This window comes from Manacus candei, unplaced genomic scaffold, assembly GCF_025592945.1.
Source record: "Manacus candei isolate 608988 ecotype Guabito, Panama unplaced genomic scaffold, ASM2559294v1 h1tg000003l, whole genome shotgun sequence".
NCBI lineage: Eukaryota > Metazoa > Chordata > Aves > Passeriformes > Pipridae > Manacus > Manacus candei.
This window is the reverse complement of record NW_026138051.1, coordinates 294,675-402,858: the sequence shown is the minus strand read 5'-3', so window position 1 is coordinate 402,858 and position 108,184 is coordinate 294,675. Positions and strand designations below refer to the sequence as shown.

The following is a 108,184-nucleotide window of genomic DNA, read 5'->3' as shown; positions in this document are numbered from 1 at the left end:
GGCAGCAGGAGGGTGGGAGCTTTGGCCCCAGGCTCTGCCCTGGCTGTCCCAGCCCAGCCCGACTGGAGCAGAGCCCTCGGCAGCCGAGCACAGACACGCCAGATTTCTAAACAACTTTGCACATCTAAACCAGAAACTACAACCATATTTTAAATTCTTCTGCCAACTTAAGCCAAATTAAAATTCAGGGGGCAGGAACTGGGAAGTGCAATAATCTTCCAGTGACACCAAGGCCTGATTTCCCCAGAGTCAGAGTATGATCTGGCATTAGCTGCCACCAACATGAGAACAGTGCTTCCACACACATTTTTTCAGAGCAGAGCCTGCCATTAGCATGTGCTTTAACTGGCTCCTAGATTCAGCACAGGCAGTGGGTGGAGGAGCAAGTTGTCCAAAATGGGCTTCAATAGGAGAAATGAGAAAAGAACAACACTGCCATTGCAATTGCATTTGACATTCTGTGAACAGTTACAATTTAGACTTTATTATTCAAAATACAAATGGCAAGTACATAATAGCTACTAATAGTGGAACTTCAGGATGGTTGGAAAAGAAAAGCTTTAAAAGGATTTGATAGTCCTCAAGTTTCAGCTGTAGGGTTTGTGTGACAGAACAAAGAGAACTAATCTGCCATTCTGCCATTGTAACTGTGCACTCTCCCTGCACTAATGGACCTTGTCTAGTGACCCACTTGGGCTGGATCTTCAACTTTAATTTTTTATTTTATTCTTGGTTTTTTTTTTTTTCCTTTTTTTTTTCCTCCTTGGAGTCATACAGCATAACTGACAGCACGCTCAGTTCCTACCCAAGTGCTGGCCCCCTGATTTCCAATGGGATGTGAAATCCCAGGAGGAAACAGTGACAGGCAGCTCCTACCTGTGTTGTCCTACCAGCTCCGAGTGCTCCAGCCTGGCCACAGCTTGGGCCCACAGCCTCTGCCCTCTGGGTCAGAGCAGTCCATCCATGTGAGAATCCAACTCCTCCATGTGCATCATCCTTTGCTGTAGTGGACTCTCCATTCCAGAAGCCTCCGAGCCTTGAACACCCCTTAGGGTCTGTTTTCTTCTTAAGAGGTTCTTTTTCAGCTCTTCTCTCCCTCTGTGTAGGAATCAGGACTGAAAACAAACAAACTAACAAACAAAACAAACCTTGGTTTCCTTAACAGAAAACTCTCAGCTAATGAAAAAGACTTGGAAGAGAGTAGAAGGGTAAGTCCCTCCCTGTGTGTGATGTGCACAGAGCTGTTGTCAGGGACATTCATTCTTCATCCCTGCCTGGAGCTCACTCCGGGGGGCATCAGTCAGAGCTGCTGTGAGCTCACCTGCACAGGTACAGGAACAGTGAGCAGGGACACCCCCACATCCAGGTGGGAGCACACACAACCCACACTTACACCCCCTCTGCACTGAGCTCACAAGGAGCCCTCTTGCCTTTGATGAACAGTTCAAACCTCCTTCCCCTCTCCCGGTCTCTGAACCCAGCCCACCTGCGAGCACATCGCTGGTTGGAGGCCGGAGAGCTGGAGATCCGCAGGCAGGAGTTTGCCGAGGAGCTGCCCTTTGAAGGTGTCCAGCAGAGGCCAGCAAGACAGCAGACACCACACAGACCCTGTCATGAGCTCAGGAAGCAAAGCCTGAGATGTGGGTGCATTTGACAAGGTGAGGAAGACTCAGGCAGCACCTTACCATGTGCCATTTGTTCCCTGGCTTTCAAGAAATGGCATCCTGGAACGGTTCATTATCACTGTTCCTTTCCAAGGCCCAATTAATTTAAGGCATGATGGGTCTGCTGGGATGACTCACACACCAAAGGAAGGGAGGAATGAAGGAAGACAAGACTTTAAGAGTAGTGGTTAAATATGTATTTACTTCAAAACTCTGACCCATCGTGCAGTTCTGACCAAAGGAAGAGAATTGATGAAGGCAGGAGTCACCTGAGCCAGCAAGGGACAGTCATGCAGAGGCTGACAGCAGCTGCAGCATCCTGTCAAGCTCTAGCTGGGGCCATCGCCCACCAGGGCCCTGATTTGGGGACCTCCGTGTGTGGCAAACGTGTCTGTGCAGCTGTTGAGGGATGTGTCAGTTCAGAAAGCCCCTGAGCTGTGGAGCTCTGGTGAAAGGTCACCCACTCAGCTGGAAGGATCCCCCATGGATCCTGGGAAGATTCTCTCAGGATCCACTTGTTTGATCACCTTTTGGATGAGGAAGGAGCAGTTCAGCCACCAGCACCATTGGTGACCTGTACTTTCCTGTGTCACCCCTGGCAGTGACTCCTGGCCAGGGGTGCAGCTCTGCCAAGCAGCCCAGGGTAGAGGACGGAGGGTGCTGAGGCTCTGTCGGGTTCCTGACCAGCAGAAAGGTCCAACAACTGCTCATGGGAGTGATGAGGGGGACCAGGGGCAAAAGCCTTAGCAAAGCTGAGCTGCAGTTGGTGCTGCAGGGTCCCAGTAGGGTCCCAGCAGTCCTTTGCTCTGGGTTTGCAAACACACAGCAGCAAGAGCACAAACAACCAGAAAAGGGGGAGTGGTTCTGACAGTCACTCAAGCTGAAGCATTTAAAACTTAATTTCCATCTCATTCAGGCAAAAGAGGTTATGAGATTATAAAAACCAAATCTGAAGAGCATACTCCAAGTGACACTTTCCCAGGAAGTCTAATGAGCTCAAATACAAAAGTACTGATTATTATGCTTTTAAATTATAAGTGAAACTGCCTTACCACAAAGGGAACAGAAAATGACCAATGTGGCATTCTTTCTGAAGAGGCAATCCTGGTTATTTTACATGCAAATTCCCTTCCAAGCAGCCTCAAAAAAAAAAATAATTAATACACACTGGAGAAATGTGATTTACTGGAGGAAAAGTCCAGACACATTCATGTTAAAAACATGATCTCCTTGCTGGAAGGAGGCACCATGGATAAAGAGGACCCCTCTGCACAGCCCCTTTGAATCCCCAGGAGGATTTCTGCTGGTTTTCCCTGCAAAGGCTCTTGAAGAGACTGAGCTGGGTGGGACTGTGGGCACAGGGCAGCCATGGGGGCGGGCACACCCAGAGTGACTGGCTCTGCTCATCCTGGGGTGGCATCAGCCTGTCAGACCAGGTGGGACACACGGACAGCCAAGGCTGGGCTGCAGGTCAGGGATGTGCTTCAGGGAACTGCAGCAAAGAGGAATGGTTGGACTGGTTTGGAATGAAAAGGGCATTTCTCAGTGCTGTGCAAAGCTGGGGAGTGCTGGGACCAACTGCAGGCCCTGCCCTGCCCCTGCAGCAGCAGCACTGGGGGCACTCACCCAAAGTCATACCAGGAAAACTGGAGCCTCAACAGCTCAGTGTGAGGAGCTAAGTGAGCACTGAGGAGTGAGCAGTGGACACAGGATCAAGCAGCACAAAGTTTCCAGGGCTGCTTGGAGACTTAGATTTCTGTAACAACTGTGGACAAGTCAGGAATTTTCCATTTCTTTACCTACTGGTGCAGAATCCTAAACAATCCAGGCAAGAAATCAACACGCAAATCACCCAGCCAGCATATGGCTGCAGAACACTGCCAGCCAGCATCCTCTGCTCCCAGCTGCAATTATTCAGCAAAGCACGTTACCTGTGCCAGATTTGGCTGGTTTATCAGCAGAATTTTGAACAACTTAAATGGAAACAGGCCCACAGGGTAAAGTAAAGGCTCATCAATGTGCATTTCACTGCTGGGTAAAGTTGGGACAGCTTTTTCCTCTTCACTTTATTAGTATACTCTTTTCTATCAAAAAATTTTGTACTTAAATCCTCCAGAACTGGATAGGGGTAAAAGTGCAAGGGTCAGCCAAACCAGAAAGGACATACCTGAAGGTATGTATCTCCCTCCTGTTGCTTCTCTGGTCTCCAACCACCAGCCTCACTTGGCCTTTGGCCACTGGTGCTTCCTCCGGCAGAGAGACTGGGCAGGCACTGATGAGTGGGAATCTGCAGGGAGCCAGCCCAGCTATAAGGGAAAATATGCCATTTTATTGAACCAGAAGATGAAGTTTTCACAAAAAACAATCAATCAAACAAACAAAACAACCAACAAACCTACTGTTAGTGAGCTCAGCTAGTAAAGCCTCCCGGCTGTCCAACCGTCAGCGGGGTCACCCCTCAGCCCCCGCTGCTGTGGGGCAGGAGCCACTCACAGCCCAGCTGATGCCTTCAGTTCTGCAGGGGCTGGGGATCTCCCCGGCCATGGTGGGAAATGTTCTCCTTGCCAAAATGAAGCTGGGCTATGTTTTCAAAGTGCCAGGTTTGTTCTGGATGCAGGGGGCTCTGCTCAGAGTTGGGCACCTGTTGGAACAGAGAAGTGGATGTTCCCCCGCTCCGAAGCTGAGGTACCTCAGGTACCAGGAGACGTTTCAGGAATGCTGTTTTCCTGCTTCTGCTCAGTTTTCTTGCTTGAGGGACTGATCTGAATCACAGTCCTGTGGGGTTCCTCCCTTTCCAAGTGTGAGAGGAAAAATTATGAAACTTCTTCTTGCTTTTGAGATGTTCAGTGGGAAAGAAGGCACAAACCCTCCTCTGGGCTGCTGCTGGGGAGGAACTACTGGACCATGGATGGAAGGAGCAGGGATGGGGAGAGGATGCTGGCAGGGGCTGCCCATTACTCCTGTCTACCCTTCCCAGCACCAGCATAGTGCCCAGCATGTCCCCAAAACACCAAAACCCCAACCATGAGGCTGCAGAGCCTTCAGTGGCACACAGAGACCCACCCGTGGCAGGGCTCCTGCTGGGCAAAGATGCAGACACCAAGGAAAATGTTGCTGCTGCTGCTGCTGCTGCTGCAGGCTTTTCCCAGGAGGAAATGAGCAGGATTTCAAAGTCTTTGGTGGGCTCAATGCCATTCCCTTCAGCACTGGGACCTTCAGCAAGCCTGCCCAGATTCTTCCTGTGAACCACTCTTCCTGTCAGTGATGCTTAATTACCCTGGGTGATGGATTAATTTCTCTGTTTGGGGTTTATCCAACCTGGAGCTCAGGTCCTATTCTCTTTTCTTCCAGTTTTTTTCCTGCCCTAACTGATATTTCATTCAGGAAACTATAGATCGAAGAAGCCCCTCCTGCAGATCTTCCTGGACCGAGGCCCTCGAGGACATGAACATCAGGTGGATGTATCTGCCAAATATTTTTTTCTGGTTTTGTGAGACTTCAGAGTGCCTGGGATTTAAATGCACGTTAATATTCTGTGTTTTCTGTTTCCCTGATTAGCCTGGCAAGCACAGCAGCCAATCCTTTCCCAGAGGCACATGAATGGCTGCAGAGAAGGAGCATTGGGAGCCTCTCTTTGTTCACTTAAGAATCTGAACACTTAAAACTGAAGAGACAGGCATTTCGTTTTTGTATAGAGAATTCAATGCCAAGTGCTGGGCTCAGAGAGCCATTTTCCTATTTCTATTCAACTCTTTTGTGCTAGTCAATGGGGTATAATCTAAGTCAAGCAAGTAAGTGCAGGTCAGTGACCCTGATGTATCTTGCTGGGATGGAGGGATGGCTGGCTTAGACCAGCCTAAACTGATTTGTGGACCTGAAACCTAAAATACTCCTAAGATGAAAACAGTCTGCTGTCAGCACCGAAAACCTCTTATGAGAGCAGATGTACACTACAGGCTCTGGTCTGGCTCCTTATTTTGGCAGTCTAAGCTCTCCCATTCTAATGCAGAGACAATCTTGAATTCCCTGGGAAGAGGGAAGGTACAGAACTGGCTGTTGCAGTTGTGTGCTAGCTGTGAACAAAGACGAGCCAATATGATTCTGCTTTGCTTGCAGCCCAGGTGTTAATAAATTGACAGATTCTCCACGTGCCAGATGGGCAAAAATTGATGTGCTAAATTTTGAGGTGGTGTTGGAGGTGGCTGTACCCCCACTTCTCCTGGTCACCAGCCAGTGTTTCCTGCTTCCTTCAGTCAATCAGGACTGAGACAGAGCAATGGAAGGCCTAAGTGCCTTCATTGGTGAGGTAAGGAGGATGCAGTCCTTCAGCAGTGAGGTTCTTTGCCAGGCTGCTCAGTGAGCAATTTTCTCTCTTCCCTCCTCAGTATTTGATTAGGCTCATACCTGCTGACAGCTTAAAGAAAGGCTTGAAAAATAAAAAGTCTGTTGTGTTTATGTGTGGGGAAATAGGAACAGCAAAATAACAGCACCCTGTAATGTAAACCACGACACAGGTCTGGGGTTCTGCTCCGCAGCCCCAGCTGAGCTCAGCTGTGGCTGTTGCCAGGAGCAGGGGCAGCTCAGGGTCCTGCAGCAGAGCAGACGGGTACTGCAGGTCTGGAGCATCCTCCCCCAGCTCAGGGCTGTTCCAGACTCACCTGCAATTGCAGCTGTGGGCAGGGGTCTCAGCAGAGCCCTCACGAGGCTCAGAGCCAGAGCAGCAGCAATCGATACACAAGAGTGAAGATTTTTTGAGCAACATGAATCCTGGCTACTCTTTTGTCTGTTTGATGGCAGTCTGCATTTGCACAGTCAGTACTATTTCTCCATCATGACTTCTGTTTCTTCTCCACAAGGACTGGATAATGTTTATTTAATGAGCACTTAATCAATATGCAGCTGTTCTCTGGAGATGAACTGCCAGGACATGACAGAGACATTCTTCTGGATGATATTCAAATTTCTTACACAGGTATTTTGATTCAAATGTATCTAATTCTCTAATAAAAGCTTTGAATCAACCTGTAGCTCTCATACCAGCGACACTAAAGTGGTCTAGAGATAAACAATGAATATTCAGAATTCCAAATCTAGATTAAACAATGTTTTTTCTCCACGTTAACTCACGTCTCCTTTCTAGGAGTCAATGCATTAAAGGAAGAGCTGTGAAATGTAACAATCCTCCAAGTGCCTCCCTCTGCACCATCCACTGCCTGTTGGGGCTTCCCAGAGTCACCGGCCGAGCAGGTTCGTGTTCTCCTCCAGAAACAAAACAACCTTCAGCAAACCACTCCCTCTCGCAAGAGCTGCACCCTGCACCAGGAGAGCACAACGTGGGCTTTGATGCTGTTATCTGCCTTGGTTCCCCTGTTTCTCAAAAGCTTTGTAATACCTGAGACTCTTTTTACAGGCACATCCAAACCAATCAAGCACTCCCCTTTCCACAGGGCTCAGCAATTAACACTAATCCCTGACAGTAACAGCATAAAGTGGAATCAGAAGATATGGGGCAGATCTTCACAGGTTGGGAAAGTGCCTTCAGAGTTGCTGGAACAAAACTCTTCCTAGATGCTCAGGCAGCTTATCCCTTGGTTTGGAAAGAGATTTCTTATTTCTCCAGATAGACTGAGGATTTACTTCATTAAGATGCCAGAAAAACTGCATCCCCGTTCCTACACTCTTACACACAGAAGAACTAGCCATTTGTTCCCCAGCCAGAAAAGAGAGAAACAAGTTTTCTTGAAAAATTTATGAGTATTCAGAAGTTTGCAAGGAGGCCAGAGGAGACAGCTCATGGTGTTGACCTCCTGAGCAGAGGGATGCAGGGAGGGAGGAAGCACCTTTCTGGGGGTGGCTGTGCTGCCCCTTCAGTTCCCTTCACCCAGACCAGCCTCATTCTCTCCATGTCCTTCATGTTTTTCCATATCTGAGCACATGCTTGGCTTAGTGCTCCCTTGGTGTTACAAACAGCAATAGACAGGGCTGACCATGACCTCAGAAACCCAAAGTGAAGGCAACTGCAGGTGAGCTAATCCCAAAGCTAAACCTTCACCAAGATGTTCAAGAGTGCAAATAGTTTGGGAAGCAAACCCTGAGAGGCTGAATTTTCAGGAGTTCTGATTTGGCATTTCCAAGTATCACAAAATAGCATCTTTCCTGTATTGCAGATCATTTATTGGGATAATGAGAGGCAAAAAGAGTAGGATAACCTGATGCCCATGAAGCCTCACAGGACTGCAGTGATGCTCAGGAAAGCAAGACCTGTGGAACAGCCTGACCAGCAGCAGAGGAGCGAGGGGTATGGAAGGATTCGCTGGAGGGAGAAAACATTTCATGACTCTGAAAAGCAGACAAGAATAGGCAATTATACTGCTATGGCAGCAAATGAGTCTTTGAGGTGCAAAGAGAAGCCTAAACTTCTCCTGAAACTCCTAAGTGCTTCAAGATTTGGGAAGTGGAACTTCAGCTGCATCCCTGTGAGGAGCAGAGCCCCTGCCCAGTGTGGGTACTGAACTGGAGGAGACCAGAAGCACAGGGCAGGCACAACCAGAGCCCGCTGTGCCCCCAGCTCTGCACAGCCCAGGGGATGGTCCTGGCTGCAGCCCCACCAGGCTCCTCCGCCCCCAGAGCTGGGATAAAGTCTCAGCTCTTCCCAAACCCCTGGGCTTGGCTGCCAAAAACACCACTCCAAGGGCAATTCCCCTGGGATAAGGTTTATCAAATACCTAAAAGCTCGTGCACAAACCCCAGGACAGCCGATACAGTGGGAGCACCACAGGGATTTGCTGCCCCCTGGATACCCTTTTCCAGTGGTGTAAAGTTGACCCCCTGAGCTCGACGCTCCTTCATTTATGCTCCTTCTGGAGTTGGACCTTACTGAAGACAAGGATGAATCTTTAATCTACACCGTAACATGCAGTACAAACCTGCTCACAGATTTTAAGGCTGTGAAGAAATTATCAGACACCCAGGAAATGTTGGACAATCTGTACTATCCTCATTTTCTGTGCCCCTCCAGCAAATTGCTCCACAATTTCCTCTTGCACGGTGCTAAAATAGAAGAGAAATAGTTTCCTTATGAATCAGCACAATCAGCATCTTTTGCTTGTTTTATCTGGCTGAGTAATTTTTTCTTAGAAGGGAGAAAATCGTGCCCATGATCCCATGAAACATCCATGGTCAAACACCCACATATCCAAGGGAGAGCAATTGACTGTGGACTTGGGAGCCAAATATTGAGACTAATTTCTAATTATTTTTCCATCTACCATGTATGGAACCCTGTGAGCTCTGCTGAGGTACACAGGCAGCATGTCCCACGGTCCTAGGGGAGTGAAGCAGGGACCATCACCAGGGCAGCACATGCCAGTTTGCCACCCACTGCTGCTCTGGGAATGTGGCCGGAGGGGGAGCAGCCAGGGCTGAGCTCATGTGCTGTGCAGGCTGACACTGCACTGCTCCCAGTGTTTGGAGTTGCTGTGGAGACACAGAGCAGGATGTGACATAACAACTCCTCTGCCCATGACCTTAAAAAGGACTTATTTTTATTAACAAGGAATGAACACAGACAAACATTTCTCTGCTGCTGGCAGCCGTCTGTGTGGTTTGGCAGGTGTCACATCCCAGGGAGTGGGAGGGCAGGGGGACAGACAGACCTCAGCAGGGTCACAGCTTCACCCCAATACAGGCACGGACTCACTCACTGTGCAGCTGGAGGCCAGTGGAGCTGCCACGGGAGGGAGCCCCGAAGGGACACTCCTCTACAGGGCTGGGCACCCTCCTGGTGCTGGGGCTGAGGGCTTGCCCTGCTGCAGCAGCTGCCCCAGAACAGGCCTTGGGCAGAGCGGGACAGAGGATCCCACAGGTCTTTGCTCAGGGCAAAGCTTTTCCTCTCAGCCTCTGTGGAGCAGCTCGGCATTATAAAGCCCCCAGCACTGAGCCTCCCCAGCCCTGCCAAGGGTCCACCTGTGGCTCTCCCTGAAGAGCCAAGTTTACAGTTCTGTGGCCAGTCTCACAACGGGTATTTTGTCTCTGAAACTGTATCTCTTGCAGTCCCAGCAGTTCACAAGGAATTGTGGTTTCCATAGGAGTGATTGATAACTCCTCTTTCCTGAGCAAACATGACTTGACACAAAGGCCTTTTAAAATGGTGATCAGGAAGGAGCTGTAATTCATTACGAGAAGCTGGAATTAATTACTGCTGATAATCAGGGCATGCACGTTCTCTGCAGAGTGATCAGGAGTGCTGCCAGGTAAAACAGTGGAGCTCAACAACATGGGGTGACCCTTTCTTTGGGAAGACCAGAGCAGGAGACATGGAGTCATCTGAAGCCCCTCGTGCCTTTCAGATGCCTGTGTACCCCCAGGACACTCCCAGTTTCCTCTCTCTACTCAAAGCCAGCCATGCTGAGCCCTCCTGTCACTCTTACCTGGATCTCTGGGACCCCATCCAAATGAGCTCAGGCTCTCCGTGATGCTATTTGAAAGGTCAGGATCTGACTCATGACTTCAGTATGGTGATATTTTTGGCTCTGCTTTAATCATTTTCTCCTCTATGTCTCATGCACTGCCTGCTAGGACCTCTTGTCCTTCCAATTATGGTGAAAATAGATTATTAGTAATAGACTAATTCAGGAACTACTTGGAATTATTGACTACCACAGACTCTAGTCCAACAATATGATTCCCTCATTTATCTTCCCCACTCCAGTACTGGCAAAGGGATAAATGCTGGACCAGGCTCTCCAAGGGAAATTCTTGTCTGCTGCTGGGAATGTTTATCATAGAATCCTGATGTGTAACGTTAACATGCCAATGCAAAAAGGAAGACAAAAACCATCACTAGGATCCCTGCAGTTCCCCTGGGGTCTCCACTTCCAGTGACAGAACTAACTCCTTCTGTGATCTGCAGAAAACCAGTGCCCTGCTCCCCAAACCCTGTGCTCTCAGCATGCCAGCTGCTGGCATTCCAGATCACATGAACTCCCAAATCTTTCTGACATTAATTTGTGTTCCTCAGTCTAGACCCATCATGCCCAGCTACTTCACTCCTGAGAGCCCAACAATTTAAAAACTGCATTTCTTCTGCAATAATTTTATCCCATATTGTCTTTTATGTCTCATTTGGTAAATATTCATTCATACCAGCCCTCCTGTGAAGCAGAAAAATTGTTATCATTGACCTCATTTTATGGAAAGGAAAGAGTGGAGAAATAAAGTGATTTGCTGAGGGCAGAGGGAGAATCAGTATCAACGTGGGTGTAAGAGCTCAAAGGTCCTTTCTCTGAGCCATCCCTCTCTTCAGCTTTCCAGTGTGAGGCATCCTTTTTTGGGTGGCCAGCAGAGACCTTTATGGCGCTTCACTCACATCTGCTCTTTTGTTTTGTTCCACGGAACTTGTTCAATAAACACTGGAGTTGCCCAGGTGCTAGAACAAGGGAAGCCATCCTGCCCTCCCTCCCTCCCCTGCCTTCTCTCCTGCACCTGCCCCACAGCAGCATCCCCTCAGAGTCCCCCTGCCTCCAGTGTCCCTTTTCCTCATGAAGACACCAAGACCCTTCGCAGAGAGAACACCCTCCAGCCCTCACCTGGAGCCAGTTGCTGGGCTTTGCCCTCACACTGGCAGCCACTGCAGGGGCAGCACTGACAGCCCGGGCACCAACCCACTGACTGCAGGCACCACCACACACACCACTGGTACCACCACACACACCACTGGTACCACCATACCCACCACAGGCACTGCCACACGCACTAAGGGCACCACTGCCATGCACCAGGGCCACTGCTGCACACCCCACGGGAGCACACTGGCACAACCCTGCAGATCAGCCAGAGTGACACCCCAGTGCTGCCCCTCCAGCGCCCCAGCTGTGACAGGGAGCAGGTCTCACTGTTCCCCAAAGGCAGGGCTTCCTCAGCTGGTTTTATTTTTGCCAAGTGACATGTCTGACCCATGGAGAGGTGAGCTGGTCCCAGCTGTCACAGGGCTGAGCTGAAGCAAATGTGCTGACAGCACTTGACACTGGCACAAAACAGCCTCCCCTCTTTTTAATGCTGCATATACTGGAAACTCCTATCTCAGCTGGCAGAAGCCTGGATCGCCCAAAAGTCCATCTCAGCATGGAGAGGTGTCAGGAAAGATATTTTTGAAGTTCTGGATGAGCTCAGTCAGTGAAATGCAATTACTATGAAAAACTTTTCATAGAGAAGATGGATTTTGCTGCACACATGGGATCCTGCACTCCCCAAACAGAACCAAGAGATAAAGCCAAGCACTTGTTCGGGGGACACACTTTCCTGGTACTAGTACCTCAGATACTTTTTGAGACTTGTGAGAGGGAAGAAAGTTATTTGACTGACCCTGTGTTTTCCTTTTCTCTTTCTCTCTCCAAAAAAATCATGTGGCTTTTACAGGAAAACAGGAAACTGGAGTTATTAGGAGCCACCACAGAGGCACCTTCAATGGCTGGAGCTCTTTATTTTGGAGAAGACTGTTGCTTCCCTACAGCAGTTTGCCTAGTCTTTTGGATATGTGTCTAGTTTTCCAATAAATGTGTCTATTTAAAAGAATTATTTTGTCTGTAGCCCAAGGTATGACTTTACCACCAAAACTCCTTCTGTCATAAGCCCATGTCAGCTGCCTGATTGCTGAAGGCTGAACACAATTAATGAGATCACCAATATTCAGGATGTCTGCATGACCAGGGCAAGGAGAAGTATTTAAGATATGAAATCCTTTTTCCACTGAAGAGGTGAAAGTTAAAATAGCATTAATAATAGCAGAACAGCCTTCCATTCCCAGGCTACCAAGAAACCCAAACATACAATTCATAGCAGTTTTGGGGTCATTTTCAAACGCTTTAACTCATGTCAAGCAATTTGCAGAAAACTGGGTAAGACTCCAAGGAACACAGGCTTTTCTGATCGTTCTTTGACTGCTTTGAGATTTGTTCATGTCTGAACAGCAGCACTCAGGCTGCCAGCAGTCCCAGGGATTCCCAGCTGGAGCATAGAGGGGGGACACAGGGACAGGGTGTCAGCACAACACGCATCGTCCTGTGTGGGACCCCTGCTCCTCCACCTCCCTCCCCCTGGACAAGTGCCCAGCCACCAACTCGGGGCAAGCAGGACAGGGCCTCTGGAGCTGAGCTTAGAAAAGTAAGTTTTGGAACAAGTTTTTGTCCTTGCCAAGGTCCCAGACATGTGGTACTGAGCACACTCCTGTGCAGGGCCCTGCACTTCTCAGTGCTCCCTCTGTCCCTCAGTGCCTCCCGGGGGGATGCTCGTGGGGCTCTGGGTGCCTGCTCAGCCCCACCTACAGCTGATGCATCTTGCCCTACTTCAGTGGTGATGTGAAGGGAGCTGAGCAATTCTTACTGGACTGCAGGGAAACTAATTCTTGTTTTAGATGATTTTTAATTTCCACACACTGATGAAGTAGAATGGCTTCCAGAGAAAAGCCTGTGCTTCAGGCAAGGGTGTTCTCTGAGAAGGGAGGTACCCCGGCCGAAGCCCCTCCAGCTCAGGAGGAGCTTTTCCCACTGAGGAAGAAGGCTTCCCCTTGCTGGGCAAGGATTTAGTTACACAGTTTCAAGACACGCATAGCTGTCTTGTCTGTTCTGTGTCTGGCATTCCCTGTGAGACTCTGCTGACCAAGTTCCTCAAGCATACTGGTGGGAGAATCTCTTTTCTGTGTCCTATCCAATTAGCAGCTTCCTAAGAAGATTGCCTCTTTCCAAAGAACATGGCTTTTATAGGAAAAGAGAGAAACGGGGGTTATTGGGAGCAACTGGAGAGGCAGCTTCGATGGCTAGAACCTTTTCACATTGCCCCTATGGCTGTAATGTTCCCTCAAGATGGACAGTGACACACACCTAAGGGCTCCTGGCCCTTTAAGCCCTGGTCTGAAATGCAACACTTCAGAAATACGATGGTTTAAACAATTTTAGTCAGTGAGTCAGTTCCGGATTATCAGCCCACAGAGGGAGGGTACTGAGTCTCGCTCATAAATTAGCAACCAGCAAGCTCTTCCCTTTGAAGAATGTTATTTTAAAGAGTCAGCTCACTTCTTTGCTCCAAGAACACTGCCCATTAATCACCACACAGGAACATTGCACCCTCCTCTCTGATGGCTTTATGCCCAGAATCACTAGTTCAGCATCACCAGAAAAGAAGGAGGGAGAAGGAGCTGGAGAAGAAGATTTCATCATACCAAAGACATGGGGAAGTAGGTGCCACTATGGAAAAGGCACTTCAAGGGATGGGATAGATGGGAAGCAGCACACAAATGCTTGCAAGACCTCCAGACCTGAAAATTTTAGAAAAGAGCTAAACCTATGCCTGCCTCAGGAAAAAGAGTAGGAATGATCCTGTGCCAAGACATGAGCAGTTCAGAGCCTGGACTGAGCAGGCTGCAGTCACCTCCTGTGACAGATTTCCCTGCCACACACCCTCCCAGATCCTGACGAGTTGTGCTTATTGCCAGGGCCGCTGCCATCCCACCAGTGCCCAACGCTCAGCCTCAGGCTGTGCCTCTGCTCTTCTCTGCCAGCTGTGATTTACCCAGGAGGAACAGCAGTTTAACAGATCAGAACAGCAGATGAAGCTGCTGAGGAACAAGTTCCTTGACATGGCTCGGATTTCATCTCTCAGTTTCTAGAAATCGAGAGAACCTGTGATTATCCCTGGAGTAAAGTTAGTGACATCAGAGAAGAGCCTCTGGGTATGACTGAGCAGGAAAAAGCCCCAGAAGCATCACTTCAGTGAATATTTACTTTCATTTGCAAGACCCCCTGGAAGGGTGGTACTTGCAACAGCTTCCAAATGTGATCCAACCTCCAAAGATCTCAAATTTTTTTGTGGGCTAATTCCACCAGTTTTTGTGAAGATAGGAAAAGTCTGTGCTTCACATTATCTGTGAAGAGGGTTGTGCTTCAGGTGAGGCTTGTATATTTATGCACACACACACACAGAGAAATGTATATACACACATTTTCAAGAGTGAAGAAGGGGGAACCAGGCTCCCTGGCACTGCGGAATTGGAGGCTGATGTTGCTTCACACTTTATCTGAGCACGGAGAGGGAGGGACTCAGCCCACTTTAAAGGGCCCATGAGGTGCTGGGTTTGTCTGTCAGGCAGACACAAGGCTGTTCCAAGACAGACACTTCCCAGATGCTCTGTCCTGCAGTGGTGGAGCCACAGAGGAATGCTGATGGTGTGCTCAGAGCATCATTTCTATTTATTCCTCACAGGCTTTGTGCCACCCAAACTCTGGCTCTGCTCAGACGAGATAAAGCATGTGCTTTACCTGTTTGGAAACAGGGCATATGCCCTGTCTGGAACAGAGCTTTAAATTCTGAACTCCAGGTGAAATCCATCCTTCTGAAAAACCCTTTTTCTGCCCTCCCTGGAGCCTCTCCAAAGTTCTTGAACCCATTCTCCTCTACCAAGACCCCTTCCTAGACTGGGACTAGGAATGAGGTTGGTCATTTGAGGACTTGAGAGTCTCAGTCAGTCCTGGTCTTGCAGATGGGCCCATCAGCTCAGAAGTTTGAGGACCCCACGGACCACACTGCCCCTGGCACCACTTATTCTTGCTTCAAACCATTGACTTCTTCATACCAGAATTTTATGACTGATAAATCAGTGAATACATTGACAAGAGAAAGTAAATCCATGAAATACATTGACAAAAGAGAGCAAATCCTCACTTGGCTCATGTCCACTACTGATTTTAGTTACAAACCTCACATGGACATACTGCTGCAGCATCCCTCCCTGAGAAGGGCCTAACACCTGGTTCCTCAGGGAATTACTCTGGCCTGCCCTGGTCAAAATGAAGCCTCTGATGCCCACTGACACTCATGGGAAGGTGAATCCTCTTCCCTGATCCCACAGGGCCAAGAAAAGTTTCAGAGGGTATTTTAAAGCCCTGATCAGAGCTGACTGCAATTTGTTCCAATAGGCTTTAAAATCATAGAACACAGAACCATAGGATCAGGTAGGAAATCATAAAATCAAGTATTAAAAGGCCACTGGGACCCTTTCATGAACTTCCAGGCCTAGCAAAACCTCACCATTAGTTTTACAATTCTTTCTTCCCATTTTTCTATATTCCACATTCCAGAGTTTCCTGTGGCTCACACTGTATTACCAAGAGCTCCCTGAGGAAGAAAGAAGAGATTCACACTGTTACTGGTTGGCAGGTTCATTAGCAAAGGTATTAAAACCAAGCTTGAATGTTTTAAAACTACTAGAGCCCCACTGCAGTGTATCCAACCCCACTCCCAGTGTCCAGGCTGTGGCAGCAGGATGGGGCCAGCACTGCTCAGGGTGGGAGCAGGATGGGGCCAGCACTGCTCAGGGTGGCAGCAGGATGGGGCCAGCACTGCTCAGGGCACACAGGCAGTCCCAGGGGAAGCAGCTTCCAGGGCAGAGCTCTGCCGAGGGAACATGGACCTTCCCAGGCAGAGGGAAGTCTTCCAGCAGGGCTCACCAGCATAACGAGGAAAGCCTGACACCCAGATGAGCGGGGCCGGTGACGGGAGCCTGCGGGTGGGTCCAGAGCACAGAGCCCGGGGCAGCAGCCTGGGCAGGGGCAGTCAGAGCAGGGAGAAGAGAGAAAATAATGACTTGTTTTTGTGCCCCTGCTTTGATGTCCGGTCCCAGTGACAGAAACACACCAGCCAGCCACAGAAACACACCTGTGCCAACAGCAGCAGGAGATGTCCATACAAAAACATTGCAGGCAGATAGTTGTCTGCAATAGAAAAATATTGTAAAAGAGGAAATTTTATTTTTTTAAGTTGCTGCAGGAAAATATTTTTCACTCAAGTTTTTTCCAACTTCAGATTGATAATGCAAGCTTATATTTTAGGGTAAAACATTTTGATTTTCCCATGGCAATTGGCAACTCCTTTTGCTGGCTGGATCACCTGTGAAACTGGTCCTTTCCATAAAACATCTTGGAAGCCTTGTGTGACTGACAGCTGTCATATTGGCATCAGGGACTCTCTTCTTTTATCCCTTTCATCTCTTTCCTTGTGTCCTAGAGATTTTGGGAAATTGGTCAAAAGCCCCCAGCAGCAGAACCCCTGGGATCCCTTCCCTCACCCCGTGAGGTGGTTACAGATCAAGATCTTCATCTCCAGCAGACAATGCTAAAATAGCAGTCTGCTGAAGGGCACACATTAAAGGTTCTCCTTTTCGACCAGTGTTTTTGGGGGTTCTTCTCTGTTGTGCATTTGCTTGGGTTTAAGGCAAGTAAAGAATTCACAAAAATTTTATAGTTAGAATCTTTCTTTACCTGGAGGCAGAAGTTTATATTTTTCACTTAATATTTCTAGAAATATCAGAAACAGCTGCTGAAGAAAACTGCCTGTTTTCAGAAAAAGAGAGGAAAGTTTTCATTTCAGATTTGAAGTGACTTTTGCTTTCTTTAAACACACCTACTAAGGTCTAACTTCCCTTTTTCAACTTTACACTTTTTTTTTTCATACAGGGGACAAAAATTAGAGCCTTCTGCATTTTGAATGCCAGATTTCTGAAGTGTCTAGTAGTCCAGGGTGAAAATTACCAAGAAAATGAGGACAAAAAGTGTTTTAACAGACAGACAGATATTTGTTATCACAGGAAAGAATGAGGTAATTTAGTTCATCTAAAAACCCCTGATCACCAAGAAAAACGAGACAACGTATACACATCCCCTAATTACCAGGGACATGAGCACATCAGAGGAGTTTCCTAGGTTGAACAACTCACAAACTGCATGTCCTGGGGCCCTGGATTTGGCTGCTGCTGCCCAAAAGATCCATTGAAACAAAGTTGTGTTTCAGCACAAGGATGACTGAGGGCACAGCCAGGACCCAAACAGTAAAGGCTAAAACACAGGCTGAAAATAACTTCCAGGAGAGAACAGACACTCTGGGGCAGGATGGGGCGGGGTTTCTGCTCAAAAGAGGAACCACAACTGAAGCAAAATTATCACATCACCTTACAGCCCCAGCAGCCAGCCCTGGGATGGCAGCCAGCTCTCCTCAGCTGTCAGCAGGACAATAGAGCACATCCCTAATTCCAGGGTGAGCCTCCCAGGCTGAGACTAGTTCTTGGGGACATGGGGGAAGGCAAATGGTCCATGAATTTCACTTACCTAATTGTCCCCCGGACTTACACTTTGCAGTTCCCAGCTCTCTCTAAATCAAGGATGTTTCCCAAAGCACTTTTTGGTACACAGTGTGATAACGAGACACAGAGGAATACAGCTTAATGCCTATTCACTAAAGTTCATCATTGTCTGTGCTGCGGGGCAGGAGAACAACTCAGGGAACTGGGAGGAGGCAGAGGAGAAAATCCCCAAACAATGAGCCACCCTGTGGCAATGAGCTCAACGTCTCTGGGAGGGATGGATCTGGCTGCTGCTGGGGGTGCTGGGAGGCAAGCACCAGTGCTGAGGAACTGGGGCCAGAGGAGCTGTAGGGAGCAGGATCCTGGCAAAAAAACCTGGGTGCTGAGGGGATGAGCTGCAGCCGTGCAGGGACCCACAGCCAGCACATGAATCACCACCCTCACACCTGGCAGGGTCATGAGCTTCAGTGGGCTTTGACTCCTTTTCTCACATTGCTCAGCAGCACCCACAATCTCCTGTGACACCCCCATCAGCAGCCAGCATTTTATAACCTAACTGCACGTGTATACTCAGGAAAACATCCTGAATTTTGCAGCAGGGAGCCTTCCTCAGCCCTTGCTGTAGGGCTGGGGGATTGCTCCAGCCTGCTGATCCACGGGGAGGTTTTGGTACCTTCAGGCAACACACAGTCCTCTCACATCAGCCTCATCCAACACAGGACAAAAATCTTTGGGGTGGCCTTTCACCAGGAACCCACTTTAACTCAGAGTGTGTTGGAGACAGGAGAAGAGGAACAGTTCTGGGAATCAGCTTAAGTTGTTCCTTCCTGCAAAGCAATGGCTTTGCCTCTAAGCTTGGAGCATCTCTCCAAACACAAGGAGTGCAGCCTACATAAGTGGCTGTGAGTAATCTCCTTTGGCTGGTATTTTGCTGAGTTTATCATCTTTTAACTTTGTGATGACCTTCCTGAGTGACTGCAAATGTTGGAAATTGCACAAGTCCTGAAGGCAGAGCTGGTAGCATGTGATGAAGCAGCTGTCAGGGGCATCCCTCCAGCTCGAGGTGATGGCAGACTCAAAGTGTTTTAATAACGCCTCTGATTGATATTTCTATCTAAAATAATAAAGGGGATAAAAGAAGAAGTGCCCAGTGAGAATGTGGGCAACACTTTTACAACATGTTTTCTGGAAACTTTGTAGCATTTCATAAAAAGTGTGATGATGAAACTCCCACTTGCACCATGTCACCAGAAGGAAGCACTCTGCCCAAAGGCAAACAGACCTGATAGGTAATATCAGGTAACATGCTGTAGGCCAGTAATCTTTAGTTCACAGCCAAGGGTACCCAGTGCATGATATTTCACAGGATTGGGCTGAAAGTCCCTCAGACTGGGTGACACCCAGTCACCTGCTGGTCTGGCTGGGCCCTCGGGTGCCAGATCCCACCAGGCTGATCGGCTGCATGGGGCTCAGGGCCATCTCCAGAAAACCTGCTCTGCCTCTGCTTGGCTGTGGTACAACTGGCTCTATGAACTCAGTTACACAGGTAAGGAAAAGTTTTATTGTTTCCCTGAAAGCCATGGAAACAAGTAATGATTTATAGTGATTTATTGATAGACTGATTCTGACACCTCAGGATATTCACGAGAAAAGTGGACAAAAGACAGGATGCTGACTCATGGGAAGAAATGGAGAAAAAAGATGATGTTGTTCAAACCAGTCTTCAGAGCACTGATGAAATTCTGGGAGACATATTAATGACAGGGAAAAGTACCTGTGGGATTCATCTGTTTGTTTTAACCTCCCCAGGGCAAGAGTTTTCCAGCTGTGGACCTTCATGTATAATAAGTGCAACATTATTACTCACAAATCATCAGCTGGAAAGGAGAGATGTTATGTCAGAGGACAAGAACCGACACCCTCAACATTTGATTCAGCTTCATTGGAAATCTATCACCTCCCTGGCTGTTTTTGGAGTCCAAAGATTTCAGTGTTTGGAGGTATTTTGGCTACTCTGCTCTGTTTGACCACGGCAATCCAGTCATCAAGACCTATTTTTAGACACATAAATAAAGAAGGACTTTGGAGTGGATCCTGAAATGTCCTGAGCCTCAACAGGAATGTGGCAGTGGCACTCAGCCGGGCTCATTCACAAGGGCTTGATTTGTTCATTTGCTCAGAGCTCTCCATCCCAGAGTGTGCCGTGAGTCACATCTCTGCCCGTGGCCTCTCTCTGGGAGTGGTTCCAGTGGAGGGTCTGTGCTAAACTGAGGTCCTGCCCCGGCCCAGATAGTTCCATCTTCTATTGATGTTTCTGTGGCTGTGACTGCCGCAGCCCTGGCACAGCCCTGGCACAGCCCCCCCAGTCCCCTGCCAGGCTGGCAGCTCAGGTCCGTCAGGAAGGTGTTGGGGACACCTTTGCAGGAGCCCAGGGCTCAGGGCGGTGACCAGAGCTCGAGCTCAAGCTGCCTTGTTTCATTTATTTGCTGTGTTCTGCCGGCTGAGACATCAAACTCCTCAGCTGTTGCTGTGTTCGAGGCTCGAGGGGTCCCTGCCAAGGCACTGGCACAGCTCTAAAGCTCCAGCACTTGCACTAGCACGAGCAGTGTCCCTGCGGCACACCCCGAGCGATGATGGTGCCTGGTTTATCAGCACCTGGGGCCTCTGGAATTACAGGTGAACCCCCAGGGACAGGTGGGCACAGGCACACGCTCCCTATCACACCCCGTCCTCGCCTCCTGCGGGTGACGAGCTCAGACCGGTGTCCCAGCGCTCCCTGGCGGCTCCCGCCGGTGGCTCCCGGGACCGAGCCCGCTCCCCCCGGGACCGAGCCCGCTCCCCCCGGGAACAGCCCCGCTCCCTCCGGGAACAACCCCGCTCCCCCCGGGAACAGCCCCGCTCCCCCCGGGAACAACCCCGCTCCCCCCGGGACCGAGCCCGCTCCCCCCGGGACCGAGCCCGCTCCCCCCGGGAACAGCCCCGCTCCCCCCGGGAACAGCCCCGCTCCCCCCGGGACCGAGCCCGCTCCCCCCGGGAACAGCCCCGCTCCCCCCGGGACCGAGCCCGCTCCCCCCGGGAACAGCCCCGCTCCCCCCGGGACCGAGCCCGCTCCCCCCGGGAACAGCCCCACTCCCCCCGGGAACAACCCCGCTCCCCCCGGGACCGAGCCCGCTCCCCCCGGGAACAACCCCGCTCCCCCCGGGAACAGCCCCGCTCCCCCCGGGAACAACCCCGCTCCCCCCGAGACCAACCCCGCTCCCCCCGGGAACAGCCCCGCTCCCCCCGGGAACAGCCCCGCTCCCCCGTGCCCTCCCTCGTGTCACCGTCTCCAATTAACGGCGCTGCTTTGGCTCTTATCGGTGGCCCTCGGTCAGCCCCCGTCATTAGTTATTGGCACCTCAGCTCTGGGCTCCCCGAGACTGCTTGTGGTGATAAGCCTTGTGTATTTTCCTGCTTATTTAACTGAACACTTCCTTGGAAACACCAGGAGCCGAGTGAGCTGGGATCTGCTGGGCAAACCCCACAGAATCACACCCCGTTACAGCAAGTGGGTCAGGGGTGTTTGAGTGGGCAGAGATCAGGGCACTTTCTCACGTGAGAAGTCAGTTCCATACCTGACTGAAACATTTTGGAACAAAGCAAAGCAAACCACCAGGAATAAATAAACTACCAGAGACATCAATCCCTGTATTTCATGGACAGGCAGAGGTGAAACAGCCAAGCCAGCACAGGTGTATAAATGAAGTAAACAAGCTGTGTTGGCAATGCTGCTTGTAAAGAATCACAAGACCTTCAATGATGCCAGGACCTCAGTGTGATGCATTCCAGCTGAAAAATAGACTGCTCTTCCTGGCCTTTCGATTTACAGTGGGTGAAAGATGGGATGGGACCCAGCCCATGTCATGCACCCCTCTAGGTCCTTGGCCCTCCCAGGAGTTGCTAGCAGCTCGCTCCCCTCCAGGCTCCATCCTACTCTCCCTGCAGTGTCCCTGTGCCTGAAGCCTCTCTCCCATCTTTTTGTGGTGCTTGTCCAGGCCCAGACACTTGCCCACACAAAGCCCAGGGGGTTTCTGAGGCTGGTGGGACACTTCACCTGCGAGGTGAATATCAATACAAACCCCATTTACTCTTGTCCACATCTTGTCAGGAGAATATTAAGAATGAAAATGAATCTGGGACAGTTTAAGGGTCAGAGCTGATGGTACAGATGAGAGTTTGTTCTTCTATGAAAAACAGAATAACTTCTCATTTTGGTGTGTAGGACATCAGGCCCCTTGTTCCTCAACTCACAGACCAGTCTCTGTGCCATTGATGGCACTGTGCAAGTTAACACCTTTCTTGTACAGAAAATCATCAAGAAGGAGCAATACCTGTACCTGAGTCAGGGATCAAAAATTTTAAAAAGGCCAAAGTCCACAGTAGCAGAAAAGTGGCAAACCAAGTAAATTGGTTTTACCAGCTTAATAGTTACCCAATTAGCTAATAATTACTCACTGGCAAGCTTATCTCCTGCACAACAAGCACTGGGCTCTTCGGCAATAGCAACAATCCCAAACGGACTCTCAGTTCAGGTGAGCCCTCTGGCGTGTTCATCACTGTGTTGGGGAGCAGAGTGCCCCATGAGCAAACCCACCAGGGTCTTCTCGCCACAGTTAAAGCCAAAGTGAGAGGAACAGACAGGTTACCTGTCTAAGACCTTGCTGTCCTGCTTGCAGATTTGCCCAGCGAGCCTGGGTCCTGCACAGTCACAGTGCACATGTTGTTACCAAGCAGCTCCTTCCAAACAAATCCGACTGATAACCAGTTTTCAAGAGTGGCAGAGCTGTAGCAGCCTCAGCAGTGCATGGTTCCTGCTTTGTTCCTGCTTGGGGGCAGGTGAGGGAGAGCAGGAGGTCCCCAGAGAGGGGAAGGGAGACAGGGGATGGCTGAGGATCCCAGCAGGAGCACCAGGGAGAAATGCACAAGAAATCAATCAGGCTGTGCTTCTGCTTATTGAAGTGCTTATTGAGGAATAAGTATTAAATTCAAGGAATTGTCCTCAAAGAAGCCCATGCTCCTACCTGGACCGAGGCACCAGGCAAAAAGTGCTACCAGGACCAGCTATTGACTGCACAAGCTGCAGGGAAGTGCATGGGAATGGAACAGCCTTCGCAGTCGGGGCACATCCATAGCTGACTCCCCGCCTGGGTAATCACAGCGCTGCTTTGTGCAAAGGGCTTTTCATGCTGAAAGATGTCAAAACACATGGAGACAGAAGTTTTGGTTGTGGATTTGAGACTGCCAGGAGCAGCACTCTATGCTTTCTTGCTAATCCCCTCATAAGAGGGAAGAGCATCTCCTTTTCAAAACCCAAAAGTTACACAAAAGCCATAGGAGAGAGAGGATCCTGAACCAGTATTTTATTGACTGTTATCAGCTCCCAAAAAACACTAGTGGATCAAATCTTGTTGTATTATAACCACACAGAAATTTTGACAGAGCTCATATTAAAGCAAGAGCATCCAGAGAGAGGTCGTGTGTGATGAGGGTGAAGTTTGCCAGACTCCTGCAAAAACAACCATCTCAAAGAAATGATGTTTATGAGGCAGCCCAATGTTGCCAGACTGCATGTGCTGCGAGGAAACAACGTCAGTTTTCCTTCCAGGAGCAAACTGTCCCTCGGAGAACCTGGGCCAGGTGAGGAATGTCTGCCCACTGCAGAGGTCACACAGACAGCTGTGGGTTTGAGCTTGGCTACACCATCTGTCCTTCCACAGGGACACTGACCCAATGTGCTGTCCTGCCAAAGGATGAGTGGCAAGAATAGACTCTGCCTGATTTATTTATCCCAGAGTAATGAGTTTGGCAGTTCTCTAGGGGTACGTTGGGAAATACATGCAAACTGCATTATTTAATCTCATTGATTTTTTCCAATGTAAAGAGAAGAACATTGGAATGAGAAGTTTTACTAAGTTACTCACCATAACAATATTTCTTCGGGTTTGTGATTGGTTTGATTTCTTAACAAGAGACATCTTGTTTGTAAAAACCTCCAGATAGTGACATTAGGGAAATGCCATTTGCAGTGGTATGAATTCCCAGTTTTCCAGAAAGCAGAACACCAAACTTAGTAGTAATATATGGTTTATGCTGTAATTTACTTGTAACGCAAAATGAAAGGCTCTGGTGCTGCCTCTGTGGTGGCAGCTCCAGGAAGGATTCCACTCCAGCAGAACCAAAGTGAAGGCTCACACAGTGAAGCCCACATGGAAAAGTCTGTAAAACGCATTTCCTGCAGGTGAATTCCAGCTGACACCCTAGCCTTGAGTGCTTGTTCTCTGAAGAGACTTTTCTAATTCCGTTTCCTCCCCTCTAGGCACATCTGCAGATGAAGAGGACAAGTAAGCACTGTGCCTAATATGGGAGCCCTGACCTGAAGCCTTAGTGCTGGCAATGCCACTGGGGTTTGCAGTGTCCTGAGCCACACCAGGTCCCTGTCTCTGTCCCAGCTGCTGTTGTCCTCTCCCTTCCCACAATTAGCTTAGGAAGAAGAAAGATTCTTGTTGCTCTTATTCTTTCCTCAGCTTCACAGTTTCTTTTTGAAATGCCAATACATTCTCAGGTCACATATTCTTCCACCCATCAAAACATCTTGATTTTCAAATTTAAGCAGCCTTTCACCCAAGTCTGCAGCTATGGCACAGTGCCAGTCTGGAAATGCCCAGTTGTAGACGTGTAGTTTGGATTATTTTGCATAGGAAGGATGAAGCTAATTTCCTTTTCACCGTCTTTTGAAGCTCAATCCTTTGCCATCACAAAGGCCAAGCCAGGACTGAATGGACACAAGAAACTGGTTATTCTTTCTGAGAAAGAGAAAAACACAACCTTGGTGGATTTTCACAGCCATAGGTTGAAGTTGGCCACGTGTTCCCACTGAGTCTCTCTCACCTGTGACCCAAACCCTGCTCTGAAACACAGGGGCTGGCTCTGCAGAGCCCCCAGAGCAGCAGCTGCCGGCACCCACTGTCCTGGCACTCACATCCCCAGGGATTCCAGCTGTCCCTTAGGTTCAGGAGGCACCACTCGGACCAGGAGCAGTGCTGCTGGCAGCGCTCCATCACCACCCCAGCAGCGGAACACAGGGGGCTGTGGCACTTTGAGATGCTCAGTTTTACTGAGTGGGGAGTACATGAAGTCTTATAAAGGAGCTCTCTCATCCAGGGCCAACTTCTGTTTCCTGCCTTTTGGGTTGAAAACCTGCAGCTCTGTTTCAGCACAACATTGGTTCTATCTCAGACAAAGACGGGTCCCAAGTTCCACAGGTGCCGAGTGGTTGCCACTGCTGCCCATGGGATAACTCCAGGACAGACAGACAGACTGACTTGACAGGGAAGGGCTGCCAGGCTGGCAGGGAAGCCACTAAGGATGCAGTTCTTGACGACTGGTAAAAGATAAAGTATTATTGAAAGTGAAAAAAATTAGATTTTATGTTAAGAAATGTCAGTTAATGAAGTTAAAACCCAAACGGCCAAACCACAGTGGGCACAGCTGGTGTGTATATAACCAGTGTGGCTTCCTCATGTTTGCTTAGATCATGAAAGGCTTTGTGTGCTGTTAAAGAAGTCTCTTAATTTTTTTCTGATTGTTCCAATGAAAAATATATTTGACAACCCTCATTCTGGAGCCCACACTGGGCAGTTCACCCCTGGAGAATTTTGACACCTGACAGGATGAGGTCCTGAATGACCCAGTCAAAGGTTGAAGTTCCTGTGCCTTGGGTGGAAGGCTGACTAGATGGTCTCCACAGACCTTTCCAACTCTATTTTTCCCATGATTCTGCAATCACATGATGCTGCCCAGCTGTCAGGTGAGGGCTTCAGCTTTCTGCCACAATTGGCTGCACACTGGATATGTCTGTCTTTGCAGAGTTCCTCTGAGAGGGTGTCTGTGCCTTCTGACAGGCACTGCCTCTTTTGTCCCGGCAGTTCTCGGCCCAGGCGTGCTGGAACGGGGGGGAGATGGACTGCAGAGCGTGGCCCTGGGCCGTGGCCCTGCGCCGGCACACGCACAGCAGCGCCCGGAGCTCCGCGCGGAAGCTCTCGTTCAGCCAGCAGTAGATGAAGGGGTTGTAGCAGGTGCTGCTCATGGCAAACCAGTGAAAAGCGAAGTACAGAGCGTTGCTGCTGTGGATGGCCCTGCAGGAGATCAGCACCACGTAGCAGTTCAGGGGGAACCAGCACACAGCAAACACAACCACCACCACCATCAGCATCTTCAGCGTCATCTTCTTCTTTCGCTGATGAGCGTAGTATTGCTCCATGGTAAGGTCCCCAATGGCATTCCTCAGCCAGAGCTTCTTGGCCACCATGGTGTACGTGATGGAGATCACAAGCAAGGGCAGGACATACAAGAGAACAAACGTAGTCAAGTCCAAATACTTCCAGAAAAGGTCAGCAGGAGGAGGGAAGCTGGGGAGGCAGACCATTCGGATGGTTCTGTTTCTGAAGATCAAAGAGAGAAAGAAATCTCAATTCCACTTACAGCTATACACACCTGAGGACAAACACCTCAGACATTCAAACAAGTTTCAGTTCAGGTACAGGTAGCAGAACTCATTTGGTATCATGGATAGGTGTCACTCTCAATGGAAAATTTTTCTCTAGGTTTGACCTTTGGCCCCAGTGAAGGTATCTTAAACACACCCCCAGGAAAAGAAAGAAATCATCCATGGTGACATCTGTGCCCTCTACTAACAAGTAGTCCCTCTCCTCTGTGCCTGCCCCAAATTACAGGGTTGAATCTCTGAGTCCGAAACAACTAATGAACCAGCCTGGAAGCAATTCCATCAATTGTCATTGTCCCTTCATGAGAGACACAGTGCTCAGGCAAAGGGAAGGGCAACTTCTCTGTTTCACCACTCTTTCTAGTAAGATGGATGAAGAGGTGTGGCCTTGGCATGTGTGGGGCTTCGATTCAGCTGCAAACGTCATATAACAAAAAGGACCATGTAAATGTCTTACCCAATATAAAACCTTGTCAGAGTCTGATAAATGGCGTGAGGCAGCGAGAAGCAGCTGGCCATAACCCAGATGATGATGATGCAAATCCCTCCTTTCACCATGGACATGCGTGGCTTGAGAGGGTGCATGATCACCTGCAGAGAACAACCACTCCTGAGGATTTACAGCATCTGGGTTACTCTTTGAGCCTCATATTGCAGTGTGGCAGCTTCACATGCCTCTGGTGTTAAAAGGCAGAGAAACTTATTTTACAGGACTTCAGGGAGTACAAGGGCTGGGAAATGCATGGAGTTGTGCACGTATTGAGTGCTGCTGCTGGCCCAGAGTCTGATGCTCTGTGACACCCATCAGCGTGACTCCAGAGACCACGGTGGCGAGATCTCTGTTGAGCTACATGCACTGTGGGGAATTACATTAGGCAATGAAACAATAATTAAGAATAGACCTATCATATCATTCAAACGATCTCTTGGTTGATGAAGTCTTTGGTATTTTACGTATATTTTTTCTTATTATAAATATCTACTTAGTGAAGTAGTACAACTTCCATGGAACATCTGTCTGCTCTGGTACCTCTCAGGACTAGCAATATTTTTAGAGGCAAGTGTTGATTTCCCTTGCTGAGAGACATCTCCTTACTTCTGTCTTTATCTCCTTGGGCCATACTAGCTCATTCCAGTTCTGAGGAACCATCTCCACTGAATTTAAGGATGGGTATTGTGTTTGCCCTTAATTAAACAAACACTTCTTGATGCCTAGCTGTGCCTTGCAATCAGCCCAGGACCTACTGATTAAAATTAAACCACTATCAAAATGCTTTGATTTCAGGAGCTGTAATGTTGCACATGAAACAGCCAGACTGTCAAAGTCTTTATGGTAAAAAAAGGCTGAATTGGCTGATCTGTACTCCAGTAGTCCCTGTGATTCTCTGACACCAGATGGAGCCCATCCCCAAGTGGAACCCATTCTTGTTTTGAACTTCATCCAGCCATATCACATGACATTGCTTTTCAGTAACAAATGTTTCAATGGCTCCAGCACTGCAAGAAATCCAGGTCTGCCTGAGAGCTCACTGTGCTGGATCTGCCCTCGCAGTGCTCAGCATTCATCAGCTAAAGCACAAATTGCAAACTGTGTTACACTTAAGGAAGCTCTTTGGTCTGCACTCATTGCTTGGCCTGGAAGGTTTCCTGGCCTTGAACTGGATGGGCTAACATAGCTCTTGCTGCTTCCAGCCTTAGGCATCCTGAAGGAATGGGACAAGCCTCAGAACTAACAGACTCTCATAAATCCATGTGGAGAGAACGTGTGGGCTGGCTGATGTTTGCATGCAGCACATGATCCTGTCGTGCTGTCAGGGCTGTGCTCCACAGTGGGGCTGAGAAGGGCAGGGAGTCCACGAGCCCAGAAGCCCAGGCAGAGAAGGAAGGGAGCAGGCTGCCAGCACTGATCTCCTGGGCTTTTCAGTGTCTCCAAGGACAGGGACTCCACAGCCCCTTCGTTTATCACACTCACTGTGAAAAACATGGGTGTTTTGTCTTTTGCCATGAAAGCTGGAGTTCTTCCCTCCAGTCCCTGAGTCCCAAGTCAGTGCAGCTTTCCAGGTACTGGGATTTGAGGGGGAAACAACCATGTATTTAGTCCCTTATTTTCTTTGAAACGTAGGGGTGGTGAATACGACATACCTGGTGCCGGTCCAGAGCGATGGCAGCAAGGGTCAGCACAGACACGTGGACAGAGCAGTACTGAACAAACCGGCTGATGTGACACATCAGCTTTCCAAAAACCCAGGTGCTGCTCACAAACCGCACCTGAAGAACAGACAACGTTGCATTAACAGGACCTGTACCTGAAGAGCAGCAAACTGGCTTCCCAGGCACATGGTACAGAGGAAATGTTTTAATACAGCTTCCCGAGGCTTTGTAGGTGCTTTATCCTCAGTTTTTCCTGCGGAAACAATGACTGTGCAGGGGGCTTTGAAGCAGCGGTGAGATTGAGCAGCGCCCTGTGTATGTGTTTGCATGTGCATGTGTGCACGTGTCCATGTACCATGGCCCTTCAGGAACACACGAAGAAACCTTAGCTCTGCTCCTCAGTGAGGCTCTGAAGGGCACACTGGGTACCTCCTTGAAAACATTTACACCTTTGAACATGTGGATGCTGAAAGCTGCATGGGCTCCAAACTTAGAGAGAGAAATCCTGTTCCTAGAGAGGTGTTGCTGATGATGACTTTTCTGCAGAGAAGATTGTGCCAAATTGCCTCACTCCCTCATTACTCCTGACTGCACAATATTAATTACAAATTAATGTAAGTCATTCTGCAGCAAATTAAGATAATTTGAAGTAAAGCACATTTACTACAAAGCATCCGTCCATGCAGAAAATTAGTCAAGACTGTTTTCAATTAATCTAATTAATTTCCCTGTAGGGATGATTCTTGCAGCACTGACTGTCCCTGAACTGGAGCAGTGTGCTGGTTCTCTGGAGCTGATGTAAAGCTCATTCCTGAGAGAGCTGATGGATATTTAATTACTCGTGCTTAGTGTGTAGCTGTTGGTGTGAGAACACGCAAGAGGGCACCAGCCTCTCCCTGAACAGATTACAGAGTGCAAATCCCATCAGAGCAAGGCAGGAAAATCCCACCAAAGAAACAGGATCAGCATGAATTTCAATAGCTAATTTGGGATCTGCTTTTGGAAGGAAGAACAACACCCTGGATAATGCTGAGCAGGGATGAAGCAGCGGAATTTAGGAATATTTGCATGCTTTTGAATCAGAGTTCTGGATCGATCCAGCTGCAGAGTCCTGGTTATATGATGTTTATAGTCTATAATAGTGGGGCAAGAAATTAATCTTTACTTCTTCCCACCTATTCTTTAATGTTCTTTTATATTGTGTACTTTTTAGTCACTGCAAATAAAGGACAATTAGCCCCAGGAAGCTAGTGCTGAGTGCTGAGCTAGTCTGTAGTGCTGAGGGAGGGACTTGCTGGCTGACCCAGCTCAGCACAGCCCAAGTACTTCCCTGAGATCTTGCACAGGGACTGACCTTGTTCATGGGGTTTCCATAGGAAACTGGCCATTAATTGGATTTTGTCATATCAAACTAGTCCTCACTTCCTTCCCCAGCAGCAGACAAAAGGTCTCCAACATCTGTGCCCTGCCCGGGCAGAGGGGGTGGCCTGCAGTGAAGAAACCCCCACTATGGAATGTGTGGTGGGGGCATGAGCCCCCATCTCCACTTGCTAAGGGGCTGTTGGGGAGGGGAAGTACAACTGCAGCCTCTCTGGGAGGCAAAAGGGGGAGGGGGCCAAAAGAAACTCTGGATCCCAGCCTGGTCCCAGCCCCTTCAATTGTCCTGCACACACAGGCAGCTGGCACACACAGTTGACAGGCACACACAGCTGACAGGCACACACAGACAGCAGCAGACATGGCCGGGGCTCACCAGAGTGAAGGGGGTGTTCAGGATGGTGATCATCACATCGGCAATGGCGAGGTTGACGATGAAGAGGCTGGTGGCAGAGTGCATCCTCTTGTTCTTGATCACCACGTGGCACACCAGGATGTTGCCGAAGAGCGAGATGCAGATGATCACAGAGTAGGCGATGATCAGCAGTGCCTTCACCATCCGGCTCTGGGACTCACCCTCATACTTGACCCCGCTGTCAAAGTCGCCCAGGTCCTCCAGGTCCAAGTCATTGTGCAAGAAGGATTGGTTAGGGAAGCCATACAGTGCAGAGAAGAAGCTGGCTGTGCTGTTGTTCTCCGCCCTCCAGAAGGGCTTGGGGAGGTACTGCAGGGGGAACCAGGTGTGCCGGCCCATGGCTGGGCAGCAGAGCCCCGGCACTGGTCACGCTCCTCTGTGCCTTCTGCCAGCTCAGCTGCTGAACCTGGTGGTGGCAGGAGGGAACACTTGCCTTTTGAAAATCTGCCCCGTGGTTGCAAACCAGAGAAAAGAATTGATAATTGGGTCCTTCTCCCTGTGCTGAGGACACGTCAGCTTCGCCCTAGGGGCTCTCCTTCTGCTGTCCTTTTGAAGTCCCACGTGTCCCCTACATGGAAGCTGATTCGGAGGCTGAAATATCAGAGATCCCCAAACACTTTCCCTCTGCACCAATGAAGAAATCCTGCTGAATATTTCCTTTTGAACACTGTTCTTCTATCTGCAACTTATCCTTGGAAATCTGCTTTATTGGTTCTCCACACAGTCCTTCATCCATCAGGTTTCTGTTTCCCAAGAGTTTTCAGAGCTTGTCAGAATCAAAAAAGCAAGGGCTGCCTTTCCCATTGCTTTCTCCCCTCCAAGTATCTCTGACTATCCAGTGAAGCAGCTTTGCTCAGCAGCCGTGGTCGCTGCGTTCCCTGTGATATGCACAGCTGCCAGATGACACACCGTGTGGGAAGGAGCCAATGGCAGATCTCTTCCCAGTTTATCCTGAGGTGTATCACAACCCACACGTGGGCAACGGCAGAGTCTGACATGTGCAGATCTAGAGAGCAGCAAAACACAGAGTGGATGTGCCATGATCCCTCCCGTCTGCTCTCTCCTTTCTGGGCACCCAGCACAACACCTACATGGGGTGAAGCATCTTTACTACTTCACAGTATCACTCTTTCTCTCCATCCCAGAGTTTTTAGCAGACAGAGAACATCCAAGGATTTTCCTTTCTGGTGCTCTTTTGAAATTGCTGAAATGTCAATTGAGATGCAGATCCATCTTCTGAACAGATTTAGTGTGATCCAATGCAATCTCATCAACAGACCAGTGTGGATGAGGGCCAGAGAAATCAGAGCTGTACTATAAAATTTCAGATTTTTGGGAACATTAAAACATCAGATTTCAAGCATTTTCATAGGCCATTGCCACAGTTCAGGCCAAGGAGGCTGTTGAGGACAAGTCCCTGGGCTTGGCAGGTTTATGTACTTCCCTGCAGTGACTTTTTCCTGCCTGACAGAGAGAAATGAGATAATTCAGCAGCTCATTGTACAACATGTAAAAGCATTCAGTGATATTTCATATTTATGAGGTATGTAAAGATCTCCCAAGAGGTCACAAGAGAAATCCTGCAAATACAAGGCCACTGTATTAAAACTTTTTCTATTGCAGAAGTTCCTATCACACTCCAAATGTGCGGTTTTTTTGGCTTCCTGTCGTTATCTCCATCCGTCCTTCCCTGAGTCTCATTGCTGGTGCTGAGCACAGGCTTCCCACATAATTGGGAAAGGTGAGAGCTGCTGGAGATAAAGTGCTGCTCCCACTTTGTGTCTGTTTCTGGCTCAGGACACGCAGAGTTGATCCCCAGAGCACTCACCAAGAACACGCTTGGCCTCCAAGAGAATCCCCTGAACTCCTGGCCAGAGCTGTGTCGTGGAAAAGGGGAATCACACAGATCATGGCAAAGCCCAACCCGAGGTCTGCTCGTGCAACAATGAGATTTTTGGCTTGAAAAAGAAAGTATCTCTGCTCTGCCCTTCAGAGCTGAAAGCAGCTGGAGCAGATGGGAAGTTTCAGTGCCTGAACCTTGTCCAGAGGGAGAAAATTCAACAGCTGAAATTGCCAAGTCCAAATGAGGAAAAATTCATTCAATGCACCTGTTGTACCAGGCAGCTTCTTAAAAGATTCCTGCTCCCTAGAGAGGTTCATAGCTTACACTTTCCTGTTTTAGATACAGGTTTGATAAATAAAAAAAACAAGAGCTGTAGATTTTATTTTACTCAACCCCTGAGATTTTATTTTACTCAAAAGGTGTGTTAGAATTAAGAGTTTGGACAGTACTCAGAAACCATGATGCTGAAACTTTCTTTTTTCATATTTGCTTGACTGCACTGAGGACACTGTACTCCTCTTCATTTGCAGTGTCTAGTCCTGCTTTTGTGACTCAGAAAACGTGAGATGAACAGGCACCAGCATTTTGCAGGACATTTCATGGACTTGATAATAAGACTTAATAAATAAACCACATTTGGTGATAATGGAGTGAATACCCCAGTAATGCATTAAATGAAGCAATTCTGTAATTCAAACAGGTGCTACATTCAAAACCACAACTCTAAGTGATGCCTTTCTGTGCAGGTGTGCCAAGGTTTGGCTCCTGGGGAGGGACAGGTCCATTCAGCCTGCAGCAGCACGAAGGTCACCTGCATGTTCTTGCATCTCACATCACTCACCACATGCTTCCTCTCACTCCTCTCACAGTATGTGAGAGCATTGCAGATGTAACCCAGCTTTTACAAAAGGTTCTCATTTACTGAAGGCAGACTTTTAGGCAAAATCATAAAATTTACCACTCCCGATGTGGTAAATTTACCAATCTCAATGGCTTTTGTTTTTTTCACAGAGATAAAATCCCTCTTTGTGGGATAAAATGTGGGAGGAAGGTGCTGGGCACAGACTGTCTCTGCCAGATACTGAATTACATCCCCTTGAAAGAATATTTGAGCTTTTATTCTCAGAGCTTTCCTGAAGGCAGAGTAATTGGATTCTCAAGCTGCAGACAGAGGGAAGGGACAGACAATGGAGGACACATGTGGGATACCAGGGCACTGATGGTTGAGTTAGGAGCTGGAAATGACTGAATACACTGGACCAGCCTTTCTGCAGTGAAGCCTGACATAAATTAATCACAGTGAACTGGAACATGGGAGAGAAGCTGCATGACCTTGGATCTAAATGCTGTATTGTTATGGACCGTGTCCTTTCCTAGAGAGCAGCCTGGATTAGCTGAGTGTCCCTCATCTGGCAAGGGAGAACTCTCCAGAGGCAGAGTCAGTTCCTGGCCATTGCCTTTATGAAGCTCAGTACAACATACCTGACAGGTTTTCTGTGACTTCTCTAAACATACTTGCAATTATTTGTAATTCCATGTGCCAGACACACAGTGGAGACCAGCTGTAGCACATGCAGGTCACTCACAGCAAAGTGCTCGAGGCAGGTAGAGACACGTCACCCCCAACAGCGAGAAAGGACAAAGTTATATTCTAAAATGTCACATTACTCCCTATAAATGGCTGTAAAGTAAAACCAAGGGACTCTCTATCAGCTCAGGATGTGGAATTTGATATGCACTAATCCAGAAGGTTGGCTCTTGGCAAAGAAGGCTTAATGGATACAGCAGAGACAGGATGTACAGAGGTGGTAACACGGCAGCTGCCAGCCAAGGTTCATCAGGAGATGGATTCAAGCACTGCCAGGTTCAGGCAATGTGCTGGGTTTTTTTTGCTTTCCAGATGATTCAATACCAGGAGGAAAAACCAGACAGGCTGTTCAGCAGCCAGGTCACACTGGTAGAGAGAGAGGAGTTGCTGTGGAAGCTTCTCTCATGTCTTTTTTCCTTAGTTTGAAGAAAACTCCTATGGGAGGATGGAGTAGACTAAAAACTGCTTTGAAGTTTCTGAAAAACAGCCAAAAAACCCCCAGTTGGACTTTACTAGCAGCTACAAATGTTCAAACAGTGATCAAGTGCCCTGGTACTTGAATAAGTGATACAGAAGATAAAGATTTGAAAGAAAACACTACTGAAGACAGATATACCGTGAGCCTTGAACACGCAGTACGAAACCTGCTTGTGAACAACAGCTTTCTTTTTCAGAGAGTGAAATGGATGCTGCAGGCAGGGTTCTGCATGTTGCATTTGTGTTCTGAAAATGCTGTTTTTTCACTGAAAATCTGAATGAAAACCAGGACATAAACATCATCAAAAACAATCTGAAGTTTCAGCTATGGACGATCAATTTTACCCCATTCAATTAAAACTATAATTTAAAAAAGTTACTTTCCTTCAGAAGCAAGTATTTCTCTGCAATAACAAAATTTCCAGCTTCACTCTCTCAACCCAGACTTCAGTTACTGAGTTGGGTCTTGGTACAGAGGTGGAGGAGGCAAATGCCTCTGTGTGACACGGCCCTGTGCAGGGAGGACGTCCTTCAGGGATGAGAGTGGTGGTAGATTGACAGTGAGAAGCAGAAACTGGCCTTCTCTCAGGTGTGGGGAGGTCGGCTCTGGGAGCAGCTCACCCCAGGAGACCACCCCTCACCTCCTCCACAGTGCCCTTCACAGCCCCGCCAGCCCCGGCATCTCCCACTGGGATTCTTTTGCCCTTAAAGTACTCAGTCTCTTTCAGTGCCTCTTACTCATTCTGGAATTTTGTTTTTAATGTTTCATTTCTTCAAATGTTTCAGTGTTTCAGGGGCTAAATTTTGGAAACACTGATGACTATTCCAGCTTGGATTAGTTTGCATTCATAGTATGAAAAACATTTCTTGCATTCAAATCCTTTCTCTCTTTTCAACTGCCCTTTGTCCAACTGCTCCAGGAAAAGTAGAATTAGCCACTGCTTTGTTTTCTCTCCTTACAGCACTACCACAGCCCCAGCTGCACTCATTACAATTCCTGGTTTGCAAGAGAAAAAAACATTTACATCTACTATTTCCTTTAGCCACCAGATGCCACATTCACATTCTTGGATGATCTATGAATTCCCACATCTCTTTTCAACATCCAAAATTTCAGGGACAGAGGCAAACCTGCCCAAAGGCAAACCTCCCTCTGTCACACTGACATACCGAGACGAGGGCTGAGAGCGTCCTGAGAGCCCTCCTGACTCTCTGGGCTCCAAAAGGCTCCTTGGCAAGCTGCAAACATGATGTCAGTGCTCAACACTGAGCACCAAACAAGGGCTGTAGCTTGAGAAAAGCTTGGCAGGATGTCTGCTCAATGCCAAGGTGCCCACCTGCAGCAAGGGCACAGCTGGCTTTAAGGGGTTGTTGACCATTTCCCAGCTAAATTCTACCACCCTGTGCCTCAGCATCTCTTCATGGAAATGGAAATGGAAACCAAGAGCAGGATTCAAAGCTTCACTCCTGCCCCTCTGGAAGGGTGATGGCTCTAACAGCCCTCAGACTGATGGGTTTCAGAGCACCAACCAACTGCAGCTCCATCAGCCCACAAAACCAGCTGTTACTGTGGTACAATCAGCTGAAACCTCCCCAGATTGTGCTGTTATGTAAAATCACACAGCTGCTGCCTTCTCTCCATAGCATCCCAGCCTTCCTCCTCTTTGCCTGTTTCCTGGCTCTGAGGGAAGCCAGGTGGATCACATCAGCACTCAGCTCAGGGAAATGCAGAGCCCAAACTGTTCCTTGGGTTTGGCTTTGTGTACTGTGGCAGGAGGTGCTCTCAGAGCAGTTCTTCCCAGGTGAGAGCAGAATCAGGTATTTCCCATGCACCCCTGGGGACAGGGGACAGCAAACACCCCCCACACTCCCTCTGCAGCACCACAACAACTGCCACAAAACCTTTCCTGAAACTTTTTTAATTCCAAGTAGCTGGTATTTTAAATTTCTTGTAAGTTACCAGCGATCAGCAGAGTAGAAATTATTTGGTCTTGTTTTCTCCCCAGCACACAAGTATTCCAGAAAAGTTACTTGGCAGTGAAAGGATAATGAGGGAGCCTTTGTGCTTCTTTATTTCTGTGCAACATGATTGGCAAGAATGAGGGGGGGGGGGGAGTCAAAACCCCCAAAGAGGTTCTCTTGTACCTCACCCAGCTAAAATAATCAAGGGACAAGAAGAATATCCCTATGTCATGTTCCCTCTTCAACTGAAGGAACACGATTCAGCCAGACCCATTAGTAAGTGCTGAACAATTCACTGTCCTGGAAGCAACAATTGTAACAATAAAGGGAAAAATGTTCTGAAAGACAGATAAAGCCATTCCAAAGGACTGAATCACTGAGAACAGGAGTCCCTTGGTGCAGGGAAGCGTGTAATCCAGAAAGGAAAAAGTGCCTGAGTCAAACTATTCTAATCCTAAAGGCTTTGCTTGATGACACAGCCTGATGAGACCTCACATGCCTCCAGAACATATTTTTTTAAGGTAATGTCTTTAATTTCTTTAATACTGGTGAATCTCAACGAGGAAAGATGTCACCATCATAACTAGTTTCCTCCAAAGACTACAGTTGTGTCTGGGAATTTATAAGGCTCTCAGCTTGGAAGAAGTGCTTGAGAGAACTGCAGAAGAGAAAGAAATAAAGTTTGAGGCTGAATTACCTCTTTTCTAACAGTCAAAATTTGAAAAGAAATACAAGATTCTGTGGGAGGTTTCCTACCTGAGAGGTTTCAAATTCCTACATTTTTTTCTTTTCTGCTTCTGGTTACTTAAATTAAGGACCTTCTCCTCAGGCTGGACAGACTCAGGCATTGACCAAACACAGACAGTTTCTCTGAGGGCTTATGTCTCCTCTGGTCGTTAATAGATCACAGCTGCAATTGCAGCTGTTCAGAAATCAACTGGGGGAAAGATGCAATTTGGGGAGTCAAATAATCTAAGTCAGAAATGTTTCTCCCCATTCACTTTTCAGTTATTTGTTTGACTACACTCCGGAGTCAGTACCCTGGAGAACAAGGGAGAAACAAGGGCAGAGCTGGCCACAGTCACAGGCTACTCACATTCCAGGGATGCTCTCAGGCTCCAAGTCTCTCTGTGCTCATAGAAAATAGAAGAATTTTCTTCCAAACAAAGAGGAACCACATGATTTATTCTGAAAGGGTTTTCTGCAGGCAGGGCACTCGAGGAGCTGCTTGCTATCAAGCAAGGCTTCTTTCATGGAATTGCCAATTAATTATTCCTCTCTGTAAAATGAGCACCTGGGACTCCCCGCAGTGTTTAGACGAGGAACAGCTGTGGTTACACGGTCGCCAGCAGGAGGGGCAGCCCTGGCACGGCCGGGTGGGTTCAGGAAGAACGAGGCTCTTCGAGGTTTAGGAAGAAGAACTTGGAGCAGTCTTGCCCTGCCTCACCCGGCACCGTGGGATGCGGGGGGAGGGCATCAGCTTCACCACCCCGCTGATGTGGGCACCCAGGACACCCTCCTGGGAGCAGGAGGATCCCCTGGGGGAAGGTGATTTGGGTACTTGCTGTCTTGTACTGCTGTCCTTCAGCTCAGCTGGGCTGAAAGCTGTTTGGAAGCCCAAGTCTAAACAATATCCCAGCATTTCCAAAGGTGCTGACCAAGGACTGAGCCAAAACACAGAGAAATGCACCTAATTTTACAAAAGTAGCTTAGAGGTGAACACTGCTATTCCTGTCTTTAGCTCTAATCCTGATCCCTTTGAAATTAATGACATTCTTAGTTTTTGTGTTTTCTGAAAATTTCCCAGAAATTAGCCCCATGAAAGATCAAAAATAATAATCTGTTTGGGAACAGGCTGTCTCCTTTCATACCCTTAAAACAACAGCACCTCTAACGCTGGCCAAAAAAGGTTTTATGCGGCTGGACACCGGGGTGTAGCTGATTTGCACATAAATCTCACCTCCAGAAGGTATTGCAAAATTTTAATTTAATAGTCAGTCTGAGGCGAAGTAGTCCTGGATTACATCCAAACTTCTCCCGGACTGGGCAGAGGGTTTTGTGCTTGGCAGTTTTACAAACCCCTTCAGCAGCCAACTTAACAGAATAATGCTCAAAACCCTTGAGAGCCGTGAGTGGAAGTGGCTATTAGTGCAAAGGTTTTATTATCAACAACAGCACCTGAATTGCTGAACCTCAGACCTAGCACAGAATGTCTCCATAACCAAACATCAGCTCTTTTTGAGTCACTGGAACATTTGTGTGAGTCAACTTGAAGCAGAACAAGCAGTCCTGCACAAAGGATGCCTTTCTGTCCCCTGATCCATGGTGCTGCCTTGACTTGTGCTGGGCAGGGACTTCTGGAGCCAGTGGTGAGCAGCTGGAGCTGCTGGAGGGCAAAGCACTTTTAAGTATAAGCAGCTGGACAAATTTTCAACAGCACTGAAAAGATATGCATGTGTGTAAAACAAAAATCAAAGAAACTATTTCTGTATAATCATTTGATTTGGACTTTTTGTTTGTCATAGCACCTTTTTGCCACAGAAAAGCAGGCCAAGTGAAGGCAAAAGCAACCCTGAAATCTCTAGCCACCACCTTACTCCATCTGTTACTAATCAGCATCTTGGATAATATGACTTTTTCCCTGTTTTCTGTGCAGCCAAATTCCCGGAGCTGACACACAGGGTGTGGAAGGTGTGCTGATGTCTGTGCTAAGTGCTCTGACAGCAATGAAAACTTGCTTCAGGTGCTGGTGAGGAGCATCAGTGCAAACCCAGACGTGCTGACAGTGTATTGGCAAGGACTGGGAGGGGTAACCCGGGCCTGGAACCCACAGCACTGGGCTGGGGCAATCAGCCTCCAACCCCAAATTAAGAGGAGGTTGATGCTGCCAGGGCAGCAGCCATGCACACAAACTGCAGTTCCCATTCCTAAGGCTCCTTCGGGAGCTTCCTTTCTTCCAAAGCCCCACAGACTTTCCCTCAGTCAATTCCCACATTCTGCCTCTCCACACTGTGCTCCACAGGCTCAGCTGGTCACGTTTGCACAGCCAATGTCACCGTGGCACACACCCGGGAGCCAGCGAGGGGCTGCCTCAGCAGGAGCAGAACAAATTACTTCTGTCTTCACAGAGGTTTGGCATCACAATGCCAAGTGCAACAGGTGGGTGACCTGCTGAAAAGATTCTTTTTTATCACACGAAGCAAACCACAAGCCCAGAAAAGCCCAGCTGAGCTCCGGCACTCACGGGATCGTGCCCTGTGCTCAGGAGTTTCTTGTGCTGGGCATGAACCCAGTCAACACTTGTTGCCTTTCCAGTCCACAGGGTGACATTTATTTGCCATCACTCTGGGACAAGCCATGCAGGAATCCACCGACTCTCCTCCATTCAGTTTAGTAGTTTATGTGTCTCTAGCCCACAGAAAGCTAGGCCATGCCTGTCAGCTGGCAGGCCAGGGACAGAACCAGAAAGTTGCAGGACATGTTCAGAATGTGCTTTATAACTTAATGTCCTATTCCATCAAAACCATCATCTGACTCCAGACTCTCAGTTACAGGAAGCTGTCCAGGTACAAACAGGCACAAGATCCAGATGTGGCGTTGCCATGGCAACACACTTGTAAAATGAATTTGCTGGTTTTCTAAGATTCTCCATTTAGAGAGAAGCAGCAGTAAAGCTGGATGTTGCAGATGACCCAAAGAACTGTTCAACGGAGCATTCCAGTTGCTGTAGGCTCTAGTCCCAGCATAAAACAATGGTAACTATTTTTTTAATAGTTTCAGTGATACCTTGTGAAAATCAAACTAATAATTTTGGTCGCATCAAAACACCTTTGTGAACTGAAGAGATAATTTCTATTTCCCATTGTGAAGACCTTTTGAAAGAAAGTGGGGAGTTTTGGCATAAATCTCCCTCAGGTTTTCAGAAAGCAGAGCTGGAATGCCTGTTTCAGCTTTTCAGCTTTATTGAAGCAAAACCTTTCAGTCAGGAAATGTTCCTTGGTTTTTTCCTTGTGAAACAACAAGAGATTACAACTTAAAGGCATGACATGCCTTGAGAAGTGGGAAATGGTCTCAGCTGCTCAGCTTTACACGGATCTGTAAGAGTGTGGCAAGTCCTTGGTGCAGGACAGGAGCTGGCCACCAGCCCGGGGCTGGCAGTGGGAAACGAGGCCCCTCCTGCACAGCAGTACCACACATGAGGCCCCTCCCGTGTGGCTGTAACTCTTAGAATAAGGTACTGTGCACTGGGCTGGTGCAGAAATGTGTGTGTGGCCATGAACATCTGTACACAGGTTTATAGCAGCATGATATCAAACATCTGGGTCACAGAGCAGATTAAATCAAACAGCAAGTCTTCCCAAGACAAATTATTTCTTTTGCATTGAGAAAAGGAATCAGAAAGGAAGGGGTTTGGGATCACATGCCAGCTGTAACCTACGGAATTGTATATTCACAGAGTATTGATGAAAGAAGGTTAAAGATTGTTCCAGGTCAATGCAGCACTAACGAGTTCCTCCCACTGCACTGGAGCACCGCAGTGCCCAGCAGCCTCCCCACACACCCTGCTCTCACACTGCAGGGCTTTTTGTTGTTTAGCAAACTGAGAGTCTGTAAATTGGACGAGACACAATCCTCATGGTCAGCCTTGTTCAAGAGCCCACTGAAATCTGGCTGTCCATCACTCACTCACTGCCTCCCAGCCACGACGACCCAGAGATCTGCGAAAGGACTGGGGGAAAATACCAAAACTGGAGAGACTGAGCCTACAAGAGGGCTCAAACCAGTGGCCTCTCACACATGTTATGTTTGGCTTAGGACCTTTCTGTATTTGGCACTGACAAGGGAAGCAGAACTTTCTCACTGGTGACCTGACCTGCTTCCCACGCATGGCCACTGCCGTTCCAGGACAGCCTCCAGCGGCAGGACGGACACACCGGGCTCACTGCCATCCTCAGCTTTGCTTTCTGCTTGTTTGCTTCTCACAAAGCATGTCAGCCTGACCCAAAGAAGATGGCTGCTCTTTGCTTGCTTCTAAAGGGAAAGCTTCTCTTTGAAGAAAATAACACCTAAACATGAAAAATAAGGATCCAATAGGAAAGGCCTTACAGGCAGGGTTTTCTGCCAGCTCCTTATAGTGACAGGCTGCAAAACTTCCCGTATCAACATCCTTCTGCACAAAAAGTAAAACGGAATTTCTTTGTTATATTTGATGACAACGGATAAGAGAGAATTTATCTCTCCTGAGCCTACCAGACACACATGGCACACATTGATCTGTCCCTTATGGAGCAGGATCTTTGACCAGACCTGCTCTCTTTTGCTCCCAACAGACTGAACTCCTTCTTTATTCTTTCCCTGGGAGTCTTCAGGGGTAGGTGACTGTTTCATCTCACCCATCCCTCCACAGTTAAAGAATGTAGAATCAGGCCTGTCTCTCAAGAACACCAAAGGACATCAGGTTTATAAAGCACCTGCTGAGCAACAGATTTACTTCCCCCAAAATAGGAGCAAATTAACAAACAAATTGATTTCCAAGGCAGACTGTCTTTGATTTTTAACACTGTGAATGCTAATTTCAGCAATACCTACATGGTACTCACATGTCCAGTCCTGCTGTTCTCACATCCCAGAATAGTCAGTGACTGAATTCATCAATTGTTTCCAAGATTAATGCTGCAGCAGATCTGGTACACTGTGTGTGCAAATTGCCTTATTCCTACACTCCATATCCTAGCTTCCATATAGGGATAAGCTGGAGGCCAGCTTTCACTTCTGCTCAGATCCATTCCAATTTGAATTTGCAGATCCCCTTGTTTCCATAGCTGTTGTGCCTGAATTCCTCTCCCCAGGAACACTGTGAGCACATTGCTCCAGACTTGCAATCGCTCCTATAAATTTGCCCGTGAATTGCAAACAGCCTGCACAGCCAGTCTGGATCACAAAGCAATTTAGTTCAGAACCAGAGGCTGCAGCACAGCTGAGAGCCAGGCAAACCCTTTTGCTGACAATCACAAGTGTCAGTTGTTTCATAGGGTGCCAGGGGTTAATTCCACATTAACTTTTATGTTTTGAGAAAAAATATAAAATGGCATTTATATTTCCATGCACACGTTCAAAAGGCTTTTGACTCACACATCTCCCATGTGCAGCCCAAGTGGGAACACACAGGACTGTGAGCTGCACTGCATGCTCTGGGCTGAGCCTGTCACCAAGCAGGGTGACAGCACCAGTGCAGGGATTCCACCCCAGCTCTGCTGCAAACAGCCTGCTGCTGTCACATAAGGAGTAACTCTGCTTTGCAGTCACCTGGGACAGCCTAGAAGAGGGTGGGTAGCTCCAAACAGGTGAGTGATCATCTGGGTCAACTTCTGAAAACAGCATCACAGCTAATGTGGGTCTAGGAAGGGTGATGTTAGAACTGCAGGCACTTAACATTACAACAGGCAATATTAGCTGCTTATGTTTGCCCCATACAAAACCTGAGACATCAGTTCTTCCATAATGGTAAACATGCTCTGGACTCATACTGGCAGCGGGGATTGGAGTGGGTGTGTTGTGGAGGGTTTATTTCAGTTTCCTATAGAAAACTAAGAGCAGATACACCTGTACTCTTGTCCTGTCCCTAAGCTGAGCCCTGCTAGCAGGTTACCTGGGCACTTCTAAATCTTTTCAGCATGTGTTACCACAAACTGTTTATCTCAAATCCCTCCAGAGCAGAGCTTTACCTTGGCTGGTTTATTGTGTGCTGGCAAAAGGAGAAGAACTGGTATGATCTAGTGCCTTAGCTCCATGTGGGAGCTATTGCCACCCCTGTGTCTCCCCCGGGAGCAGCAATGCTGAACCCCTGCCCATCTTGCTGTCATCTTGAGAAGGTGACTCCTTGGGAGCCATAGGCCCATCAGGGATCAGTACAAACAGACACACAGGATGCTTACAGGATAGACTTGCTGCCAAAGCCAACATTTGCTTGCAGACTCCAGCTCAGTATCACCAGGACTGTGAAACATCTCTCCTCCTCTTCGCCTGCCCAGCAGCTGGGAGAGCCAACTCCTGAGTAGAAGCAGCTGTGAACTTGCTCATAAACTGTTCTTTAACACAGTTTATTGCAACAGAGACTTCTAGCAAAATGATCTGTTTCTGTTTTGTCCAAAGCATTCCCTTGAGTTCTCTCGGTCTGGGGAGGAATTGGTTGTCACAAGGACAAGCTCTTCATCAGAGCCACTCAGCTGCAGTTTCCTCCAGGGCATGGGCCCCAGGGCTTCTCACAACCTGGTTGGAGAGGAGATCTCTGCCTCTGATGGTCCAGCTGGCCCAAAAAATTGGAGGAAGTTTTGGAAGCCTGTTCCTTGAGGAATGTGTGAAATCCAGCTCCTGGCCCTGTGCTACCCTGCTTGGAGTCAGCACCCAAACCCCAGACTGGGCACAGGCTGCAGAGCTGCAGGAAGGGCAACTCCCCCGTTCTGCTGCCCTGAAGCAAGGGAATACATTTACACTCACTCCTCTGTCTCAGTGCAGGCTCCAAACCTTTTTGACCTATTTTTTAACAAGTCCATGGTGAAAAAAATAAAATAAAGGCTTTCTTCTCGGTTCTTACTTCTGATGCCATAGCTTCTAAATTCTCCACGGACTGATGGGCTTGGAAACCTCCCTTTTGCAGCAGCAGCTGAACCAGGCCTGAATCTGAGCAAAGAATGCTCTGAATATGGATGTTCAACAGCCATCCAGCCTCTCACCAGGTTTAATGAAGTGTAATGAAAGAAAATTAATGAGCTTTGTCCTCACTGCCAAAGGAAAAGGCAGCTGGAAATATGCAGGGATCCAGTATGAATTGAACATGATTAAATATGTGATAACTATTGTTCTGAAGAAAACAGTGCTGTTATACCTAAAGAGCCCCCAGAAGTCCCTTGTCATTACAGCCATTTAGCTGCTTTAATTGCCTCTGAAAGCCACTCAGATTTTTTATACTCTTTCCACTTTAAAACCAGGCACAGAAATATGTAAGCACTAACCTGCATCCATTTTGATAGTGGGAATTCAGGGGAGTGAGCCAAAGACAAATGTTTCATAGGGAACTGTTCAGTTCTTGGCCCACAGGGTGATGTGACAGTGATGTAAGTGGGCATGGCTGCCACTGGAGGGTGGCTACCACAGCCCATGGGGTGGGCCACAGAGGTTAGTCCCACCACCCACCCTGGCCCCTGGCAGGCAGCTGTGGCAGAGAGAATAGGGAGGTGCCTGACCCCAATCCAAAGGCACCCCAGGGCTGAAGGACATGTCACAGCAAGGCTGACAGTGAGGCACAGCTCTTGTCATGGTCCTTGATGGGGCACTCACCGTGACGTGCACTACCCTGAATTTGTGTCGGCCCACTTGCTCATCAAAAAACAGCAATCCAACTCTAAATTAACAATTTCTCTTCTGTATTCTTAATTGATTCACAAAACTGAAAATATTACCTCCCCCCCTTTACAATAATTACTTTAATAGTTCACAGTTTTTTGGGAGACAATTCCCAACTCAGTTCTGGCAATGGAGCAAGACTGGAATGGGGCCTGAGCTAGTCTGCTAGGAAAGACCAAGTGGAGTTGTTCTGGAGAGAAGAAAATGTCTCCCTTCTTTCTTGGGGAAGAGGAGTATTTAAGAAGGACCTTTTTCACTCGTTACTTGTCTTCAGTCAGTTCAAAGGGCCCTTGGATGCCTCCTGGGCAGACATTTTCTTTACAAAGGGCTGAGAAGGATATATCATAGAATCATAGAATGAGCTGAGTTGGAAGGGACCTCCGAGATCAGAGTCCAACCCTTGATCCACTACCACCGTGGCTCCCAGACCACTGATGCCACATCCAGTCTCATCTTAAAAACCTCCAGGGATGGAGAATCCACCACTTCCCTGGGCAGCCCATTCCAATGCCTGATTACCCTCTCTGTAAAGCATATGAAGAAGTCAGGGTTCCAGCTTCCCCACCTCAGCTTCTAGAAGTACAGTGCACAATTGAAATGATGCCCCAAAATCTTTTCTGTGGACAAGGATCCAGCCCCTGCTCCAATCACACAGCCCAATGTTTGTACGTGGCTTTTAGAGCCCCGGATTCTTTTGAGACATGAGTTTGAATCCGTCATCCAGGATGGATCTCCGATTGCGTCGTAACCTCTTTTGCCTCTCGAGATGGATGACAGCTCCCAGGAGGATGCTGGTGGCCAGGAGCAGCAGGATCCCTACAACAGCCAGAGCAATGACTGTGGCCTCTATCTGCCCTTGGGCCACCTTAGATCCAAAAAGCATGATCTTCTGGAACTCATCCTCATCCTCATATGGCAACCCTGAGAGACAAACAATAAGATATTATCAATGAATTGTGAAGAAATATGAAAAATCAGGAAAATAAACCACCACCCTAAACTACTCAGACTTTTACACAGAAAATTTCAAAGGGATTGTATCTACTGCTGGTGCTGCTCAAATGTCTTCTCACATCTGTCCTTTACAACACCCAAAAAAACCCAGGCACCTGCCTGGGCTCTTTTCTCAGGGGAATATCAGAGCAGAAGGCAGAAAGGTGCTTGTTTCATGCTGACTCCATCCCTTCAGCTTGTAGTGGCGATGGTGAAACTTCCCTAAACCACAGAGTCACTGACAGTCCAAGACAGGTGGGCAACTCAGGTACTCTCCTTCAACACTCTCTGAGTCTCTGCCAGTTCCTAAGCTCACACTCTCCTACGAAGCTGAATCCACACACAGCAGGCACAACAGGGGGCGAGGCCTCTAAACTTTTCCACCTAACACAAACAAACAAGCCTAACCAGCCCAACTTCCTTAATTCTATCCCAGGGCACAGACATTTGGCAGGCAGATAAACAAAGCAGCCTGGAGCTCTCCCCGCTATCCATCGCAGCCAGGCCTTGGGCTGAGGTGCTGCCAGGTTGGCAGAGCAGAGGCTGTGGGTGCTGTGTGTGCTCCTCCCTCCCCCTGCACCATCCAAAGCTCTGTGCTGCTGAGGAATCTGCCTCTCCCCCTTGCACAGACAGGGTTTGGCAGCACTGTCCACACCATACCTGCAGTAACGCTCTCGACTTCCAGCTCTGACTCTGAAAGGAAACAAAAGGAGGGTGAGAAGGTGTTGGGCTGAGCAGGCAGAGCTCAGAACAGGGCACATCTGGTGAGGATCAGATCTAGAGGGCTTGCAGGTTTTCTTTTCTCCTGTCAGTGTTTTCCCTCTCCACGAGACAAGAACATGTATCGCCTGCTTCAGAGGCAGCCCCCATCCCGCAGCCCTTCCCAGCCTTTGAAAGAAAAGTGCTGAGGAAGAAACACAGATGACACTGACACTGGGCAGGCACTGGTCACCCAGAGCTGAATGCCACCGGGGCCTTCACAGCTCTTTAGATTGGTAACAAATCTAAAAGCACATCACCATGTGGACTCTGTCACAGCCAAACCCAGTACTGAGTGACACTCACCTCTGAGCACCTTCCAGCTCTTAGAGCAATTACTGGCTGAGGGCTGAACGCTGCATCTCTGATACAAGCTAAAATCAAACTCACAATAACAACATAGGCAATGTAAAATCCAGAAAACAATTTGTTATTAACTCCAGCTCCAGGTATTAGGATATTCAAAGGGAACATCCTAAATTAACTACACTTAAGTAATTAACTGCTCCATTACCTGGCTGCTTATGGTATGTAAGGGCGTTGTACATGTGATGCAAACACTCAGAATTTTGCAGCTGTAGCAGAAAGTGCTGCTGGATGTTTTACAGTAACAGTGAAAGCTCCCTACCTGCTCTAGGCAGGACAGTGAAGAGGATCTCCATCCCAGCATGGATATGGTCAGACACATGACAGTGAAGCAGCCACGTCCCAGGGTTCCCAACCAGCATCTCCACCATTTCAAAGGTCCCAGGGAACAGATCTACAACATCTGCTCTATAGCTTTTGCCATTCTGTCAGAGAAGAGAGGCCATTAGCTGCAGTGCTCTCTGCATCTTCTCAGGAGGAAAACTCTGCCAGTGTCACTAGGGACTTCTTCAGCTTTTTAAAGATCAAAAAAAAAAAAAGCTTTCAGAAAGCAGCTCCAGGGCTGCAGCTGGGAAAGCAAACACAAACTGGCAATGCCTAACCCTAACAAGAATTAAGCTGGACATCTCAGCACAACACAGAGGTTCAGGGAGTCAGATTGCGATGTGTAAAACCACATCCCTTTCCTAGCTGGGTGAAACTGCTGTGGAGTCATTCAAAAAATTCAAGTCCAGATTAAAGCAAAAGTGCTGATATCAGCTTTACTGTCAGCAGATATTCTTACCTTGTATATGAAGGTCTCAGCATGAAAATGGACTGTGTGGACATCAATCTCCTGACCCATCCCCAGCAAGTACCAGTTCACCCGCTCTCCCTGGTACATGGTCAGCCCAGGCAAGTTGGCATAGAGCCTGCCATTGATTGCTGTGCAGTAAATAACACAAAGGGGAAAAGGCTGTTAGTGAAATGGTAAAGGTGCTGCACCACCTCAGAGGAAGAACATGCAGGGCAAGTTACAGGCAACAAAGCTCATAAAGCCACCAGTGCATCAGCAGTTAGTGTTCCCCACATGACAGTCCCCCAAGAGTTTGGCAGTCTCTCCCCAGCTCAGCTACTTCTCCACTCTGCTTACAGCCAGGAAAAGTGTCTCACACCCAAGGCCATGCTATAGCTCAGCTCAAATAAATCTCAAAAACTACCTCTTGGTGTAAACCTGCAGTCAGCCAGCAGAAGTGGTTGCCTCTAGAAGTCAAGATGCATAAAAATGGCCTCCTTAGCCCAGTGATGGAGAAACATGTATATACCTACATACCCCCAAATGTCTGAGCACCTCCCTTGGTGAACAATGATGAGGGGTAAATCCTGCCAGCGGGCAGCCCTGGGGTGCTGTGCCTCAGCCTGGACACACATGTCACACTCCAACCACTTGTAAAATCCCTGCATGGCAGGACTTTATCTCTCAAGTAGCACAGCTGGAAGGAATCCTGCTGTGACTGCGCACGCAGGAAGGGGATCCAAACAGTGAGTTAGCTGACTGCCATGGCACACACAGACTTCCATTTTCATGCTCAGATGACAACAGAGGGAACAGGATGGAAAGAGACAGGGTCTAAGGGCAGAGCACCAGGGTTTTACTCCCAGATCTCCCACAGGCACTTTGTGTAGCCTCAAACAAGCATCCAACTTCAGCCTGCTGGTTCTGCTAGCTGTAATACTGGGTTAACAATTACACCTTCACGGACACGTGTATTTGGAGAGTCTTTATCTCAGCCATACAAAACCAGTAGTAATGTCAGCACACATAATGCCACTCCTCACTACTCTTATCTCCACAACTGCTAAGGGACCTGTTTTACTGAGAATAGACAGATCCAGATATAATATAAAAAACCCCTAACATAAATAACATGCTAATTTAGAAAAATATGTTCATCCTGTCATGGTAGAAATAGCTTTTTGATAATTAGCTAACACAACTGAGCCATGTATTGCAGCCACATAGCTCAGAAAATTAATTTGAAATCTAACATTCTGATGGTCCCTGAGACAAACAGAATTAAATTAGTCTGATAAGTTAATTTCATGTTTGATTTTATTTCCTTTCCTGAGTCACTCAGACACATCGGAGATTAACCTCTCTGGCCTGGATGTTGTATTCCTCCTGACAGGGACAGCCACAATGATCAGCCCTCACTGCAGATCAAAGATTTGGGCTGTAGATGTGCTACAATATTGAGAACACACAGTTTAATTCTGTTTGTGCCACTGATTAGGGAAAAGGATGAGGACATTGACCGGGAGTCAGGCTCCTGGGTTTTGGGTGGCTGACTACTTAGAGAGGCTGCAGAGTTAACACTGGCTGGCATTACCGTGCATTTTGTTGCTTTCCACAAATTTCTCATCCATCAGGCTGATCTCCTTGTGATTGCCCTTACTGTAATGTTCCACATTCTCCTCCAAGTACCAGGACTGATTTTCATCAAAAACCAGGAACAGCAGAGCAAACTCCCTCTTTACATCCTTCCTGGTGCCATCGGACCGCAGGGCCCCTCTCCGGCAGACCTTCAGGGGCCCGATCAGCCCACTGTACACATCCTAATCAGAAGGAAGGAGAAATCTCTGAGGCAAGGACCTTCTCACCCTCTTTTGTATGCAGTTCTTTGCCTTTCAACAATCATTTTCTGTTCCTGTGTCACCCCACTTAAAAAACCTGGTGCTGCCGTGCAAGTAGCTTTGTTGGAGAGCATCAGCCACCAAAACACTTGATGCTCTTACAAGTGTAAATCTAAAAATCATAAACGTGAATGGTATCAAGACATTCTCCACTCTGCGACTGCAAAGATATCTGCAATTTGAGATAAAAAGGCCATTACTTCTGGGTTGAATGTGATGGTTTATTGCAGGATCCTCCAGGTTTTATCTCCTGTGTAATCAGTACTATGACAATCAATTCTAGCAACGGTCAAATCTTCCTGCTTTATCCATGAGACCTCAGTTTGGATAATTTCTGCCTTTCTAGATCAGCCCTAGGGCTCTCACCAATAGAAACCATGACTGACAGGGAGATGTTCTAATATCCCGCAAATAACTGAAGGAAGGTTAGTGGCAAGGAGACAGTGGAATTGTTTTATGAAAGTCTGTTAGGAAAAAATAAGGACAAACATCAGGATAAATTTGGAAGATTTCCTCTCCCAGGAGAACACTGGACGTGTTACCAAGTGGTTCCACCTCTTGGCTGGACCAATCTCTAAATTGTACCCAACTCACATTGTTTTCTAGATGGGGTAAAAAATTGGTCTAATTGGGCTTTTCTGGCTCTAACTTCTATTTTACCTTTACTGTGTCAACCGCAGAGTAGTAGATCCAAGGAACACAGGCTGAATCATTTGGCCCTGGACCAGATCTCTCAGGAACTTCCCACCGGTATGTCACAATGTCACCTGAGGGACAGAGCAGCACATCACACCAGGTGACACACCCACTCACCGAGCAACAGCAAAGCAAGATAGAAAAAGAAAATCCTGCCTCCAAAGTCCAAATTCAATTCTGTTTTTCAGATATTTCATCTTCCTTCCCCAAACACTGAAAGCAGAGTAGAAGCTCCCCTCTTGCAGCAAGGCAGAGGGGTCACAGGATGCACACACTGTCTGGTACCAGCACAACTCAGGTTTATCTGCTGCCTTTGAGACTGGACCTGGCCATGGAAATTCCACCTCTCTTCATTCAGATGGGGCTTGAGGTGATCTTTCCTATTCTTGAAGTGTATTTATGATGCTTGTTCAAATTGGTTTTTAAAATTACTCTTTTGCACATTAGTAATCCACTGCACAAAGACATGACCCAGCCGACAGCCTGGCTGTGGCTTGAACAGCTTGGGCAAGTTGGAGGGGATCAAAAATTACACACATTGGCATCTGTATCATGAAACAAAGTGGCAATTTCAGTCTGATCCTGGCAAGCAATTGTGCATTTCTGCTTTTTCATACTATTGTGCTCATACATCTCCCAAAGAAGAGGAGCAGGCTTCCCCCACGCCACGGCTACTAAGGACTGGCTAAGCCACCACCTTCCCCTTCTCCCAGACAGACCACACTCAGTGTGGGGGAATAAAGCTGCACACAGAACTCTGTCATACACTTATCCTAGAAGTCTGAGCAGAATGTGAACTCCCAAGGCTGTCATTCCCACACAAACGGTACCACCAAAACCATGCTGGACCTGAAAGACCAGTTACTGTTCAGTTCCAGTTCTCTGTCATAAGAAAATCAGGACATCTGAGGCTGCTTAAGTAAGCCAGTCAGGTTCTGGGCTAAAATCAGCTGTGCCAGCCCACAGAGGAAAACTGGAGCCAGGGACCTACCGGGGTTTGCCACTTGGGGCTGCCCTGCGTGCGGCTCCAGCACCCCGTGTGCGTGCACGGAGTAGGGCCGCGAGGCGTTGTTCTTGAATACCACGTTGAGAATCTCGCCCACTTCCGCCCACAGAAAAGGACCTTGAGACAGCAAGAACATAGGCTGAGACCAGCAAAATCCATCAGCACATCTCCCGGATACTCCCACCTCAACATCTCCCTGGAGATATTACCTTATAATATTTATGATGTTCCCCTCCCTCTTCTCTACTTCCCAAAAAGAGAACTGGACATCAGTCCCAATCCAAGTCTTAGGAAACTGGACTGAGTTTCACAATGAGGGCAATGAAGGTGGTTACACATCCTAACTGGGCCCAGCACAACTAAGGCTTGATTTCTGAATACTGTTGTGCTAAGTGTCGCAACATGTTGATCATCCCTTGCTGTTGGTTTCAAAAAATGTGGTAATATTCAACCTGGCCTGATAATGTCACAAATCAGAACTGCAACCTATTTTGAGTGGCAGCTGCTGCCTCAGCCTGGCTGCCCTACCACCACTTACAGCCTTGGGTTTGTAACACAATAAAAACAGAACTGGATCTCTGCAGACTTTGATTAGTCACTGCAACCAGCTCCTCCACTTCCCAAGGCTGCCTTGGGAAGTGCATTTGCCTTGTCCTGCATTTCTCACAGCTACAAATTTTCCCCTCCATGTCTCAGTCCCCTCTCCAGAAGTCAGTGGTTGTTTCTGTCCCCCAGTCAGAGAAAGGTAGCTGTGAAACATGCTTTGCCTGAGCCATGAGAGAATGCTGGTGCAAAGGCAGGCAGGAGAGCCTAGGCTTTCCTACAAGCTGTGCTTAGGACCCTTCTAACTGTTGTCTCCAAAGCTGGCAGACGTGGGTAGGAGACAGTCCCAATTTCTCCTCACTTGCATACACAGCAGATGCCTAAATATTCAATGGGCTCTCAGATTACTGCCCTGAGCCACTGCAGCTCTAGAGCCCCAGTCCCATTGCTGTGTGAGCAGAAGGTGTACCCTCTACACACATCCTTACCCAGGATCCCTAGGTGTTCATCACCACTTTTCCTGGCCTTGGGGGTCTGGAAAGTGCCATCCATGTACTCCCTGTAAACTGCTTTCTTGTACCTGGAGCCGAGCAGTCCGTTCTCGTTGCTCAGAAACACGTCGGCGTAGCTGAGAAATGCAGAACGAGTGCTGAATACACAAAACCTCACAGGGAGTAAGCAACTAAGCTGTGGCAGGAGGCCCACAGCTGAAGGGATTTCCCAGAGCCAGCTTTGGCTGCAATGGAGAGCACAATGACTCGGAGGGCTGCGCTCCCATCGGCAGCACCACCAGCTCATGCACCAGGTCACAAGTTGGCCAAGACACCCAACAGGCTCCATCAGGGTCTGCTGGGATACTGCCACAGGTTTCCCCAAAAGCTGAGCTCTACCTCTCTTCAGAGTGGTTGTGCCGCTCCCTCTCCCAGCTCCGGTCGGGCGCGTAGTCCCACACCACCTCCTCCGCCGCGAGGTAGTACGTCCGCACTCCCGTGTACCGACGGGAAGGAGCAGGGTCCCTCTTTCCACACTTGGAAACGACATACTGTTCCCTCATCCCATACTGGTAGTGATTGCTCGTCTGGCAGTAGATCTCAAAAGTCCCTGAGGGAGGCAGGATGAGCAAAGAAATCAGTTGCTTTTGAAGATTCCAGGAAACAGGTGCTTTGCCAGCCAGTGTCAGTATGTGCTGGGTGTATCTGTGTGGTGTTTAGGGAGCTTGGTTGCCACAGGCCAAGGTTAAAAGGAGTCACTAGAGAAACCAAGAAGGAATTGGCACGACAAAGTCCTACACAAAAATCGTCGCAGGAAGCTTTCTTACACAACAATCACGTGAAGCACAGCTCACCCTGTAAGAGTTGACACCATGCTAGAGAATCTGCCACAGGGGCAAATACCACAATGGGAGACCCTTCCATCTGCCTGGACAGCTGTGCAAGCACTCACCGCTGTTATCTGGCTGCATGAAGGCAGTGGCAAACGTGTGGGGGAACAGATTGGCTGAATCTCTCCGCATGCCGTTCATCTGCAGGGTGTTTCCCTGAAACACAGCTCCGTGCACATCTGCTTCACTGCCCAAGCCCAGGAGGTGCCAGGACACTTTGTCTCCATCACACATATCCAGCCCAGGCAAGTTACCAAACATAAATCCATTGATGGCTGCAAAGGAGAAAGCAATTAACTCTCTGCAGGCAGGTATCAGCCAGGAGGTTCATTTTGTGCATACAAAGAACAGGCCTGGCATGGGAAGGAAGGGTAGTTTATTTGCAATTCACCCCTGAGTACACTCAGCACACACTTCCCCAGACAGTTGGGCTGCTTGTCCACACCCCACCTGCTGCCTCCAGGCTGGTTTGATTCCAGGTCAAGACCACACAGCCCCTCTAGCCCCCAGCTCAGCCTTTAGAGGAGCATCACCCAGTGCTTTGCAAGTTCATCCCTGCTGCCACAGAGCAGCATCCAACCATACCATGCATCCTGTTGGATTCCCTGAAGCCATCATCCTTCTTTACAGATGTTTCTTCCATTCTCAAGTAGTACTTTATGTTGGCATTTAAATACCAGCTGAGGTTCTCATCAAACACACTGAAGAGAAGGTAAAATTCTCTGTCGATCCCTTTCTATAATTACAATGATGGCTGTTAATTTTTAAAACACACCAATTAACTACCCTTAAAGTTAAAGCTGTCTTGCTTGGCTCTTGTGTCCCCCTTTACCTTAAAACCTGGCTCACTGAGGGCCAGGACTCTGTCCCTTTATTCATGTTGAATGTTCCTCTTTTATTTCACAAAAGGCACCACTTTTGCATTTTCCATGACACTTCCATGAATAAACTGATCAAAACTCAGCCAAGGGCATGAAGTCATTGCCCCCTTCCCCCTCAGCTGTAAATTTAGGTGTCAGTGCAAACCAGTCCTGAGACCAGAGCCCAGACACGAGGCCGGTTGATGAACACACTCGACCCTTCCTGCCTCCTACCACAGGCTGGAATTAGGGCTTTTTTTAATTACCCTAAATCCTTTCAAGTGTTAATTCTCCTACAAAATGCACTCCAAAACATGGTGTTTCCTCACTAAAAGAGCATCCTGGTGGTGTCCATACTCTCGCTCTGGTGTCACTGTTCCCAGCAGTACTAAGGCACCTGGCCTGCCAAGAAGGTGAAGCAATTCCCAGACTGCAGCACACAGGTGCAGGGGAGTGGCCATGCACCTTCCACAATTAAGCATTCATTAAAGAGTTGCCTAAGATTGTGGAGCCAGAATTGCCACCCCAGGTGATTTTTCTCTGTCCTATCTTTACAAACAGGTCCATCCCTGTTTTGCTTACACCCTTCCAATACCTGCCCACATGGGCTGCACGTATTCCCGATCTCTCTGCTCAGCAGATCCACATTCCACCCTGGGTAGTGTGCTGATCTCTTCTGCACTCCTAATTTAGTCCCATGGTGCCCCTACTGCATGTGAACTCCCCCCAGGAGGCTCCGGGGGCAGCTGTCCCCAGACCCGTCCCCGCTGCCGCAGGACGGCAGTGCTGGTTTATCTGCCACCTGCTTCTTTCACAACAAGGCTCTCCCTCTGCTCATCTGTCTGGCATCTCCCCCAGATATCAATTTACTATCTTCCCCAGACTTATTTCCAGGAATGGACTATCCCTGAGTGAAATTCCAAGAGGAAGTTCTGTTTGCCCTTCAGATTTCACCCCTCCTTCATCAAAAGCATAAAGACTGACATGGATTTTCACATGCTTTTTTGTGGTCAGCTCTGCTTGAAAATGAACTTCTCTTGCAGAATAAACAAGGCTCATCCAAACAAAGCACTGTATCAAACAAAGCATTGTATCACCCAAGCAAAACACCTGTAAGTGAAAACGTCTTGTCAGTGTTTCTGGGATTGCAATGAGTATTCCACATCCCTCTGAAAGCAGCCTGCTACACAAGCCCCAGGACAAGAGTTACCTATAAGGTAACTGTTCCAAGTTACAATTGTTTAGCCAAGTTCATCTATGAACTTAAAGCAGAGCTCAGAAACCATTTTGAGGGCAGCCTGGGAGCCCAGAACACTACTGGCCTTTCCCAGGCTAGACCTGGGCACCAGCTGTCCCAGCATTAACCTGACCCATGGCTTTGATTTGACTCTCCTGGACTTTCACTATTGCATATTTGTTTTCATTACGTTCCCTAGTGTTTTGCTGACACTTTCTTTCTCTACATGAAAGCAAAGAATCTGGTAGGAGCAGGGCAGATAAACCCCTTTACCTGTTTGTTGTTGTCATCCAAAGTGCCTGGCTGGCAGATGAGCAGAGGCCCCACTAAGCCCGAGCTGGAGTCTTTGACAGGGTTCACAGCTGAGCTGTACATCCAGGTGAGGCAGGGAGGGTCACTGGCCATGGGCCCCACATGCCTGGGCACAGTCCAGCGGTATGTGAAGTTGTGCAGTGGCGCCACAGACATCCCATTCTGGGACAGGCCTTTAAAACAGGGATTACAGGATTATTCCTGAGGTCCCTGCAAAACCTCAGTTACACCTTCTCACCAGCTACATTCATAGCAGGCTTTACTTTGTTCATGTCACCAAAACACCCAGCACCTCTGAAGGGTGATGTGGGTGTACTCAAGAAAAGGGATCCACCAACCATCATGGTACCACATCCCTTCCCACGCCTTTCCGTAGGACACTCCGTGTGGCTGGATGCTGAAGGGCCAGGAAGCTTTGTTAAAAAACGTCACAAGGATGGTGTCTCCAACTTCAGCTTTGATCACTGGACCTAGAAAATAGCAGAGAGAACAGATCAGCAATAGAGTACCTCCCCAGGCCACCAGGCAAACCAAAGCAGCCGTGGCACCTTCCCCCAGGCTGCAGGGGCTAAGGAGGAGAGCGGGTGGGTGCCCTGGCTGCTGAAGGGAGCTCAGCGGGAGCAGGGACAGGCAAGGGTCATCTGAAAGCACTTTGGGTCTGCGGGAGAACTCAGAGGTGTCAGGCCTTCACAGGGGGAGTAACAGAACAGCCAGATGCACTGGAATGCCTTCGGGAAAGGCCCATGTCTCTCTCCCACTGCACAAGGCCCCCTCAGCCTCTCAACACGTGTGCCTCAGAGATGTGAGATGCTCCAAGCTCACCAGAGTCTGTGAGCCCCTGCCCCAGCCAGCCAGAGAGGAACACCAAGCCTTTACCATGCCTGTCCCCACCAGCCCCTGACCTGCCCTGGGTCCACAGAGCATCCCAAGGACACAGAAGGGGCTGAGGAGCCAGGCTGCCTCTATGTGCACACTTGGCTGTGACAGAGAGCACCACTCAGGAGAGGTCTCTGTGAGAACATGGGGTTTGCAGCAGGCCTTGAAGGGACTCAAAAACATGTTAACAGGAGCTACCGCCGTGACCTGTTTAGCTTTAGTCACAAATACTACACTGTGTCCCTCAGATACCTTAAGAATCAGCTCTGAAGCGATTCTGTCTGTTCTACCACCTCCCACCTTCGCCTGTCCCACTCGCTCTCAGATGTGACTGTTGTGAAGTACCTCTGTGCCCCCAAAACAAGAGGGTAGGTATAGCTAACTGGCACTCCCAGCATCAGCATCCTTCTCACCAACACTGACAGAGGATTTGCGTTCCTGGATGATTCTCACCGAGTATTCCAAGGTGTTTCTCTTCTTCTGATTGCTGCTTTTCCTCACGGAAGCTCTCATCAGTGTACTCTACATACTTTGCCTTCCAGTAGACACCCCCAATGCGGTAGAGGCTACGCTTGAAATACTGCTCAGCAGGGCTAAATGCAAAAAACAAATGTCAGGTTATTTCATAGGAAAAAAAAATTCAGTCGTGTTCCCCTACTCCCCCTCCCCCTCCCTCTGGCAAGACCAGCAACATCTCCAAATCAAGCAGCATTTCAGACACAGACAGCACCTCTAGTTTGGAACCAGCACACCCTCGACTCTTCAAAGCTTTTTTATCCCAACAGACTTGTCCACTTGCGTGTTCAGAGAGCACCTGTGGCACACAGCCCTCTCCCAGCTGAACCTGCCAGGTTCGGTGGCACAGCTGTGATCAGCACCTCTACATAGGATGTGTAAAGGAGTCAGTGGGAAGGCAGTGCTAAAAGACCAAGCTCTTTAGAGGTCGTAGACAGCCCAGGGGACGGCCACAATCATAGCTAAAATAAACAGCTGTAAAGTGATTTATTTCCTCTGCCAACACCCTCGCCAAACACAGACATAGCAAGCCTTGCAGGAGAGGCAGCACAGTTACAATGTCAGCTCACAGGTCTAAAGAGCTTTCAGTTCTAAGGTCTGCAAAGTTGCTGCACAGCACTGGGTAAATAATTAACTGCTCTGCATTTCTCCTTCTCCATCTGAATGAAGGATATCCTCTCCAGCAGCTTCCCAGGGAAGGGAGCGGAGGGAGAGGAATTTGTTTCAGTTAGCCAAAGCCTGAAGGGGAAACCTCTCACCAACTGCTATCACAGCCACTTGATCGTGGAATAGAGGGCTGCCACCCAGGTCCCTGCATTTGATTTCCTAGAAACTGCTTCCTGCAGCAAGGCCACCCTGAGGCCCATCCACAGGCCAGCTCTGCCACCTGCGTCAGCTGCATCAGGGGCTTTTTGAACCATTCCTTAAATACAAAGATCTGTTCCTAGGTCAGGCACAGCAAGCAGAAATGAAGCCCAGAGGCAAACATGACAGCTCATGTTGTACATCTGCTAGGACTCCTGCTGCCTGTGGGTATGCTTGTGCCACACAGCATGCCCATGGGAAGGCCCAAGGTACCTGTACGGCTCAGTGTGGTCTGGCTACAGCAGCCTCCCTTTCCAGACAGGGTGATCTGCCTTCCCAGGAAATGTACTTCATGTGAATTGCAGGCATGTATTTTGAAAAGAAAAAAATTCCACGTTTTCCTGAACAGGCTTCCTGACACAGGCCAGAGCCCCCAAACACTGCCCAAACCCATCAGCCTCTCACTTACCTGCCTGCCTCACTCAGCCGCTTCCCACTGCTCTGCTCGAGCCCTGAGGGTCCGTAGTCCCACTGCACTTCCTTGGCAGCTATGTAGTACTTCCGAACTCTCCCTTCCAGGGTGGATGGCAGAGCTTGCCGAGAACAGGGCCGGACTTCATAGAGTGCTCCCATTCCAGCTGTCCAAGACATGGAGGACATGCACACTCAGCCCCCTCAGCCCCTCTCCGATGGCCAATGGACACAGTCCCACCTTCCAAAAGGCACGTGGAGGGGGGAAGGAGAGTAGGTACTTCCCACAGCAAGGAGTTTGTCAGTGAGCAGAGCTTCCAACCTTAGGTATTGGATGCTATGGAAGCATATATAGAGAATGACTGGAGCCTTCTGCTGCCCTCAGCTCTACCATGCAAGCACCCCTTACAGGGACCAGAGCTCTTAAGGCACTGCCTCATCTCAGCTTTCAGCTGTACCAAACGTGGAACATCACACTCTGGTACAAATCACCCTCACCAAGGCTGCCCTGCACATTAATAATCAGCCCGCTCCAATTTATACAAGACAAGGAATAACCCACTCATCTGGGGATGTTTTCATGCTCAAGGCACTGTCCCCAACTACACTGTACATCACAGGACCACACTGACAGAAAAAACAGACGACACAGAGTCCAGGTCATATTCCACCTTCTGCCTTACCTTGTATGTGATCATTGACCTGGCAGCTTAGCAGCCATCTCCCAGGGTTACTGGGGATCATGTCTGCTGTAACAAAAGTGGCTGGGAAGAGGCTGGCCACGTCTGTCCTGTGGCCTCGGATATTGAGTGTTGCTCCATGGAAGAACGCTGTATGAACATCAATTTCATTTCCCATCCCGAAGAGGTGCCATGAAACATCATCCCCAGCACACATCGTCAGCTCAGGGAGGTTGCCAAACACATAACCATTAATAGCTGCAAAACCAAACAAGCCAGAATCAGAGAGCAGAAAAGGGGCTTTCAAAGCTCCTACCAGCAGGTTACAGCACAGACATAATGGGAGGATGCACCTAACCAGAACTCATCCTCCTCTTCTGTTTTGGAGAGCCTAGCTCCACAGCTCATTCCTAAAACAAAGGGTATAAAAGCTCACTCAAGCCAAAGATTAAATCAAAACAATACTTCCTTTTTCTGGAGTTGTTGCCCCATCCCTGTGACATTTGCTCAGCACATGATCTCAGAGCAGATCCCAGAGCACTGACACCCTTGAGTGTCTTGGCAGAGTCAATGGCCTCACAAAGCTGACACTGACCATGCATTTTGTTGCTCTCCTGGAATTCCTCATCTTCTTTGTCTACAGAGCCAGGATCTATGCAGAATGATGCTATGTTCTCATCCAGGTACCAGCTTAGGTTCTCATCCACCACACTGAACATCAGAAAGAAATCAACATCCACATCCTGGCGCCTTTGAGAGCTGCCAGTCAGTATTCCTGAGGGAAAAGGAGAGAGGAATGAATGCAGAAAAATCATACATCAGGTAAGAGATTAAAACAGCAATAGCAGAGACACATTTGTTACATGAATTGGAGGCAGATGCTTTTCCACCATCCTCACCCTTTTCCAATATACCCCTGCCAATACAGTTCTCTCTCCCAAGCGGCTCTGCCACTGTATGGCTCCGCTGCAACACCTTCAGTCTTCTCAATCCTGCTGAAATCAGTCACCATATTTTTAATACACAAACTATATCTTGGACAGGAGTCTTGCTTTTAACATGGATTCAAGCAGCTCTCTTAGATCAAGAGGCCTGCAAGCTCATCTGCCCTGCCAGTAATGGATAAAGACAACACGATGACCAGAACCCTGCTAGAACACAAGTACTGTCTTCTCTAACCAAGCTGATTTCCCCCTGAAGCTGGGAGACGCCCACCAGAGTATCTTCACAACCTATCCTTATTCATGTCACCACAAAACCTTTACACTACAAAACTGCAGCCCTCAGCTGCTTTTTCATGGGTTTTTTTACCTTTTTTACATGTAAGTAATGGCCCAATCAATCCAGATGCAATGTCCCTTGGTGCATCAATATGAGAGTGGTAGATCCAGGTCAAGCAGTTTGGGTCATCAGCAGTTGGGCTGTGATCTTCAGGGACAGTCCAAGTATAGGTGTAATTCCCTCCTGGGAAAACAGCATCATCCTTCTTCTGATCCTGGGGGGACATATCGGGATACAGGGATCCTGGAACAATTGAGCAATCACAACATCCATTCAAGAAGAGCTGAGATGCCCACACATGTAACCTTCTACTGAGCCACCCTCACTCAACAGACCTGGATGTATGTACTTGGGTAGCAGATTTCAAAGTGAGACTCACCATTCCAAGGCTGAAATAGTGTTTAATCATCACTCCCTCAAAAGACACTGAGGCACAGAGCCACTGTAAGGCAACTTGCCCAGTAAATGGGCAGCACAGAGTCAGCAAGATTATTTCCATTCTGCCTAGTGCTACTTTGCCTTCAATTCTGCACTGTGCCCCCACAGTCAGCCTCTTTACAATCTCTAGGGTTAATCAGCGTTTTGGAAGTTCTTCTAAAACCAAGAAGCCTGGACCGTGTACTGTAATGTGCAAGTCAGGAAACTACTCACAGTCCCCTGACCCTGCTAACCCAACACCAACCAAGTGCAGTTGCTTTCCAGCTGGGGCTTTACAGACAGCTCTCCTCCACACATACTCCTAAGTTCCCAGTGAGTAAAATCTGTCTCTGTGATGGCAGTGGCTCATTTACCTTCAGAGTCCTTTTCGTAGAAAACACCGTGAGGATGGATTGTATACGGTCGAGTAGCAAAATTTTTTAGGTGTACTTTAAGGGTATCCCCCACTTCTGCTCGGATGACAGGCCCAAGGAACCCCAGCCAGCCAGGCTTGGGGATCTCAGTGGTGTACGTGGAGTCCATGTATTGCTTATAGACAGATTTCTTGTACGTGCTTCCCACCCTGTCTTTCCCAGGCTGGAGGAATGCTGCGGCCTGGCTGTTAAATTCAAAGGGAAAGGCATCGTTATATCCAACAGCTGGTTGATAACACAGTACAGTGATGCTGACACTCCGCTTTCCCAGGTACAGCTGAAAACTCGGGCATTAGAGGACCCTGGGATGCTCTAAGCCACCTCTGCATGGCCACAACCTTAACCTCAGCTCTTCACCAATGGACACAAAGTGCACCCCTGAACTGTGCCCTACGAACAAGGAACAGGAAGGGTGGTGATTCCCTGACAATCCCATGTGGGTGTTGCAGGAAGGACCTTTCTCATGCCTGCTTCAGCCTTCACTGGGCTCTGAGAAACTCACTTCAATTCCTTTTTGGCCTTTGCAGCTAAATCCCAAAGCGGGGAGGAAGTTTCCTGAGCTCTCTGGCCAAAATTGATAGTCTGAAAGATTATTTTCTACTTAACAGAATCTGAATTCCTTGCAGAATGACAGATGAGTCAGGCAGGTACGTACCCAGCACGTAACCAGCTTCCAGAGTTAAAACCTCATACAGGTACTAAAGTTCAACTCATGAGCACATTTGATCTTTATGGCTAGTTCTTAATAGATAAGAGATGAATCATGGTACAGGTATTAGTGGAACCAGCCTAAATGAGAGCTGAGGTCACTCCCCCAACTTCCCCCTTTGGATCAATCACCACAGCAGTAGAACAGCCCTGTAAGGGAGGCAAACTCTAACACATGTCTCAGAGCATGAACAGTTGAGACCGAGATATTAAGCATAGCCCCTTTCATTCAAAAAGGTGCAGGGCTGGGCTGTAGCTACACAACCCAGAGCTCAGCCTTTTGCCAAGTCAGCCCTGCAGCCATCATCCGCAAAGAGTTTAAGTTAATTCACAATTCATTTTGCAGATCTGAGTCTTTCCCCACACAGTCCATTTCTTCCCAACAACATTTCTTCAAATATTTGACTACCTCTGTTGTTCATATTGACATCATATCCCTTTCTAATTGGCAGCAATTTCATTTCTGCAATCACTGTACAAAGAAGTCCCATTAGCTAATTGTTTGCAGCGACAGAACAGCTTTTAAATTCCTTTTAAGTTCAACAGCCCTGAATTTCATTTCCTTTTCTTCATGTGTTATGAGAGAAAGCAAACAAAAACCACTGCATTTACTATCACTTCAGGAATCAGTGATAACATCTTTATTAACCCTGAATTTTTGGGGGTTTCCTGTGAACTAATTTACATCTATACAGCACCTCCAGAGAACAGAGACTTTTCCAAGCTAAACTGACAGACTCTCATGTTTCTGTGAACCCCTCCTCTTCCTGCTGTGCTGGTTCTGAAAGATAACCCGAATGGGGTTAAGGACTGAGAGCAGGTCAAGAAATACTGGCTATTCGCCACAGAAAATGAGGGTGGCAGAAAAAGCACAATTGCCTTCAAAATTCTTTGGAAAGCTATTAAACAACAAAACAAACCACACACAAAAAAAAACAAAACACCCACCCAAGAAAAAAGTTTGGAGCCTTGAAAACTAAAACCGAAACCTGTTTTTGTAATGACTCAAAGTAATTATAGCAGTTTCCAGATTTACTTTCGCAAGAAAAACAAAAATATTTTTCAAACAAAATCTCATGCAGGAAGTTCCATTAAGTCTAAGGCTTGAAATTCCATTGAAACAAAAAAGCTGTCTCTGTGAAGTCATTTACATCACGATGAAAAGTCATCCTGCCTCAGAATACATAAGCTGATCACCAGCTGGAACTAAGCAAAATGAAACCTCAGGGCAGAGCATTGCACAATCTGCGCTATTTTAGAACAAACTGCTCTATGTTCTGTTCCATGTTTGTTTTCAGTACACTTCCCTCCAGTGTACGGGCTCTGGATGCTTCAGACTGACCATTCCTTTTTCCACTGACACAGGTTCTATGCTCCTATGACAAAACTAGTTAAACATTAAGCTCATAAAGATCAGAATCTATCAGTAAATCTCTTGCTTGCTCAGATGCCCCAAAATACTTACAAAAAATTACACATCAAATGACAATTTGAAGCCAGTCCCAGATTAAATTCTCTTAGAGCCAAACATACCTGTTATGAGCAACACTCTGGTTAGCGAGCACATTCCTCCCTGTTGGAGCATAGTTCCAGTCCACCTCGTGGATCCCCAGGTAATAGACTCGTGTCACACCCTCAGCAATTATGGGTGACAGCGTGGGGACACAGAGCAGCAACCACCAGACCAATCCCATCACAGCCTGAAGGGAAAGTGCTTTTGGAGGTTTCACCTGTTTTGGGAAAACAAAGACAATAAAACAGAATATGATCACCTAGGTTGAAGGTACTGGACATTTTGAGAGGGCATGAAGAAATCAGGTGTAAGTCCTATTTGGATTGTTTTTCAAATATCCAAGAAGGAAATCACTCCATAACAGAATTAATGCACAAGGTGGGTAAGATCTTGCCTTGCTAACGAGCCCCCAATACCAAATGTGCTTCTCTCATAATAGTTTGATTAACCCTCTTTTCACCGCTGCTGATGTTCCAAATCATCTTACAGGTCCACATACAAAGCTCAGGGAAAGAGTCCTGAGTACATATCTGTATATTTTAAACTCTCGCCAAGATCTCTCTATTCTGTCACCTGAGGAAGTACAGTTTAGTCACTATGAAGTAATTTTAAATTTTAACTTCGTTAAAGATGGATCTTACGGAGCAGTTCTCTGTAACCCAGGAGTACATTTCAAACAGGCTGCACAAGGCTTTTTGCTTTTTGTTCCATTAAATGCTTTCTCCACGATTACGACCACAAAGTAGCTTACTCGTAATACTTCCAATTGACATCAAGCTTGGTGTGATCAAGCACCAGAAATACTCGGAAGAGATTTGGGGAAAAGTTGGGGAAACTGTCTGAAGTCATCAAAATACAGTTCTGCCAATACAGGTTCAAAAAGCCACCTGTATAAGGAGAAGCTGATGCAATATGGGACAGTAGAATTACACCAAAGGATAAGGAAGGGTTAGAACAGATGAAATGCTTAAGAAAGGTCTTATCCAGTGATACCCTAAACAAAGCTGGATGTAACCAGCAATCAAACTGTACCTAAACCACATGTCCAGCTCTTCAGACACATAACAGCAACTCAGAGCATGTTCAGCAGAGAGAAACAGAAAGCAAGAGAATGAGACACATGACCTAACAAGAAAGCTCAAAGGACTCAGTTTTCCTTAATTTCATACAGAAGGGGATAGTGACACAACATCATAGCAAACGAAGGTTTTTTCATAAAGAGACTGTCATTACTTATTCTCCCCATCTTTGTAACAGCAACATGAATATATCAGGTTTATCTGCAGCAAAGCTGGATATTCTGTAAGCTTTCAGCCAGCATAGCACATAGCAGCTTTGAAACCTCTTACCACATCTGATACCCAACAGACAGGATTCAACCACAGCGCACAGCAATGGACTAGACAGCTTTCAAAGCTTCATTTCTGATTTTCAAACGTGCTGTGCTGTTCTCAGAAGCTAATGATAATCAAGTATTGCTGATTCCAGATAGTCATTAAATTGAGAAGTTGAGACAAAGCAACTCTCAATTTGGAAATGCCTTCTTTCCTACCTTTCTCGGAAGGGAGTTGTAGGGATCTCTAAATCAGAAATGGTTTTGATTCATCAACACAGTATAGCTCTGCTCCAGTGGCTCCACCAGCCACTCCCTTTCAGAAACTCCTAGTCACACATCTAAGAAGCTCAGATATAGAGCAGCCCCTTCCCTGTGGCCCCAGCAGTGTGGGGACAACGGCATCACTGGCTCAGCCCCACCGCCACACACCATCCTTATTCCCTGCTACTGCTGCTCCAGGACCCACCACTGATCATGGGGAGGTGAAATACTTGCTCTGATCCACTCTGTGCCAATAAGGAGGATTCAAAGGAAGGGCTTCAGAAAGCTGTACCTGTGCTGTTTCACACGGGAGACCAGCAAAAGGCAGCGCAGAAGGAAAGAGCCAGCACTGCCAGCCCTCAGCCCGGAACCTGCCCCCCCGCCGGCACACGCCCGAGGGAAGGGCAGGGGATGCTCCTGACTCATCAGCCCAAGCTGTGGCCTTCGTGTCAGTGCAGGGCAAAGTACGCGGGGTGGCCTCCTCAAGGCTTGGGAGCCACCGAGCCCAGGGAGCCAGTGCGGAATGGTCTTTGTGTTCTCCCACCTCAATGGTTTATGCAGGCAGTACCACACCCCAGGAAAGGGCAGAGCTCAGACCTTACAACAGGGTGAACAGCAGCTCTCGAAGCTGGTTGTGAAAAATGGGGATGGAGACAAACCCCCTGCACCAGCCCACTATTCCTGCATGGCACAGCCCCTGCTCCGTGCAGCAGCACCACAGCACCCATCAAACGGCCAGAAGTCCTGGCATTCTAATTGCTCTGTGGTGTTCTCTGGCACCGAAAATAGTCAAGAGCAAGTCTGAGACAGTCCTACTGATTCTTTAAAAGAGTCCCACCTGGGCTTTGGCTAGACCTTAACCACGACACTGCACTCACCTCTGAGGCAATTCTACGGTACAGCAAAATACACCCCTGAATTCAGATGCAAAAACTGAGACCGAGTCTGTGCTCACATTCCCCTCCCAGTGGCTAATCACCATTTACTCGACTAGTGCAAGGTAAAGGTGGTCCAAAACCTTAAATTCTTTTCAAAATATTTTTTTCAATTTTTCTTTGATAATAATATATGCCTTGATTAAGGGGAAAGAAAAAAGGAAACAAAACCAAAACCAACCTAAACTTTGTATTACATTCATCCCTGAACCTTGCATTTTACAGCAGAACCCTCCCCCCAGGACTGCCCTTTGCCGGGTCCCCAACAGCACAGGGATTGCGAACGAACGGAAATGAGACTCCAGCGGGGCTCGTGGGACGCAGCTCCCATCTGATCCGCGTGGGCGCTGCGGGGCCGTTCCCCAACACCTGCCTGCAGGAAAACTCCTGTCCGAGAGCGAGGGGAAAGCACCGAGGGAAGGCAGGGGGCGGCTCGTCCCTTACGTGCGGGCGGGACGCGGCTCGACGGGGCTGCGGAGCGGGACGCGGGACCACCGGCGGGGACGAACCCGGGCGGGACAAAGGGGCGCAGCCTCCGCGGGCGGACCGAGCCCACCCCGCCCCGGCAGTCCCCGCCCCGAAGCACCGCCCGCCCCCGCACCGCCCGCCCACCGTGGGGGCCGGGCTGCCCCGCCCCGCACCTGCGGGAGCGCCCCGGCCGCACGCGCGGAGCGCTGTCCGCGCTCGCACCTGCCCGCCCCGCCCAGGGCTCGTCCGCCGGTGCGGGGAGGCCCGGGGAGGCCCGACCAGGGCCGAGCAGCCCCGGACAGTCCCGGACAGGGCCGAACAGGCCCGAGCAGGGCCGGACAGTCCCGGACAGGGCCGAACAGTCGGCGGGCGGCGCCGGGGGGGGCCGGGCTGGGGGGCCCCTTTAAATGCGCGCGGTGACGTCACGCGGCCGCGCGCTCCCCTGGGAGCACAACAAGAGCCACGCTCGCGGCCGCGGGGCGGGGCCGGGCGGTCCCCGCCAATGAGCGCTCGCCCCGCGCGCCGGCCCCGCCCCGCAGTGCGCGCAGCGGCCCCGCGGCCCGACCCGGCCCGGCCCGGCCCCAGGATGCGAGAGGCGCCCGCGCTGCCCCGCGGCCCCGCCGCGCCCGGCCCCGGCTCCGGCCCCGGCCCCGCGCCCGTCCCTGGCTTTCTCGCCAAGCTCTGGGCGCTGCTGGAGGACCCAGACAGCGACGACGTCATCTGTTGGAGCAGGGTGAGGCGGCCGCGCGGGCCCGGCCCGGGGAGGCCTGCGCGGAGGGCTCGGGGTGGAGGGGAGTGCGGGGCCCTGCGGGCCGGGCGGTGGCGGCGGCGAGGGAGGAGGAGGATCCCCGGCTGCCCGGAGCACCCCGAGCCCGGTGGGGCAGCCCCGCGGCTGTGCCCGGGACGCCGCGCTGCCCGCACACCCCCCGTGCGGCCCGGGGGCCGGTCCCGAATTCCCGGTCACCGGCATCGGGTGGGGAAAGGAGTCATTAACTGTTAGTTTTCTTTGCGGAGCGGAGGCAGATGCGCCCCGCGGGCACAGGGCACGGACACACAGACCACACACCCCAGACAAGCACCGTGTTTATTTTTGTCCCTGTCATTTTTAAATCCGAGGGATTTTCTCCTTTGTTTTTAGCCGTTTGTCCTCTACAAGGAAAAGATAAAAAGAAACACAATGTTTTTGTTCTCTTTGTGAATAGCATTAAAAGTGATGCAAAAAACCTCTGGCCTCTTCCAGGAAGTTTGATCTTGAGCATATGATAAATCTGGGACTGCTGGTGTCTCACTTACCCCTGGTCACCGCTGGGTTGTGTTGTCTGAACTTTTGCTTCAGACAACTAACGGCAACGTTACTTGGTTATTTTTAGTGATGACGCAGCACGTACAATGGAATAATCTTGTCAGGAGCTGGTCAGACTGATGAAGGGAGATGAAATCTCTCTAGTGGTGTGAATTCCATTGTGTTTGAGCAATGCTTATGTTTCCTGTGGACAAGGAGAGCAGGTTTTTAGAACAATTTTGCTTTGGATTAAGATCAAAGTATCAGGGCTTTAAGAAAATCCCTATTCAATAGAAGTATTCCATGTAACTGTGTCTCTGTATTAAAATTTTTTAGTCCAGTCCCAAGTACTGAGAAGTATCCCCACAGGCAGTTCCCTCGGTGAAGTGTTTTGCTCGTCTCTGCTGATTTATGGTCTTCACTTAAGAGCAACATCTTAGGAAGGCTGTGCTTGTTCATTAACTGTTACTCCTGTTTATTTCCTAGAATGGCGAGAATTTCTGCATTCTGGATGAGCAGAGGTTTGCCAAGGAGCTGCTCCCTAAGTACTTCAAACACAACAATATCTCCAGCTTCATACGGCAGCTCAACATGTGTAAGCATCAGCTGTTGCTACGTGTTCTCTCTGCCAAGTTCATTGCTCCTTGGCTTCATTTTGGATTTCTTTAAACAAGCAAGTGGACTTGGCAAGTCTCATCCCTGAAAACCTGGGTTCTGGCCTTGAGTTTGCTTTGCAAAAGAAAACACTGATGGTAGAGCTTGGTTTTTGTGTTTCTGCTCCAAGTCCTTTAGAGCAACAGCTGTAAGAATATGTAAGAACCCCCCAGGGTGGGGTTCCCTGGGCTCCAGTGGTGCTGTTAATGTAGCAGCAAACATATGTGTACCCTGGGGAGCAAAGGCTGTGTATACACCCATACTCCTAGAATGTGAAAAAAATTGCCTGGATTTGGGGCTGCCATTGCTTTTGCTTGCATTGCTGTGTTGGAACCTGATCAGTCCTGCTGATGGGTTGAGCTGGACTATGTTTCTCGTTACATTTTCTGTGCTTGTGAGCGTCACGTGGCAGCATTTTATAGCACATGTACAGCGTAGCCAGGCAAAGGGGTGCTGTGAGAGAGAGACTGCAACACCCAGCAGGAATAGCTGCAGAAGCTTCTGGGCCCAGTGGAGGGGCAAAGTGCACAGGAGATGCTGCCTTAGTTAGAATTTCATTGGGAGTGAGAGGGAGGAGCTCTCTGTCCATGTCCAGTAGGTTGCCTGGTCTCTCTAGCTGATGCTTGTATAGATTTTGTCAGATGTGAGAGAAAGCACACCTGTTTAGTGTTTGGACAGAGGGTAGATGCAGTTCTTTGTGTCATGTGCTGCCGTTTCTGTGACCCTATTACTTGAGTGACAAAGGGTAATCCAAAGAAACAATTGTCACTTCCTTTGTAGCCAGGGTAAATGTGAAAATGCAAATATTCCTATGAAGACATGCAATGCAGTGGCAGCCTCCTTTTCCTGGTGGACCTATCCTGGCTCTGTAACGCCAACACTGTTGGGGCACAGTGAAGCTGGAATGCATTAACTGTGTTAAAAACTTGAGCGAGGAGAGAGATGGATTGGTCTGTCAGCTCTGTCCTGCCTCTACCCTGTGGTGCTTAAACAGTGATGGAAATAGAGCTAGCAATGTCTCACTTTGTGCAAACAATTCTCCATACTTAGAGAAGGTGCTCTGCTGCAGGTATTTGCACAGGCAGGGAACTAATTTCCCTATCTTGTTTTATTCTGTAGACCATGGTGGTGCATGACAGCATTTGCTTTGATATGTAGTTGTCAGGGATGAAAGGGGAAGGTGTACCATTCCTCTGCTTGCACTGGGACAAGATTCTGTGTAAAATGTCATAACAAATCTCATTTCTAACTAACTGCTGTGGTGTTTTGGACGTGACTGTCTTGCCCATGGACACTTGGTGACCTCTGCCACACAGCTGTGTGTGCAGCCTGCCAGGGCATTCCATGGTACTGTGGACACGTTCTCTAGCTGTGAAGATCAAAGCAGTGAAATCACTGAGCACCAGCAAAAGCTGCTTTGGCTGTTTTTCATAGTTTCTGCTCCTAGTAACTGTGGTGCTTTGGATATTTTGGTAGCCTTGGAGTTTTCTTTAGCTGTATGTTGTAACAGTCAGCTTTGTACTGGGAGAAATGCCTTTGCTGATTCCTCTCCACAGATGGTTTCAGGAAGGTGATTGCTCTGGAGAATGGTATCATTACAGCAGAGAAGAGCTCAGTCATTGAATTCCAGCACCCTTTCTTCAAGCAAGGGAAGGCACATTTACTGGAAAACATCAAGCGCAAGGTACAGTCTAAGCACAATGTTTACTTCACTGTGTCATGAAAAGTGGCTTATTAACAGCATGTATGGGTGTTTCAGAGCCAGCCAATGTCATGGGAAACAAGGTTGTACATCCTGAATGCAAGCCTTAGTAACTCCCTCACGATGCCATGCTGGTGCTTAGCTGGGCCTCCTCGTGCCAGCGCTTAGACAAAACCCTCCCTGCTGTTGGCAGTGCACTGGGATAGGACCACATTCTGCATCTCCATCAAACAAGAGCCCTTTCCACATAGCTCATATCCCTGATTGCAGCTTATCACAGTCTACAGTTCTGTCAGCGTCTCCAACTCGGAGAGAGGCACAAAGTGAAAGAAACAAAAGAAATACATTTTCATTTGGCACTCATTGAAAATTAGCAAGGGCATCAGTAATCATTTCATTTGGGTGAGTTTGCATAAATTATAGTGTTCCTCCAAAACTATGTTGCCACTAAGCTTCATCTCTATGAGCACTTTCTGGTTTTCTTTTGTACGTTCAGGCCTTGTCTGACCTGTTTCTGCACAGATATTCATCTTCTCTTGACACGCTACTGCCCATAATATCCTAGGGAAGAGAGTATCATGATACATCATGTTGACATGTGAACGGCAGAATCTTTTCTTTATGCTGTCGTCAGGTGTGGCTGCATTGCCCAGGGTAATAAAAGCCCAGGGTAGGCTGGAGAGCAGCAATTGTGTTTGGATCGATTCCTCGCTGAGCTGCCCCTGCTCGGAGCCAGAATCGATTCCCCGGTGCTGGCTCAGGCCAGTGCTCCCCCCGTGTGAGCAGCGTGTGTCCCAGCACCACGCGTGTCCCAGCACCACCCATGTCCAGCACCACCCATGTCCAGCACCACGCATGTCCCAGCACCACACGTGTCCCAGCACCACACATGTCCCAGCACCACACGTGTTGGGGCAGGCAGCCAGTGACGACAGGTGTGGCACTGTGTGTCCCAGGGGTGGGGCCCTGGGTGGAGTGTTCTAGACGAAAAGGCAAAAGCTCTGCTTAGTGCCAAGGACATCCATGTAAAGTATTGAATAGGTTGGTGAAACATTTTCTTTGTTGCACAGGAAATATTAGTGATTTTTTTGCAAAACAGTTATTAGTTTTCTTGCTGTTTTACTGCCTGGAATGGAGCCATATTCCAGTATTGGCTATAAACTGGATTTCAAGTCTCTGTCAGGAATGCAGGTTTGAATGCAGGACTTGCTTTACTTACTCCCTTTCACTGTTAGCTCTGCTGCTGTGCAGACAGCCTGTGTGTCTTCATAGAATCCCAGAATGGTTTGAGTTGGAAGGGTCCTTAAAAGCTCATCTCATTCCACCCCCTTGCTGTGGGCAGGCACACCTCTCACTTGCCACGTTGCTCTAAGCCCTGTCCAACCTGACTTGCTACACTCCCAGGGATGGGGCAGCTGCAGCTTCTCTGGACAGGCTGTGCCAGGGCCTCACCACCCTAATTAGCCAGTTGGAGACTGAAGAGCAGTTCCATGCACTTGGGCAGAATGTTTTAGTTGGAGCCTTATTTTAGAGGCTGGCCGCATTTGAAATTCCCACCTGCTGCCTGCATCTTTCGAATGTCTTCCCCATGGAGACATGGTGTGTTGAAAAGAAATCAGACAGCCATGAATTCCGTTTGGGATGCACCCTGGGTACATTAGCATAAGTTATTACCTGCAACAAACAGTGAAGCTTCTAAACTGCAGACAGGGAGGAGAACTGTCAGACCCTTCAGTCCATCCTTTGCATCACAGGATTGTGTTAAGAAAATAGTTAGTCATGTCTGAGGAGTGATTGCACAACAGCTGTGTTCTGTTCCAGCATGAAGGAGTGGGATGTTGGTTTATAACACCATAGGTCTGCTTCTGACCATCCCCTTGCCCTTTGGAAGACGGGATCTGTTAGCCAATCTGTGTGGAAGTTATCTTACACCTCAGCAGGCCAATCCCAGATGCTTTCACCTCCTGCTTGGAATTTAGTAGAATAAGAAGAAAACTCCCAGTATGCTGTAGGTTAGGAGGGATATCTGGTGCAACTCTGTTTGGTTCCATCATAGTCAGTATTTGGCAAAATGATGTTTAAAATGATGCCCACAAAACCTGGATGTGTCATTCCGAGCTGTGATGCACTAGACCTGTCTTTTTCAAAATCCTGAATTGTGTCATAGCTAACAATGCTCCCGCTGCAGAGAGAGTTCCTGAAGGAACTGGAAAATGTTTAACATAGAAGTGCAGGAAGGAAGTGGTGAGCTTTTTGCTTTCTGGTGGCTCTTCCACCATCATTTGAAGTGGCAACATTCACGGATTCTGCTGTGGGCAGAAGAGCAGATTGGACTCTTCTTTCTGGAGACAAGTCTCTGTAGCTTTGGAATATCGCTGAGCAGAGAGGTAATAGAGGAAACACCAATATGGGAATCTGCAATTCAGCTGGTGTGGGACAAATTTTCAGATCAAGTAGAATGCATCTAACTTGACACCTTCATCCTCCAGGAACTTAATGGAAATTTGTTACTCCTCTGCTGGCAGATGTACTCACACCCAGAAAGAATATGATCATCTTGTTCTTCTTCCACTGTCAGTTGTTTTGCTTTTGGCTGGTGTTTGCCTGTGACACTAGAGGGCAGAGAGCCCCCAGGGAAAGCCCCTTGAATCAGTGGTTTTTATCATGAATTACAGTCATGAATCTACTGTCTTCAGGTACAAAGTGGTAATCTCATCTTTTCATTGACATCTTGTTTTTTTCATACAGTGCAGACTGTCCTAAGGACTGTCACATATAGCAGTTTTGATGTTTTGTGACATGTAAGAATTACAGTGTTACCTGGTGTCGTAGCAGAGCCTGTACCTGTTCTGCAGACTGACTGCACTCTCCCTGCAGCAAGGAGTATGCAAGGCACTGTTTGTAGTAAAGCATGTGTACCTATTTTAGGTGTCTGCAGTGAGAACCGAGGATCTCAAGGTCTGCACGGAGGATTTGCACAAAGTCCTGTCCGAGGTGCAGGAGATGAGAGAGCAGCAGAACAACATGGATGTCAGGCTGGCTAATATGAAGAGGTAGACTCAGCTGTTTCGGAGGCGCTCATACATTAAATGTGGCTTATATCTGGTGGAGCTTGGCTAAATATGGGTTTCATTTGGACTGGAAACAGGTGAAGCTGTATTTTTTCCTAAGAATGCCCATTCCACCCCACACAACATACTGAATCTTGTTTGTTTTTATAATTCAGTTACAGACTGGAGATTAAGACTGGGAGTTTGTTGACTGTCTTGAGATTTCACTTTGGTTGCCAGCAGCTTTTTAGGGCAATCAAAACATTTCCTTTTCTGAACACAAACAGGGTTAGATGCAGTGAGGGACAATTAGTGTTTGGTTTTCTTTCTAATTGGAAGTGGACTTTGCACATCCTCTCATCTCTGTTCCCACAGATCCTCTTCATATAGGCAATGGTAATTCATTTAGGTCATTGGTATGCCAGCAGGTATCAACCAGAGTTCAGGAGATACCTTACTCCCTCTGTTTCTTTAAAAAAACCCAACACCACCTTGAACACCACCTTTGAGCCTGTCCTGAGGCTGTCGGTGCTTGGAAACAGGCTGAGTGTAACACACAGTCTTTATTTGACAGCTTTGAGGCTTTGAAGGAATACCTCAGATTGAGATTATTGGTGGAGTAGCAGAGGATGAGGGTGCACTTATTGAGTGTTTGGTCCTGCCTGATGGAAAATGGAGTTAAATTAACCCAGAGTTTATGCTAGTGGATTGGATTACCTGAGTTAGTTATCCATAGAGGGAATGTTGCCATTAGTCCTGCAAGGTACTGTGAAAGTTTGAAAGCTGTAAAACTAGAGCATATAAAGTAAACTCTGTTCATCCTCTGTCTTCTGATTTATTCTGCATTGCAGAGAAAATAAGGCCCTGTGGAAAGAAGTGGCAGTTCTAAGGCAGAAGCACAGTCAACAACAGAAGCTGCTGTCTAAGGTACCATTGCAGCATCTTCAGTGCTACCATCCTTATTCCTGCCTCTGTGATACTTCATGGCATTCTTTGCTTATGTAGAATGACAAATGACACAGAGCTGAACAGGCTGTATTGATACAGCAGAAAGAAAATGTTTACAGTTCCTGAGTGTCCCAGAAGTAGCACAGTAAAGAACCACGAGCAAAGCACTAAGGAAAAGTCATAGTAAGATGTCAGTGTGTGGAGGCAGTGCATGGTAAAGGAGCCCAGAACACAAGATTGCAGGCACATGGAACCGAGTCTGTGAAAGATCTTGGACCAGGACACACTTAGACCACTTGTGAAGTGAATATGGAACCTGGAAACTGTAGGAGCTTGCGCACTGGAACAAATTTTCTCTGGTTTATCCCTCAGCTGTTTCTGGTCTGGAATCCTCTAGTGACTTGTGCTGTTATATTGCATTTCAGAAAAAAAACCCAACTGTGGAAGTGGGATAAGTTCTATGCGGTTTGTAACTCTTGTGTTGGTTCTTAAGATACAATTGCAGATGGATTTTTAATTTACTTGTTAATTTCAGTCACATAACTGCATCATTTTATAGTAAAATCTTAATTAAGAATTTGATATTAGGATTGCTATGCTGACCACTTGGTTTTGGTTTTTTTCCCTTGTTTTTCCTTTTTAGATTCTTCAATTTATACTAAGTTTGATGCGAGGAAATTACATTGTTGGGGTCAAAAGAAAAAGGTAATTACTTTATAGGTCCCAGATCCGTGTCAGATGTGAATTATAGGCATAAATTGGCTTCTAGTGTTTGAAGTATATTTTTATTACTTGTATATTCAAACATGAGAAAGCTGATGGAAGTTGAATCAAGCACAAAAGAAAGATTTTCCTCCTTACCACTAAAAAAAATAGGCGGGGAGAGAATATTCTGTACATACTCAGTTCCAAAGGGCACAGTTATCAGAAGTGGTAACTCTCAAAACATCCACATGTGACTGACTTCTTCCAAACGCAGCATATGTGTAGTGCAGACTGCCTGCAGTGCCCTTCCTGACACACATTCCCAAGAGCCAGGCTTCTTAGGAGGGAAAGAATGATTGTCCTTACTACTACTGCATGTATTTGGCACTGCTGCAGCTCCTTCCTGTGGAACTAACAATGTACTAAAGCTGTTGGTTTTCTCAGGTCTCTCACAGACGCTGCAGGTGCTTCACCCTCCAAGTACAGCCGTCAGTACGTCCGCATACCTGTGGAGAGTGGCCAAGCTGTAAGTGTCCCCAGGGAAAGAGGCAGTGGGTTGAACAGAATGATACCTGGGGATACCAGTCTACCCTGTAGCTACAAATACACTAATCTTGTAATCAAATGTTCTCCCTTTTGCAATGGGCAGCTTTAGAGCATTGCTCTGGCTGTAAAATTGTGCAAATCAGTACAACTGGTCACAGATAAAATCTGAACAGGAAAGAGAAGCTGCAAGAAGAATGGGGCTTCAAAATAAAAAAAGGTCAGAGCCTGTGGTTTACTCATTCTGTGCTGTATCTGCAGATGGCTTTTTCCGAACATAGTGCAGATGAAGAGGATGGAAGTGGCACAGGTCTCATCATCCGAGATATCACTGACACCCTGGAAAATGCCACTGATGGCCTCCTCGCCGTGGCACACACGAGTGGCAGAGCCAGGTGTGTCCAAAGCACATGTTTATGCTTGGGTTGTTAACTGGTAGTTATGTTAATGTTGGCGATTCCATGTGGATTCCGGGAAACAGCCTCTCTGAACGTTCACACCGTTTGTGCATGACAGGCCTGTTGTGGGCTCTCCTTTTTACAGCATGTACCACTGGTCATGGTCAGAGCTTGTGTCTCTTCAGGAGTGCCTAGAGGCCTGTCAGGCTGATGGGCACTTCAGGTTTGATTTGCTGAGGCTTTTCTACCTGTTCAACAAATAAGCACATACTTGACTTTTCGGCTGAACAGGGACCTGGATGCATATAGAGGTGACTAATAAACAATCCAAAATGTATGTAGGTTACTGACAGACAAATCAAGATGTATAGTTTTATCTCCAGTCTCAGTACTTCTCTCACTAAGCATAGCCTAGGGAAGACATCCTCTGTGTGGCAGCAGATTCTAGTGAAAACCCATTTAGTTTATAACACCCAGAGTGAAATATGGACCAATTTGGAATCTTTTCTTTCGAGAGTCTGTCTGCTAGGAGTTTCCCTCCTGCCTAATTTCCATGTATTATATTGCTGCTTTTAGCCTGGGAAAATGGGGTGTTTTGCCCTGATATGTACTCTCTGTATAAGCTGTAATAAGAAATTCCTCATCTGCCTTTAGGAAGACACTTTGCTGCTTTTTCTAAAAACCAGTTCATTGTTTGAACTCTCGACTGGCTTGGTGTTATTAGGGTTCGGGATGCTAAAGCTGAAATGAATAGTAATGCAGTTGATGAATTCTCCTGCCTGTTGTTTCTCTTGGGGTTACGTTTCAGAGAGCCACAGGCAGCTGTGGATCCCGGCTTACCTCTTTGTCAAGTATCACAGCCAAGTGAGTTAAATTGTGCAGAACCTGTCCCACCAGTTCCTGTAAATGATGTCAGCAAATCCAGTGAAATAGGCAGTGCTGCTGTGGAACTCCATACTGCACAGCCAAATGCTCCAGAGGACCCCGTGTCAGTGATTGACTCCATCTTGAATGAGAACAACTCTGGAAATCAAAATGATCCTTTGCTGGACAGGTATTAACTTGTTTCTGAAAACTGTTACACTGTCATCACCTTGTGGGGTCTTGTTGGAGTTTTGGAGGATGTGTTTGGCAGAATGTAGGGAATCAACTTTTGAATTGTCATTGATGAAGTGAATTCCCTGTGCCTCTGTTAGCAGGGCTTGAAAAAGCCAAGGCTTGGCATCACACACTGTAAAAGGGCAAGTTCCCCTGTCACCTCTGTGGTAACTAGTGTGCCTGACTGCTGGTGCGTTCATCCTAGGGCCTGTGAAGGTCAGTCTGTCCCATCAGCCCACTGCTGGCACTGCCAGGAGCTGCCAAGCAGCAGGTGAAGGGCACTGATCTCGGGCATGCACTGTGGCCATTTTGTTCCTGGGACCTGGATGTGGATTGTCCCACTGGCCAGTGGGTGTCAGCTCAGTGTTCTTTCCTTTCTCTACCCCTCATTCGTGCAGAGGTGTTCCCAGGTGCCCTGTCAGATCAGGCACCCCTGGATGAGGGATGCAGGCTGTGGGTTCCCACTCCACACCACCTATGTGCAGCTCCCAGCTCTGCTTCAGCCCCTGAGCTTTGCCAGCGCCGTCACTGCGGCTGCAGGAGAGCTGGATCGAGGAACCTGCTTTGATTCTTGCTCCTACAGCTCTCCTGCTGTGGTCAGTGGCAGGTAGGAAGGTCTGGGATGGTGTCCCAGCACTTGTGTAATCTGAAGGCTCTGCAGTACCTTCCCTCCTGGGCACTGGGAGCTGCCCGTTCCTCACAGCTGAGAATTCAGTACAGGAGGAGCTGAGGGCACAGCAAGACACTTGGTATGGGCACTGTGCCTGCAGCCATCTTTTCACTTCCTTCACTGTCCTTCAATTCCTGCCCACTGTCCCTGGAAACATGTCCAATTTGGCAACAAGCTGATGTTTCAAAGTAGGTAGAGTTCCTTCGGGCCCAGATTACTTCCATCCCTTTGCTTGTCATTTATTGTTCAGGGGAAAACCATCAGACCTTAGTTTAAACACATACTGGTGTACAGGCTGGGATCTGAGAACATTCACCAGATATTAAAATGAGGGAGGAAGTAGGTGTGGAGGGAGGAACTGCTTTTTCACCCGGTAGCTGTCGCTGTGCTTGCTGTTCATGTGGTCTTCCTTGCACCTGTACCTCAAAGCTGGAGTGAAAGGTGATGCAGGAATGCGGTTTCATCTGTTGGGTTATTCTGGATTGTAAGCAACCTGCTTGTTAACTGTGCCTTACAGTACTATGTCATTTTGGTTTTTTAGAGAAGAAATTCAGGATTTTCTGAACTGCATTGATGCCAGCCTTGAAGAGCTCCAAGCAATGCTGTCAGGGAAGCAGTACAACTTCGGTGCCGAAGCATTCAGCGATGTGAGTGTCTTCTCACTGTTATGATTTCTGAAAAATACTGTTTAAGTTGCATCATAAAATGTTACTGGTTTATTCCATGTTGTAATGGGTAAGGAGGGGGAACATCCTGAGAAGTAAATAGTTACAGATAGTATGATTCGTAGGCATTTACAGTGTTCAGGGTAACATTGGAAGCCTTTCCCAGGTCATGCAGGATTTCTGTTCTACATGAGTCAAGGGGGAAGCCTTGCTTGTCCTTCATAATCCTCAGTCACATATCATCACATCCTGATTGTGTGTTTGATTATGCTTTATGATATGGAGTGAAACTCAGCTGTATTCCTGGAATCACTGGGAAATACGGTGACTTTTTCTTCTCCTGTCACCTCAGTTTACTGCCACAGGTTGAAGCACCTGGCTGGAGGCCCATGGAGGAGCCACTGTCCCTGTGCTTCAGTGGAAGGAGCAGCACGCTGTTCCTACCATCCCTTCAGGAGTCTCTGCAGTTTTGTTTCAAGAACTTTATTAGTTGACATATGGTCTGGTTTTATTTTCAGACATTTAATCCCGAGCTGCCAGCCCTGGATATGAATTTGATGGAAACACCGCCTGGTATGGAAAATGTAAGAGTAACATTTGCTTCTTTGGTGGGAAAGGCAAATTCTGGGAGCTGAATCTTGTGGGATGCAGCATGAGGGTGGGGCTGGGGCACAGCCTGAAACTGCCAGTTCATCCCTTCTGGCTGACCCCAGGGTGTCAGTTATCAGTGTTGGCATGTAGGAATTTAACAGGGATCTCAAGATAATTTCCAGTCCTGCATTCCTAGTGTAGTCACACACTCAAAATGCCTGTCTGAAGACTGAAGGAAAAGTACTAAATGAAAATTGTAATGCAATACACCATATTTGTTCTGCATGTGGCTGTATGGGATTTCCTTAGAGGACATACAGAAGCTCAGCACAAACTTCTCTTAGTCCAATTCCTAAAATTGAATCATACTATTAAAAAAACCTCTTGTAAGTGTTATTTTTTTTTGTAGTCCTGAAATAATATTTAAATTAGGACTTCCCACTCAGAAGAGTTTATGCTACAACTGAGGTAAAATGCAGCTGTGTTTAAGCGGTACCCGCAAAATTTAATTGCATAATGAAATCATGTTTTACTGTTATCCCAACAAGACAGATTATAATAAAGTTTCTGGTTTGGAAGGTAAAACAAATATTTGCTAGTCAGAAGCTTTTTTGACCTAGTAAGTTAAGTTTGTCTGTATTTCACTGTGCGTCCTTCTGAGAGCAGTGTGCAGGCCCTCGTGTGCAACAATGGACTCATTCCTCAGCTGCTCCATCTCTCTTCCCTTCTCTTTCACCTCTAATTCTGTTCACCAGTCAGTAAAGACTTCAATTTTGTTGTTGTTAAACATTCTGTCTTAACTCTCTGTCTGCTTTGTTTCAGATGGAAAACTTGACAGAGAGCACTGAAGGTCTGGGAGCGAGTGAGAGGGAAACAGCAGGAAGCAAAGGTGGGTAGGAAGGAACACTGAGCACTATGACAGCTCCACTCCAGACTCTTCCAAAACTTGGTATTGAAATTGAATTTTTGTAGCCTGTAATATGGTTTATCTCCTTCTTTGAGTTTAAAATTTTTGTGAAGACTGGGGTGTTTCACTGATCTTGAAGCTGTGCCTCAAGAGGCCCACCCTGTGCCCTGTGGTGGTGCTGACTGTTTCCTTTTTCACATAGAAACATGACACAAGTTCCACAATGGGGAGCAGAACTGCAAATGTCCTTGTGGCAGTATCTCTTATGCAGGCTGTGACCCCCCCCAGGGGCAGTGCTGTGACCCCCCAGGGGCAGTGCTGTGACCCCCCCTCAAGGGCAGTGCTGTGACCCCCCAGGGGCAGTGCTGTGACACCTCAGGGGCAGTGCTGTGACCCCCCCTCAAGGGCAGTGCTGTGACCCCCCAGGGGCAGTGCTGTGACCCCCCCTCAAGGGCAGTGCTGTGACCCCCCCAGGGGCAGTGCTGCTGGGTTGCCACTGCAGTGCTGCCATTACATGCCATGGGAATCAGGGGCTTGGAGTGGGCTTCAGACCCTGATGTTTGCAGACACAGGGCCTTGGCTCAGCTCTGGCAGCCATGGGTGTAGGGGCTTTCCAAGCCCATCTTGAGGCTTTCCTGTAGTGCACCAAGTCTGAAGCAGCCTCTCCAGGTTTTCTTGCCTTGAATAAGAGCCTTCACTTAGTGAAACACTTTGAACTGTTTGTTTTCCCTCAGATATGCAGCTGATCCAGTACAGGGCCAACCCTCTGCTTTCCTTATTTGAAGAACAACCCTCAGGTGAAGTTGCAGGAAAGATGGAGGATCCAAAAGACTTTCTGCTGCCTCCCCTGGAGGAGAAACCTGCTCTCCAGTCTCCATCAGGCAGTGGAACCATTGTGCCACTCACAGCTCCAGCAAGCCAGGCTGAGTCTCTGGACACCCTGGGAATGGGTGATCCACCTCTCCTCCCAGAGGATGGGAATGGAGAGTATAAACTGTTTCCACTCCTGCTCCTTAGTCCTGTTGCTAACTTCATAGATGAGGCCTCTGAGATAGAAACTTCTTGAACTCAGAATATCTGTAACTGGCTTAGTGCTGTGGAATAGCCACCACAGGACTGGAGCAGCAAGAAGCGTGAGCTTTGTCCTCACCTGCTTCCTGGAGACCCTGTTCTGCACAGACAAAGGGAAGTTCTCTTGCTCCAAGCAAGGAGCACATCTGGGAGAACTGAACACAAGCTCAGAACAAAAGCTGGTGGAGCGAAGGCACTAGGCAGAAGGGAATAACAACCTCCCTGTAAACATACCACAGTGTATTCCATAACTTTTTATCCAGTATCCTTATTGCAAGAGGAAATCTGTTTGTATCCTGTTTGTAAAGTTTGGCTGGGTTTTTTTTGTTGGGGGGGATGCTGTTTGTTTTTGTTAGCTGGATAGTAATGTGGTGTGTAATATTTTAAACCTGGGTTTACTCTTTGGAGAGCCTGCTTCAGTAGGTGGCTTGTCTACTGTTTGGAATTAAGTTGGTTTTAAATTTCATTTTTAATTTGAGATTTCTTTTTTGATGGTTTGTGGCTACAATTGTTTGCATCTGCTTAGATATCTTTCGTACTCCTAGATCTGCTCCTAGGTATAGGGAACATTTTTCCTATGGAAAATGACATTTTAACTGTGGAGTATTACTTTTAACATGCTAGCACACATCCATTGCCCCAGACTGTAGGAGTTGTGGTAGGAAGTGCTTGCCCCCTGCATAGCTGATTTCTCATGCACATTGCATGGCAGTTCTGGGGTAACCTGCCCCCAGCTCACAGGTCATGTGTCCTTGGAGATGGTCAGTAGGACTGATTCATGTCTAGGAAAGGCCAGCAGCTGCCCCTAAAATGAGAAGGGGAGCCCTGGGGCTTTGTGCTGCGGTTTCTGCCTGTGGAATCTTAAAGCCAAATTAACCAGATGCATCTGAGTCCTTTGACAGCGAATTACAAAATGTAGTGTCTGCTTCATCAAAAAGTCTCTCCCCAGAATTTCTTTCTGCACTGTTTTCCCAAGTTCTGTGAGCAGCTGCACTGTGGAGCCCAGCCCTGCTGTTCCCCTGTGCTGGTACCGAGTGTGTCGCAGTTACACGAGCCCACACAAACCTGCTGTGTGCTGAAGCAACACAGAACTGCTGGGGCTGCAAGCGGCCTGGATGCAGGTAGAAACCCCCTTGAATAATGTCACCTGATATTTCCTACCAGCACAATTAGTTGAAATTTTTTTCCAGTTTGGGGAATTCAGGCTACCTACAGGCTTTGTTCTCTCTGAAGTTCCTGAACTAATAAGTTTTGAGCTCTTTTATATTCAAGAATACAAAGTAATTAGACATCCCGAAGCCTGCTAGATAATAATGCATGTTACCTGTGCTGGCCTGACTTCGTTGGATTTGTGCTTCACTGTCAAATCTATGAGCTGCAGAGGAAGGTCCTGCTCCTGAATGTGTGTGTCTGTGTAACGCCTTCAGTGTCATTTATTCCCGTGTTTTTACCTGTTCTTACCTTGTTACCCTTTGTGTTTCCATCTTTTGAATTGCCTTTTGTCAAGTTTGTATTATTCGAGCCTTTCACAGTCTTTCACTGACTTGAGGCCAAGGGCTGAATAGTCTCAAGTTTTCGTGAGCTGAAGGGAGCGGGGGGTGGTGAGCAAGTTACATCTGTCCCGGGTCTGGTTTGGTTTGTTGATTCCTCTCCAAAGGGCACAATTTTGCCAAGACTGAAACAGTAAAAATCAGACCTTTCTGGTGTGCTGTTTGACAACACCATGCAGACAGCAGAGTTCTTTGGGAGGCTGCTCTGTGCCTCTCACTTCCTGCCCAAGTTGGATGGTAGTTCCTGTAAAGGGTTGGTGTCATGTTCTTCCGTCATGGAGTCCTCTCCCCTGAGCACATCTCACCCTCGGGGGTTGGGTCTGAGTGCATCATGGGTTCTTACTACACTTTCTCTCCTAAGAAGTTGAGAAACCAAGGCTTAAGAAAACTGTAAAAAAAAAAAAAAAAAGCTTGTGCATCTGTGTATCTGGTTTATGTACCGGTCTGGGAAAAGTGTTTATTTATGCAAGTTTCCTACAAAAGATTGCAATGGAAAGGGGAAGGCTGAATAGCAAGAAAAACCCACATGCTGAAGTAATTAAATGCAAGAATTGCAAAACCATTACTATGTTTCCTGTACATTCTTTGCGTGTGTTTTCTCTATGTGCTAACAGTTCCCAAACCTGTTCACTGATTTTTCCAAAACTAAGAGCTGTTGTGCTCATCTCTCAATGCAGCTGCTGCTGGTTCAGAAGTAACTAGGATGCTGAGGATAACCTGTTGCCTGTTTTCCTGAGCACAGGGAGGGCACCTGGGACTGGTTTTTCAAAGGGGGTGATTTGAAAGCTCAAAATACTGCGTGTGCTGAAAGATACAGCAGATGTAGTGCACCTGTGCACATGTTCTCCACAGACTCCACTAGGAAAGGCCCTCAGCTCCATAAGGTATGGATTAAAACATTTACTGGAGATACCAGACAGAAACAAGGAACAGCCTAGATCAGCTGCAGTGTCAGACAGATGTGGCACCCTGTGCAGACCCTGCCAGGAGTAAGTGGCATAGTGGGCTTTTACAGTCTTTGTAGGATTTTCCTAGAGTTAAGGAGTTATTCATCATTTCTACTGCCAAGGCAAAGGATGTTTACATAAAACATGCTGTTCCACTTCAGGATAAGGATGAGGACACGGCCATGGGGTTGGCACATGGAGCTATGGACAGACTCCTTTGCTAAGTCTGTCTGCAACCCAGCCCAGTGAGCCTGCAGCCCAGCCCACGTGCTGCCCAGCCTGTGTCCAAGGGCCAGCAGGTCACCAGCCCCTGATGTTCCAAGCTGGGTGGGGACACTTCACCACTGCAGCCTGGTGTGTCACCAGTTTGTTACCCATGATCGCAAGGGCCTCACTGTAGTTGGAGCTTCCTTCCCCTCCAGCAGCACCCATGGCTGCTGCATTTGCTCCTTGGCTTTATCATCCTGTGCCTGGGGAGGAAATGTTGTTCTTCCTTGTCTTCCATGTGCTGGTAACTCACAGAACACCCCCAGGCATGGCAAGCACAGAGTGAGGAAGTGCCAAGTGCTCTCATGCTCCCTTCAGCACCATTTTTGCACTGTTCCAGCCCAGTTCTCCACACACAGACCACAGTAGCCCTACCATCAGTTCGTACCTCCTGTGTGCTTACTAATGGAGTGGTCCAGAATACAAGAAAAACTGATTTTGCTCTTTCTCTCCTGGACTTTGTGATGCCACCCCTTCCACCCATGCTCAGAATATTTTGCCCTCTCCTAAAACAAGATGGTTGTTTTGAAAAGCAGCATCATGATTTCACAGATGCCAAAGCAGAAGCAAGAGGATGCTGCCACAGTCACCTTGGGTACGGTGGTCCTTTATGGTATAAAGGACAAGACTTCTCCTGCCCCTGTCCCCCAACCAAAAAGGTAAATGTAGATATGTAAATAAATATATACATATCTTTTTTAGTCACATAGTTTGAGTTTCAGCTTCCTGGTTGGTCCAGACCCTGCTAGGGATACATTCCTGTCATGGTTTCACCCCAGCCAGCAGCCAAGCCCCACACAGCCACTCGCTCACTCTCTCACCACCAGGACTGGGGAGATAATTGGAAGGGTAAAAGCTACAAAGCTCATGGGCTGAGATAAAGATAGTTTAATAGGGAAAGCAAAAACCATGCGCCCAAGCAAAGAAAAACAAAGAATTGATCCACCACTTCCCATGGGCAGGCAGGTGTTCAGCCACCCCCAGGACACCAGAGCCCCATCACACGTAACGGTGACCTGGGAAGACAAACTCCATCTCTCCAAACATCCCGTCCTTCCTCCCCAGTTTTATATACTGAGCATGATGTCATATGGTCTGGAATATCCCTTAAGTTAATTGGGGTTACCTGTCCCGGTTGTGTCTCCTCCCAACCTCTCATGTACCCCCAGACCCCTCCCCAGCATGGCAATAAAAAAGCAGAAAAGGCCTTGGCTCTGTGTAAGCTCAGCAACAAAAACATATCTCTATTGTCAACCCCGTGTCCAGCACAAATCCTAAACATAGCCCCCACACCAGCCACTAGGAAGACAATTAGTTCTACCCCAGCCAAAACCAGCACAGTTCCCTTGTGACTCAGTCCAAGACAATTTAGGCCTCTGCCCTCCTCCAGCCACCTGTGTTCCCCAGGAAGGAGTTTCATTGATTTGACCTTCATGTGGTCCTTGAACCAAGAAGTATGTGAACTTCTGGATCCCTTTCCCCCCATGGCGTGGGGCGGCCCAGCTCTAGTTCCATTTCCATCTGAGGAACCACTCTGACGTCTTGAAGGATAGGGAAAGGGAACTCCAGCGTCCGGGGTTTCTTCAGGCCCTGAGCCTGGAGGGGAGAGGTGCCTTCCCCTTCTCCCCCCACCCACGTGGCTCCATGGCCGGCAGGGATACAGCACACCGGGCAGAGAGGAGGCAAGAGAGAGTTTATTGTTGGGGGGTTACATTTATAGGGTTCGGAGGAATCACAGAGTAACCAATCAGGTTGCAGGAAGGGTTAACAGCCAATAGGAAGGGGTTAAAGGGGGCCAATGAGAACAGCTCAGGATTCTGCTCAGGACATTCCTGCAGGGATAACACTTGTCCTGCGGGGTGTTGGGAAGAAGAAGCATGTGTTTGCAAAGAGACCACAAGAAGCCGTTTTAAGACATGTTTAAACAACAGTTTTCCCATATAATGCAGGTTTAGTGCCACAGTGAACACTGCAGCCCACAGCAGCTTTTCCTGCTTCTCCCCATCCCAGCGGCTGCAGTGGCATTTCATGAGGAATTTCTGACAGAGGAATACAGGGCCACAAGGGAGGAGAATGTGAAAGCAGGCCCCCAAATTTCCTGAACCTTTGTGGAGCCTTTTCCCCGGTGTTATCAAGTAGGATATTTTCAGAAACATTTAGACCTTAAGCTGGTCAGATGTCCTCTTCAATCACAGTATAACTGCAAATAGAGGGTAAGAAATTATTTAAACAGATGATTCTCTAGGCAGTGAGTAACAAATAACTACAAGGTTATAAAGATTTTCTAAGAATTAAAGGCATGAAAATTGTGTGTAGTAAAATCATCAGTTTCAGGGAAACAGAACCTTGAAATAACCAAATTCAAACTCATACTAGTAACATTGTAATAATTGCATCAATGCTAATGACAAGTAGCCAAAACCATAAATAAATCACACTTCCATATGTATTGTGCTTTTAGGCCCCACAGTTTTGCAGAATGAAGTCTCAATTACTCTGACATAAGAATACCTGCAAAAGCAAGCTGTGGTAACAAAAGCAAAGACCTGGAAAGGAGCAAGATAACAACAGAGCTCCCAGGGCTCTATACACAAGTCTTCTGTGTTTAACGTTAAATTACATGACAACTGAGTGAAGCTGCCTAAAAGTGACAGTGTAGGTGGAGACACCTTTAAGCCTTATATAAGACAAGAACTTCCCCCCCCCCTTTGCCACCACTTTGGAGTCAGTACAATCAGATTCACAGCCCGGATTGCTCCGAGCCCCACTCTGTGCCACTGCAGACCCAAACTGTGTCTCACTGTCACTACAGGAGGGCTGTGTCCAAACCAGGCACTAGGATTTGGCTGAATTAGTTCAATTACTTGTATTTGAGGACAGGATGTTGAATTTGGGTGTAACAACAGCAAAGGCTCATTTCAGTTCAGCTGAATGCAATGAAGCAGAAGAGATTCTTTATTGAAGCAGAAGAAAAATCGAGAGCTGTAGAAGACAGCAAAAGACAGTAAAATCCCTCGAAAGAATATTTCAGTAGAAAACAGATACTTCTCCTTGACAGGACTAATTCAGGCTCAATTACTGAATTATATAGATTAACTATAACCTCTAATTAATATTACCTCATTACAGTTGAGAAGCCACAATTTCATGGTGTCAAAGATTTTCTGCATTGACAAGTTCATTTTTTTCTCTCTGGGCATCTACATATTCACCTGTTTCCCAAGTAGTCTGAGGGCACTGCAGAGGCGCATGGCCCTAATCAGGGCTTGTAATTGAAAGCAATTAATCAATTAAACCAAGCAGTTAAATTGCTCTGTAAGAAGGGAAGCTCCTCCTGTGAGATGGAGTGGGATGGGCAGCCCAGGTCTCTGCAGTTCTTGGGAATTTTTTGGTTTTAGATTTGTATACCTGGATTCCCCATCTCTTAAACGTGATACAGTGATACAGAACATTTCCGTTGGAAGGGGCCTATGATGATCATCTGTTTCACACTGGTAATGTAAAAATTTAGGCTGCTTCATGAATTTTAACTTAAAACACAGTGGTGGGTGTCCCAGAGAAGCTGGTGAGAAAGTGAATTGTGAGGACCTTGGTGGTTCAGCTCCTTATGAGCTCTCTCTCAGACCTGAGTGTGTGTAACGTGCCTGCTAAAGCTTATTCGCCAGAAAGCAATGCAAGGAGGAAAAGAGAAAGAAATAGTTGCTTAGGAATAAAAAGAAACAAAGGAAAACATTTTAAAAAATAACTTAAAAAACAGAAGGGGGGGTAAAGCATACTCAGCAGGAAATATGAAACAGAGGAGAAGTAATTTTTGAACTTTCCTCTTCTGACCCTCCCTTAGGGCTTCCGTTGTCTGCCCACACCTCTGACAGTGGGCACTGAGACACTTGTTTTCTGAAAAAGAGGAAGGAAAAAACACCAGCCGTTGTCCTGGACGTTTGTGACAGAGTGAGCAAGGGCAGGGAAGTGCTCCTGATTTACTCCAGCTTGGGGAGTGCAGGTCAGTCCAGCTGGAGAAGGGAGTGGCCGCAGCCTGGAAAGGATGGGAATGCTGCTACGAGCAGCCATGCTCCTGAGTTCCCTTCTCCTCTGCAGTGGTGAGTCTGGGCACAGGTCCCCTACCCAGGGCAGCCTCTGCCCTACACTGGGGTGTCCGCTTATGCTTGGCGGGGATGGCTCTGTTTTGGGAAGAGAAATATGGTAAAAAGGCCAAGTCTGCATGCTGCTGGCTCAAGGTTCAGGTGTTTCAGATCCAGTGGCAGCGAAGTGCAGCAGTGCATGATACCATGGAAACCCTGCCAATGGACTGAGAGCACAGAGATCCCACACGTGTTGTGGTGGTCATTTTATGCAATGCGAAGGGTCTGATCAGCATTTGTGTTCTCAGGAAAGGGGAGGTATGGAAACCAGCAGAAAAGGGTAAAGAAGTGTCTATGGAAGCTTAGATTCAGCCCTTAGAGTGACAGAAACATATTGGAACAAAGGCAGTGGTCCTCATATTTACAGGAAAATTTAAAGAGTTTTAGACTTCTTTGCCCCGTGGTTTAAGTTGCTCACGTTCGGTTTAGGCTGAGAGAGCACTGTCTTCCAGAAAAACAAATGAGTAGTGGAGAAGAGTTCACAAAAACAGGGCTTTGCTTATTCCTTGGAAGCCCAAAGGGTGACATCTGGAGCAGACATTGGCTGAGACCAGGGAGCTGCAACTTGGGCTTCAGACAGACTCCTTCCCTCAAGCCTGGTCCTCTGGTGCTGTGCTCTGCCCAGGGGCAGTGGTGGCAGGTAAGCACCAGACAGAGCAAGAGAGCCAAGCTGCACATGTGGCAGGAATCAGTGACCCTGGCCATCAGCTGCCTCCTGTCCCTCTGCCTCATACCACACTTTTGGTTAACCCACCCCTGAGCAGACCATGCCTCATCATACACACTGACCGCTTGTGCTTCTCATCGAGTGGATTCTCCTTGCCAATGCTCTCACCAGCCACGGCTTCACCACTTAGGAGCTGTTTCACCCTGGCTGTTTTGTGGCTTATTTTTCTTCCTACTTTCTTTTTGCAGCATTTTTGGATCTGAGTGGCCCCAGTGAGATCAAAGCTGTATGGAAGGGATCTATCACTCTGCCATGTGCCTATGTCCCTGTGGAGGACCTTGAGCAGCAAACCCTCACCTGGTCTGTGGTACATGACCAGAGCTCAGGCACCATCTTTTGGAGAGATGGCTCTGGGGACCATGTGCTCCTGTCTGAGTACAGGGACAGAGTCAGTGTCCCGAAGGACACCCCAGGGAACGTGTCTCTTGTCATCCTGAACCTGGAGGTCTCTGATAGGGGAACCTACACTTGCCAGGTCACCTGGAGAGCCAGCAACAACAGCCTGATAGCAAAGGAGATCGTGACAAAAATGGAGGTTGTTAAAGGTAAACCCAAGAAGGAGGCTGTGTGGGAGGGGAAGGCTTGGCTTGGGAAGGCTTTTGGGAATTGGGTAGAGCAGGCAGGCGGAGTGACCACATGCTTCCACGCAAAACCTTTTTGCTGGGGAGCGTCAGGCTCCAGCAAGAAGCAGCAAATAGGTCAGGGAGTGAAATTCTGCCCAAGACAAAGCAGCCTGTAATTTGGGGAGGATCTGTGGTTCCTCACTTATCAGTTTGTCCCTGGGTCTAGCTGTATCCAATGGTTCAGTCTTTTCCAGGAGCATGCACTGGCAGGGAAGTCCCTGGGATACAGTATGGCTGTTCTTTGGCTAAATTTCACCAGCACATGCCTGACCTCCCTCTGTCCAGGCAGAGGTGGTTTATAGAGGCACAACGACAGCATCAGTCCAACAGAACAGGACCCCGTGTGTAGTGTCATGGGTGGCACAGCTGATGTAGGCAGAGCTGAACTCAGCCTACGCAGGGAGGTGATGCGAGAACCTCATCCTGAGAAGGCACTGATGGCCAGAGCCAGAACTGCCGTGGTGGAGGGACCTTCCCCAGCACAGCCAGGGCAGCGTGACCTGGGCCTCTCTGCTTTGTCTTCCAGTGGCAGCCACCAAGCCCATCATCAGGGCCGGCGAGCTGGGGCTGACGGTCCCGGCCGGAGCCAGCACCAGCCTGACGTGTGAGGCCAGCGGGTCCCCCCCCATCAGCTACCGCTGGTTCCGGAGCACCCCGGGGGGGAACGTCCTGCTCCAGAGCAGCGGGGCCGAGCTGGTGTGGGACAGCCTGCGGCCCTCCGACAGCGGGATGTATTTCTGCGAGGCAGCAAACAGGGCTGGGGGCGCAGCGGGCCAGCAGAGCGACACCGTGCAGCTGACAGTGACAGGTGAGTGCCCAGAGCCACAGCACAGAACATCTGGGGCCCTTCAGCAGGGCAAAGGAACAGCCCTATTTCCCTGCCCTGAAAGAAGGAAGCACCAGACACCTTTAGTACTCCTTGTCGCTGGCTCCAGCTTGTGTCCTTCTTTATTTCCTGTATTCGATTTCCTCCTCCTCTTTGAGGAACTGCTCTTTCCTGATGCAAAAGAGGTTTTGTATTTCAAGCACTTACTGATTCCTCTGTGGGTTTTTTGAAGTTCTCACTGCCTCTGTAATGCTGCCCACTGCAGTTCAGCAAATTTAGACAAGGAGTCAGGAGGAACAAGTGAGTGGAATTCAGTGGGGGAACAAACTAAACTGGCCTTTGCCGGACAGGCAGACGTGCTGCACTTCACACACGCCATGATATGACTCGTCCAGGCTCCACACAATGGTGCATGATAGGGTGGACTTGATGGCCTCAGGGGTCTTTTTCAACCTAAACAATTCCATGATGGATGTGTGGTGGAAAACTTACAGCTCTCCTTGGCTGGTAAGTCGACCAGCAGAGCTGTGAAGCCCACGATGGCACAGCCAAGCACAAGTACCACACGCTGGCCTGTGAAAGAGGCAAAGCTTGCTGAGCTCCCAGGTGACGAAGCTCTGCCTGAAACACCGTGGTGGTTTTCACAGCAGTCGCACATTGGAGCAAACAGCACGGGAACAGGGATGAATGCTGGCCATGCCGGCTGACACTGCTGCCATGGCATCCCCTCCTGTCCACTGCATGGGGCTGGTTCCTCCTGCTCCTGTCCCGCCTGTGGAGAGATCTGTATCACACCAGCATCACCATCATGGTCAAACCCCTGTGTAAGCCTCTCCCTCCTCTTCACCTTGCAGATCTGCCCACAACAACAGCGGCCTCGTGGAGGGATGTGGGAACCCCAGGGAGACACCACCTAACCACAGGTCAGGGTGAGAGCGGTGACAGCTGATGGCAAGGAATGGGTGTTGGGGCAGGGTGTGGCACCAACAGTTGGCAGTGGGTTTTATTGCTGGCAAACAGACTCTTGACAGTATTGAACTTTAGTCCATATGCCTCAGTTTTTGATCCTGATGTTTCGAAGGTGGAACATCCTCCTTCCTTCAGTCTCCAGCCTGCAGAGGGCTGTTTGCTTGCTTGTAAGGAGGTTGGGTCTCTGTAGGAGAGAATACCTGTCTTAGTGCTGCTGGAAATGCCATTTCCTAACTTGAAGAGTGTACGGGATATTCTGGGTTCAGTTCTTTTCTAAAGGGCTTTTTTTACTTGTTTTTGAATGGAAGCACTGAGGGTAGGCAGAGCTGGTGTTTCCAGGGGCAGATACAAGGGATGCAAAAGCTGCTTCAGACCTGATTGATAACATGTACCTAACCAAGCACAGCACTTCTGAAGGAGGGCTGGTGATTTCTAGTTTGGTTTTGTGGGATGTGGGAATTCAAACCTGGACTAGAGTAGGTCTGCTTGTGGACTCTTTCTGTGCTTGGGTTATGTTTCATTTGGACTTATGCCCAAGCAATCACATGGGGGCTGTGGAAACTGGCATTGGGGACTCAGGGAAGATGCTGACAGATGTTGACTGTTCTTGCAGAAAAAACCCAAACAGAGCTGGTGTTCAGAGGTACCTCAGGAGTCTCCTGGACTCCATGGGGCTCCATCACTACTACAGGTGTGTGTGTACAGACATACAAATATATATCCACACCTAGTGTGTGTATGTATGTAGTTTGTGTATACATAGTATATACAGTATATATACACTCCATATAGTATCTCTTCAGTGTATACTACATACACTCTCTCTATAATATAGTGTATCCATAGTACTTATTTCTGTAGTTTGCCTATTTTCACTGCCTTGTAAAGGGGATGGAGGCATCCTCTTCTGATCCCACAGCTCTAATCCCAGGTCTCCTGGTGCTAAAATGAAGGTTGGAAATGCACTGTTAGCCTTTCACTCCTGTTTGTTTTGCAGATCTGCCCATAACAGTGACTGCAGTGACTTCCGAGAGTGGTGTGGGATATCCAGAGAGGAATTATACAACTCAGGGTAAGCGAGAGCAAAACCAAGCTGAAAAGAAGATTAGGGACCCAAAACAGATGCTCTGTAGTCAGCAACTTCAGCATCAAAATTTGTGTTCTGCCTTTCAGCTGGCTGCAAATTGTATTAACAACTGTTCTCAAGGAATCTAGATGATTCATGTTGACTCTTCAAAGGACTCTGAATGTTTTTAGGGGGGAATGAAAGAAAAAAACACTCATAGGTGGGGCACACAGAGTTGTTCCCGTGTTCCTGAGCAGCTGGTCTGTTTTTATCTTTGAGTGTCCAAGCTGGAATAGCAGAAAAGCTTCAGTGTGCACCTCAAGCAGATCTCCTGCACGTTCACCAGCTTTGCAGCGTTGTGACAGGTTTAAACACTTTCTAGATACAACTGAGCAACACCCTTGAGAGGAAAGCTGAGACCCTTTGTTTCACAATGTGCAGTGCAATAATTCTGCCCTGCTCGCCCCCCGGTGCCTCAGCGTTAGGAGATGGGCGCTGTGTGTCTGGCCATGGTGCCTTGGCGGGGGTACACACAGTGCTGGGTCCCACAGCACAGCCCAGAGCCACGGGAGGCAGGGGCTGTGGGGACGGGGCCGTGCAGGGACACAGCCCTGTGTGCCAGGCAGGCTGGCTGCTGCCGTCCTCAGGGACAGGGTCAGTGTCACCGAACTGCTGCTGCTGTCACTCAGGAGGGCTCCTCTGCCTGAAAGTCCTCTGCTGTGTTGCTTTAGATTTCCAGAGGACCGGCCTGTCCCTGTACCTGGTCATCCTGATTGCTGTGGTGTGCGGTGCTGTGGTTTTCCTTGTCATCTGTTTGATCATTTGCATTAGAAAGCCCAAAGATGGTGAGTAGAATGTTCTGGAAAACCCGAATGTTTTGTGCATGTCCAGCATGGTTTTACCTTTGAGGGGTCTTGGGGGGCTAGGGCTGTGCTTACAGCCACCAGCTGCAGCTCTGGCATCTGCATCGTACAGACAGTGGATGACAACATGAGCGGATTGACATAGGTGGTGGAAGATCCAAAGAGGCAGAGAAGTCCCCACATTCAGAAGGGTTTGCCAGGCACTGGCTGCAGAGCTCAGGGCAGCTGTTGCCCTGGTGCTCCCGAGTGGTTTCCCCCATCCCAGCCTGGCTCTGAGGCAGCTCAGTCCCTGCCCCAGGCCCCCCCGCAGTGCACGGCTGCTCTGCCACAGTGACTGGGGGTGGCTGTTTCTTGCTGCTCCTCACAGACATCCCACAGCTCAGACTTGCCTGCTCAGCCAAGCTCATCATTCCAAACCTTTAAAGTCTCTGGCAATGGGTTTGTCCCAGCTGCTCTTCAATAATTCCTGTAGTTGATATCCAGAGGAAAGAGGTCACTGTTCATTCTTTCTATTCCAGATTAATTTGTTTCCTCTCTGGCCTTCAGACACAGGATGCATTCACTGAATGGCTCTGTCTCTCCTGCACTGCCACCAGAAATGCCCCCAGCCAAATGTTCCTTGGAGCCCCCTCCTCAGCAGCTGTGTTTGGCTGTGTGCAGAGAGCACACGAGGGCTTTGGGGGTTTAGATCCCACAGACTTCATTTTCTCCTTGTCCTTTTGTTTCTTTAATGACTTTTCTATTACTCCATGCTACCAACTGATAATTGTCAAATATTCCTTTTGCTTTTTTTCCTTATTTTTACCTTTTTTTTTTTTTTTAAGGAATCAGAATAACCTCTTTCAAAACTGTCCTTTATTGAACTTCTAATGAACAGGGAAACTGGGGGGAATCGGGAACTTTTAGTTTCTAAACTCAGCTTTACCTTTGACCTTGGGCTAGTTATTTTGACCCAGTTGTGCAACAGCTGGGATATGGGTTGTTTTCATTTTCTTGGACTGATTCCTGAGAATTAGAGTCATCACCCACCTGACATAACCTCCAAAGTTGTTATTTTTATTCTGTCTTAGGAGGTAATTTTCTTATATCAAGAAGATAAATGTAGAAATTTTTTTTAAGAATGTGAATGCAAATTATTGACACAAATTCGATTATTCTTTTCCAGCTCAAGTCTATGACGTAAAATTGTGAGTATAACTCTTTATCTGACACACTGATGAATCCTGGGGGGGGCTGTATCAGAGCAGAAATAAAAAGCACTGCTATTAGCTGACAGAATGAAAAGCCCCTTAAGCAGCCAGGGTGAAGAGGTTCCAGTCACGTAGGATGGCCTGCAGGCTTTCCTCAGCAACATAGAATGTGGGAAGAAAGATCTTTTCGTTAGCAATATCAGAATTGTAAAAGTGAGCAAGAGCTCTTTATTAACTCCTCAGCCCAATGAGGGCTACTGAAGATGATTGTCAAGGATAAATTCCCAGTGCTTTTTCAAAAGCAAAGAACAGGAACAAGAGAGCAGAGGCTCCTGATGCACTACTTATACCCCAATTTATCCCAAAGTATCCTTGGCTGAACTTGCTTCTTCTTAACCATATCTGTGGCAGGAAGTTATGGCTATTTCTAAATTCGGGGTTCACATCCTGATCTACTTGTAACCTGTGGGAGTTATACTGAAAAACCTGATAATCCAGTCAAAACACACAAGGAGAACCACTTCCCTAGGTATAAATTAAAGTGCTGCTAACTTGAGTGCCACAGCGGGATGTGCCAGCAGTGTCTGCCCTGGTGCTGGGCTTCCCCAGCAGTGTGTAAGGCAGCAGTTTAAGTAACAGCTGAACCCTGAGCAACTGAACAAATGCTGTGATGGTATTTCTCCTCAGAGGATTTATCTTCATTTTAAAAATATTAGATATCATAAGCCACACGGTGGATGTGGGCTGCTTTCAGTTCTCATTTTACTATTCCTCCAACACTTTTTATAATTGTATAGATATATGTATATTTTTCTTGCAAAGAGCAGCTGTCTGGTTATGGCATTCCAAGAAATAGTGGTAACCCTTGCATTGCTTACACACCTTTTGCTGCCTCTCTCTGGAAACTCTCTCTGGGTTGGAAGCAATGCTGCTACAATGCCCAAGGTTCTCCTACCACCTGAAAGCAAAAGACAAAATTCTCTCCTTCAGAATACTGCCATAATCCAATGGCTCAGGTTTACATGGGTTTGAGTCAGACCACATTATTGCTCAAAATCCTGATGGCTTGGGAGATGCTTTGTCTACTCTGGCTGCTATTCTTCTTTCTTATTGCATTTTGATTTCAGCCATAACTCGAGAGCAGCAGCATCTTCAAGGCATGAAAGCACAGGGCACTATGAGGAACCCATCTGCTTCACTGAAAACAACTATGTGACGGAGCCCATGGAAAACAAAAGCGCTGAAGTAAATAAGAGTATGTCTGACTGTGCTGGAAACCCCCAGGAACATGAGTATGAAGTAGGGGACACTTCCTAAGAGCCAACAGTGCTCTGCAGGTACCAGTCCTGAAGAGCACCTTCACCCAGGCAAAATTTATCTTTCTTTTACCTTTGCCTCTGAAAAATAGGTTGGACAAGCAGTGGTTGCTCTTCCTTCACAATCCCTGCAGTGAAAATGCACACCTCTTCAGGAATTTCAGTTACAGACTGCTGTATAGAACTTCTGATTTTGCTTTCCTTGGTTCCCTTTCATCAGATCTGCCCAAGAAACCCTTTGAAAGCTGGGGAATGCAGGTCCCAGGCTGGGAGCACTGTGCAAAACTTACTGCTTTATATGGCCAAAAGGACCAGCATTCCCAGTCTTCATGTGGTGGGAGCAGAGCCAGCACCAAGGGCTGCTCATCATCCCCATCCCTGGGGGTGAGCAGGGCAGGATGCAGCTGGCCTGGGAATTGATGGTTCTCCTCTTGCCCACAAGATGCTGCACAGGTGGTAGAATGTCCTTTTCATGCAAGAGAGCCCTTGGAGAAACACTGAAAGGCAGATTAAAGCTAGGAGAAAACCAGGAACCTGCCACACCAGGAGCAGCAGTGCAAGAAGTTGGAACGCTCCTGCTCAGCCTCTGTGCTGCCCTCAATCTCCCTCCACAGCACAGAAGTACAGACACACTGGCCATAGCTCTGGACAGTTCTGATACTGCAACCAAGCACGTTCTTTCTGAGCTCACCTTCTCTGGTCTCTCTTTAAATGCATGTTTGATATTTGAAAGAAATCAGATACTTTTCCATAAGTTTGGGATCAGATTGTTTACACATACCTCACATATTTTTATGTGCATAATTCTGCACAACCAGCTCATCTTTAAATGCCAGCAAGCACTCACAGCTCCTCAGTAGATACTCAGGAAGCACTTTTCCCCCACCATAAAGGGCCTGAAGGGTAAGTTATGAATAATTTCTACTGCCCTGAGTAAATCTATAATGTGGGTACTGCAGTTCTGGAAGAACCTTTTTATAATGAACAGGGCAATCTTGTGTCCTATTAAAAGTCATGTGGACGTGTAAAACAGAAGGCGTAATGTGAGGGGAACATTGGTGACAGAGGCACAGGATGAGTGGGGCCCCAGATGTGCTGCTCACACTTGGACCTGCACCTGCAGGTCTCTGTGAGCATTGGTTGAAAGCTTACCAGCATTCCAAAAGAGCGTGAGGTGCTAATGGAAAGGCATTCCAGTCAAAAACCAGCATTGCAATAGTGTAAAACCCACCATGGAATGTTGCCGCCTTATGTATGCATATTGGTTTCATCTTGGAGCAGCTTAGCAGAGCAAGAAAAGTTACTGAAAAAGATTATAAAGGATAATTATTAGCACAAAACCACAGCTGTGCAAATGCAGTCTTTTAGTCAGCTTGGAAAAAAGAGAAAAAGGAACAAATGAGCAAAGTGTACTCATGGTGACCAGTGCCAAGAAGGTGAAGGGAATGTTTGGCTACAACTTCTCTGAAAAGGATGCAGAAATTAGTGCAAATTGTCTGGTAGCACTTTTTAAAGGCAAGGAAAAGTACTTCTTGTATGCAACACAGAAGTAAGTGTGGAACATGGTGCTGCTCACTCTGGGCTGAGAGACCCAGAGGTCCAATGGAAAATTAGAGGAAGGAATGATATAAAAATTCATCAAAATGCACTCACTGCCACAAACGCTTTCCAGGCACTTATCAGTGACCTTATACTTTCTCCCTGCATTTCTTGCACCACAAGTTTTATTTCTCTTTGTTCAGAATGTACTTAAAAATCAAGTACTGGGAAACCTTGATTTCCAAACAGAAAAAGAGGAACACACAACCACTGGTGTCATGGAGAAAACTGCCAGCATGTATCTGCAGCTTACTGCAGGTGTGGAGAAGCAAATGCAAATCATTAAACTTCAGGACTGCAAAGTTTGCAGATTTTGTTAAACTTATCTTTGTTTTACCTATAAAGGTGGTGGGAGAGGGGTTGGTGTATGTGTGAGCATCTGTATGTGTCCAGGAATGATGCTCCCAGGAGTGTGGAGGTCCCTCTGCAGAGGAATTCCAGAGAATCTGCTGGAGTTTGGGCTATGTTCTCCATGTTGTGTCATGTGAGGTTTGTAGCCTGCAGTCAGCCACAGTTCAAGGAATGGGAGAGTTGCTGATAAGTCTAGTGTAAGATTCTGAGCTAATGAAATGGAATGTTTGAGGTGTGAAAGCAAATGAGTTCTGTTATGGCGAGTGTAAAAAGCCTGAGGAGATTGGCAGTCTCTTTCTCAGCAGGAAGGTGAGTACGAGAAGAAAACTGTTGCAATAGTATTGCAAGGTACAGAATTTTCAGTGAAAGGGTTTTCCAGAAAACAGCAAAAAACTCACACCTGGCTCAGCATTAATGTGATGGTAAATCAACAGTGTTGAAAGTCTCTGGTAAATTGTCTGTTTTTTCTTTAACTGGAGATGAGGCTGTAGGCTTTGAAGCCCTGCAGTAATGTTCTCTTTCTTTCAAAAAAGGTTTTTAAAATAGGTGTGACTGTGTGTTTGGGCATGTGTTAGGTCAGAGGAGGTGGGAAGGGTATGTAGCTGGTGCTAGAGCACAGCACGCCCATCTGAGCTCAGCCTGACTGCAGGGACAGTCCCCCAAGCAGGGACACGGCTGTGGGCACCTGAAATGACCTGCAGTGTTCTTTGAGGTGTCATGACGTGGCCAGAGCTCCAACCTGAGGAGAAGGGAGCACTGAGGTAAGGTAGAGGTGTGGAGACAAAGGGCTTTCCCCTGAGGGACAGGGTGGTCACACCGTGGTCTGCACACACAGGGCACTCTCACCACTGACACTCCACGGGTGATGGGTGTCAGGAGTCCCACAGCTTGCCACAAAATCCCTCCATTCCAGCTGCACTGCAAAGCCATGGACAGTGCAGCCCCACCAACGTGGATAAACAGCAGTGTTATCCTGGAGAGCCAGCACCAGGAGCTGGTGATGTTAAATACAGCTGTTGTAGGGCAAGCTCATGAAACTGGAAAGAAATCCATGAAATATGGTCTCCACGTGTTTTGTGTCTGCATGCACTGTGGGACAGCTGGACAAGGTCCTGATCCTGATTTGGCCTGGGGTGTCCCTGGGCAGCACTTCAACAGCCAGAGGATGAGCTGAGGTCACAGCAGATCATCTCAGACCAGCACTTGTGTTTACCAAACCTAGAGCTCAGCCATGGCGCCCCAGGAGGAGGAGCTGGACAGCCTGCAAGGAGCCAGCATCACTATAGTGATGAGACTATCGAGAGAACCAGCAGCTGGTACATGTGGCAACTGCAGGTAAAGGCACATCTGAATTGCTCTGACAGCTGTGTGTGTGCAACCCACCTGTGGCACCAGTAGGAAATGAGTACTCAAAGGGCATCATATATATGGGTCCCTTTCTGGTGTCAGGAGGTGTTTACAAGGATTTGGCCAAGCTAATGGGTAACCCAGAACTGATGTCATTGACCTTGGAATTCCTAGGAAGGGAAGGGAATTTTTTCAGACGGAGTACTTGTACATCATGTTTCTGTCACGCAGGCCTTGAGGGGAAATGCTCACTTACACTAATTTCTGTTCCTTTAGGTAGAACAAGGTTATGTTTTCATGACTGACTGCCCAACTGCCTGGTGTGTGTGAGAGCTGTGGGGTGAATGGCTGGGGATGCTCACACAATCAGCCTCTGTAGGACATCCAAAAAGTACTTAGTAAATCACAGTCTGTTGAGTCAGATCTGTGATTTGGCTATGGCTGGACCAAACAAGAGTGTCTCATGTAAAAATTTCTTCTTTTTTTGAGTGCATATGGTTCAAAAAGAGCACTTTCAGATCTTCCTTTTTTAGTTACCTACTTTTGGTGATTTGCTCAAAGCCATGTACTGAATTTCACCCCCTTGCATGCTAAGAATCTTATTTCATCACTGGAAAAATGGTAGCAAACTTCTCTAGCTTCTGGCAGACTTTGTCAGAACTTGAGAGTAAAATGCAGGCTCAGCAGAGCTGGTCCCTATGAGCAGGGTCTGAGGGCCCATCTGTGCTCAAGTTTGGGGACACAAAGACTTTACTGTGTCACCTCTAATTAGCCTGAGATGGAGTAGCAAAAATTACAGAATAAAGAGTGCCTGAACTGTGATACTTGAAGAAATGATGCTTGGAAGAGTGTCCTGACCTCCTCCTGTATGTTGGGAGTAAGGTGGATGCCTGGGGGACAGGGTGCCTTACCCGTGGTGCTGCGTGGGAGAGAGCAGCATGTTCAACCCACAGAAGAGACACTGGAGGAAAATACTGCATTTTAATAAACTGGGTAGCTGGCCATAATGTCTGAGACATTGAAGGCTTTTTCTTCATATGTTCAGATTCAAACTATAAGGAGTCCCTCCAGTAAAGAAGAAATGGGCTGACTGTGTGACTCAGGGGGAAGACTAGCAGCTGTGTCTCTGTCCAGAGAGAGAAAGACGTCATGTACCTCGTATTTGAGGAACTGCAGTACTTCATGTCTATTTTAGTTAAATAGTCTTCTTTTTTTTTATCCTGTATAATTATAGCCTCAGGAAGTCTTGCATATCCGGTTCAGAAAGTAGTCCTATCAGCAGTTTTAGCTTGGGTTTTCAGCTTGTTCCAGGGCATGTTCCCCAAAATCTAGCTTCTTTTAAAGTCTTTTGTGTAGCAGACTGTTTCTCTGTCATAGCCAGGGTGTGGAAAAGGTTTGTTTTAAATCATCTCTATGAAAATGGATTCACATTCCCTCTTTGACTGACACAGCTTGAATTTTAACAAGTGCTTTTTTGTCTGCTTGTTTGCTTTTAGGCAGGACTCAAACGTCACTAAAGGCCCTCAGAGGCAGCATGGGTAGACAGATAGAAGCTATGTGTGCTGGTACCACACTGGTAGTTGCAGCAGAGATGTCAAGAAAAGTCAGCAAAAATCCAGTTTCAATGTCTTACATAGACTTGTTCTGCAAGAACAGGTGCTGCTGCCTCTGTCGTCTTCCTTGGCTGGATGGCAGCAGGTGGTGACTCTCAGCCTGGAGCTTTGGATGAATTTGTTGCACCAGGTCTTGCCACACCACATTCAGCTTTTTGCTCCAGGTGGCCTCTGCTCGCCCCAGGCAAGTTCCACTGTAGCAATCAGCAGGGCTCAGCCCGAGTCACCGGGCAAGTGCCCCCTGAGTGGGCATGCCTCCACCTGGGACTGAAATGAGATCCCTACAGTTCTCATCAGCTTACTGACTTTGGCAAAATGATAAACTCCAGCTCTCATTGCCCTAACAGAGGGAACAAGCCATCACTGACAGACAGCAGCACTTCCAGAGATGGGTCACAACCTTATGCAAAATCATGGCTATTGAATAAAATTCCAAAAGTTGCTCTAATGACTGGTTAAACACCTACAACAGAATTCACTAGGTCAGTAGATCTGCTTTTATACATGATTCTTATCAACTGTAAATCCTTCTTTTGGTAGTAATTAGCAAGCCAAGATTAATCCTGTGCATCACACCTATTGGCAAATCTTGGAAGTACTTTTAAAGGTACCCTACAGAGCACATTCAGAATGGCCCCTGGATTAAAGTCCCTTGGCCGCCAGTCATAAGTCACCCCCTTGGCAAACATGACGTGAGCCCGCAGAGCATGAAACATGATGACTTTTGCCCACAAACTGGACTATTGTAGTAGAAATGTGTGCTTAGGTAGTCTGTGATATTCAACACGACCCAGCAATGGGCACTTGCAGCCCAGAAAGCCAACTGTGACCTGGGCTGCATCAAGAGAAGTGGATGGGGACAAGGAATGGGACTGGAGAGATCCATACAGCCTTTCTCCTTCCATTACCCTTCACCTAACTCAGCAATGAAATGGACTCGTGATGTTTCAGAAAGAGGATCCTAGATGACAAAGGTCAGAAGAAAGGGAAGTGTTCTTCACTTGCAGTCTGGTCCCAGGAGGGTGGGGGTCTCTCAGAGAAAGGAAGACAGACCTGCAGTTCTGAGAGAATGAGAGAAGTTGGGTGGATAGTGGTGTTTGTGATGATTTTCATCAGCTGCAATGGTGAGTAAATATTTCTATGGATAAGAACAAAAATCAGAGTACTAAGAGGGTAGGGAAAGTCTTTTGAATTATATTGTCTTAATTTTTTTAAACTGACAAATGTGGAAAGTCTTTAGTTTATTGTATTACCAACAGAGTCTGAGAATTCACAAGGTTCTCCTTTGGTATTGGATACAACAAGGCGCTTTTAAAAGTGGAGAAATTGGGCAAGTCAGCTCCCCTGCCCCAAGGCAAGAACAGAACACAATTGTTTGGGACTCTTGGAGAGGACCCTGTCTGGTGTGCCAGCTTTCAAAACAGTCCTGGTGAAGCTGGAATATACATTCTACTAGAATTTAATAATGCATCCCCATCATTATGCTTGCATGGCCCCAGGAAGAAGAGGAGCCGTAATTGTGAGACCAGGTGCAGGCACAGGAGATTCCCCTTGGTCTCTCCTATCTGCTGACTCCCTGGTTGCATCAGGAGAGCTTAGATAGCAGCCTTGGCTTCAGTTCCTAAGCTTATGACTGTATATACCCTCTCTCAGGGCAGGTATGACACTGGCAGCAGCAGAGGAAGGCTCTGGGAAACAGGAGAAAGGTGCTTTAACAAGTTGTATACGGAAGCACAGGATTGCTCCTGATGTTTAGAAAAATGGGTTGAATTACATTCCTCATTTCAGCATAAAAAAACAGCTTTGCAGATTTCTGGGATGTGCCTCACGAGTGACTTCTTGTGTGAACATAACCAGTGCCTTTTTGGGGAGGTGAAAGGTGAGAGGGAAGAGGGGCATGGGGAGAGGTGAGCCAAGTCCAATGAAATTCAGTTGATTTGCTACTTATAAGAGGCACTTCCCAGAGGAGCTGTGAGATCCATGGCCAGACAACTGGAAAGATTGCAAGAATGAGCAGAGAAAATCTGCCCCCTCTTCTTCTGTACTTACCTGAGTGCTTGGCAGGGTGCTGATCCTGTAAGGAAGTTTTCCAAGGCTAAAGCAAAAGGATTGGCTTCAGTCCACCATTCCCATTCCAGGCCCAGTACTGCAGGGAATATCCCTAAATGCTCCTGCCTGCAAGGAGCCCCTCTACCGAGAAGGAACTGAGAACTGGTAAGTGTCCAGAGAGAGACACAATAAAAACAGCCATGAGGTCAAGGCAGCCGTTCAGTTCCCTGTGCTTGACTCTGTGGGCTGGCTTAGTGGCTGTTGTGTCCAGCACATCTGAGACACAGCCACAGGCTGGCTTGCACCGCCGGTGAGTCCCATCCGTCCTGAGGATGTTCCCCTCTTCTGCTGCATTCTGATTTCTTCCCTTCCACTGTTTTTCCCTTCAGCCCTCCTGGATCTGTCTGGTGTCCACCAGGTCAAGGGCACATGGATGGGATCCACCACTTTACCATGTACCTACGTGCCTTCAGAAGGTTTCACAGAGCAAGCACTCAGTTGGAGTGTGGAGCGGGACTCTAGCACCTCTACCATCTTTCGGAGGGATGATTCTGGTGACCACATCTTGCTCTCTAACTTCCGAGATCGAGTCAGCGTCCCAAAACACAGCCCAGGGAATGTCTCACTCCTAATTGAGAACCTTGAAATGCCTGACAGCGGACACTACACCTGTCAAGTCATCTGGAGGTCTACAAATAACAGTTTGATAACAAGGGAGGTGACCACTATAGTTAAAATTGTCAAAGGTAAATCCCACGACAAACCCCTGCTCTTGTGGAGTCAGTTAATCCGAGAACAGGTAGGAGAAGCAGTGCTGGTGGGAATAGTCTTTCACACCACACTGTCTACCCCATCCAGGCTAGAGGTTGAGGCATCTGCCTCCCTTGATGTGTTAGTTATCACTTCTCCACTCATGGAGGTGTAGGGATGGACTGGGGAAGGGGGTCAGTTAGTGTACAGCCCAGTCTGGATCTACTGATAAGCCACTTGAACCAGCGGTGCTTGAAATAACATGCAAATCTGATTTGGGTTCTCTGCAGGTAGCCAGCCACTGTCTTTGTGCTTCTTGTAGCAAGTGGGTGATGTGTGAGCCAAGTTTGCCTTCTCCCCTTCCCAAGCATCCTTGGTGTGTGCTAGAAATAACTGTCTTTCTGCAAGGGGGGTTACCCCCCAACAGAGCAGGACTTTGTGATAGGGCTGCAGGAACAGTGACACAGCTGGTGTAACCTGGTTTAAGGTACGGGTGACCTGAACTCAGCCTACGCAGGGAGGTGATGCGAGAACCTCATCCTGAGAAGGCACTGACGGCCAGAACCAGAACTGCCGTGGTGGAGGGACCTTCCCCAGCACAGCCAGGGCAGCGTGACCTGGGCCTCTCTGCTTTGTCTTCCAGTGGCAGCCACCAAGCCCATCATCAGGGCCGGCGAGCTGGGGCTGACGGTCCCGGCCGGAGCCAGCACCAGCCTGACGTGTGAGGCCAGCGGGTCCCCCCCCATCAGCTACCGCTGGTTCCGGAGCACCCCGGGGGGGAACGTCCTGCTCCAGAGCAGCGGGGCCGAGCTGGCGTGGGACAGCCTGCGGCCCTCCGACAGCGGGATGTATTTCTGCGAGGCAGCAAACAGGGCTGGGGGCGCAGCGGGCCAGCAGAGCGACACCGTGCAGCTGACAGTGACAGGTGAGTGCCCAGAGCCACAGCACAGAACATCTGGGGCCCTTCAGCAGGGCAAAGGAACAGCCCTATTTCCCTGCCCTGAAAGAAGGAAGCACCAGACACCTTTAGTACTCCTTGTCGCTGGCTCCAGCTTGTGTCCTTCTTTATTTCCTGTATTCGATTTCCTCCTCCTCTTTGAGGAACTGCTCTTTCCTGATGCAAAAGAGGTTTTGTATTTCAAGCACTTACTGATTCCTCTGTGGGTTTTTTGAAGTTCTCACTGCCTCTGTAATGCTGCCCACTGCAGTTCAGCAAATTTAGACAAGGAGTCAGGAGGAACAAGTGAGTGGAATTCAGTGGGGGAACAAACTAAACTGGCCTTTGCCAGACAGGCAGACGTGCTGCACTTCACACACGCCATGATATGACTCGTCCAGGCTCCACACAATGGTGCATGATAGGGTGGACTTGATGGCCTCAGGGGTCTTTTTCAACCTAAACAATTCCATGATGGATGTGTGGTGGAAAACTTACAGCTCTCCTTGGCTGGTAAGTCGACCAGCAGAGCTGTGAAGCCCACGATGGCACAGCCAAGCACAAGTACCACACGCTGGCCTGTGAAAGAGGCAAAGCTTGCTGAGCTCCCAGGTGATGAAGCTCTGCCTGAAACACCGTGGTGGTTTTCACAGCAGTCGCACATTGGAGCAAACAGCACGGGAACAGGGATGAATGCTGGCCATGCCGGCTGACACTGCTGCCATGGCATCCCCTCCTGTCCACTGCATGGGGCTGGTTCCTCCTGCTCCTGTCCCTCCCTGCTTCAGAGTGTGCCTGAGGATGGCAGGGGGCAAGAAAATGTCCTCTGTGTCCCTCTGGGACCAGAACTCTTGGGGTTGCAGAGCTTCAGGGGAGGTCACCTAAGGCAAGAGACCTGGCATGGGGCCTCACACCTCAGGGAGCTTACAGCACAGCTGTCAATGGCAAAGCCAGGAAATCACCACAGGAGAGAGGGAGCAAAAGAGTTCTGTGAAAATCTGAATGAGTGCCAGCAGGACAAAGCCAAAGGGTTCCCAGACTGTGCTGTAGTCAGGCATGATGCACCATGTCAGCTAGATCTGCCAGGAATCCCTGGAGCAAGGGTCAGGGAGCAGGGATGCAAGTGCCACAGGCTGCTCCAGGGTGGTTGGCAGGACACACGCAGGATGACAGGTGAGTCCAGTGCTGGCAGAGCACACCCTGCTCTCCCAATGTCAAGGGCAGCTCCCGACGGGGTTGTGATGCATCCACCATTCTCCATTAGCAGATCTGCTCCCAACAATGCTGGTCTCCAGGATGGATACTGCTCCAGAAGGGTCTGTCACGGACACAGGTGAGTGGAGTCTTGTGCTGGAAATCACCAGATTTGCACAGACAAGAGTGAGCTGACAAACACCATCTCAGACCAGCTCCAAATCTGGCTGCTGTGCCCATGGCAGATCCAGCTGAAGGGAACAAACCCGTGCCATGCCAAACCTCGGGCACCGTCCAGGCAGAAGATGCCCTTCTGGCTCTCACCCACAGGCCTGTTGAGGGGCTTTTGCTGCCTGGAGTTTGCTTGTATTACCATCCAGGGACACCCCATCCCTGGAAGTATTCAAAGACAGGTTGGGCGGGGCTTGAAGCAACCTGGTCCAGTGGAAGGTGTTCCTGCCCACGGTTACAGGTGGACGCAGGTGTGCTTTAAGATTCCTTCTAACCCAAACCACCCTGGGATTCTGTGACTCCACTGGGAAGTGACTGAACCCTAAAGTGCCCTGGGCCCCACCTTCGGCACCGCCGCAGATTTCTGTCGGGTTTAAAGCCCGTCCGAAGCAGGCCCGGGCACTGCCCGCTCCCGGCGCTGCGGCGGGGGCTCGGCCCGTGTCCCCCGGCCGCGGTCACAGCGTTCTCCCCCCGCAGGTGCCCCCCCGGCCCCGCTGCTCTACGGGACCGTGGCCGCGCTGGCCGGAGCCGCGCTGGGCGCGCTCGGGGTGGTGGCGGCGCTGCGCTGGAGGCGGCGGCGCAGGAAGGAGGGTGAGCGGCGGGGACGGCCGGGACGGCCGGAGGGGATGGGCGGTGGGGTCAGCTCCGGCCCGAGGGGACGGGCGGGCGGTGGGCACAACTCCGGCCCGAGGGGACGGGCGGGCGGTGGGGACAGCTCCGGGCGGTGGGGACAGCTCCGGCCCGAGGGGACGGGCGGGCGGTGGGGATAGCCCCGGCCCGAGGGGACGGACGGGCAGGCAGGCCCCATTCCCTCCTTCCCCAGCTGGTCCCCTCCAGGGAGAGGCCTGTGGAAGAGTTATTCCCGAATGTGGGAACACCTGGAAGCCAAGGGTTTTTTTTGTGACACATAAAACAAGTCGATGCATGTCTTGGATTTTTTTTTTTTTTTCAGATCCTCTCTATGAAGTTGCTTTGTGAGTGTAATTTCCTACCTGGCACATTAAGCACGTTGTACTGGTGTCTGCTCCTGCAAAGCCTCTTGGCTCAGTGAAAACACAAAGATTTCTTTGCCTTGCGGGGGAGGATCTGAACATTTGGCAGTTTAGTTAGCAGCACGAGGACATTAATACTTGAGCACAGGACATAGCCACTCTTTAATGTGGTGGAAAAACAGAAGGATACTCTGGGTCCTTTGCTCTGCCTATCCCATGCCATGGGAAAACTGTTCTGTTTAGGAAATTCCCACCATTATTTAACAAAGCAAAGGACAGGAATTCTCATATCTTCCCTAGAGATAAGTTCCCTCTCTACATGCCTTTCTCCATAAGAAACATGTCTCAGTGCTTGCCCAAGTATTACTTTGTGCAGTTCCTATTTGCTTATGATTATACGAACACGTCTTCTGCCTGGTCCTCATCTCAACCTTCTAACCCTTCATACTGCTTTCCTAGTCAGAGGCACACCCTAGCCATCTGTAGCCATTTTTCCCAGTTGCTCCTAGTAATTACTTTCCAAAGGCTAGAGTGTCTGCTGGTAAGTTTAGAATATAACATGATAATGCCATGAGAACTTATGGTACCAGGGTTAACTGTTCAGTGCTTCTTTTTGTGTAATTCTTCTAACATAATTTTCTAGTGTCTTTCAGAGCCTCACAGGGCCTCTCTAGACTAATATGAATTTTGCTATTCCACATATTGTGTGGTAGATCTTGTCTCCGACTAACATGTAAATTAAGTGCTGTCTGCTTTAGTCGTCCCACTCACTCGTGTCTGTCCTGTCCCAGCCACAGCACTGCAGGTGTCACGGCGCTGGAGGCTGAGGTGAAAGTCCCTATTAAATGTCTTCACAAGGAGACATGTTCTAATGCTGAAACATCCAATGACACTTTCACCGTGAAAGACAGGAAGAGTCCTGAGTATGAGAACCTTGTGACTGCAATGGAATCAGAATATGAAACAGAGGGAATTTAGCAGAGTACCAGCTCTTCTGCATGAGCAGCAATGCAGGACTGCACATACCAAATGGTGAACTTAACAGGAGCAGACCCTTCCTCCTGTTGGTCTTCTGCTCTGATAAATGTTTCACTGCTTGCTTAAACCCAGAGGAGCTGCATAATCTTCTTGGGCTTTGGCAAACAAGGCCTTGCCCGCTGGAGTAAAAACCCTCAGCTGAGCATTTGTCTATCCACTTCTACAGTGACTAATTTCTGAGCAGCCTGAATGACTAAGGTCAGGAAGAGAGGATCTGAGGGACTTGGAACGTGAACGTCTTTAGTCTGCAAATCCAGGAGTAGCTGGGTGCAATGCTACCAGCCAGTAACAGCAGCAAGGGGTACTTTTCAGTGCATGTTCCTGTTAGGACATCCCAGGCTGCAAAGAACCAGGGATTGTGCTGGAAATGGACGTCCTCTGGCTTTTGCAGTACAGCAAATACTGGTTTGCACATCCTGCTTGTCCCTGAGTCTTTTTTTGTTAGAGCATAATAAAGGGACCACAGATGGGAGGTTGATTCCCAGGAATGTCAGTTTTGCTATCAGACTGGAGCTCAGCGCACAGAGGGAGAGGGAATGAGTCTCCAAACTGCCACCACTGGTTTTCTCCTGGAAAACCAGAACTGATGTTGAAGGAAATGGTGGCATTTAGTTTTTACAGTGTGGGGGCCAGAGGCGTAACAAAATAGAGAGAAATTTGAAGCATTTGAATAATGATTAAGGGACCTCTCTGGATTTAACAGACTGACACTGATTTACTCTGTGGGACACAAGTCAATCTGTGTGATTATTAATTCTGACCTACGTTACAGGGATGCTGTGGGTGCTCATGATTGTAAAATGCTGCTCCTGCCTTCAACTGCAGCACGTTCCCTATGATACACTGTCACTTGGCAGCCTGGTTTGCCTCTTCATTGTTAATCATTTGTACCTTGCCTGTGCTGAGATGCTGCTGGCAGAAGTCTGTCCTCCCTATCTGTCCCTCCAGCCAGCATCCTTCTGTTCTCCAGGCTTGTCAGGGAGGGGGGATGCCACCTGTCCTTAACAAAGCAAATGTGTAAGAAGAGTTACTGGCTTTTATTAAACCAGTGGGTGCAGCAGGGGGAGCATGGGGAAGCAGCTGAGCTCAGGTCATGCACACCCTCCTGCTTGTTCGTGTGAGGCTGCTGCACTCCCATGAGGCAGGCAGGATCCAGCCTGTCCCTGTGGGGCCACAGCAGTGCCAGGCCCCCTGCATGCACTGGTGCCTTAGCTCACATGTGGGTGCTGCTCTCTCAGACCC

General features: G+C 48.2%; 5 protein-coding genes across 15 annotated transcripts; 3 read left to right on the top strand and 2 right to left on the bottom strand.

Annotated features, from left to right (window-relative positions):
* Positions 1 to 23,201: 23,201 nt before the first annotated feature.
* Positions 23,202 to 31,202, bottom strand: LOC127470324 (G-protein coupled receptor 83-like). The gene is made up of 4 exons (XM_051785732.1): positions 30,237 to 31,202; positions 28,475 to 28,600; positions 26,790 to 26,923; positions 23,202 to 26,270 (listed from the first exon to the last, which is right to left on the bottom strand). Exons 1-4 carry the CDS (start codon positions 30,612 to 30,614, stop codon positions 25,646 to 25,648), a joined length of 1,263 nt encoding a protein of 420 aa, XP_051641692.1. The 5' UTR covers positions 30,615 to 31,202; the 3' UTR covers positions 23,202 to 25,645.
* Positions 31,203 to 44,551: 13,349 nt separating this feature from the next.
* Positions 44,552 to 66,802, bottom strand: HEPH (hephaestin). 9 transcript variants are annotated; one of them, XM_051783479.1, is made up of 21 exons: positions 66,051 to 66,802; positions 63,095 to 63,291; positions 60,794 to 61,038; positions 60,033 to 60,245; positions 59,317 to 59,496; positions 58,725 to 58,979; positions 58,040 to 58,208; positions 56,704 to 56,843; positions 55,713 to 55,844; positions 55,336 to 55,547; positions 53,551 to 53,701; positions 53,028 to 53,240; positions 52,475 to 52,685; positions 52,073 to 52,212; positions 51,027 to 51,158; positions 50,000 to 50,106; positions 49,036 to 49,261; positions 47,451 to 47,590; positions 46,929 to 47,091; positions 46,202 to 46,234; positions 44,552 to 45,469 (listed from the first exon to the last, which is right to left on the bottom strand). In XM_051783479.1, the coding sequence occupies exons 1-21, from the start codon at positions 66,792 to 66,794 to the stop codon at positions 45,225 to 45,227; spliced, it is 4,248 nt and encodes a 1,415-aa protein (XP_051639439.1). In that variant the 5' UTR covers positions 66,795 to 66,802; the 3' UTR covers positions 44,552 to 45,224. The 9 variants fall into 9 exon arrangements, 7 of the variants coding, with proteins under 7 accessions (XP_051639439.1, XP_051639464.1, XP_051639470.1 ...); XM_051783504.1 differs by having other exon boundaries at positions 65,980 to 66,113; XM_051783510.1 differs by lacking the exon at positions 66,051 to 66,802 and adding an exon at positions 64,877 to 65,896.
* Positions 66,803 to 72,646: 5,844 nt separating this feature from the next.
* Positions 72,647 to 82,470, top strand: LOC127469363 (heat shock factor protein 3-like). Its single transcript, XM_051783549.1, has 9 exons — positions 72,647 to 72,765; positions 74,354 to 74,415; positions 74,860 to 74,941; positions 75,220 to 75,353; positions 76,165 to 76,410; positions 77,666 to 77,771; positions 78,308 to 78,373; positions 79,203 to 79,269; positions 80,022 to 82,470. Exons 2-9 carry the CDS (start codon positions 74,378 to 74,380, stop codon positions 80,351 to 80,353), a joined length of 1,071 nt encoding a protein of 356 aa, XP_051639509.1. The 5' UTR covers positions 72,647 to 72,765; positions 74,354 to 74,377; the 3' UTR covers positions 80,354 to 82,470.
* A 4,596-nt stretch (positions 82,471 to 87,066) lies between these two features.
* On the top strand, positions 87,067 to 96,736 carry LOC127470299 (V-set and immunoglobulin domain-containing protein 4-like). Of its 2 annotated transcripts, XM_051785658.1 has the most exons (9): positions 87,067 to 87,219; positions 88,177 to 88,533; positions 89,138 to 89,419; positions 90,292 to 90,360; positions 91,020 to 91,097; positions 91,404 to 91,478; positions 92,204 to 92,317; positions 93,501 to 93,522; positions 94,653 to 96,736. In XM_051785658.1, exons 1-9 carry the CDS (start codon positions 87,165 to 87,167, stop codon positions 94,840 to 94,842), a joined length of 1,242 nt encoding a protein of 413 aa, XP_051641618.1. In that variant the 5' UTR covers positions 87,067 to 87,164; the 3' UTR covers positions 94,843 to 96,736. The 2 variants fall into 2 exon arrangements, with proteins under 2 accessions (XP_051641618.1, XP_051641609.1); XM_051785649.1 differs by lacking the exons at positions 90,292 to 90,360; positions 91,020 to 91,097.
* Positions 96,737 to 100,575: 3,839 nt separating this feature from the next.
* Positions 100,576 to 107,356, top strand: LOC127470306 (V-set and immunoglobulin domain-containing protein 4-like). 2 transcript variants are annotated; one of them, XM_051785673.1, is made up of 7 exons: positions 100,576 to 100,875; positions 102,190 to 102,546; positions 103,194 to 103,475; positions 104,752 to 104,820; positions 105,390 to 105,503; positions 105,865 to 105,886; positions 106,696 to 107,356. In XM_051785673.1, the coding sequence occupies exons 1-7, from the start codon at positions 100,821 to 100,823 to the stop codon at positions 106,880 to 106,882; spliced, it is 1,086 nt and encodes a 361-aa protein (XP_051641633.1). In that variant the 5' UTR covers positions 100,576 to 100,820; the 3' UTR covers positions 106,883 to 107,356. The 2 variants fall into 2 exon arrangements, with proteins under 2 accessions (XP_051641633.1, XP_051641643.1); XM_051785683.1 differs by having other exon boundaries at positions 100,577 to 100,875; positions 104,755 to 104,820.
* The last annotated feature ends 828 nt before the right edge of the window (positions 107,357 to 108,184 follow it).

Excerpts from the sequence above, each read along its gene's own strand:
- LOC127470324 (XM_051785732.1), bottom strand. The coding sequence starts at position 30,614 with ATGGGCCGGCACACCTGGTTCCCCCTGCAGTACCTCCCCAAGCCCTTC. Across the intron at positions 28,601-30,236 it reads TGAACACCCCCTTCACTCTG|GTGCGGTTTGTGAGCAGCAC; the intron begins GTGAGCCCCGGC and ends TCTGTTCTTCAG. Across the intron at positions 26,271-26,789 it reads CTGACAAGGTTTTATATTGG|AAACAGAACCATCCGAATGG; the intron begins GTAAGACATTTA and ends TTTGATCTTCAG.
- HEPH (XM_051783479.1), bottom strand. The coding sequence starts at position 66,794 with ATGACGTCGTCGCTGTCTGGGTCCTCCAGCAGCGCCCAGAGCTTGGCG. Across the intron at positions 55,548-55,712 it reads AGGGATGTGGTACCATGATG|GCCTGTCCCAGAATGGGATG; the intron begins GTTGGTGGATCC and ends CCTGTTTTAAAG. Across the intron at positions 52,213-52,474 it reads CACAACCACTCTGAAGAGAG|CTACGCCGACGTGTTTCTGA; the intron begins GTAGAGCTCAGC and ends TGCATTTCTCAG.
- LOC127469363 (XM_051783549.1), top strand. The coding sequence starts at position 74,378 with ATGCGAGGAAATTACATTGTTGGGGTCAAAAGAAAAAG. Across the intron at positions 74,942-75,219 it reads CTGTGGAGAGTGGCCAAGCT|ATGGCTTTTTCCGAACATAG; the intron begins GTAAGTGTCCCC and ends CTGTATCTGCAG. Across the intron at positions 76,411-77,665 it reads AATGATCCTTTGCTGGACAG|AGAAGAAATTCAGGATTTTC; the intron begins GTATTAACTTGT and ends TTGGTTTTTTAG.
- LOC127470299 (XM_051785658.1), top strand. The coding sequence starts at position 87,165 with ATGGGAATGCTGCTACGAGCAGCCATGCTCCTGAGTTCCCTTCTCCTC. Across the intron at positions 92,318-93,500 it reads CATTAGAAAGCCCAAAGATG|CTCAAGTCTATGACGTAAAA; the intron begins GTGAGTAGAATG and ends ATTCTTTTCCAG. Across the intron at positions 93,523-94,652 it reads CAAGTCTATGACGTAAAATT|CCATAACTCGAGAGCAGCAG; the intron begins GTGAGTATAACT and ends TTTTGATTTCAG.
- LOC127470306 (XM_051785673.1), top strand. The coding sequence starts at position 100,821 with ATGAGAGAAGTTGGGTGGATAGTGGTGTTTGTGATGATTTTCATCAGC. Across the intron at positions 100,876-102,189 it reads GATTTTCATCAGCTGCAATG|CCCTCCTGGATCTGTCTGGT; the intron begins GTGAGTAAATAT and ends TTTTCCCTTCAG. Across the intron at positions 103,476-104,751 it reads CGTGCAGCTGACAGTGACAG|CAGATCTGCTCCCAACAATG; the intron begins GTGAGTGCCCAG and ends ATTCTCCATTAG.